The sequence below is a fragment of the Equus caballus genome, chromosome 23 (assembly GCF_041296265.1).
Source record: "Equus caballus isolate H_3958 breed thoroughbred chromosome 23, TB-T2T, whole genome shotgun sequence".
NCBI lineage: Eukaryota > Metazoa > Chordata > Mammalia > Perissodactyla > Equidae > Equus > Equus caballus.
The window spans coordinates 23,566,591-23,688,486 of NC_091706.1; the positions used below are offsets into that span (position 1 = coordinate 23,566,591).

The 121,896-nt window shown below is 40.7% G+C and overlaps 1 long non-coding RNA gene across 1 annotated transcript; it reads right to left on the reverse strand.

Moving 5' to 3' along the window:
• Positions 1-42,949: 42,949 nt before the first annotated feature.
• Positions 42,950-107,289, reverse strand: LOC102148520 (uncharacterized). Its single transcript, XR_011431374.1, has 3 exons — positions 100,704-107,289; positions 51,575-51,692; positions 42,950-47,989 (listed from the first exon to the last, which is right to left on the reverse strand). It is a non-coding gene; the product is annotated as an uncharacterized lncRNA (long non-coding RNA).
• Positions 107,290-121,896: the final 14,607 nt, after the last annotated feature.

Below are 121,896 nucleotides of genomic sequence, written 5' to 3' on the forward strand. Positions count from 1 at the left end.
TGTAGGTAGAGCTCAGTGCTGAGCATATCACCCCTTTGCCCAACACACTTTACTGCCTTCCTGCCAACAAGCACGTGAGCGTGTGTGTGCGTGTCCTTCTATCCAAGCCCCTCTGCAGTCAAGCACCAGCTCATGTGTCCCCATCCACGGAGGTGTCTTGTACACTGTCATCCTCATGGGTTACCTGCTCCTCCCTCTGCTCTCCTGCTTCCTCTGTGTTAATGCTGGGTCCCCTGCTACAACCATCCCTCTCCTCCCTCTCCTTGGAGAAACCTTACTCATTCTTTAAAGCCCACTTAATAGTTAATATTCATCTAAGGAAATCATACCTGTGCCTTTAATCAAATAGTACTGAAGGCTTTATAAAGAGCCACAACAGGCCCTCTCCCACCTCACAACCCCAATCCTTCCTATCCCCCCAGTTCCTTTCCCCACAGAAACCACTTTAGCCATTTCTATTGTAGTTCTTCTTGCGTTTACCTCTATTTATATAACTAATATGCAAATACTTCTATTTAAAAGTAATTTAAAAACATTATCTACTAATTTCTTGCCATGGTAGATAAAATTTGAATAGATAAAATAGTAGGTGGATAAAATTTGGCCAACACCCCATTCCCCTCTTCCCTCTTCTCAATCTCTCCTTAGTTAAATCTTGCTCATTCCAAGTTCATCTTGGCATGGAAGGTGACCCCTTTGCTGGAATGTTTTCAGATACTGCTCCTCCCCTGCTCCCACAGAGCTCTGTATCTCTTAGTGCACTGTCCCCCCAGTCCTTGTATTATAGCCCCGTTTGTAGGTATGTGTCTCCCATCCCCACCAGGTGGTAAGAGCCAGGGAAATCTAACATGTCTTTTACTTTCTCTGAATCCTCCCAGGGCAAAGCACAGGGCCTGGGATATAGTACACACTGAGTAAATGTGGCCAATTTAACCATAATGTAAAATATCTGCCTGACCTTTGAAGCTTGGCACCAGTGTGACAACAGTACTAGGAATGAGTCTTCCCTTCCCCATGTGGTTTTCCAACGTTATTGTGGGGAATAGTAAACTGGAGTCAGGAGACTTGAGCCAGACCATCTTCTTGGTCACTTCTTCCAAGACCTTGGGAAAGGCACTTAATGGCTTTGCTTCCATTCTTCTGTTTATAAAGTGGCAACAATAATAGCCATGGGCAGAGTTGTAGGGAGGACCACAAGCAACAGCACAAGTTATCAAATATAAGATATTGCATTGATTCTTTAGGTTTAAAACAAAAAGACAACCCATTTTCCAGTTCCGCATAAGGTTATAAAGACATAAAAAACAATATTTAAATAGAAAACTTCATTTTTAGATTATCCAGAGGGCCTTTCTTCCAAGATCAGCCTAAGATTTTTCTCAGGGGTAATTGTATTCTCATGATCTGAAATTTGAAGCAAGAAAATTCAAACATTTAGGCCCATTTGTCTACTCTTACTTGTGGATGCGAAATCAGCATTACTGCCAAGCTTTCGGACTTTGGGGAGACTTCAAGCTTTATCTTGACTTGATGGTTGAAAACAATCAACCAAAGGCTCATTTTCTAAGCCCTTGTCTGGCGCTACCCATTAGAAAAGTGTGAGCTACTGTTCTATCAAAAGTAATTAAACCTTAAATGTACAATCAACTCTCAATTACTAAGGTTAATGGGACTACCTGCATACATAATTGTGTCTTACATTATACAGTTCTTTCAACTTCTTCAAAGTACTTTTTACTGTATTGTATATATGAAACTTTTTTGAAATCTGCAAATAAGTTAAAAAAGAAATGTTGGAATCAATAATTTCAACTTTGTACCTTTCCAAAGCTATTAGAACTAGTAAAATTGTCACCCTACTCTCTTCTCGACCCCACTCAACCAAAGGCAAAAAATGACTGAAAGATCTGAGGAATCTCCAGGAGAGAGGAAGCCACAGAGAGAAGGAAGTCAAGGACCTGGGCAATCCAAAAACTAGGTCATTAGGTCCAGGGTAACTGAGAAAAATTGATTGTATGTGTGACTATGGCCAGAAAGTCTAGAAAAAGATGAAAAAGCATAGGAAATAATGCATGAGTAACAGTATTTACAGGGCTCTATCACTGTTATTCTCTCAAAAGCATTGAGCACCTACTATATATGCCAGGTACTTTCAACAAAGAGGATGGATACAGCAATGAACAACCTGGGCAAGACTGCTACTCTCATGGAGATGACCTTCCTGAATGGTGCAGACAGACAACAAACAAGAACACAAACACACAAACACGACAACTTCAGGTGGCACTAAGCTCTGTGAAGTCCATAAACACAGGAATGTAACAGAGCCTTGGGGAGAGGATGCTGCTGTAGATAAGGTCGCCAAGGAAGGCATCTCAGGGTATTTGAGCTGCAACCCGCAAGAGGAGCCCACCCTGTGGAGGTCTGCTAACCAGATAGTGGAATGAGTGAACTCACCAAGTATGCTAGAGGGAGGGGGCTCCAGGCCAGTCACAGTCCTGTGGTTATTCACTTTGTGTTCTTTAGAGGATATGTCTAAAATTCGCTAGGACCCCTGAATTATTGCCTCTACAGTGGGGGTTGCTAATACTCATCACTATGACAGGTACTCTGAGGAATAATGGGTTGTCATGAGGAGCTACATAAATGCTGACTAGTGATCACAATAAGAACCTTTCATTAAAGTCAGCACATGATAGGCAGATCACACTTAGATGCCTCAGCAAGTGTGGAAATCAACACAACTGCTCCTTGTGCACACCAGCACTATCCTTTAAAACAGAAAAACTAAATGAGCCACTGGTCCAGATATTCAAAGTGGTTAGTGATCAACTAACTGTCCGGAGAGAAAGCTGATGTGTGAAGTGTAAAACGGGAGAAGGAAGATAATGGCACGTCACAGCCCAGCGCAGGCAGAGGGTAACTGGTGAATCGACTGGATGTTTGCTGCTGCACACGCCACCCACCACAGAGTAGTAATTCTAACCTCGTCAGGACTAGGTGCTGCCACCAAAAGCCCTGGCAGATGGAAAGTGGGGATGAGAAGGAGCCGGGTCAGCAGCATCTCTGGCAGCAGCCCCCTCTGGCCCTCTTGGCCTTGGTAAGCCTCCCTGGGGGTGGACTGAGCAGCCAGCACCAAGGGGCTGTACCTTGGAAAGGCACCAAGGAAGTGGGGAGAGAGGAAGGGGGATGGGCATTGCATTTTCTCCTTTCTAGAATGAAATATCCCAATGCTGTGAGAGACTTCAGTTGTCTTCAGAGCTGAGCCTCCCCACACAGAGATATGAATCCACCCCCTAGCAGCTCCACTTCCATCCCCCCAAACCTCTGCCCAAAATATAAAATTAACACTACAAAAAGTGAATTCCTTTTTGTGGGTCCTACCATCTCTTTGATATAAATATGCACATGCCTACACATTCTTTCCTGTCTCCCATCGCACATCGGCAATCACATTGTGTGACACACACACACACACACACACACACAAGCACATGCATACCCCCCAACCCCTTTTTAAGCCCTGGCTAAGCTCTTACAGAGTGCCTGTGGAGGGTGGGTGACATAGGAGAAAAGTTCAAATTATTGTTGCTGCTTCTCTGAAAAGCAGAAAGGAAGAAAAGAGAATTAAAAAAATATATTTAAGGCTGATAGTAAACACTTTGCTCCACGTTGACTGAGCAGGTCACTTTCCCACTGTGGAGCGGGGAGAATTGAGATGATCTGAGCTGCTACGAACCCGCGGTGCAGACTTCATGTTTTGAGGCTTGACTAGAAATGATGGGAGTTCAAAAGAATATGGCAAGATAATCCTAGTCTTCAGGAGATTATGGTTTAAACTGGATGGGGAAGGATCAAGATCCTCAAAAACATCTAATTGATTTTAACCAAATGGAGTAACTTTAAACCACTAAATACACTGTGATATCAATCGTATTAAAGCATTCTGGACGAACATGCTGCGTGGGACATGGTAAGTGCTCAGTCAGTTTCCTGCTCGTAAGTGAGGTATTTCTATCTGACAGCATCTCAGGGTGCTCAGACCTGAACTATTTATTTAAGTAGATCATTCGTTCAAGTGTTTTGTTTCCCAAAATAGTCAACAGAGGAATCTAGAGAGAAGCGTCCTCAGAGATGTGGTCATCGTCACGGCCGACTCAGTCTGGACTAAGTTGGTTCATTAGCAGGACTGCCTAAAGGGCTCCCAGATCTTGTTTGGAAGGGTTTTTAATGCCTTGACAATTATGAACTAACTGTCAATCAGGTGGGAGATAAAGTCATGAGGAGGGAAGGTACCTGCTCAGAGCCTGTGCTTTTAAATTAAGCTAAACCATACTCAACAAAATCCAGTATCGAACCCCAAGGAATTTTCCAATCATTGTCTTGGACCCTTCATTTCACTGTGCTTTGTTTTTTTTCAAGTCTCTGTTTCTGTTTTTACCTGGCATTGACTTGCTTGACTCCCCTTTTCCTCCCAGCTTCTGGCTCTGTGCTTCCCCTTTGGTCTTGATGAGTATTTTGGCTTTCCTGCTTTTCACCTTTGGCACTCCTTTGAAAAAGGGTTCAGATTATCTTCTGGCTGCTCAGACGTTTTGACCCTACTCAGACAAGTTTTGATCCCAGGACCCTTCCCTGACTTTGACTTGTCTCAGTGGCATCCATGCTGGGCTTGACTCCTCAAGGCAGGGGCATGGTCAAGAGGAAGGATCAAGCAAAGAGCAAGCAAGGAAACAGGAAGACCATCTGGCTCAAATTAAACTGTGCAGAGCACTGAGGCTTTGCTGGCCGTCCAGTCTCTGCCTCCTTCTTCCTCTGCTGCTTTCATCCCTCCTATCGCTGACTCTTTCCATTTTATTAAGTTTCCACCTTCTGACTGGTCAATCCTCCTCTAGCATCCCTTCCTAAGACTTAAATGAGAGTGAGAGTAAGTGATATCTATTAGCCAAAATAAGTTTGATAACCAGGAGAAACTGCTGAATCTCTAGTGTCTTTACTGCATTTATCAAATGCCGTTTAACCATATTAGTTGGCAAACTGCTCTGGCTTCCCAGGGATTCAGCTGGTAGGTGAGTCAATAAATATCTGTCAAATGAATGGATGCATGCACACTAGTTGTGTAGCACTGCATCAGGTACTTTAAATAATACAAAGTGTAAGACTTCATCCTTGGCTGAAGAAGGATATCTTCTCATGCCTATTCACAAAAAGACTGTTTTGAAATATCACCAAGGGCCAGACCAGGTTCACCGTTTCTTCTAGAAAACAAGAAGTCATCTCTGAATGCACAACTGGGCTTCATGTGGGCAAAAGGAAATTTGAGCAAAGCCCTGGTTATGGCATAACAGATGCCCGTGGGCTAATGATCTGTCAAAGGTGAACAGTGGATTACTATCAGTGGATTTTGTTTGTAACTGCTTCATGAACAGCAAAGTGCGTAAACCAGAAGTGAGGAGAATGAAGCGAGCACCCATAGACCCACCACTCATGTCAAATCATACAATGTTGATCTTTCCCCAGAGCCTCCACTCTCCTGTCTGATAATCTTTTACCAAAGATTAAACCAAAAATTAGAGTTTATAAAGGCGGTTATAATTTTACCGCCTTTATAAACTCCCCTAAAAAGTTTAGTTTTACCCAGTTTTGAAATCAACATAGATTAAAAAAAGAAAAAGAACAACTGTACACACATCCAACATTGGACATGAAAAAGAAAACTGGTTTTTTAATAAGATATTTTGAAGTGTACAATTTCTTTTGGTGATCGAGACATTCACTCTCTAGTCCACTTTTGTGTTGGCTGACTGCCACCCTACTCCTTAATGCTTCAAAGGCATTCGTCCCAAAGCTGCCCCGGGTCTTAGACTAATGCTTTCCTGGACTCAATGGAACTTTGAAGGAGACTGGGCTCATCATGATGAAATGGAGGCTGACATTCCACAGTCATCACTGTAATTATTCCTAATTTGTACTTGGCTTCAAAAAGTCTCTTCTCCTGCCCCCTAAAGTCTGTACTTTCAAAATGGTATCTACATCTTTAATTATACCTGAAAATAAACTCCTCTCACCACAAAATCTGTTTGATCACGGACTGCACCCACCATCATCTTCAAATACCCTATTTTTTGAAAAGCCCATTTATCTCAGGCTCCCAAAGGGTTATAATATCAGCAATGGTGTTTTTAACTGTTTCTGTAATTACTGTTTGTAATTATTGCAAATCAAAGTTGTACAAATGATTGGAGGCTGGTTGAATTATCTACCAAACTGGGGTGAAATGGCCCTTTAAACTACTGTATACTCAACAAATCTACAGAGTAAAAACTGAAATGGAACTTGGGCATCTTGGTCTCCACAGAGATGGCAATCAGATGCTGTAGTGTTAACAAGCTACTTCGGGTCCAGAATAATCTGCTAATCACACTTCTTCCAGATTAATCAGCTCCTGTCAGTTTCCACAAAGAAGACTTCTCGTGGGTTCTGGTGAGATAGGATTTGAGAAGGCAGAGAGCAGCAGAGAAAGCTCCCAGTGATAGGATCTGTTAGAGCAAAGGGCAGAAAACAAAAAGCGGAAGGCTGTAGTCGTGAGAAGTGAGCTGGACCATAAGTACTAAAATTGTAAGCTTACAATGCTGCCACACTGCTTTGTGAGACATAATATTTTTGTTATTATTTTCCTTGATTCAGGTTTCATATGTTTCATGATGTAATAGACAGTGGGATCTAGGCTCATTTTTCTGTGTATCTGGATACAGCGAGTGCTAGCCAATAGTTTCGTGTAGGGGAGACTTGAGAAACAAGATGGGCAAGGAAGGTTAGGTCAGATTATGAAAATCCTTCAAATGCTTATATTGGACTTTATCCCTCAGAAGTCATCTAATGTTTTGTTTTGTTTTCAATTGGGAGCACCATGAGGAAAACATTGTTTTTGTTGGTTTCTAAGAGGATAAAGACCCTAGGCAGGGAAATTAGGTAAGATGACACAGCAATAATTCAGGCATTAAGAAAGAAGGTTAGACTAGGCTGGTGATGGTGGTAATGGAGAGGAAAGGAAGGCAGGATGGATGCAGCATTATAAGGGGAGAATTCGACTTCTTTCCCTTTGTCTTTTCAGCCACTTGGGCTTAATACTCTTCAGTCTTCCTGATTCATTTCCCTTCCCATTTATATTTTCCTTCTTCCCTTGACAATCTACTTTTCCTTTCCCATTTTTCCTTCTCTTTCCTTGCATTAAAAAAAAATTCTCTTATTACCTTCCTATGCAGGATGGTGACTGAATCAGTCAGGCAGATACCAAATGGGAGGTCTGGGTAGAAATTAACCAAAAGATTTACTAACTTATTAGACAATGTTGCTGCTTTAAAGTGTTTTTTTTTTTTTTAACCTTTTACCTTCAGTTATAAGGAGTAGACTGGGAAAGGGAGAGACAGAGACTTTCATTTATTCATTCATTTAAGAAGGGCTGTGTTTCCAGAGAAAGAGACAGCACCAAAGAGATAGAGAAAATACCACACTATAATTTGAGTTATTGTAGTTGTATTATATATTTCCCCTTCTAACTCAGTTGCATAAAGTAGAGATGCCAGGATGGGAGGCTAAAGACTAAGGTGAGATGGGCAGTCTCCTTCCCTCCCTTATTGCCTGCTGCTTCTCATATCAAAAGGCAGAGTCTACGTCCCTCTGCCTAGGCCTCAGTGACTGGCTCAACCAACAGGGTGCTGTGGAAGAGACTTTCTGTGACTTTTGAGGCTAAGCTGTAAGAAGCCTGGGTCTTTTGGAACATTTCCGCTTGGGACGCTTTCTTTTGGAACCCAGCCACCCCTTTGAGAGAAGCCTAAGTCACATGAAGAGGCCACATGTAGGCCCTCCAGTTGGCAGCCCCAAGTGAGATAATAGCCAGCATCCCCTGCCATCCTAGGAACGAACCCTCTTGAAGTCCAGCCCAGTCAGGCATACAGATGATTGCAGTCCCAACTGACATCTCACTGTACTTCCTAAGAGACCCCAGGAAAAAACTGCCCAGCCTATTCCAGCCAATGCACAGAACAATAAGAGACAAGACTAAATTATTATTTTAAGCTACTACACTTTGGTGTAGTTGGTTATGTAACAATAGATAACTTCTTTCATTCTTACATGAGACATAAAGAATACTTTATCAAATGTTTGAAAGATCCATATGCCATCCAAAATGCACATATATTTTTTATGTATTTTTTTCCTTTTAAAGATCACTTTATTACTCTTTAGCCTTGAAATTGGAATCTGAATTGACCTTGGTCAGAAATCTTAGGAAATGCTTAAGCAAATATTTTAAGTATTATCATATTTTGAGTACTAGTTCAAGATAAAGTGATATTTCTGTGAAAAAAAAATAATTGATGTGTAATCAGAAGATGGAATTTAAATCCCAGTTCTGTCATTTATCACTGTGTGACCTAGGGCAAGTTACTTAACTTCTCTGATGACTAGTCCCAATGCTATAATGTCTTTGAAGGTATTTAGTGATGCCTGACAAAACATAGATATTCAATAAATTTCCATTTCTTTCTTTCCTTTGAAAGTCCTGTGCTCATAAGTGCAACCATTTGAAGCTTATCACACTGCTTCCTAAAACTGAGTATTTTATTATTTAACAAATATTTTCCTTGATTTCATAAGCTTCGATAGTGATGGCTTTACTGGTGTGATCCACCATACTTTTGCTGTGGAATAGCTTAATAGATTTTGGGGACTCACTCTGTTTCTAGATTCTCACAAAGGGACTTTTCTCATGACCTTCTTTGGTTTTCAAGGACATGACCCTGTTTCACGTCTTGAATGTGGTTCCCTACTCTAGTGCAAATGTTAACAAATGCATATCAAATAAGAATTTTAATTCAGTTCATCATATGTTTATGTATTTAAATTTAAGAGTCAAATTGATATAATTGATAACATTACTCATTTGCTTTGATTTGAGATGCCAAGTGATTGAAAAAATTTTTAATTTAGGAAGCGAATTACCTTGCTTATTTGAATTTATCATTTTTGCATAATTAGGATGAACTAATTTAATTTGCAGTTATCCTTTTAAATGACTTAACTGATGTCTGCTGAGATACTCAAGGCCACATGATTAGTGGAGTCATGCTGAACATCACTGTGTCTCATGGGGTTGAAAGTACAAGTGCACCTTGCGAAGCCTGGAGATAGATGCTGCAGGCTTGATCTTGTCTCTGCTAATATTTTTTTTCTGTTTGTTCCCCTCACCTCACTCTAGGCTGCTTTATATTTTCCAGAGGGACACACATTGCATTTGGAGGTGGTCCTCCTTTTCCAATTCTGTTCTGATTTTACGTCATTTTTACCCTGTGTTGATCTTACATCACAATTCTGCAAAGGAAAAGCTTGTTATTCATCTGGGAACTTATGGTAGGAATCCCACAGACAGTACTGTAATGGGGACTGAGGTTCCTTTAGCAAATCCTGCTTTCTGATGATGCATTTTAACAAGCCTTTTAAAAATCTGGACAAGAGACTACCAGCTAGAGTATCTGGAACCCATAATTTTGGAATAGTGTTTTTCAAACTGCAGGTCCTGACCTGTGAGTGGATTATGAAATAATTCCGGGGGTGTGACAAGCACTTAAAAAACAATGAAACAAAATGGAATAGATAATATTAGAGTGCATCACATGTAATAAGGGGAAGTGAAGTTTCATAAAACTTTTCTATTAGTTTTGTGCGTGTGCATGTGTATACTGGTTTATGATAAAAATTATTTTTGTATTTTTTTGTGAGTTGCTGTCAAAAGAGTTTGAAAGCCCCTGCCTTGGATTTAAAACTATCTGAAATGGTTTTACAGTATACCAGTTTGAAATGAAGCCCCAACAATATATTTAAAATATAAAAGTGTAGATAGCTTTTAGTTACATATTTTAAGGGGACTGGCAAGTTACTTTTCCTTAGAAGTCTAGCCCTGGGATGTCTGGGCATTTTCCAAAGGGCCAGGAACCAGTTATCCCAAGAAATGGTAGGAGCCCAAACACTCTCTCGTTGGGAGGCTCTGAGGTAACGTTCCTCATCTCATCTGTAATGCTGCTGTTGCCCTGTGGCAGTGGCTGTTGGAAGTACTGTGTCTTCCCTAACCAGATCAGAAGGACCTAGTTTTCTCAAGGTCTCGGGCTGCCAGCAAGATGGTATCGCACTTCTCCCCCATTCGTGGGACCTGCACCCAGCCTGGAGAGCTGGAAAACTCCAGCCCTTAACTCCCCTCTTTGCTAGGGAACCGCCCTTTTCCTTCCCACTGGGTCCTGGGAAGATGGGAGGCAGCAGTAAAGACTACTTGTATTCTATGCACATCAGGTGAGTCTGTGTTTTGGGGTGAAGGCCAACTCACGGAGAAGGGAGCTCCATCCCTGGAATTAGAAAGTTAATCCTAATCAGAGTAATAGAGGGACCCACTTTCAATCTGCTAATGAGCTTTGGAGAGAGATGACGCATCTTTTTGCAGCTGATGGATGGATGTCCCTTTTATGGGATCTACGGTATCCTCCCCAGGTCTTCACTCAGCTGGGCTAACAGCCTTCAGAACCAAAAGGATCCTCAGGGTAGGGAGGGACCCCTTGCTTTTCTGGCTCTTGCCCCTTTGATGTTTTCCAACTTCTCCTCACTTGGCAGTCTAGTCTCTCTGCAATTAAAATGGCTGCCTATTAAACTCATCAGTGGAATCTGCCATACTGTGTCACTTAACTTGTTCCATCTTCTTATGATTTTTAATTTTTTTTCCATGGAAAGCCCTGACCTAAATCCTTCACTCTTCTTTTATAATGCTTTTATTTTGACCTTAATATTGCTGAAAATCAACCAAACTCCTTCATCACTGCCTCCCCTCAATCTCCATTCGCATTTTCCTGTTATCCAGATTTTTATGATGTACACTCAAGAAGTAGTCAACAAAGATGGACTCTTTTTTTCCCCCACCTGGGACATTTTCAAGAATAGTCAACTTCAGATGAATTAACAAAACAAGGTGGATAAATTTGTTACCAACATTAGAATCTTATTTTCAAATATTTTCTATAGCTCAAAACATGGCATAAGGCAGATTCCTATTTAAGAGAAAGGGCCTTATTATAAGCTGCCATGAAGACCCTGAGACTGTCCTTAAGAGCAGTGCTGTGGGAGGATATGAGCCACAGTCTCAGTCATCCCAAGAGTTAATTTAAATGGAGAAAGTAAGATGGTCTCCCAAAGCACTGGAATTGATTTTGCCCTGAGCCTCTCCTTAGTTTTAAATTCTTATAATCACAGAATATAGAGAAGGAAGAATCATGGTTTTCATTCTAACTGCCTCATTTTACAAACCAGGAAATTGAGGCTCAGAGGCATGAGGTCATTAAGATCATCCAGTTATTTAGTTGGCTACTTGGACTAGGGTGGTTTCAGAAAGGATGCAGAAAAGTAGAAGTATTTGAGAGCCATTCACGGACTGCAACAATCAGCACCGATTGACTGGTTGGTTGTGGGATGAGAGATTGGGTACCGAGGGAGAGGGAAGATTCAAAGATGTTACTTGAGTTTTTAGCTTTAGCATCCATGCAGATGGGAGGCACTCATTTTGAAGGAGGACTAGGAGGAAAAGTACCTGCAGAGAAAGGTTACGTGTTCAGTTTGGGAGTGCTGAGTTTTGGTTGCCTTTGTAAAACCCAAGACAATGTATTAAAATTGAGTATACACAGGAGGAAAACCACGAGTCTACTGAGTTATGAAAGTTTAGTAAAGAGTTTCCAAGAGGAAGTTATGATCATCCATAGCTGCTGTGAGGCCAAGTGAGACAAAGATGGAAAAGTGTGCATTTAGGTCTAGCTGTAAGGAAGTCACTGGCGACCTTGACAAGCGATGTTTCAGTGGAGCAGTGGGGCGAGAAGCCAGACTGCAGTGGACTGAGAAGTGAGCGGGAGGTGAGGAAGTAGAAAAAGTGAATATAAATCGGTATGAAGAACAGTCAAGGGGAGGGAGGAGTAGGGCAGCACCTGCAGGGGAAGATGGGGAGGGAGGGATTTGTGTGGTGTGGGAGAGAGCTGGGCAAGTTTCAGTGCTGCCGGTAGGAGGGCTATTTTCCTACTGAAGAAATTTTTCTCTTCTCTGGCTCCTACCTTATGTCTAAAGGTCTGTGTGGTTCCTGCAAATCTCAGAGCAGATCTCTTAGGAGCATCAGAATTCTCTCTCGCTACTCCATTATCAACTACCTCTCAACAGCCAGCTTTTGCTATCAACTCACAAGCCCACATTCCCCTCTGATGACTTTCTGGATACTCACACTCACATTGGATCAAAATGTCTCTCAGATTTGATAATGGGGGTAAAGAGAGCAAAACTAATCTTCCCACATCTCAAAATGGCCTGTATATGAGCTCAAACTGAGAAATTAATGTTTTAGACCAATTTTTAAAGATTTGAAGAAATCAATATTCCTAATATAAATCATACATTTCATTTCTGTCTTTCTTTATATTTACTTCACTATTATTTATTGATTGCCTAATATATAGCAAGTGTTTGGCATGAAATACCTAAAGATGACCTGAAGGTCTTGATTTTTAAGTATTTTACATTTTGAAGAGAAATTTCTGGGGTGTATGATGATATTCTACATTTTTGACACAATGGTCCTTGTTATATCAAAAGTGTTCCTTAAGGCATAGCTGAAACTTTGTTTTGGATACATCCAAATCCCTCCCTACTTCTAAAATAGGCCCTGCTGTGTGAATCTTACTAGGAAAAAGGGCCCCACTTCTTACTCAGGAAGTTGAAGAGGCCAAATACCTTCTCCCGATGACCACTGAAAGCTGAGATGTGGACGACTGAGCTGGAATCAGCCAGTGGGTCCTCTCACCCAGGGTGTTCCATCCTGAGGGCGTGGTAGAAAATCCGAGGATAGTGAGAGTCACTCTTGGTGTTGGCAGTGGTGCTGAGTGTCCAGTGATGTCCACGGTTTTGACCTGACCAGACTGCTCCTGGGAGCTGGCCCTGGCGTGTCCTCAGCTGCCCGGCCTCTCTTGGTTCCCATCTCTGCTCTAAGCCGGCTCCCTGTGGAGTCGCTGAGCTCTCTGAGACCCTTCTATGAACCCTCTCTTCTGCTTAGGTTAGCCAGGCAGTTTCTGTTGTTTGCCATCAAGAACCCTGACTGATCCAGAGGGTCACATGGAGTATAATGCAGCAACAAAACCATTTAGAGTCAGCTAACATTTATGGACTGCAGACATTGTGCTAAATGCTTTAGATAAACGATGTCACCAAGTCCTCCAGACGACAGGGTGAGGCAGGCGTGTGAGTCTGTTCTTTCAAGTATCATCTTAAGGGCCTCCTCTTCTGTGAGGGCTTTTCTGACCTCTGCTGCCTCTTGCAAGTGGACTTAATTCCTCCTTTGTGCCCGTTCTATGTCCTATAAGGAGGAACGAATGTACATATATATATACATTCTCTCGTCTTTATATATATATATATATATACATAAAATATTACACATATAAAGTATATAATATCATGTAATATAATGTATTCTATATAATAGGTAATATATATATTTATTTCCCTACCACTTACTATGTTCTTACTATGTGTTGTCAAATACTGGGCTTCGCAGTTCACTCACATTATCTCAGGCCATTCCCACCAGCACTTTATGAGTTGGATTTATCTTCTATTTTACAGGAGAGAAAATGAGAACAGGGAAGGTTAGGTAACTTTTCAAGGTGTTACCTGTGAGTCGCGCTGTAGAGATGTGCACTTGGTCCATTTGATCTGTTCTGAATCCTGACCTTCTGCTCTTATGGATGGCCCACACAGCCTCAGTGCATCCTAGGGGTGGTGCTCCCTCCTGCTCTGGACTGAGGCACAGTCTGCATGTCACTCATCTTTTTTTCTCACTGGTCTGGGAGGAAAGGCAGATCTCTGTTCCTTATGGCATGTCACCCATTCCTCTGTCGGTGACAGACACCATGAGCCCAGGACTGTACTCCGTCCCAGTGAGCCATCTCAAGAATCTGTCTACCCTTTCTACAAGAAGTCACTCCCAGGTGGTTAGAGATGGATCCTATTTGCCAGTCCTGGCTTAGATCAATGCCAGATGTGCTTAGCAAATTGTTGTTAGCATGTTGTTGTTTTCTTTATTTTACAGATGAAGAAATAATAATTAGAGAATTAATAAGCCATTCACCTGGGGATATTCGTTCCCACCTCATTGGGTTTTTGTGAGGATTAATTGAATTAATGCACACAAAACTCTTCAAACTATGTCTTGACACAAGATGAGTTAGTAATTAGCGCTACTCCTCAAAGGCACCCAGGTTGTATCCAGAATAGGTCAATCTATAGAGAGAGAGAAACTGTTGGTGGTTGCAGGGGCTGGGGGGAGGGAAGAAGGGAGTGTGACTACTTAATGGGTATGAGGTTTCCTTTCTGGGGTGATAGAAATGTTTGGAACTAGATGGAGGTGGTGGTTGCATGGCATTGTGACTATACTAAGTGCCACTGAATTGTACACATCAAAATGGTTAATTTTATGGTTTATGAATGTGCCTTCAATTAAAAAAAAAAAGAAGTCACAGGGGCTGGCCCCGTGGCTGAGTGGTTAAGTTCGCGCGCGCCGCTGCAGGCGGCCCAGTGTTTCGTTAGTTCGAATCCTGGGCGCGGACATGGCACTGCTCATCAGACCACGCTGAGGCAGCGTCCCACATGCCACAACTAGAAGAACCCACAACGAAGAATACACAACTATGTACCAGGGGGCTTTGGGGAGAAAAAGGAAAAAATAAAATCTTTAAAAAAAAAAAAAAAGAAGAAGTCACAGGTTGTAATGGATGGGGCAGGACCAGGGAGACCCTGGGCGTGAGTGCTGCCCTACATTGTGCCCCCTTGGCCCCTAACTCACCTCGCCTAGTCCCAGCCCTGGTGATGTAGCCAGAATTTGGGCCCAAGCCTTTAGTTCTCCAAACAAAGTGCTCTTTCCACTTCAATACATAGCGTTAGACATCAGGGGAAGTCCATCCTCACTGGTGGATTGCTATGATGTCTGTGCTGATAACTGCAGCTGGAGGAGGAGAGTCCCCACCTCAGGCAGGAAAACAAATGAATTTCTAGGCCCTTTATAGTTTATGAAGCAGCTTCAGAGAACAATGGGTTGCAAATAATAGGAAACTCCTGCCTCTGAGTAACCCACCTAATATGCACAGTAAATGGGACTCAAGGATACGGATAGGCCGGAGGAACTCCTGCAAGTTCATAGTCAGTAACTTCTCTTCCTGCACTTGGGTCTGTCTGACTGACTGCAAAGGAAACTCAAGGACTTCAGAACTGTGTCCATTAAAAGCAAAGTGACATCATTCTCCTTCCTGGTCTGTAAGCAGCTCCACTGAGCCTGCTGCGGCTTTAATGGGGCTGGTGACGGCCGCTGAGTCTAGGCTAACTAGACCTTGGGGTACAGTCATGACTTTGCCATTAAGTGTGAAGCGACCGGGAGAGTCCTCGTGAAAACAAATAAAATCTCAAATCTTCCATTGCTAATCTCCTTGCAGTTTGCTTTATTTATAACTGTGTAAATGTGTTGTGGCAACAACTCACTTCGTAAACACAGCCACCTCACTGCTCATTAATAACCAGGAAGATGTTAATAAACAGCCACCTCTCATTTTAAGGCAACTTGACCTATAGAACTTGGCTAAGAATTAAGTGGCAGAAAAACAGAACAAAATCATTCCATTTGCAATAACATGGATGGACCTTGAGAGAATTATGTTAAGCGAAATAAGCCAGCGAGAGAAGGATAATCTATGTATGACTCCACTCATATGAGGAATTTAAAATTATGGACTAAGAACAGTTTAGTGGATACCAGGGGAAAGGTGGGGTGGGGGGTGGGCACAAAGGGTGAAGTGGTGCACCTACAACATGACTGACAAACATTAATGTACAACTGAAATTTCACAAGATTGTAACCTATCAATAACTCAATAAAAAAAAAAAGTTGGACAACCCAACCAAAAAAAAAAAAAAAAGAATTAAGTGGCAGAAGGATGTTTTCATTTATTACATGTTGTTCTTGTATTTGTTTTAAAGGGATTCTGAGGTGACTTTGACCTTATTTCTGGGTCAAGTGAGAAGTCACTGTCCAAGTGGGCAGCCCAGATGTCTGCCATCTATCTCCTTGTGGCCTGGCCCCGATGTACCAGTGGAGCAGAGGGGAGGGCGTGGGGGTTACTTCTATTGCTTTTAAAACCTTTAAGACATCTTGAAAACCTCTTCAGATATTTTTTTTCTTTCTTTCTGCATAATTTATGAATCTTCTCCATCTGCCACTGGAGATACAGAGATAAATGGCACCATTTCCGCCTCCAAGATCTAACAATCTAATGAGAAGATGTTCACTGGAAAAGCTAACTGTAACATAGGGGATGAGGACCATTCTAAAGGTTGGGGACTGAGTACCAGGTGAGTAGAGGAGCGGGGATATTTAATTATACTGGCCAGACTAGGGGTAGCAGATGTAGTATGGGCGAGAATAGTGAGGGGCTGAGAGAAGAGATGACATTTACACTGACCTTGAAGGATTTCCTTGGACAATGAAGGGTGTGGGAGTGTGTGCATGTGTGTGTGGGAGGGGGGTGTGGTGGGGAAAGGGAAGAAAGTTTTCCAGAGCAATGGGGGAAACACAGAACTCTGTGCTGAGTTGAATTTAGAAAGAGACCGAGACTTAGATGATTGGAATGTGGGAACCAACTAGGGGGCAGGTTGGGGACAGAGCTGAACAAATCTCACTTCCCTATCTCATCAGTGAGAAAGAGCAAAGACGTGGGAAGTTTAAGTGGCCCATTTTAAGTTCACAAAATACAAATACAGAGAGTAATGGGAAAATGATGCAAAGAGGAAAAAGGATCCTTTTAGATGCTAAGAAGGACCAAGCTTTCTGTTTTCCCAGGAGTACACATGATTGTGTCATGATTTTAGAAAGTGTGAGAAAATGCACCATTGAGGGCCCATCTTGGCAAAGATGTGAAAAGAGCTGGTACTTTAATGGTCTGTGCACACGTGTCCATGTGGGTGAGGTGGGCTGAGGCTGTGGCCTCCATTCGTGAGCTCACATGGGATCACTGTGTCTTCAGCTTTCATTTTCAGCATTTTTATTTCCAGATTTGTTTTGGTGATTAAGTTTTACCATATGATTCTCTATCTTCATTTTAGGTGAATAATATTTGTGTGTAAATACATTTTTTATCCTCTTAAGGCTGATTTCATTGGCCTGAGGTTAATTTTTTCTCCTTGAGGAATATAATTACATTTTTGCCAGGAGACTCAATGGGGAAATTCTACTTTATCATCAGTCTTATGTAATTTGAGTCATCTATATATCAATTACAATTACATTTGTCAGAATTTAGAAATTGAAATATATTATATGTGCTGAACATCTGCCAGTTGCCAACCCCAGTGAGCTTTTCACCCGTCTCCATCCTGCTCTGTGCCCAGCACCTTCCTTGCCGCTGATGTCCGAGGTGCCAGCAGATCAGAGGGAAGCTCAGCCCCATCCCTCTCTGGCTCGGGCAGCCACTCCCTCCCCTGTCTCCCTGCAGGCCTAGGGGTGCTAAGGGCTCCCAGTTGTTGCTAGCTCAACTGGTTCCCTACCCCTTAGCCCCGCCCACATCTGTGTAAACTCCTCAGTCACTCTCTTTGAACATTCCCTGTTTCCTGCAGAACAGGACCGATGCGTTATTTATGTATGTTCACAGAAAGTATATTGAAGACATACATGATGCTTTGCATTCATATAGTAAGTTTGTTAAATGAACTGAATTCAATGGGGGTACAATTAGGAAACAGCTTTTTTCTTTACATTAAAATTTAATGTAAAACTTTAAAAAATGTTCCCACAACTAACAGTGTTCTTTGGGACTCTGTCTTCCTCACCTCGGCTCAGGCAGAGTCATGTTCGGCTATTGTTGAAAAGTTATATTTTCAGGTATTAGAAAACCTAGTTCAACCTAAAAAAAAAAGTCCAAACTTTCCATTGTGTATATAATTTAAAAGTCTCCCCCAGCTCTCCACCCGCTCCTCAGCTCAGTTCTGACTCAAGGCTTGGGGTTTGGCAGAGGGAAGGATGGGCAATATCTGTTCTCTCACTCTTTCTTTTCCTCCTCTGTGCCCACAAACTCCAATATTGGGGATTTTCATAAATCTCCAGCTTGGGAGTGACAGCAGCCTCCCCTCTGGCAGGCACAGCCCTCTCTGAGTGATCCACCTGAAAGGCTTCCTCAGCTGGCTCCAGGCCAGTGAGAATGTCCCTCTCTCATCTCTACGCATAAATTCACCTTCGAAGAACTTTCTTTCTAACGGACCTCTAGTTTCCTCTTTCATAGGCTGCTGCTTAAAAGTTGGGCCCCTTTGAATAATTCCTGGGAGGCTGTGTCTAGTGCCTCCCTAGGAGGACGCTGTCACCTGTTTCAAAGGCTTTGAGTCTTTAGCTAAAATTGTGAGATGTCAGGAAATGTCTAATCTCATATCCTGTTGTGTTTGCATATATTAAAAGGCATATTAAGAAAGGAAAAAGAGGACTATAGATGGAAGGAAAGAAGTGAGAAAAAGGGAAAGTTAGCAAGAAAATAGAGGGAGAGAAAAATAAGGGAAAGTGGCGAGAAAGAGAAAGAAGAAACAAGACCGATGACCTGAGTGTCCTGAAATTCTTGCTAGTGTCTTGTCCTGTGTTAGATGACTCGCAGCCAATCATTGCCCTTGGATGCTAAAGTATGTTGCATTTGGAAAGAGTTCAATGTAGTGAAATAAGTGATAATTTCAAAAAGAAAAATAGGCATTTAGGAACACTGTACTAAATTTAAATTGCTAAAAAATATTGTTTACTTGTAGCAGATGCTGAAATTGTTCTGTAACTTCCATTTCAGCTTCCTTGAGTGACAACCATGAAGTTTAGGAGGGGTGAAACTTATCTTCAGATCCAGAGGAGGGCCCTGCTTGCCACTCAGAATAATCCCATTTTCTTGTCATAGTGATTGACACGGTATAAGCCAATCAGAGCATAGCATGCCCCTAGCTACAGAGATTGTATCCGGGTGGTCCAATCAGAGTGAAGCTTGGGACTTTTGTATGATGGTCCTAAAAGCTGGCCTTGGCCTTTGCTCTGCCCTTGGATGTGAATGCAGAGCGACCATGAATGCTGCTGGCAGTCATTTTATGAGGCCAGCCCAAGAACAAAGCCAACATCTGAAGGCAGACAGAATTGAGAGAACTGCAGAAAAATTGAGCCAGAGCCTGGACCAAACCATGCCTGGACCAAGCCATGAAAATGCTCAGTTACTGGAGGTACAGGAGTTACAGGAGTAAATTCCCTTAATTGTTTAAGCCAGTCAAATAGCTTTTCTGTTATTTGCCACAGAAATAATCTCAACTGATGACACTTTTGTTGAGTTTGAGTAATTTAAACTGAATTAAAGCAAACAGTCTTCATCAAAAGATAATACTTTTACAGCTTCTGAATATGAATACATTTATAGTTTCTGTTATATACACATTGTAAAGGATCAAAACTAAAATGCCCACAGCTGAACCTCATTGCCTCATTCACAGAATAAGGGCTATGGAAATTCAAGGAAAACAAACATTTACTATTAAAGTTGCTTGAAGATAAAGGAAAAACTTTAGGTGAGCAGAGCTGAAATAGTCTCAAAGAACAGTGGCTATTCTGACATAAACTTCTGCCAAGCTGGCAGAATAGAGATGAAGGAAAACTGACACCAGTTTAAGGTCTATTATGTATTTGCCAGTTACTCTCACACACATTATCACACTGAATTCTTATAATAATCCTTTGAGATTGTTATTATCCCTTCCCCACCACCCCTCATTTTACATTTGTGGAATCAGGCTCAGAAAGGAGAAGTACTTTGTTCAAGATCATACAGTTATCTAGTATCAGAGGCAGGATTTGAGTCCAGATTACACTCTTCTACAGCCTCACTGTTTCTTTATAGGATATAGCTGGAAACAACAGGGTCTGTGATGCCAGCCAAAGTTGGAGCAACTTAGCTGAAACCATCATACGCTGGTGTCAGAATGCAGTTAGCAGTTGCTTCATAGGCTGGTGGTCTGTTATATTGCAGGCCCTAAGCTTTACCTTTTCGTTTTTGGGGGGGTTTTTTGAGGCACATTAGCCCTGAGCTAACATCTGCCACCAATCCTCCTCTTTTTGCTGAGGAAGATTGGCCCTGGGCTAACATCCTGAGCTAACACACCCATCTTCCTCCATTTTATATGTGGGACACCTGCCAAAGTATGGCTTGCTAAGCAGTGCATAGGTCCACACCTGGGATCCCAACCAGAGAACCCCGGGCTGCCAAAGCGGACGTGCAAACTTACGTGCTGCGCCACCGGGCCAACCCTGGTATTACTTAATTTACAAACAAGCCTGGCCCTCTGCCTTGGGAACAGCAAACACAGGGGAAGCATTGGACTCAGTAGTGTTTGCTTCCACAGAACCTAACCAAACATAGGACGCCTTACTCTGACGCACTGCTCCCTTCTCGTTTTCCTAAAAAGATTCACGAACCCTCTGCCAAAATGATAAGTGTTGGAGGAAATGAGTATCTGAATTGTCATTCTAGGAATTGCCTTTTGCAGCTGAAACTTCACCACTTAGTCACGCCCTCCCCTGCCATCTGCTCGGCTCCGAAACTGCTGCCGAGGCTGAGAGGAGCTGCTTTAATTATGGAGAACTGAATTGGTGATGGAAATGCCACGCCGCGAAATCTCCTCTCATTTTCCCAGCTGTCAAGCACTGGCTCCAGAGGACCACGCCTTTGGGCTCTCCAGGTACTATCGCAAGGTACCAGGTCTTCAAAGGCAGCCGTTCCATCACAGATCACTGTTCACAAAAGTTCATCTGAACCAACCTCATAATCCATGCTTGCTACTCATCCCCTCCCCATCGCTGGGCCAATCGAGTCTGAGAGAATTTAGGGAAACCTCTATCAGTTTTGATGGCTTAATATCATCTTAGTTTGTTGGTGTATGTGACAGTGACTTGCTGGCACACAGTAGGCATTGTTCTTCAGGTCTAACTGTTAGACTCTTCCCCAGTTTTTGTGAGCAAACCCACTCTCTGGTGCTGCTGTTCCAGAATGACATCCCTATCCTTTCTCTCTGTGCTTAAACCTCTAGTGTATCAAGGACTGAAGTTCTTTTGTTATCAGTTCAGCCCTTTAAAGGCCTGAGTAAGTCTTTGATACTTGCTTCCACGTCCTCTAACATTTACTCCTTCATTTGTTCATTCATTCATTCAATATGTTTGGATATTAGAGAATTTTTGCCAGGTATTACTGCTAGCCATGGGGATTCACAGTCTTAGGTCATGCTCCCTAGAAGCAGACACTGAGGTGGGAATTCTCATGCAAGTGGTCTACTGAGGAACGCCCTAAAGGCAGGGGAACAGAACAGAGCAGGGGAAGAAGCTGGGCAATGGAGTGATTTCAGGGGCCACCTGGAAAGTGAACTGTATGTGCAGGTTATTCCCGCATCACAGAGGGGCTGGGCTCTCAGACCCCTGGAGCAGTCACTGATGGCTATGGACCCCCCTGGGGGTGGGATGGGTGGAGGCTAATTTAAATCCCCAAGCACCCTAGATGCTCCTGTCAGGCAAGGACAGGTCCTCTGGAGACTTGAGGTATGTGCCAGTAGCAGCCAACCCCCTGATAGCTGGGGGATGAGTGCACTCCCCTGACAATGGATCTGAGTGGGGCATCACGAGCATCTGCTGCACAAAGATCCCTGCTATTTAGTCTCCGAGTGACTCCATAGAAATAGGTGGTAATAGAGCTCTGCACGTGAGGAGCAGATAAACCAAGCTGAGTGTGAGTACCTGGGGGGAGGGAGTGGTGGGGACAGGAGGGCGGTTATCAAGGAATGCTTCCCCAAGGCAGTGACTCGTACATTGAGTCCTGAAAGGTGAGACAGATGACGGGAGGGGAGGAAGTTTCAAGCAGAGAGTGTGAGTGTGAACATCAGTGCACAGGGCTGTGTCATGACTTCTGTGAGCCCTGGGCACTTTGGCCTCTCCTGGGCCCCCTCCTCCAAAAAACATATGTTAAAAATTGTATTTTATGACTGACTTGATATAAGTATGAATATAATCCAGGTTGGATTTTCTTTAGATTTTAATGGTGATGGAAACATTTTCCTGGGTCCCTGAAAGTACCTTGGTCCTGTACCTCTTGTGCCTGATGGATACGTGGGCCCCGTTAGTGGAGGCAGGAATGTGTGGGAAGGCAACCCTGAGTGGTTCCGTGCTGCTGGAGGCTAAGTGTGCCTCTTTCTGTCTCCCTGCCTTTCCTCCCTTCTCCTGCTTGCGCCTCAGCTAACCCTCATCACCTTCTCCTCCTAAGACAAGCTCTACTGAGACTGGACTGGGTTGGATAGTGTCTCCTCCACATTCATATCCACTCGGAACCTCGGAATGTCGTTATTTAGGAACAGGGTCTTTGCAGATGTAATTAGTCAAATTTAGGTGAAAGTCCTGGAGTAGAATGAGCCCTTAATCCCAGGATTGGTGTCCTTATAAGAAATGACACAGAGAGAAGAAGGCCATGTGATGTTGGAGGCAGAGATTGGAGTGATGCAACCTCAAGCCAAGGAGTGACAAGAATTGCTGGCATCCACCAGAAGCTGGAGAGAGGCAAGGAACAGATTCTTCCCGAGAGCCTTTAGGGGGAGCTCGGCCTGCCAACACCTTGCTGTTGAATTTCCAGCCTCCAGAACTGCAAAAGAACCAATGTCTGTTGTTTCAGTCACCCAGTGTGTGGAACTCCGTTATGGCAGCCCTAGGAACCCAGTCCAGACTGTCTCTGCAAAGCGTCTCCTCTGCATCTCAGGTGTTCCTGGTTAGGACTCTCTGGGCACTGCTGGGCCCAGACTCATAAACTCTGCACCTTACTTTCTGAAACGGCTATCCGCTTCCCAGCACTGATAGCTAGCCCCTCAGTGCTGAAGAGCAATCAGAGGAGGGTACAGACCGGGGAGGCGGTGAGGTAGCTTTTATCTCACCAGAGTGGCTTCCTTCCTTCCTGCATTGCATCCCACTTATTATCAGCAGTGCTCGATGCTAGAAGGAACTGGAGCAATGACTTCAAAGATCCAAAGAAAATGTTTGCTTTTGGGGTCAGGAGGAGGAGAGGAAGCTATGTGCATTTATTGCTTAATATCTTTCTTTTATCCCTGATTCGGGAAGAATAGCCCTAAATACCCTGTCCATAAAACCAGGCTTTTCCAGTTTTCTAGCCATCTAACAAAACAAATGGTCAATGTGTAAATAATGTGTGAAACAATTGGCTGCGTGTGTTCTACATGCAAATGTGAAGATGATACAATGCAATGTCTCATAAACTATGTGCTACTGGAGGGGAAGAACCATATCTTTTTCTCCTTAATGTTCAGGATCTGGTACAGTGCTTGGAACATTATAATCTTCCAGGAAATGTTTGCTGAGTGACTTAATCTGCCATTGCATTGATCACCAAGGTGATTTAGTTCATCAGGGTCACTGGGCAGATGTCCCCCAACCCCCAGATCACATGCCCAAGTTATGAAGGCGCATCTTTTGGATGAGACCACGATTTCATTGGTGGGAGTGTACAAATGAATGGCTATGTTCTCCAAGTAGTACCTCCAAACAAATTCTCAAGATCAAATACTCTCCACTTACATGTCAATATGCTTGACAAAGGCACTGTCCTTTATATACAGTAACAGCAGTAAAAAATTATAATTTTACAATTAAAAATTTTTGTGATTGAAAATACATCATTTCTAGTAGGTTTACTGGATATGGAGAGTAGTTTTAACATTTGCTGAGTGATTACTATGAACCAGGACTATACTGAGCACTATATATGCTTTATCCTATTCGATCATCACAACCCACCTGTGAGGTTATTATTATCACCACCTCGCTGATGAGTAAACTGACATTAGACAGATTGATTAACTTGCCCATAAGTGGCAGAGCTGGGATTCACATAGTTGTTTTCCTAAATGCAAAACATTCTGCTGGTTAATCTCCAACTTTAGTGTACTAAAAGCTATCTACAGGAGTTTGATAAAAATACAGATTGTTAGGTCATTCTCCTAGAGAATCAGCAAGTCTAAGGCAGGCTCAGGAACCTGTATCTGTAAGTATCGCCCAGGTGACTTGGATGCAAGTGGTCCAGGGACTGCACTTTGAGAAGCGCTGCTCCAGACTGTGAGACGTCAGATACGCAGTGTGAACACTTCTGATTTAACATCTTTGATTCAACATATTTTCTTCGTTGTGGATATCCAGTTGTTTCAGCACTATTTATTGTAATGACCATTCTTTCCCCACTTCTTGTGGTAACATTTTTGTCATAAATCAAGTGTCCACATATACGTGGGTTCTGAACATGACCCTCCCATTTTATTTTTTCTATATAATACCTATCATCATCCATTGTAAACACTCTTTGAGAAATTCTACTGTGGACCAAAGGGAAAGAAACCTTGGAAAATCCCAGGGATCATTTTGTGATGGGACATAATATCCGCTAAATTTAGAGATGGCCGTCGACAAAGCAATGCCCAGCATTTCCTGGGATCCTCATTTAAATACATCTATTTGACCTACCAAGTGTAATTTCTGATATTTTTTAAAAATCTGTCTACAGCTCAGTAACACACAGGAATTACTCTACTTCCCTCTCCATTTTCATAGCTCTCCTTTCCCAGAACCTCTTTTATCAAATCAGCAGTACAACATTTTGGAAAACAAGTCATACTTTTTTAAGAACATCTTATCTTACACTCAAAATTCGTTAGGAAAGAGAGAGAAGATACAGACATAGTAGTATTTACCTCTTAGGTGTTCTGCTTTTGAACAAACGTTTTCCCTCCAAGCAGTTTGCTATTGCCTCCAATAGGGTGCCTATGGTAAATTTAGCCTCATTCAATCCCATGTAAAAAATGAGAAAAACAATAGATTATACATATTTGCCCACTAGAACAAAAAACTTCCATTTAAATATGGTTTGATGCCAACAAGTAGTTTGGGTATCATGTAGCAAACTCTTAAATCATCTTTTATTTTTATAGTATCATATGATACAGGTTAAAAAGGTAGCATTTATGATGAATTGCCGTGAGGAAACTGAGGCACAGAGATATGAGATTATTTAGCTAAAACCAGGAAGGAAACTGTACATGAACAACCCAAGTTTCCACTGCACTGCTTTCCAATGAGTTCTGAGGGTGGAGGCGGTTACCCAGCTGGATTCCCAAGAAAGGCAAAACTTTCCCTTAGCAATGGTTCAGGCTCCTGACACCAAGATTCCATTTATATCTGCATCGTGAATAGTCGAGCGGTGACCCCTCTGGTTACAGGAAGTATGTGGGCTTTAGGGTTGCTATCCGAATGATTACAGAATGGCCAACTCAAAGTCTGAACACTAATTTCTCAATAGCACAGAAAGTGTTTCTCCAGTACACGGGGTGAGACAAACTCAGACTGGCTGTGTGATGTGTATACATCCTTTCTGCATTCTCTGTCAGTGAAAAGCCCGACCACTAAGTGCTGAAGGAATTTCACTTGTTCTGTAGTCGGCCACACAGCTCTTGGGACCTCAACTGGTGATTTAATTGATAGCTAGTCACCTGGGGAGAAGCAAATAGATTTGGAGGCCAAGGAAATCACCCATAGCCTCTGCATGCATGGAAGAAGTTCACAGGCATTCTTCCCTCTGCAGAGTCCAGTTTCTTTATCTTTCGAGCATAATTGGCTGAAATTTTCCTCCAGTAACATGTGCAATCCTCCCAAAGATATGCTGTCTACCCCTTATTTTCCCTGTGGTAGCACAGTTGTATTTGGTCATTATATTAGGGGAAAAGGTCATTAAGTTAGTTGTTAATGGAAGTTGATGTTTTCTTGGCCAGCCGCATCCCTGACAGGCCAACAGACAGAGCTGGGAAAGGATGCTGAGCTCACCTGAGGGAGGAATGGGAGTTCCCTTCGAAAATGTTTCTCCAGCTTCCCTGATACTAAGAGTTACCTGGGGTGTTGGTTAAACACTGGATTTCCAGGCTGCTTCTTTGGGGATGCTGATTCGGGGGGTTGGGATATGTCCCTGGAATATGCATTTTAACAGCCATGTGACTGTTGTCCTTAGGGAAGTGTGGGAAACACTGTCCTGTGAAGTATGATTTTGAAAAGGTGACCAGAGACGGGAGTCCCTGATTCCCACGCATCCCCCACCATTCCCGTGAAGGCATTTCTCTCTTTCTGATCACCTTCCCCAACCTTTACCTGTATGTCCCACTAACTGCCTTTCAGTCCCACTTGGGTGTGTTGTTCTGACCTCAGATTTGTCGTGTCCTCGTCTCTTCACCTCAGCCCACAGTTTCCACCCCATCTCAAGTCATTCCCTTCCCACACACTCTTGGGCACAGTGGTTCCTCACTGTCTGCTCTTCCAGGGTATACCAAGCTCTTCAAAACTGTTGACTTTTTCACATTCCATCTTCTGCATGGAACAGCTTCTCTCACTAGCTTGCCTATTGCACTTCCATTTCTTCTTCAAGAGCTCAAAGGCTACCTCCTTAGGAGTCTGTCTTCTGCTGCTTCCTGAGGCAGAGTTAATTCTTGCCTCTGTGCTCTCATGGTGCTCTGGATTTCTCTCACCTACAATGTGTGTCGTGTTGTAATTATTTGTTTACTCATCTGTCTCTCTCAGGGGGCAGCAAGGAAAGGGACAGTGTCTTCATCTCTACATTACAGCGCCAGCAGAGTGCTGGGTACATGGTAGGGACTTTATAAAAATTTGCTGAGTGAACTTTAGACTTTTAATAACTATATATTAAATGATTATTATCAAATAAAAAAGATATGGATTAACTTATTTCTATAAGTCCACATATTCATTCATTCACCTGGTTATTCAGACAAATATCTATTGAGGCCCTATTATATGCTAAGCATTAGTGATTTGGTGACAAGCAAACAATAGACATGATCCTTGCCTCATGGAGCTTTGAGTAGAGAGAAATATAGTAATTAAATAGTTATGTAATGAGTAAAGGATTTGCTACAGTGAAAAATACCAGGAAGGATAGACATATGAGGGCAATGAAAGCATATAATGGGGGTGGGAGGTGACAACTGATCTGAGTTTTGATTATGAAAAGGAATTCTCTAGAGAGAAAGGGGAATGAAGAGCCTTCTAGGCTCAGGAAAAGGCCTGTTCAAAGGCCCCGGGGTGGGAGGGCATGTGGAAAAAAAAGGGACTGAATGATGGACAGTGTGTCTGGAGCAGAGAAAGCAAGTGAATTTACAGCATGGAACAGGCTGTCATGTAGGGCATACAGGTCTTTATAGCCCTGTGAAGAAGTTTTGTCTTTATTCTAAACGGAGTGAAAAACTAGAAGAACAGAGTGATTCTGGTGAGTGTGCTACTGAAATTTTGTGGGGATTTATTCTGGCCACATGATGATTTGCTTTACTATTTGATTTTTGTTTTGACCATGCAAACTCCTTCAGGACAGGAACCGTGTCTTATTGTCTTATATTTCTTAGTGTTCCCAGCATCTAGCACCATACAATGAATAAAGTGGACAACCAAGAGATGTGTGTGTCTCCTTTCATTTCATATTCTCGAAAGTGAGGTTTTATGTAAACTCACTTAGAAGAAACTTGTTAACCAAATCCACTAGATAAGCATATAATGACATAACAATTTGTGTTAAAATGGTGAGAAACATGTTCAATTTGGTGAATACACAGCCAGTAAGCCACTACTACCTCAGTCCACAAAGACTGTTTCTTAAGTGCGTGGGAAGCTAATAGTCAGCGTTAGTTTCAGAAGAACCTGCTTCTCTTGTCCAATAAAGTTATTTTATCATTCACGATGCTTGAAGTTTTACTATTACAGAATCATTACAGGGCCTTAAAGACCTTTTGGTTGAAGAGTCCTCTTCGAAATTGTAAATACCTAACTGAGGGTAAGAGATATACTAATATTTATCAACTGATGTCTTTGGGATATTTTTATGGGGATTCAAATATAAAGGCAATGTATGTATCGGGGACAGAGCAGGGGCATTGGTGATGTGGAAGTGAAGTTTGCCAGGTGGTCAGTTCCTCAGTTTTGCTTCTGTTGTCGCCTCTGGAAATTAAAGTCATTTTGAGAATGCTGGCAATGGTTGTGCTACTGACTGTAACTGAATCTGTCTGGACTTTGGTTTCACAACGAAACAGAGAGTACTTTTCTCCCTAACCTCTAGGACACTGAAGTTTAATGTCATCATGAGCGACAGTGCAGTGACCTCTGGGAGATAAGTTGCTCTGTCGTACAAGCTGAGCTGATGGCACTATGAACCCAAAGCCTTTGTGTTTTAATGGACTTCTCAAATCAACTTTTCAGAAACAAGTTCTTTTTGTAAGGCCAGAATTTCATTAGAACATCATTGTAATATTAGCTAATATTAAATAGATTATTACCCAATTTAAATTAAATATTACCTAATATTAAAATAGAGCTTTCTGGTCTTCCATCCAATTTTCCAGACTTCTTCATTTGCCCCACTGCTCAATAAATTTTAAGTTGCTAGAGGGGACATGAACAAGAATGAGAGCCTTTGTTGAGGTTTTGGGGAGAGGGTGGTTTTCCAGAATATTCCATGATGATTTTAAAATTAAGAACTCTGGGCATGACAGGGGCACATTTGCACTCCACACGTTCTATGGGACTTTTCTTATTTCCCTCTAGGGCTTTCTCCACTCTGCCCTGTGGATTTCTACAACATGGTTTTCATATTTGGCAATTGTTCCTCATTGAATGAATTATGACTATGCCAAATCTTGTACTAAAATTATTTTTAAATGAATAAAGCCATTTTGTTATTAAATGTAACTGCTTTATTTCTTCACATACTCACAAGAGATGCTATAGATCTTATTTGAAGTTCTGATAAATTTAAAAAATCTCCACCAAGGAATAAGCTTCTGATTATCCAAGTGACCACACTAACCAAAGACTGATCCACCCATTCTTTTCCCTCTTCCTCTGAGAGATGCTCATCTCAGGTCTTCATTTGTCTAATAGGATCTAAAACAGGGATCAGGAAACTCTAGGCCAAATCTGGCCAGCAGCCTTTCTCTGTAAATAATCCCTATTGGACACAGCCCTGCCATCCGTGTCAGCACCGTCCCTGCTGCGTTTGTGCTACAACAGTGCAGTGGAGCAGTCGCCACAGAGAACAAACGGCCTGCAGAGTGGAAGACTTTTACTCTCTGGCCTTTCATGGAAAAAGTTTGCCAACCCTGCGCTGCGATATGTTTCCAAATATTCTTTGACTATCAGTTAAGCTCTGAGCTCCTTGAAAGCACAGACCAAATAGGATTTCTCCTTGTATCTTCGTTGCCCATCATACTGTCTTATTGGAAAGAAATGCCCAAGTTCAGAAAGAATGAAAGTAACCAAATCTGTCTGTATAAATAATCATACTCCCCTCACCCGCGACCTTAGAGACTATGGGAAAGAACCACTGAAAACCAGGGATAGGGTGATTTCCTATCAGGACAATTTGGGGTTGATTTTCAGGAAAATCTGTATCAAGAGGGCAAACTGACGTTGGTGGCGGCAACTGGTTGCTTCTGTTCTCGTTCCAGCAATCCAGGGTTGGGAAGGCAGGGATGTGAGGGAAGGACCCATGCAGCCTTTCTGCCCCAAGAGCATCTTCATACCTGTGATTTCCCACAAGTCTTTGTAAGGACGTCGCCGTGTCAGGTGCTGGGCAGCTTGGTGGAGGACTGGCTCAGTGGCATGCTGGGGATGTCTGTGTTCCCCACTCACTCATCCCAGCAGGCAGAGTCTGTTTGACATTTGGTAATACATGAAGAGGGGGTTCTGGGGAAGCACATGGAACCTGTTCTCTCTTCTCCTTCTGCCTTGGTTTGGATGCTCTTGGTTGACTTTCTCTACATATGTAAATCTGGGAAATGACTGGAATGTAAATTCATTTTTATAAAGGTTCATGGATCTAATACTTGGTTTGAGTAGGCATTGGAAAGGCCTCAGGCAAATACTCTTGGCTTGTTTCCTTAATAAGCAAGCCAGGTGTGGCAAATCTGTATGAAGTTCATTACTACTCCAACCTCTTATTGCCCTTCTGCTGTCAGACATCACTAATAGATCACTGTGCTCTGTCAGACAAAGCCTCAGAATCCTTCTTAACATGTTCCAAGTAGCCATCACCAGTTGGTCAGAATTGACACATGAGATGAAACCTGACTTTCCAAAGCTGGTTTTACATATTTCTAAATATGAGAATCTTTTTGTGTGTGTGAGGAAGATTGGCTCTGAGCTAACATCTGTTGCCAATCTTCCTCTATTTTATGTGGGATGCCGCCACAGCATGGCTTGACAAGCCACGTGTATGTCTGTGTCCAGGATCCGAACCTGCGAACCCTGGGCCACCAGCGTGGAGCCCATGAACTTAACCATTATGCCACCAGCCTGGCCCCAAAATGTGACAATCTTATTCCATCCTTTATTTTTTCCTTAGCTTTTCATGTGGTAATTGATCCATGCCTGAAGGCAGGAACTGGGGAGGCCTGGCAAACCAAGGCATTCTCATCAGAGTGCAGAGCACAGACAAGGTGTGAGGTGACCAGATGTAGTGAAGCAGAGTGTGCACTGGAAAGTCACATGCAGGCGACCTGGAATAGGAGGGAGGAGCCAGGTTAATGTGGGCATTGGATCCAGGCCAAGACATTTGAATGTGATTTGGAAAGTCAGTGTTCCTAAAGGCTGGTAAGCGTGTCAGGGTTCTCCAGAGAAACAGAACCAATAGGAGAGGATGTGTATACACACACACACACACACGTAGAAAGTGAGACAGAGATAGACAGTGGAGTGGTGGTGATTTATTTTAAGGAATTGGCTCATGTGATTGTGGAAGCTGGCAAGTTCAAAATCTGCCATCAGGCCAGCAGGCTAGAAATTCTGGCAGGAGTCGAGGCTGCAGTCTTCGATCTGAAGGCCGTCTGGAGGCAGAGCTTCTTCCTCTTCAGGGAACCTCAGTCTTTTCTCGCGAGTCCTTCAACTGATTGGATGAGGCCCACACACATTGTGGAGGGCCATCTGCTTTACTCACAGCCTACTGATATAAATGTTGACCCCATCTAGAAAACACCACTAAAGAAGATGTGGTATATATACACAATGGAATACTACTCAGTCATAAAAAAAGACAAAATTGGCCCATTCACAACAACGTGGATGGACCTCGAGGGTATTATGTTAAGCGAAATAAGCCAGTCAGAGAAAACACCAGAACTGCAACATTGACTGGTGTTTGACCAAACAACGCGGCACCGTAGCCCAGCCACGTTGACACATTAAAATTAACCATCACAGTCAGTATAGGTGATTTTCAGCAGCAGATTCATGGTTTTAAATTTGCATTATATATTTTAATTTCATTAACATGAAACTTCTGATTTCACAGAAATTATTGGTTAGAACATAGGCAAATTTATTTAAGTAAAACAGAGTTGATTTAAAAAAAATAATTAAATGAATACTAGGCAAAGATGGTATCTGGAATTTGGTGTGTATATGAAGGTCATAGTGTAAGGAATGAGATTAGAGAATGGTAAGCAACAGAGAATTGCTATACTCCTGTAACAAGGAAATGTCATAAGGAAATGGGGTTTTAGGAAGATTAATTCTGCTGCCCTGAACAAAGGCCACAGACAGAAAAAAATTCATCAACAAATAATAAATGTGAAAATGTTTTCTCATTATGGTGATAAAAATAATGTATTTTCTAAAGATACTAACTTTTTGCCCTATTTTCTGAATGTAATTTTCCCAGTCTGTTGTTGCTTTTTAAAAAATTGCTTATAGTACTTTTTAACAAACAGAAGTTTTAAATTTTATGTAATCTGAGTAGTTAGTCTTTTGCTTTATGATTTCTTAAAAGGATTTTAAGCTTAGGAAGTCATCCTTGGTTTTAAATTCAGATATCTAATACCTTGTTTGAGTGGGCATTTGGAAAAGGAATTTTTTTTTTCCTGAGGAAGATTAGCCCTGAGCTAACATCTTTTGCCAAACTTCCTCATCTTTTTGCTTGAGGAAGATTGCCCCTGAGCTACCATCTGTACCCATCTTCCTCTGTTTTGTATGTGGGACACCACCACAGCATAGCCAATGAGTGGTGTAGGTCTGCACCCAGGACCCGAACCTGCAAACTTGGGCCACTGAAGCAAAGCACAGCAAACTTAACCAATAGGCTACGGCACCAGCCCCTTGGAAAAGTATTTTTAAAAAATATTTAACTTTCAGGTGGTAGTTAACATATAGACAAAGAGAACTGATCAGTGGTTACCAGGGGAAAGTGGGGGTTGGGGAAGGGCACTAGGGGTGAAGTGGCGTACCTACAACATGACTAATAATGATGTACAACTGTAATTTCACAAGGTTGTTAACTATCATAATCTTAATAAAAAAATATTTAACTTTCAAAATTTAAATGGGATTGATTTTGTTATACACTATGAGGGATGAGTCTAAATTAATTTTATTTCCCTTAAATTCCTACCCAGTTATTCCTGCACAAGTTAATGAGTACTTCTTCCTTTCTGGTGATGTCACTTTAGTTTCTAGCAAATTCTTATATGGACCAAAATCAATTTCTGGACTATCTGTTCTGTGTTCTATACCTATGTATTTTTTCTTCTTTCAGTAGTAACTTATTTAAATTATCATAGCCTTACAAAATATTTGAATATCTAGTGTGGCTAGTCCCATCTCACATTCTTAATTCAAAATTTTCTTTGATAAACTTACTCACGTTTTCTTCCTGAGAACGTCAAAATCTAGACTGCATAGTGAAACATTTTGCCTTTTCCTTCCCAATATTATACTCTTTTCTTATTCTTACCTAAAAGCTTCAGCTAGGACCTGCATTATAATTTTGAGTGGGAGTAGGGATAACAGGCCTTCTTGTCTCGCTCCTGCTTTCCACGGTATGCTTCATTTTATCATAACATTTTGTACTTGCTGTAGATTTCTGGTAGATACCCTCTACCAAGCAATGAGGTTTCCTTCCCTGACTAGCCTACAAGTCATTTTGTTTTGCTTGCTTTAATCACAAATAGGTGTTGACTTACATTTTTTTTTAGCACTATTGGGATGAACCAATGGTTTTTCTTCTAACTTATTAATGTAATAAACTACATTAATAGATTTCCTAGTGTTCAACCATTATTGCATTCCTGGGATTAACGCTACTTGGTAACAATGAATTCAATCTGCTACTATTTCACTTGGAGTTCTACATTTATGTTCATAATGCAGATTGGTCTATAGTGGCCAATTTGTGTGTGTGCAGTCAGCGTCAGTTTGGGTACCTCAACTATACAGAATGATAGCTGAGTTGGGATGATTTCCTCCTATTTATCTACAGTAGGGATTAACTAGTTCTTAAGCCTTTGAAGATTTAACGTCCACAAAATAGTCCAGGCCTTGTATATTTTGGGGCGTAGATTTTTTATTACCTTGTCCATTTCTTCTATGATTATAATTCTCTTTCGGTTTTCTACCACCCCTTGAAATGATATTGGTGATTTTTATTTACCTAGAAAAAAATGTCCCTTTTCAAATAGATTTTCAATTTGTCATTTCAAGGTCAAAGACATTATGCTTTTGTAAATTTTTTCAATTTCCTCTGAACATGAAGCTAAGTCCTCTCCCTTATTTCTAAAGTGTATTTGCATCTTTTCTCTTTTTTCTTGACCAGACTTACCAAAGGTTTTGTCTACTTTATACACCACTTCAAAGTAGCAGCCTTGGATTTCAAAGACAAAGCCCATTGCTTTGTTTTTGCTTTTTGTATGTCATTAATTTATTATCTCCATTCTTGTCTATTTTACTGCTTCTTTTCTCCATTACTGAGTTTATTAATCCTTCTTATTTTCTAATAAGTGAATTGAGGCTATAATATTTCTTCTAAATGTGGCTTTAGCCATAATCAACAAATGTTGATTGTTAGAATTTTCATTTTTATTTCTTTTTAAATGGTTAATAGTTTTTGTCCTTATTTCCTCTTTAAACCAAGAGTTATTTAGAAGAGTTTATCTTTTATTTGAAATGGGTATCAGGGCTAGAGGATTCTTTTGTCGTTCCTATTTAATTTTAGTATATTTTGTTCAGAGAATATGGACTATGATTTCTGCTCTTTAGAATTTATGGAGGTTTTCCTAGTGGACTAAACAGGATCAAACTTTGTAAATGTTCCATAGATATTTGAAAATAGTGTAAATTCCCTATTGATGAATATAAAGTTTATAAATATTTTAAATGCTTATATTACAAATATTATATCAGGACTATTAAACGTGTTTTATAATTCTGTCTCCTGGATTTATTCATATTTGAGAAAGTTGCATTAAATTCTCACACTATGACTGTGGACTTATCCATTTCTCTTTGTAGTTCCATCATTTTTTTCTTTATATTTTATACCTTTGTTCCTCCATACAGTTTCACGTCTAATTGAATGTTCTTGTCAAACTTTTTGTATTTGTTTGCTTTGGGGACATCACATGTTTTAACAGCGTAAAGTTGGATTCTTTTTCTTTATCTAGTCAGACAATCTGTTTCTTAAAGGGAGAATTTAAGCCATTTATGTTTAGTGGGACTACCATGTGTTTGAGTTACTTCTGACCACCTGTTTTAACGTTTTTCCATTTATCATTCTTTTGCCTTCAGTCTCTTTGTGTTCTCTGCCTTTTACTGGATTAATCTAGTTGTTCCATTTTTTTCCTCTTTTTTAAATGTTTAAAAATATATGTGTCCTTTTCCTATTCTTCCGAGGGATTGCCTTGACATTTTAATATTCAAATTTAAATGTATATATCTTATCAATGTCTAGAAATAATCAAGGCAAGAATTTTAAGACATCTTTAATTCTGGCCCCACCTTTGTTTTCTATTCTCTAATCTCTATATTCCCACATTTCCTATTACAGGTTGGGATTTTAGTTCCACATTATTAACAATTGTTTCTATATTATGTGGCATAGTTCTTTAGACTCAGCTATAACTTTAATGTTTTCTGGCCTACATCTTTCTCACTGATGTATTCATTTTGTATTTCTTATTGTTTTATAGCAATATGTTTAAGGATTACTTTCAAAGAGGGTCTGTGACTATGTCCAAAAATGTCTTTATTTTGTCCTCTCACTGGAACACAAATTTGGCTGGGTATAGAATGTGAGGGACAAAATTGTTTGCTTTCAGAAATGGATAATCTTTAGTATTTTGGCCTTATGTACTAGTCACTGGTTTTTAAAAAAAATGAAAGGAAAAATGTATGTTCTTCTGCTTGGAAAAAAGTTACTGAAGTTGATGTTTAACACATTTAGGATTTGTCTTTTTTCTTCTTCTAATTTTGCATGGGTTGAAGAAGCGAAGAAACTGAAACTGAAAATGGTATTCATTCTTATAAACTCTTATGTAAAATGAGTTCTAGTACCATTGCTAAAGTGAAGAGATTAACAACAGAAAGGAGACTTCAAGAACTTTGTATGCTAGTCTGATCACTTTCTAAAAGCCTTGGAACTATATTCACTTTAGAATGGGTCTGATTCAAGGTATGGTAAAAATTGTTTTCTAGGGGCTGGCCCGGTGGCACAGCAGTTAAGTGTGCATGTTCTACTTTGGCGGCCCGGGGTTTGCCACTTGGGATCCTTGGTGTGGACATGGCACCACTTGGCAAAAGTCATGCTGTGGTAGGCGTCCCACATATAAAGTAGAGGAAGATGGGCATGGATGTTAGCTCAGGGCCAGTCTTCCTCAGCAAAAAGAGGAGGATTGGCAGCAGATGTTAGCTCAGGGCTAACCTTCCTACACACACAAAAAAAATTGTTTTCTACAATAGTACTGTTGCTCAAATAATTTGCTCTTGATAATAGGTAATGCCAGTAACAAGGAACCTAGAGCATACTGATGCATTTGGATTTCTTTAAATTTTGCTCTAAAATACTCTATTGTTAATACCATAATTTTCCACTAGAGATCATCACATTTTCGGATTTTAAAGAGAGCATTCTTTTAGAGAAACATCTATTTATGTAGAATTTTACTACAATCTATGTTTTTAGTTACTCTAGTCAATGGAAAGCTTAGTCACTGGAGTCACAAAACTTAACCTAAAAAATATCATTCACCACAGAAGCTTCACGGGCTATTGTAAAGAAGGAAATAAAATCTCCGAATGACTAGTTTTACAAACTGAAATCTGTAATATGACAGAGAACATTTTTTTCCTCCTCCCTCTACTCTTCTTGCCACCATCTCCTTCTTCAAATTTCCCTCAGATTTCCTTAAATTTCCTTCTCATTGGAAAGGGAAAGAACAAACTTTACAGAATCTTATTCAAACCATTGAGAACAAGTCATTATTCATATTTCAAATCTTCTGCTGAAAACTTGTGCCTTTTAGAGCACCCACACCATTCCTCACCAGCACAGCCTCCTGAACGACTAACAGTGTCCAAAAGAGAATGTACAAATCACAGCTGCTTTAAGGTCACAAAGAAGCAACTTTGGATGACAAAATTTTATTAGACAAATCAATCAAGGAATGTTAATGTGAGTAGTTATCTTTGGCTATAAAAGGGGGTGAGTGGGAGGGGTAGTGAAGTTAAGGGAACTCTACAGCCATTTTCTCTGTATTTATGTACTATTTAAAACTTTTACAGTGAGAATATAATCATACATAATTTTGTAATATTACAAAAATAAGGCAAATATCACAAACAGAACAGAATATTAAGAATGAAAGGACCATTAGAAATGACCTAGTCCCAAATCCCTCAGTTGGGATGAAACGGAGACAAGAGAACATAACTAGTATACCCCATGTCACAGAGTAACCCAGTTTCTATCTCCTAAACTCCATTTAAAGGAGGGAGGTGGGGAACAGCACAGAGCTGCTCTGACAATAGGCATCCTCCCTTCAGAAAACAAGAGATGCCAGGGCTTGAGTTAATCTAGAAGCCATAAAAGAAAGCTTTTGTTCAAATACTGGAGGAAGTAAGAAACTATGCCAAAACCAGGGGATTGAGGTTGGGGAAAGGTAAGGATTCAAGTCATAGAGTCAATGGAAAGATGTGGAATCTAGGCTATAGGAACCAGTCAAGATGTCAGCATCAAATGGGACCAACTTGTTGCATCCACCAGCTCCAGAGATTTATTTTTTCCTTTGTGAGTTTATTTAGTGGTTCAGTTAGGGTGGCAGCTGATGGCAGAGAGCTGGCTAGAATACAAGAACTACATGTTGAATTCTAGTTTAAAGGTCTTTGTACTACTCCATCATATGTTAAATACCAGTGGTAAGAATTTCTCATGCCTAGCTGCGAGTGATGCAAAAGCAGATATAAAAAATTACAGACCCATGGGTAAAAAGAGCTAAAATCCTTCAACAGGAGCTAAAAGCAATCACTAAAGGCTATATTTTCCTACAGTCCTGTAACCTAGCAATATTATTTTCATGTGCCTGGCTGTCAGGCAATCTTTTGTTCCACTATTTGGCAGAGTCCAAAAAAACGGTGTGTTTCAGGGAGACTCAAAGGAGATGAAAAAATTTAAGGACTTGGGCACAAATGATTCTGGTAACCATTATGACTTCTATTCATGTAACCATACTCCTCTCAGATAGCAAAACAAAACACTGTCTTATAGGAGAATAAAATAATACCATAAAATTATAAATACCAAAGTAAATTGAAATTCAAGTTTCACATTTACTGAAAGTCTAAACAAAGTTCTTGATAATTAATCTCCAAAATGTATAAATCTGCTGCAGACATGTGCACATAAATTATAATAAAGAACGTTGGTATGCAATTTGATTCAAAGTGCTTTTTAGTAAGTACATAATGATGCATGCTGAGGAGATGCAAGTATATTTAATTGGATATAATTAAAATAATGATGTGTGTTTAAAATAATGATATATTAAAAAAAACTTTAATGGAAGTGGCTGAAGAACCTGTAATAAAAAGTCAAAGCAGTAACTACTTTTTGATTACTTGATTATTCACAGAGTTAATACCTTTCATTTAACAAGTAATGCAGTAATGCTGTAATAATGTCACTCCGGAGGGATTCAGGGAGCCCTGCTGACAATGTGGGCCTTTGCTTCCTCCTCTTTAAAGTGTGTCCCACCTTCCAGGTCTCTTTTCATGCCAACTCCCTTCATCAAAAAGAATTTTCTCCAAGATAGGTAAAACGTTGACAGTTGGTGAAGCTGGGCAATGGGTGCGTGAAGTCCAGTGTATTTTTTCTGTCTACTTCTATATAAGTTTGAAACGTTCTTTTACTAACGAAGAAAACAGAAGTCTCTCTCTACAGTTAAATATAGGTTCGACAATGTTTGATAATTTTGCTTCTTCCCAATGCAAAGGACATCACTTATTAATGTTCTACTACACGAGGCCTAGAAATTCCTTTCAAGGAAGTAGACAAATAGCAGATAAGCATACATTTCTAACTCAGCGCTGGTTAGGTAATGTCCCCTGTAAAGATTGCTTTTTATCTCCGCTGTCTCCCACCATCTTGAATTGTTCTTTGGTCTCCTTCCTTGTTGTTCACCATTCTTCCTGCTTCAAGTTGAATCAGTGAGTCATGTCTGTCTCATCCATGCACCAGGATTTCTCAAATGGGCAGCCAATGAGCTACCCTACTGCCCAGACATCTCATTACCTTCCGTCCTCTGCTGCCCTGCTGTGACCTCAAACCGAGCTCAGCGCAGCTCCCTGCAGGGTTGTATGGGCAATCAGTGTCCTTGAACTCCAAACTCTATAATTCACTATCTTGAGAGAGGCAAATGGCTTGGATTATTTCTTTTATACCTGCTTATATGATTCAGCTTCTGTGCTCAAAAGAGGAAACTGGGCTTACTGTACAGTTATAACATTTCTTAAGGATAAAAACCATATTATACATGCTATGTTTCCTCTCTTACTGTTTAACAACTGATAAATTATAACCATGTTTTCACTAGTTTGAAACAGATATTCTGGACTTTTGAAAGATCTCTCTCAAAATATGTCAATTCCTTACAGCTTCATTTAAAAAGTGATCGCGAAGCAGGGGTATCTTCTTTGCAGAGACACACATAGAACACCCAGAAAACAATGGACGTTGGAAATAAAGGTTAATAAATTGGGGGGATTATTTTGTCTCATAACAATTCAATTTCGACTAACACAGACTATGACACCAAGCTTTTGATTATTCAGTGGTGACGATCCAGTTTATTGATTGCACTCATCTTCTATTCCTGTTTTCGTTCTGTCCATCTTTTCATGACTTTATTACTCAATAGCAATGTCAACTGTAGCAAAGAAGAGGCAAAGAAATAGAGGCAGAAAAAATTCAAGCTAATCTATTGTACCCATTTTAGCATCTCACCAATAAGACTGCTGGGAGGGAAACCTGAAACCACTGACCAAAATAAAATCTCTGGAGTTCCAAGACCCCTGCATTTACTCTTCTCCCAGTGCTAAAAGCAATGAAGGAGTTGTTTTGATACCCCAACTTTAGCAAGATAACCACAAAATCCAATTCTCAAATACCGTGACTGAATTTTTATAAGCTTTTCCAGCTAACATGGTTTATAGAGACAAGTACACTGCGACTATCCAGGACTTAGCTGGATGTCTGAAAAACCATAGTCTACATTCTACAAGTGTCTGTATTTGAATTCTTACACGTTACATGTCTCAAAAGAAAGTTGGAAATATAATTAAAGATTTAGAAATAAATTTAAACAATAAAAAGAAGTTTTAAAAAGATAGTTGTCTTGTCTCAGCAAGTTTCAACATTGCCAAGTTAGTTTTCTTCACATTTTCCCCTGTTCCTTCTCGTCTCCTTCTCCCTCAGCCACTATCACTGACCCAGACCTCCACCACCAGACTGCCCACGGCGGAGAACGGGGAAATGCATGGAGAACAAGGAAGGGTCAGGAGGGATGAAAAGAGCCAAGGGAAACTTTGACTGGACCCAGCGTTTGGAGATTATGCCGCAAGCTAAACCCAAAGCAGCCAAATTATTTATTTTGCGGATAGTGGAATTTTCTTCTTCAATGTCAAGAGGCAGGAGCCAAACTTTAGAAAGTCACAGTTTTCCCAAGACTTAAAAGAAAGATAGCCTTGATCATGCACATATTCTTGGAACGCTTGTAGGTTAGAACTGATACTCTTCCACTGGATGGATTTATAGGCCAAAATGCAAGCAAGCTTAGGAGCTCCTGGCTCCAGCTACAACCGCAAATGAGGTAAATACAAATTTCCAAATTATGTCTTCAACCTGCCAATACCTTCTCTGCGGCCCACCTCCCCCACTGCCCCAACAATGAGGATGCAAATGACTACTCCATATTCTTTGAGGTGTTATAATCTAAGACTTCCTAAATCTCTGAAGGACAAGGAAAGGTATGTAGGGGTCAAAATATGTAAGGTGTTACATGTCATGCCCAAAAATAGGACTTTCCCTTTAGGGAAAGCTACAACAGATTTTTAAGAAGAATAAACATAAGACTAGATTTATTTTAGAAAGATAATTCTGAAGATGCCAATTTCTTCCAAATTAATATATAAATTTAATACAATCAACATAAAAATCTTAATTTTTTTTGAAACATGATAGAATGATGCTAAGTTTTTTTGTTTGTTTTTGTCCTAATTACCTATTTAAAAATTATTTTGTTGAGGTCATATTGGCTTATAACTATGTAATTTCAGGTGTACAGTATTATATATTAATTTCCGTATAGACTGCATTGTGCTCACCACCAATAGTCTAGGTTTTATCTGTCACCATACATACTTGCCCCTTTACCCCTTTTGCCCTCCCACCAACATCTGGTGACCATCAGTTCTCTTTATTCATATGTTTGTGTATCTTCCACATAGGAGTGAAATCACACTCATGTTTTTGTGTTTATCTTCCTCTGTCTGGCTTATTTCACTTATCATAATACCTTCACGAGCCATCCATGCTGTCACAAAATGGCAAGATTTTGTCTTTTTTTATGGCTAAGTATTCCATTGTGTGTGTGTGTGCGTGTGTGTGTATACATCTTCTTTATCCATTCATCAGTTATTGGGCACTTGGGTTGCTTCCACATCTTGGCTATTGTGAATTCTTCTGTGATGAACATAGGGATGCATAAATCCTCTTTGAATTGCTGATTTCATGTTCTTTGGATAAATATCCATTACTAGGATAGCTGGATCATATGATATTTCTATTTTTAATTTTTTGAGAAATCTCCATACTGTTTTCCATAGTGGCTGCACCAGTTTGCACTCCCACCAGTGGTATATGAGGGTTCCCTCTTCGTCACAACCTCTGCAACATTTGTTCTTTTTTGTCTTGTTAATTATAGCCATTCTGATGGATGTAAAGTGGTATCTCATTGTAGTTTTGATTTGTACTTCCCTAATAATTAGTGATATTGAACACATTTTCATGTACCTGTTGGCCATCTGTATATCTTCTGTGGGAAAATGTCTGTTTATATCCTCTGCCCATTTTTAACCCCTCGTCAGAAATATGATTTGCAAAGATTTTCTCCCTGTTGGTGAGTTGTCTTTTCATTTTGTTCATGGTTTCCTTTGCCTTACAGAAGCTTTTTAGTCTGCTATAATCTTATTTGTTTATTTTTTCTTTTGTTTCCCTTGCCTGAGTAGACATGGTATTCAAAAAGATTCTGCCAAGACCAATGTCAAAGAGTGTACTGCCTATGTTTTCTTCTAGGAGTTTTATGGTTTCAGGTCTTACATTCAAGTCTTTAATCCATTTTGAGTTAATTTTTGTGCATAGTGTAAGATAATGGTCTACTTTCATCTTTTGCATGTGGCTGTTCAGTTTTCCCAACACCATTTATTGAAGAGACTTTCCTTCCTCCATTGTATGTTCTTGGCTCCTTTTCTGAAGATTAGCTGTCCATAGATGTGTGGTTTTATTTCTGGGCTTTCAGTTCTGTTCCATTGATCTATGTGTCTGCTTTTGTGCCAGTACCATGATGTTTTGATTACTATAGCTTTGTAGTATATTTTGAAGTCAGAGATTATGATACCTCCAGCTTTGTTCTTTTTTCTTAGGATTGCTTTTGTTATTCGGGGTCTTTTCTTGTTCCATATAAATTTTAGGATTCTTTGTTCTATTTCTGTGAAGAATATCATTGGGATTCTGATTGGAATTGCACTGAATCTCTGGATTGCTTTAGGTAATATGGACATTTTAATTATGTTTATTCTTCTAATCCATGAGCATAGAATATCTTTCCATTTCTTCAAGTCTTCTTTAATTTCTTTCAATAATGTCTTATAGTTTTCAACGTATAGGTCTTTAATCTTGTTGGTTAAATTTATTCCTAGATATTTTATTCTTTTTGTTGGGATTGTAAATGGGATTGTATTCTTGACTTCTCTTTCTGCTAGTTTGTTATTAGTGTATAGAAATGCAAGTGATTATTCTATGTTGATTTTGTACCCTGAAACTTTGCTGTAGTTCTTGATTATTTCTAATACTTTTCTGGTGGATTCTTTAGGATTTTCTATATATAGAATCATGTCATCCACAAACAGTGAGTTTCACTTCTTCCTTTCCAATTTGGATAGGTTTTATTTCTTTTACCTTCCTAATTGCTCTGGCCAAAACCTCCAGTACTATGTTGAATAAGAGTGATGAGAGTGGGCACCCTTGTCGTGTTCCTATTCTCAGAGGGATGACTTTCAGTTCTTCACCATTAAGCATGATGTTGGCTGAGGATTTGTCATATATGGCCTTTATTATGTTGGGGTACTTTCCTTCTATACCCATTTTATTGAGGGTTTTTTTTTTTTTTTATCACAAACTGATTTTGGATCTTGTCAAATGCTTTCTCTGCATCTATTGAGATGATCCTGTGACTTTTATTCCTCATTTTGTTAATGTGGTGTATCACATCGATTTGCAGATGTTGAACCATTCCTGCAACCCTGGAATAAATCCTACCTAATCATAATGTACAATTCTCTTAATATATTGCTATATTCGACTTGCTAAGATTTTGTTGAGGATTTTTGCATCTACGTTCATCAGAGATATTGGCCTGTAATTTTTTTTTTTTTTTTTTGTCTTTGATTTTGGTATCAGGGTAATGTTGGCCTCATAGAATAAGTTAGGAAGTATTCTGTCTTCTTCCATTTTTTGCAACAGTTATTAAGTCTTCTTTGAATGTTTGGTAGAATTCTCCAGAGAAACCATCTGGTGCTGGACTTTTGGTTTTGGGGAGGTTTTTGATTACTGTTCGAATCTCTTTACTTGTGATTGGTCTATTCAGACTCACTATTTCTTCTTGATTCAGCTTTGGGAGATTGTATGAGTCTAAGAATTTATCTACTTCCTCTAGGTTATCTAATTTGTTGGTGTATAGCTTTTCATAGTATTCTCTTATAGTCTTTTGTAATTCTGTGGTATCCATTGTAATTTCTCCTCTTTCATTTCTAATTTTATTTATTTGAGTCCTCTCTCTTTTTTTCTTAGTGAGTCTGGCTAAGGATTTGTCAATTTTGTTTATCTCCCCAAAGAACCAGCTCTTAGTTTCATTGATCCTTTATACTTTTTTTTTTTTAAGTCTCTATTTCATTTATTTCTGCTCTAATGTTTATTATTTCCTTCCTTATACTGACTTTGGGCTTTGTTTGTTCTTCTTTTTCTAGTTCTGTTAGATGTTAGATTTAATATTACTTATTTGAGATTTTTCTTGGTTGTTCAGGTGGGCCTGATTGATATAAATTTTCGTCTTAGTACCACTTTTGATGCATTCCATAAGAGTTGGTATATGTCCTCATTTTCATTTTTCTCCAGGTATTTTTTGATTATGCCTTCGTTTCTTCATTGATCCAATGGTTGTTCAGTAGCATGCTGTTTAGTCTCCACATATTTGTGACATTCACACCTTTTTTCTTCCAGTTGATTTCTAGTTTCATAGCATTGTGGTCAGAAAAGATGATTGATATGATATCAGTCTTCTTAAATTTATTGAGGCTTGCCTTTTTCCCAATATACGGTCTATCTTTGAAAATCTTCCATGTGCACTTGAGAAGAACATGTAATCTGTTGCCTTTGGATGGAATGTTCTGTATATATCTATTAAGTCCATCTGGCCTAGTGTTTCATTTAAGTCCACTGTTTCCTTGCTGACTTTCTGCCTGGATGATCTGTCCATTGTTGTAAGTGGGGTGTTTAGGTCCCCAACTGTTGTGTTGCTGTCAATTTCTCCATTTAGGTCTGTTAATAGATGCTTTATATACTTTGGTGCTCCTGTGTTAGGTACCTATATATTAATAAGTGTCATGTCCTCTAGGTGGAATGTCCCTCTTATGATTACATATCACCCCTCTTTGTCTCTCATTGTCTTTTTTATCTTGAAGTATGCTTTGTCATATAAGTATGGCAACACCTGCTTTCTTTTGATTGCTATTTTCTTGGAATATGATCTTCCATCCCTTCACTCTGAGCATATGTTTGTCTTTAGAGCTGAGACGTGTTTTGTGGAGGCAGCATATTTTTGGGTCTTGTTTTTTAATCCATCCAGCCATTTTGTGTCTCTTGATTGGTAAATTAAATCCATCTAATTTAGAGTGATTATTGATATATGAAGGCTTGATATTGCCATTTATCTCTTGTTTTCTTCAGTTGTTCTATATTTCTATTGTTTCTTTTTCCTTGTATTTTGGACAGCCATTTCAGTTTTGTGGTTTTCTGTGATGGTTTTCTCAGTTTTCTCTTTATTTATGATTTGTGACTCTGCTCTGATTTTTTGTTTAGTGGTTACCATGAGGTTTGTATAAGAGATCTCATAGATGAGATAGTTCATTTCCTGATAGCCTCTTATCTCCATTAGCCTAAGCATGTTCCATCTCTCTCCTCTTCCCTTTCTGTGATATTGTTGTCCTAAGTTATCCTTTTTTGTGCTGTGAGTTTGTGAGTAAATTAAAGTGTTTATAGTTGGTTTTGGTGCTGTTTTTCCCGTTTCTCTTGTGTGCTATAATTGTTTGCTAGTCTATTCTGATATGGGGCTGTAATTTTCTCATTTTTTCTGCCTATTTCTCTCCTTACTCAAAGCTTTGTAAATCTTTGCCCTTTTGCTTCAGGTAGGAGGTCTCCCTTTATCATTTCTTGTAAGGCAGGTCTAGTGGTGGTGAACTCCCTCAGCTTTTGTTTATCTGGGAAAGCTTTTATTTCTCCATCATATCTGAAGATAATTTCACTGAATAGAGTATTCTTGGCTTACAGGTTTTGTCTTTCAGTATTTTGATCATTCCATTCTCTCTTAGCCTGTAAGCCAGCTGAGAAATCTGCTGAAAGCCTGATAGGGGTTCCTTTGCAGGTTATTTTCTTCTGCCGTTCTGCCCTTAATAGTTTTTTCTTTGTCATTGACTTTTGACAGTTTTAATATTATATGCCTTGGGGAAAGTCTTTTTACATTGATGTAATTAGGAGTTCTATTGGCTTCATGTACTTGTATGCCTAGTTCTTTCTCCAGGTTTGGGAAGTTCTCAGCTATTATTTCTTTGAAGATCTCTGCTCCTTTCCCCCTTTTCTTCTCCCTCTGGGATATCTATAATCCTTATGTTACTTTTCCCAGTTAAGTCAGATATTTCTCTCAGAATTTCTTCATTTCTAAAAAATCTTAGTTCTCTTTCCTCCTCCACTGGAAGCATTTCTAGATTTGTATCCTCTAGGTCGCTTATTATCTGCTCCATAAGGTCTGCTCTATTTTTTATGGTTTCTACATTATTTTTTATCTAATTGTGTCCTTCATATCCAGAATTTTTGTATAGTCTTTTTTAAGAGCTTCAATCTTTTTGATGAAGTATTCTTTCTGTTCATTAAATTTATTCCTGAGCTCATTGAACTGTCCTTCTGTGTTTGCTTGTAACTTGTTCAGTTTCTTAATGACAACTCTTTTGAATTCTGTCATTTAGATTGTAGTCTTCTGTGACTTCAGGTTTGGTTTCTGGAGACTTGTCATTCTCCTTCTGATCTGCAGTGTTACTGTAGTTCTTCATGGTGTTTGATGAACTGATCCTCTGCCGGTGCATTTGTGGTAGTATCTGGTATCTGGTCACAGATTCCACCCACCACCGCTGAATGGGGGAGGCAGGGACTATGTTTTCTATTTCTGCCACATCCGCTCCTAGTTGTGACATTTGGGCTGCTCTGCATTCATGTGGGCTGGCTGCCACAGCTTGGCAGATCACGTTCACGCAGGTGGGGCTGCTGTGCTCAGCTGGCCGATCACATTCACCAGGTGGGGCATCTTCACGAGGGCTGGCTATTGTGTTTGGTGGGCAGGGGGGTTGTTCTCTTGGGCAGGGCCGCGGTGCTCAGCAGGCGAGCAGGTTGTGCTCGCTCATGTGGGTGGGGCCACAGCCTTGGCAGGTTATGCTTGCAAGGGTGGGAGCCTTCATGTAGGTTAGGTGCTGCACTTGGCAAGCAGGGCACCTTTATGGGGCCTGAGCCACCACCACTCAGTAGGGAGTGTTCACACAGGCAGGGCCGCCATAGCATGAGGGGTGTTCTTGTGGGCCCAGCTACCACTCTGAAAGTGTTCACATGTGGGTCAGGCTGTCCCCACCTCCACTCACAGTCATGCCTGCCACTGTGTGAGGATCAGCGTCCTGGATCATGGCTGCTGAGGAGGGGACAGGAGTCCTCTCCCTTAGTTCTACTGTTTCCTAGGGGTCCAGTATACCCACCTTCAGATATATAGCTGTATGGATCTCTCAGGCATCCTGTTGTGCTGTGCAAGAAATCCCTTTTTGGTTAATGGATATCCATTTAGATGTAACTTAGAGGGGAGAGACAAAGGCAACAACTCATTGTGCCATGATGCTGATGTCACTCCCTCAAAATGATGCTAAATTTTATTTGAAAAATAGAATGTCGGGGAAAAAGTAAATCTCTGCCACATACAAAAAATAATTAAATAAATAAACAAGGAGCAAAGAGGAAGACTTGGCCTATCAAATATTAAAACCTATTAGAAAGGTACTAGATTCAAAACAACAGGGTATTTTTGCTAGAATTTGTAGCCAAAAGCCCAAAAATAGACCCAAAGTTATATAAGAATTTGGCATATGACAGAGGGTTGGCATTTCAAATCATTGGAGAAAGGCTGGATTAAACTATAAATAATATTGAGAAAGCTGGCCAACCATTTTAGGAAAAATGAAGTTTATTTTTCACCATTGTCTTATGCCCCCCAATTTCCAATTAAAAACAATTATAAATAGTGAAACCACAAAAATATTGAAAGAAATTATATGTGATCAAGAGTTCCATTTCAGGGGCTGGCCCCGTGGCTGAGTGGTTAAGTTCACATGCTCCACTTCAGTGGCCCATGGTTTCAGCAGTTCGGAGCCTGGGCACAGACATAGCACCACTCATCAAGCCATGCTGAGGCAGCATCCCACATAGCACAACCAGAGGCACTCAAAACTAGAATATACAACTATGTACTGGGGGGCTTTGGGGAGAAGAAAAAGAAAAGAAAAAAAAAAGACTGGCAACAGATGTCATCTCAGGTGCCATCTTTAAAAAAAAAAACAAAAGAGGGGCCACCCTGGGGGTGCAGTGGTTAAATGCACACATTCTGCTTCAGCAGCCCGGGATTCACCAGTTCAGATCCCAGGTGCAGACATGGCACGGCTTGGCAAGCCATGCTGTGGGAGGCGTTCCACATGTAAAGTGGAGGAAGATAGGCACAGATGTGAGCTCAGGGCCAGTCTTCCTCAGGAAAAAGAGCAGGATTGGCAGCAGATGTTAGCTCAGGGCTAATCTTCCTCAAAAAAAAGAGTTCCATTTCAAGTAAATTTTTCCTAAGAAAGTGAGACAGAAAAAGATATAAGTAGATAAATATAGAAAGATGTTCAATATAATATTCATAAAAGCAAAACAACCTGAATGGCTTTCAAAAGGAAATTATTTAAGGAAATTATAATACATCTATATAACGAAATAATATAAAGCCAAGAAAAATGATGTAGATGTGCGTTTATTCATTTAGAAAAATATTCACAATCTGTTACACGAAAAGGCAGATCACCAAACAGAATTATAGTCTAATTTGTGTATATGTGTGTATAAGAGAATACATATATGTGTGTGTGTGTGTATAAGAGAATATGTGTGTATCAGAGAAGAAAGTCTAGAACGATACACACTGGGTTTTCATTCAGTGGTAGGATTTTTCTATTTAACAATAAGAAAGTATTACTTTTGTAGTGGACATAAAATGTAAAAGAGTTTGCATTTTGAAAAAAAATAAGATTAGGTCTGGTACTAGTTTGAAATGGGGCTGGAGTAAAGAAGACTAATAATAAGTTAGGAGGTTGCTGCAAAAGTCCTGGTGATAGCAGATGAGAACATGATGAGTGATATGGACAATGAAGCTGAATCTGAGAAATATTTGGGTGGTAGAAGCAGCAGGATTCGGTGATGAGCTGGGCTTTTGTTACTGGGTTGTCATTTAGTATGCCTATAACTTCAGTGAATAAACGACCATTAATAAAGAAGGGGATACCACTGCATGGTAGGGCAGATGTGCAAGCCAATAGATCTACCTGTAGACATAAATTGCAGGATATTATGGAAGTGCTGTCCATCAGACAAGTGGAAAAAAAGAGGCTGGAAATTGAGACATGGAATTTATTAGTATGAAGGGATTGGTGGAAATCATAATCATGGTTTATAAAAGCATCTGTAATTCTCCAGGCAAAACAACCACTGGGTTCACACTGTTTCTCTTATCCTCTTAGATTACGTTTTCCAAATTACATGGGATTTTATTTCCTGAAATCCTAATCATTGAAATCTCCTGTATCATTAGGCCTGCTCTATCAAAATCTGGACTAAGTGCCTGTCCCTGCTTTAAATCTTCCATTCCTATTTTATTTAGAACAAAATCCAAACTCTTGGCCAGGACCTACCAGCCCTACTTGATCTAGATGATGCTATCTCTGACAGCACTTACTGTCACTTTCCCCATTGTTCACTGTGATCCTGCCATTCTGGCCTTCTTTCTGATCCTTGAACATTTTCCCATTTCAGGGCTTTGCACATGCTCTTCCCTTTGCCAGAAAGGTTCTTCTTGGGCTTGTCTCATGACCGGCTCCTTATTATCTTTCAGATCTCAGGTCAAATGTCACCCTCTTCAAAGGGCATTCCATAACACCCATTTCTAAAGAATGACTCTCCCCTATATATGCCACTCTGTCACATCACACATCATATTTCCTTCACAGAATTCACCTCTACTCAACATTATTTTGTTAACTGTTTATTGTCAATCTTTCTGTCTAGAATGTAACCTCCATAAGAGAGACCATGTCAGTCCAGCACCTATAATAAAGCCCAACATACAGCAGGCTTTCAAATATTTGTGGAACGATATACTATGGAATGAATTAAGGATTGAGATATTGAGGTATACGATAGCAAGTGGCACTAGATTTGCAATCAGAAGTCCTAAATGCAATAAACCTTGGCTAAGTCAACCTAAATTTCCATATCTCTAATATGTGGCCAAAAACGTTTACCTTGTCTATTTATTAGGGTTTTCATGAGATTTCAGTTCCTTATTCATTCATTCACCAATGAGTATTTCCCAAGTACTTTCTCCGCACTAGGCACTGAGTTAGTTGCTGTGTTCACAGCTATGAATGAGTTTAGTCTAGTGGCTGAGACAGCCAAGTTTAGAGGCAGTTACAAATGGTACAGCTGTTATCAAAAAGATCAAGCACAGGGTGCCATAATAGCACGTAGGACAGGTACCAAATCCATCCTCAGGGAATCAGGGAAAAGTGACTAGCAGTAGAAATCAACCTGGCAAGGAGAAGGCTGGGGAGGTGGGTAGGCAGAGAAAGGGAACATAGTCCAGACAGAGGGCACAACATGTGCAAAGGCCCAAAGGCAAACAAGGACAAGGCATATTAATGGCTGTATGTCATTCAGCATAGCTGAGACTAGAAAGAGGGAATGGTGGCAAAATTCAAAGCTAGAACTCAAAAGAGAATCCTGGTCTCGATGGGCCTATGCACCAGCATGGACAGTTTAGAGAACTTTTGCAAGACCAAAGCAAAGGAGGCAGTGGTGAAGCGGGTGATTAGGGCAGGCCAGAGATGAGTCTAGAAACAGGGAGAAGCCCAGTCAGAGGGGGCTTTTGATGTCATGTTAAGGGGTTAGACTCTATGCTTAGGGTGATAGAGAGCTCTACTAAAAACCTTTAAGCTTGGTCAGTGGCCACTCCAGCATAGAGAAAAACTGAAGGGAGACAAAATAAGGGACTCAGTGTTGCTCATTAAACCAAGAGAGAAGAAATGGGTGGTCCGAATTAAAAGCGATGAGGGTGATGGATGAGAGAGACAAGTTCAAGAGATACTTAGGAGAGAGGCTGGATGTGACTGTCAAACCACATTTCTGGGGGGCGTCAGCATGTTGAGGGATTCCACCGAGAAACCTTTAATAATAGCAGTCTTTTCCTAACTCAGTGAAAAGATAATAATTAATGGATAGGATTTCCTTAAGCTCTTCTATAAATTTTTCTTAAAGTTAAGATTCTGTTTCTGCTTATTTATAACTACCTGGCTCAAGAGAGATTTCTGTGCTTAGAGTGACTGTTTGATATCAGGGTCTCCAGGAGGCAGACTCTCAGGAATTTAGTGTGCAGGATGTTCGGTAAGGACTTTCCTCGGATCAACACTCATGGAAAGGAAGTGGAAGCAGAAGCAGGTGAGACAGAAATCAAGTGCAATAAGGGCCCAATGACAGCCTTGGACAACCCCACAAGCAGCTCCAGAGCTTAAACGCCTGCCAGAGTTGTCCCATGCTGGACTGAAATGGCCAGGCAGGCCTTTCCACCCATGTCAATTAGTGGTTGGATGTGAGCCAGCCTGAGAAGGGTGTAACCTGGGGCAAGGCAGTTTTCTGCAGGAGAGGTAACAACTAAAGGTTGTCTGCAGACTGCATTCCCAGCAGCTGGGTCACTAACTTCTTCACTGAAGGAGGATCTGAGCAGTGCACCTCCATGTCACCAAGTGATTAGAAGTCTGTTACTTCAATATATCAAGACCCTTGGAGGACACCCCGGCAGCCAGGAAACATGCCGCCTGAGCAAGTGTGAGAACTTCTTCCCTTCCCCTTCTAACAAACATTTCCTGAGCACATTTGTTGTGTCAGGCACAGTCTTGGGCATTGGGTCAACAGTGAACAATACAGAAATGGCCTTCAGGGAAATTATAATGTAATGAGAAAAATAGCTTTTAAAAAAAAGGGAAATATTGTACAATTAAACAATGTACTTTCCAGTAGAGATAAGTGCTCTAAAGAAAATGAACAGGGTGAGTAACTGAAAAGAGTCTCATTACACAGAGTGCCCAGGGGAAGCCCTTCTAGAGACCACCTACATTCCTTGGCTTGTGGCTCCTGCATCTTCAAAGTCTGCATCGTGGCATCTTCTCTCTTCTCTGACCGCTGCTTTCATCCTATGTCTTCTCCGTCTGATTCCATCCTCCTGCCTCCTTCCTATAAAGGCCACACAGATAATCCAGGATCATCTCCCCATTGCAAAATCCTTAACCTAATCACATCTGAAAGTTCCTCTTGTTATGTAATGTAACATATTCACAGGTTCTGGGGGTTAGAGTGTGGACAATCTTGGGGGCCATTATTCAACCTTCCACCCCCAATTTCCTCATATGGTTCTGGAGAAAATTAAATTCATATCAAGCACCAAGAGTGCTGCCTGGCACAAAGAAAACCCTCAATAAATGTTAGCACCTATTTTTCCTACTTAGACTTCCTTTCCTACGCCCTCCTCTTCATTCCTAGTGTTTCTGCCTTAGTTCAGTCACTAATCCTTTCAACTCTTTCCATAATCATCTGTTGTCTTCAGTTTTGCCTTCTTATACACATATCCCCACACCTCTACCGTTCCCACCCTCCATTCCAGCACAAGAGTGGAAGCACAATGGTCACATTTCATTAATTCATTTACTCAATAAAGATGTACGGGGTGTGTACTATAAGCCATGCACCTGTGATGATTGTCTCCATGGCCAATTCCTGCGCCAGTTGGACATCTTGAGCCATGTGTTGAGTCTTGTGTATCTCTTTACCCCAGCATTTTACAGTCCCTGGACTACAGAAGATGCTCAATAATGCTTACTAGATGAGTTAAGGAGTGGATGAATCTAGTTATAACATTCTATAGTTCTACGATTCTATAAAGGTAACAGTCCTATTAAATTCTCATCAGAGGAACATATTTGGATTATTTTTACAGCAGTTGAGGTGTTGTAAAAATTTATGATGGTAGCTCAGTGCATCTCCAGAAGCATTTTTGTGCCTCCACACCCACAGACGCCTCCTTAGCAGGAACTGCACAGAGACACTGATGTGGAGAGGGCATCTGGGTAAACTATCAAAGATGGAGACTTTAGAGCAGACACTTCTTTGTAACTTTTAAAACAGAGAATCAAGTGACCCTGTGATGTGGCTGCCATTTTGGTTAAGATATATTTTCTCTCTTTCAATGTAATCTCATTTCCTCTCCACCACCAAAAAAAAGGAAAAAAAAGCAAGATACTGAGAAGGGCCCTTCTCTATGCTCCCCATTCAAGAGTGCCTGCCAAACCAATTAATACCTCCTGAATGTTATCTCTCTGCTATGTTAATGTTATGTTAATAAATGCAATTAAGATAACATTCAGGAGGTGTTAATTGGTTTGGCAGATGTACAGGAATAAGCAGCACAGATATTTTGCTTCCCCTATTTATGGAGGCAGGAAGTGACACAAAGTTGGACAAAAGGAAACTTAATTTGCCTCCAGTCTCTTTTGATACCACTTAGGCCTTTTCTGTTAAGGAATATACGGGATTCTTAAAAATGCTAATTTAGATGGAATTACAAAGATGAAGTGATTGTCAAATGTTGCAAAAACACTGAAATTGTCTTTTGCCACAGGAATTAACTACATGGTGTTTACTCCCTTTAAAATGCTATATATGCCATATATGCTATATACATACATATGTACACACACTCTCTTTCAAATGTGTCTATAATATATATGCAAATAAGCTCTCATGCTAATCTATGAAGCAGATTGTTCCAGAGGACTAATTTCCAGACTATTCTTGATATAATTAGTTATTTAACATATTCCATCGAATTAAGAATTAATGTTCTTTTATTCTAACTTACAACAAGATGGTAGCTTTTACTTTTTGTGTTTAGAAATTATATATATATATAATAATGTACACTGGTATATATATATCTTACTTTGCAAAACAGAGGTTTTCTTTGAAATTTATATTTATACAAATTTAAATTTTTATATAAATATAAATTTGTATAGACTTAAAGCAAAGAGATGTTACATTGTATTGCCATCAAAGTCACTGTGTTCATTTCTGGAACTTGGCATTTGCCAGCTCATCACATAGCCTTTGGCAGGCTTAGCCTTCTCGGGACCTTCCTAGGACACACTTCTGATAAGAGCCCCACTAAGAGCTGAGATCTGAGACGACGTCAGAGCAAGACCCACTGAGGTTCCTTCTAGTCCTGGAGGTCAAATTATCAGTGTCTGTGAACCAAATGTGGAGAATGAAACCGAAACATTAGTCTTCAACCTGGACTTCAAAAAAATTGGAAGTTCATTATCACCATTCTCAGACACCATTTTCTGTAAAATGCATCAGTTCTTTAATAAGGTTTTCCCACGGGGTAAGAAGGAGAAGAGGAAAAATAGGATGAAAAGAAGGAGGAGAAAGACTCCATTAAATTTAATATTTAATTGCAAGATTGAAGTCCAAATCCAGAACGCTAAAATATGCACCTCAAATTAAAGAATATGCATTACTTAGAGAAAAAAAGGTAACAGAGCACACAGAGAGAACATAGCTACCGCTTTGTTTCAAGTGGATTGTTTCAAGCCTATATCTGTTGCATAATTCCAGAGAATTCACCAATCCTTGGAAATATACGCATGTTTCTTTGCCAAAGGCCCTTCACTGTCCATTCATCACTTGTCTCAATGTAATTTCCTTGAATCTTACATATAGAACAATGGGACTGCTGCTAGCTCTCAATCCGTGAGTGTGGGTCATTTCTTAAGCGATAAAGAGTCATTGTTGCTCTCCAGCGACAATAGCTGTTAAGTGGAGATTGTTATGAAATACTCTTCCGATCTGCGTGCGTGTGTGGGCAAATATGTCTGCAACATTTTCCAGTGAGACAGAATGACTGCGGCTCAGATTCTTTCGGTTTTATTCTTGGCCCCCTCTAGGCTAAGGAGGAGGAAGAACACTTGCAAATGCAGTGACACTGAGTCAGTGCTTGTGGGCAGTCCCCACCGTGGCTCTCGGCTTTGGTTGACTCTGGAGTGGCACTGAAGCCTAGACACAGATGCCATGGAGAAACCATTTCCGGACCATCCTGCTGTACCCCTGAGGGGAGTGTTGCTCACAGTGGGCACCTCCCACCACACTGTGCCAGTTGTTCAGGCCACCTGAAGATAGGATCATGCAATAAAATCTCCTTCTCAAAGCAGTGGACTCTGGGCCAGGGGTTGGCAAACATTTTCAGTTAAAAAGAAAAAAATGTAGGTTATACTCACTTTAAATTATTCCTGGGTAAAATTACTGCACTCATACTCCGTGGCAGAGAGAGCAAATAGATTATAACTGAGTGTAATAGGTAGAAGGGTATCCCTCCAAAATTCGTATGTTGAAGCCCTAAACCCCAGTGCCTCAGAATGTGACTGTATTTGGAGACAGGGTCTTCAAAGTCGTGATTAAGCATTTTTAAAATGAGGCCATTAGGGTGGACTGACTACAGTGCTTATAAGAAGACGAAATTTGGGGGACAGCCTGGTGGCACAGTGGTTAAGCTCACATGTTCTACTTCAGTGGCCCCAGGTACACTGGTTCAGATCCCGGGTGTGGACCTATGCACCCCACTTGTCAGGCCATGCTGTGGCAGGCATCCCACATAAAACAGAGGAAGATGGGCATGGATGTTAGCTCAGGGCCAGTCTTCTCCAGCAAAAAGAAGAGGATTGGTGGTGGATGGTAGCTCAGGGCTAATCTTCCTCAAAAAAAAAAAAAACACAGGAAATTTGAACACACAAGAGACACTCAGGAGGTGTATGCACAGATAAAAGACCACCTGAGGACACAGCAACAAGGTGGCCATATGCAAGCTAAAGAGAGAGGTCTCAGAAGAAACCAAACCTGCAGACACCTTGATCTTGGACTTTCACTCTCCAGAACTGTGAGAAATAAATTTCTGTTGCTTAAGCCACGCAGTCAGTGGTATTTTTGTTATGGCAGCACTAGCAAACTAATACACTGTATGACTGCTATTGGCTGCCTAAAGCACTGTTAAAAAGGATTCCAGTGCGGCAAACACAGGCATGGGAAGGGGAGTGGTGGAACACAGGCCAGATGGCAGTCATTTACTCCATGGGGTGGAGTTGAGAAGATCTGACTACCAATATATTCACCCCATACACGAACAAACCCTAAAGTACTTGAGTTGGAAAATCTGGGTCTTACTCAAAGGTATTTGTACGTTCCACCTACAGTTAGAAATAGCTGGAATGCATGTCTTGGCTAGTTTCCTCAGCTTTCACAAAAGAATGTCCTTCTTACCCCAACGTTGCTAATAGAAACCATTACACTGCTCTGGATTGAATCAACAACCCAGAACAGAAGTTTTTCCTGTCAGAGAGAAAAGCCTGAAATTAATTGATCTTCTCAGTTTTCTCAACTTTCACAAAAGAATGTCCATTTTTACCCCCAGCCTTGCTAATTAGTGACCATGACACCTGCCTTGAATTGAATCAACAATGCAGCATAGCAGCTTTTCCTGCCAGAAGGAAAAGCCTGAAACTTCACTGATGTTCAATATTAGGAGGAAATCAGTAAATATTTCCTTATGAATGAGTGAATCTCATTTGATGTTTTCCTTATTTTTTTGAGAACATCCATTTTTAGCTTCATTTCTCCCTCCAAAAGATTTTGGATAACTAGCATGCCTTCCCTGAAGAATTTGTGACCAAAAGCCATAAGTCACGCATTTATGAAATTAAGCCCTCTGCAAGATTTCAGAGAGTTGCTTGATTTTCATTGCATTGATCTTCTAATACTCGTCTTCTTTATGTTGGGCATCTTTTTAAAATTTAACATATACTTTTGGTTCTAACCTTCACCTCAAAATTGGATAATTGTGTTTTGGAGTTTTTTGTTTCTTTGTTTGCTATAGGTTAATGTGTTCATAACAAATACGTGCATTAATTTGGAAATGTTCCAATGGGGTGCATTGCCGTCAGAGTGGTGGAAAGTCTTACGGAGACCTTTGTGTGGAAAGACCAAACACTAACTGCTTGATGGACCCAGCCTGCCTTACTCAGGAACATGGGATGTGGTTATGCAATGTTAAGACTTCAGAAAAACTTTTATTCCACTGAGTATAGACCTGATCAAGGGAACTAGCCACTTATCACCAACACAAGCAAACCCAATTTGGATAATTTGGGACAGTCCATTGCTATGCACTAAATGTTTGTGACCCCTCCCCCTCAAATTCATGTGGTGAAACCCTAATCCCCAATGTGATGGTATTTGGAAATGGGGCTTTTGGGAGATAATTAGGTCATGAGGGTAGAGCCCTTGTATTGGGATTAGTTCCCTTTTAAGAAGAGACACGAGAGAGCTTTCTTCCTTACTCTCTTTCCGCCATGTGAGGATACTGACCGAGAGCTCTCATCAAACACCAAATCTGCCAGCACCCTGATCTTGGACTTTCCAGCTTCCACAACTGTGAGAAATACATTTCTGTTGTTTAAGCCACTCAGTCTCTGATACCTGACTGTAGCAGCCAGAGAGGGACTAAGACGTCCATTAAGCAAGCCACTTTACCCTTTCACACATGCGAATTCTCCCTAACTAACCCACTCTAATTATTCAATGCTTTCTGTAACCTAGACCCCTTAATGATCCGCTGATAGCTAACCCTTCCATCATCACACAGCTGGGTTACCTATCCACATACTCTTCTAAAATAACTGAAGTCCCCATTGGGGGAGGGGCACAGACGTTAGATCTCCTCCCCTTAACTTTCTGCATTTGTGTGATTTCTAACCTGAAGCCATGTTGTTACTTTCTAAATTTTTATTTTTTAATCTACATATAATAAAATTCACTCTTTTGATGCGCAGGTAAAAGAGTTTCGACAAACGCAGAGAGTCATATAACCACCACCATGATCAAGACACAGAACAGTCCATCTTACTCACAAATTCCTTCAGGCTGCCTAGTTTTAGTCAAACATTCCACCACTAACCAGGGAAAACCATTGATTTTTTTTCCTCCACCCCTATAGCTTCACCTTATCCAGAAGGACATATAAATGGAATAACACAGTATGTAACTTTTTGAATTTGGCATCTTTCTCTTAGCAGAATGTCTTTGAGACTCACCCAAGCTGTTGCATGTATCAGATAGTTCATTCTTTTGATTGCTGAGTAGTATTCCATTGCATGGATGCACCACAGTTTGATTATCCATTCACTCATTAAAGGACATTTGGGTTGTTTCAGATTTGGGCAATTTTGTATAAAGCTGTTATAAGCATTTCTGTACAGGTTTTTGTGTGAACACACTCTTCAGTTCTCTAGGGTAAATACCCAGGAGTGGGATAGCTGGATCATATGGTAAGTATATGTTTAACTTTGTAAGAAACTGAGAAACTTTTTCAGAGTGGCTGTACCACCTTGCATTCTCACAGCAATGTATGAGGGTTCCAGTTGTCCTTCAACTTCATCAGGACCTGGTATTCTCAGTTGTTTGTTTGTTTTTAAGTTTACTAATTCTAACAGGTGGGCAGTTTATCTTGCGATTTTGTCTTTCTCTAATGACTAATGACTAATGCCTAATGATGTTGAAAATCGTTTCATGCTCTTACTTTCCATGTCTCCTTTGACAAAAGTGTCTTGAAATTTTTTGCTTTTTCAAAAATTGTGTTGTTTACTTATTGTTGACTTTGCAGAAAGTTCTTTATATATTCTAAGTACATGGCCTTTGTCAAATTTATGATTTGCAAATATTTTCTCCCAACCTGTGACTTGTCTTTTCATTGTCTTAACAGAAACTGTGACAATACAAAAGTCTTTGTGATAAAGTCTAATTTATCAATTTTTCTCATAGAAATCTTGCTTTTAGGGTCATACTTAAGAATTCTCTAAGTCAAGTCCATGAAGACTTTTTCCTAGGCAAACTTCAAAAGTTTTATGTTTTGCATTTAGTTCTATTATCAATTTTGAGTTAATTTTGTATAAAATATTAAGTATAGGTAAAGATTCTTTTTTTTTTTTTGGCACATGAATGTCCACTTGTTCAAGCACCATTTTTTGAAGAGACTATCCTTTCTCCATGGAATTGCCTTTGTATCTTTTTCAAAAATCGACTCACCATAATTTTGTGAGTCCATTTTTTTTTTTTTTTCTGAGGAAGATTAGCCCTGAGCTAACATCCACCACCAATCCTCCTCTTTTTGCTGAGGAAGACTGGCGCTGAGCTAACATCTGTGCCCATCTTCCTCTATTTTATATGTGGGATGCCTGCCACAGCATGGCCTGATAAGCAATACATAGGTCCATGCCTGGGATCCAAACCAGCGAACCCCAGGATGCCAAAGCGGAGTGCACAAACTTAACTGCTGTGCCACCAGGCCAGCCCCTGTGAGTCCATTTTTAAAGTCTCTATTACATTCACTATTCCATTCCATTGATCTGTGTGTCAATATTTTCATCAATACCTCATTGTCTTGATGACTGTAGCTTTATAGTAAGTCTTGATGTCAGGTAGTATGAGTCTTCCAACTTTGTTCATTTTCCAGATGCTACTGGATATTCTACTTTGCCTTTCCATATAAATTTTAAAATGAATTTGCCAATAAATACAAACATACCTGCTGGGATTTTTAATTGGAATTGCATCAAATTGGGGAGAATTGACATCTGAATTATATTGAATCTTCCAATCCATGAACATGGTCTTATTTCTATTTATTTCATCAGTGTTTTGTAGTTTTAAGCAAAGAGATCCTGTTAAATTTATACCTAAGTATGCATTATTTATTTATTTATTGAGCTATTGTAAATGGTAGTCATTTTCAATTTTGTTTCCCAATTGTGTACTGTTATTATATAACAATATGATTGTTTTTTGTATTTTGATCTCATATCTTGAGATCTTACCAAACTCACTTTTAAGTTCTAGGAGTATTTTTGTGGATTCTTTGAGACCTTTTACTTAGGCAATAATGTCATCAAGAAAGTTTTATTTTCCAAGATGAATGTCTTTTCTTTCTTTTTCTTGCCTTATTGCACTGGCTGGGACTTCCATTATGAATGTGGAGTAGGCGTGGTAGAGCAGACATCCTTGCCTTGTTCCTAGTTTTAGGTGAAAACATTCAGTCTTTCCTCATTATGTATGATGTTAGCTACAGGTGTTTACAGATGTCCTTAATCATGTAAAAGAAGTTCCCTTTATTACTAGAGTGTTGAGAATTTTATGGTGAATAAATGTTGAATTTTAGCAAAAAACTTTTCTACAACTATTAAAATGATCAAATGGTTTTTCTTCTTTTGTCTGTTAATGTAGTAAATTACATTGATACACTGAACGTTAAAACAACCTTGCATTCCCAGGATAAACCCTATTTGGTTGTGATGTATTACATTTTTATATATTACTGGATTCAGTTTGCTAATATTTTGTTGAGGGTTTTTGGCATCTTTGTTCATGAGAGTCTACAGTTTTCTTCTACTGTCTTTGTTTTGGTATCAGGTAATGCTGGCTTCATAAAATGAGTTGGGAAGTGTTCTGTCATCTTTTGTTGTCTGGAAGAGATTGTGTAGAAGTGGTATAATTTCTTCCATAAATGTTTGGAAGAATTTACCAGTTAAATGCTTTGGGCCTGGAGTTTTCTTTGTGAAAAGGTTTGTAGCTACAAATTAAATTTCTTCCATAAAAGTAGAACTATTCAGGTAATTTATTTCTTCCTCAGTTTGCAGTTTGCCTTTTTCAAGGAATTGGTACATTTCATCAAAGTCGTCATATTTTTGGACACAGAGGTGTTCATAGCATTCCCTTACTGTACCATCAGAGTCTACAGGGTTTGTAGTGGGATCATCTCCTTCATTCTTGATATTGGTAATTTGTGTCATCTCTCTCTCCTTTTCTTGGTCAGTCTGGCCAGATGTTTATCAATTTTTAAAATTTTTTTTCAAAGACCTAGAATTTTAGTTTATTTTTCTCTAACATTTGTCTATTTTCAGTTTCACTGACTTCTGCTCTTATCTTCACAATTTCCTTTTTCCTGGTAACTTTGGGTTTACTTTGTCCTTTTTTAGTTTCTTAAAGTGAAAATTTAGATTATCTGAGACCGTTCTTCTTTTCAAATGTAAGCATTTTAGTGCTATAAATTTTCCTCTAAGCACTGTTTTAGCTGCATTCCACAGATTTTAATATATTGTATTTTTGTTTTCATTCAGCTCAAAATATTTTATAATTTCCTAGGGAGGTTCCTTTGACCCATGAATTATTTAGAAGTATATTTTTAATTTCCAAGTATTTGGGAACTTTCCAGATAGCTTTCCAGATAGTCTCCTAACTAATCTCTCTTTCCACTCAGTCCCTGTTTATACTATTTCTCATCCAGCAGCCAAAGTGGTGTTTGTTTTTTTTTTAATAAAGATTTTGGTATAAATGGGATCCATGCTTATTTTTAAAACTTTGAAATGTTTTGGATCCCCATGTAGACCCATCTTCTATTTTATTGCTCTCCCTTGACCCCAGAGTTAAGCCTTATCTTAAATCTGATGTTTATTGTCCCCATGCACATCTTCCCACTTTTACTATGTGTATATATTAGTCTGCTCAGTCTGCCATGACAAAATATCACAGACTGGGTGGATTAAACAACGAAAGTTTATTTTCTCCAAGTTCTGGAGGCTGGAAGTCTAAGATCAAGGTGCCAGCAGAGCTGGGATTTGTTGATTTTTCTCTTCCTGGCTTGCAGACAGCCGCCGTCTTGCTGCTGTCCTCACACAGCCTTTCTTCTGTGTTTGCACAGATCGTGAGACAGAGAGAGAAAGAGAGAGAGAGCACTCCAGTGTCTCTTCCTCTTCTTATAAGGACACTAGTCTTTTCAAATTAGGAGTCTACCTCTGAGACCTCATTTAACCTAATCACCTCCTGAAGAGTCCTATCTCCAAATACAGTCACATTTGGGATTAGGGCTTCAACATATGAATTGGGGGGGGGGGTGGGGAATTCAATCCATTACAGTATGTATCTCTAAAAGAAAGACAGGTATTTAGATAGATAGAGAGAGAGATAGTAGATAGATAGATAGATAGACATATACTGTGGTAAAAGATGATTTTAGTGTATATATTTAACTCAACTAATGAAACCTAAGGAAGCTGTTATTGGTAATTTTCCATTTAATAGTTGTGACTACCTCAACAAAAACCCCTAATTTTATCAATCATATTTTCAAAAACTAATGTTTCCAAACTTTAAGAAAAATCTGTATGAGTCTAAATTACAAAGTGGAAAAGTCACCTCTGAGACTTCATAATATGATTTACACAATGTGATGGAAATAATGTTTTTTATAGTCCTCATCTTTATATCCATATACCTTAAATCTCTCCTATCTGAAGCAATATTCTGTAATTGTAAAAACTAAACTGTAAAATGTTATTTTTTGAGATGAAGACCAGAATTTTATCTTGCAACTTTTTAATAAAAAGCACATTTCTCTTTAAAAAACAAAATCCTTTATTTAAAATCATGTAGAGAAGAAAAATGTTATTTCTAAGGCTTTTTGAATAGTCAAGTTTAGTGCAATTAAAAAAGTTCTAATCCATGTTTGGCACTGGAGCCATCATATTTCCATTTTATAGTCAATCGGATAAATTTTCTTTCATTTCGCCTCAGAAGTTTTTCCTCTTGAGACAGGCAAACAACTCAGCTTCAGCAATATTATCTCTCGTTTAACAATCTATTCCAGTCTTATTCTTGGCACTTCACAATGACCTCGTGCCACTGACACATTTTCAGAATGTGTGTGGCGGTGTATGAAATGTTGCTATTTTCCTACACTGCTCTCCCCTTTGATCATCAACCTTGTCTTGTCTCCTATTCTCTGTTGCAGCTCTAATTGTTTTTACTCCTTTGAAACCATCCGAGAAAAGAAGGTCTAAAAGAATAGTCTACCTTTCCAGTCCTTGCTGCCAGCTTAGAAATTTTCCAGTTTCTTTCTCCCTGAATATTTCTGGTTTTAAGACATTTTTTTCTTCCCATCTAGCCTGATTAGTCAAGACCTACGTCCACCCAATCATCTTCCAGCAGGAACATCCCAAGGCCCTCGGGTGCCATGGAGGAAGAGCGTGAGTCTTTAAATCAGAATACTTGACATAAGTCATAATCCAACCACTTCCTGTCTAGAGACTTTGGGCAAATCATTGCACCATCTGGAACTCAGGTTCCTTATCTGTAAAAGTGGGCGTGATCAGTACATCTGCTTTTAGGGTTGTTTTAAAGGCTAAAATAAATAAATATATATGAATGTTCTTGAGAAGTGTTATGCCATGATACTGACTTTTGTGCAGTTCAATAAACATTTGTTAGTAACTATCAGAGGTGGCAAACTCCAAGGACCACAGTTAATGTAAACACATGCAGCAGGCAGGGTTCCACGCATCAGGGAGCAGCGAGGGAGCATGTCCAGAGAACTAGAGATCACAAGCCTGTCTGAGGAGGACAACTGCTGCTCAGCTCCAGCCCACAGTTTGCATCTGCCACACAGTATGGCAGACCTAGGAATGCAAAGAAAAATATCTGGTCTGTGGTGGACACTGCAATGCACTGCCCCATCCCCCTTCAGGAAAGGATGAGCAGTCCCAGCTGCAGGGAGTGCTGTCAGCGGATGGCCTTCAGCTGTCAGCCTTTTCAGGGATTGCTTCAGCTGCAGAGCTGCCGCACCCAACATCATGCCCCTTCCTAGGGCAGTCCACACGACTGACAAGGTAAGGGATGCCTGACCATCCCCGTCCAATTTGGAATAATTCTGAAAGGCCATTCTAGCTCCAGAACTCTTTATGGTGTTGGATGGGGCAGCTGGGTTTGCATCAGGGCTTGATTTCTCCCTCATCTCACTCCTGCTTCTTTCTACTTTCCACAAGTGGTGATCCCAAGGGTGCTCCTGAGTAAACATCTTGTACACTGAACTCCATCTCTGAATCTGCTCCCTGGAGAATCCAACCTGCAACACAGTTCTTGAACTCATGGAACAATCTACATAAGTTAGGTAGACAAGTGATAACTGTGATAAGTGCTAGGATAGATATATAAACAAAAGCTATGGGAAGGAAGGAGGAGGCATCTAGCTCAACCAAGGGGACTCAAGTTAAGTCCTCCCAGAGGCAATGACCTTGAGAAGACTTGTGAAAGCTAATTAGGCCATAACTAGATAAAGAATGGGCAACAGGTATTCCAGGTAGAGCAAGAAAACACTTAAAACAAATAGCAAACACATAACCAAGAAATGAAGACCCAGGTATGCGTGGAGAACCATCAACAGCTTGTACTACTGGAACTTAAAAGAACTACTAGAACTTAAGGGAACTTAAAATGTAAATTGGGGGTTGACATGAGATAAAGTGGGAGAGAAAAGTCACAATTTAAGAGTTTGACCTTGATCCAGTAGATAATAGAGATTGAAGATTTTTTCCTCTTAACTCTTTTAACACTTGTTCTTTTGTCCAATAAACTTTACATGTTGGTCCTTCATGGAGCCTATTTTCATTCAATAGGCATGCCTTAAGATACCTCATCTGCTATCATAATTCAAAGTCTAGATACAAACATCCAACTCAACATCTCCAACTGAATGGCCCACAAGAACCACAAACTCAGTGTGTCCAAAATCGAGTTCACTACCTGACTTTCCTGCAACCTCATCTTTCTGAATTCCTTTACCCTGGTCAATATTAATTAGTACTGTCCACCCAGTTGCCCAAGCCAGAGTTCTAGTCATTGTCTTGATTCCTTTCTCTCCTTCACCTTCCAAGTTCAATCCTTCAATGTATCCTATAAATAATCCCAGCTCAATAAATTTTGGATCATTCCATATCTACTGCTACTTCCTGAGTTCAGTGAAAGCTCTTAACAACTGGCTAATCTGCCTCCAGTCTTACCCCTTTCAGATCCATTTGCCAAACAACTACAAAAGTAATCCTTACAAAACATGAATCTGATCATGCCAAGCCTCAGCTTAAAGTCCTCCAAGAGGCCCCATAATCTGTGAGATAAACTCAAAAGTCCTTAACAAAATACTTCATCATCCGACCACTGATTGCACACTTTCTGCTTCACCCACACTATATTACTTTAAATTCTTTCAGCTCTTTATGTCCTCTCTTGCTTTCAGAACATGCACCAGGTTACATTCATAGCCTGCAATATCTTTCCCTGCCTGTCTCTCCTCTTCCCTTTCCTTTTATCTGGTTAACCCTTATTAGTCCTTCAGGTCTAAATTTAGGTGTTAATTTCTGCAGGGAGTTTCCTCTGCCACCCTTACCCCTATGATAAGTTAAGTGCCTTGTTTATAATTCTATCAAGCTATACTTACTTTTCTCTACCATGAGATTACAAGTGAGGGCAGAGAACATGTTTTATTCATTTCTGAATTTCCAACACTTAGCAGAATATTTGGCACATAATAGTTTTTAATAAGTATTCTCTAAATAAATGAATGAAACAGAATTTGATTTCTAAATACATAGTCTGATGGCAATGTGGGTCATAGTTTCAAGAGGGAACTTACTGGTGGCCAGAACACAGGTTACAAGAGGTAGTAATGACCCAAACCAGAAAAATGCCAGCAGAAACGGAGGAAAAAGAAGCTAGATGGAGAAATACCTTGGAGCTAAAATCAGCAGAATTGGTGATTAGATCTTGGGTGCAAGGAAGGATTGTGGTATAAAATTATTCCTGGATTTCTGAGGTGGGCACCACGTAGTGATACCTTAACTACAACAGAATACAAGAGGAGCAGGTTGGATAAAGGATATAAAGATGATGAGTGTGATGCGTTCATTCAGGGTATGTTGAGGGTGGCGTGCCTATGGGAGATTCAGGTGGAGTTATTTGGACATCAGCATATAGGATGAAGGGACGGGTAGAAACCATAAATGGATGGCCCACAAGAATAGTTAAAGCAAGAAGGAGGTCAAGCACAGTGACCTGGGAATACCAACTTTGCTACATATTGTCTTAGATTTCTTCCTTTTGCCCATCTAGATCCACTCTCCACCCTGCCCCAGGAGAATGACCCATGTGGGCGACACCAATGGACTTCCTTGCCCTCTGGTTTTCTTTGGGTTTAGTTAATGTGGGAGACCATCAGTGGACAGAAGGATAGAGGAGAGTGAAGTCAGGATGTTTATTCTTCAGCTTGCTCCCTGCTTCATCCCTCTACCAAATGTCACAGCAACTTTCAGGCAGCCGCTTCATACAATTACCTCTCCAAGTTGCACTAAGTGCCCGTTTACCCATCAGGCTTAGGTGCGGTAATGAAGCCCCAGTGTTACTAGCCTGGACTGTTCCTAAGCCATACACACACTTTGTAAATAGCCACTTCATTAAACTCTCCTCAATTACCCAGCTTGAATATGCAATCTGTTTCCTAAAGAGACCCTGAGTGATACATAGAGGATCCCAGGAAAGAAAAGATAGGCAAACTAATCTGATAAACCAACTCTATTGAAATGATTTAGTGGATTACCTTTCCTAAATAATCTTCTCTGAAAAACGAAAGGAATAACTCTAATAATGGAAATTTCAGGCACCTAGGACAAACAAGTAAGAGCTTGTAAGCTAGCATGACTGTAATTTGAAAATTAACTTGGGGATCCCCAAAATTAAACGTCCATGAGGCACTTTCCAGAGGGCTAAATAACTGTACAGATAAGTGACTTACAGGTATCTATAGTGACACGGTCTCCTATAATGAACTTTGGAAGACTTAATAATGGCAGGAGTTACAAACAACTGGGTATAAAATACTGGTGGGTTGGGGGAGTGGATTTAAAAGCATTGCACTCTTGCCAACTCAGTGACATCCACTCCATTTGGATCCAATAACTTGCATCCCAAAATAGAACAAAGAAATGCAGGAATATTAGAGGAACTTGAGCTGTCTATTCCACTGAAACTACAAATTAGTAATATTTATATATTTTGTTGTATTAAAGATAGGATTTTGACATAGATGTATGGCTTCAATATTATTTTTGAACACATTAAAGCTGGACAATGGCCTTTCTTTAGGCTCTTCAAATATATAGGTCACTGCCAACTCTGCCTGAGTCTATGACACCTCCTTCCATGTCTGTATCCTCTTGGCCATCTTTACTGCTCCACAATTTATGACTCACTTTCTAAATAAATCCTCTAAACCAATTCCACTTGATTCAAGGTGGCTACCGTCATAGCTACAACCACTCAGGACCCTTATATTACCAGCATGTTTACAGAAAATGGCTAGATTGCAAATACAATTTGTTTTTCTACGATTTATCCAATCAATTCTGCCAAAATGCAGGGAAAAAAAAAATAATGGAGGCCACTCAAGAACAATTAAAATGTCAATTTATTTAGAAAGAGACCTATTAGTAATGCAAAAATGAAATACTTTTGATGTTGATATTCAGATCATTAGAACTTAGTGTTAATCAGGCCTAGAACTTTGCATTGATTTACCAGTTAGGCAAAGAAAGGCAGCAGACCCAGGACTGTGGGTTATTTGCCCTGCTTATCTCAAGTCAACAATCTAAATAGAATCAAAGAAAAATCCCAAAGTTGGAAATAACCCTAGAGTTCATCTCTAGTAACTTGATTCTCAACTCACTAATTTATTCCATGATGTCCCTCACAAAGTCATTTGTTCATGCATTCAACAGACACAAATGGAGCACCTGTCCCAAGCAGGCATTATTTAACCCCAAAGATGAAAGCACTTTGGTTGCTACTTGCAAGGAATTCACACCAAGCCTGTCCTTGAATGCTGACCTCATGACATAGATCATTATCGTCAAGTTCTCTTGAACCAAAATCTGCATCCACACAACTTCCAGAAGAGAAAACTCCGTTCCATCTTTGAATATTTTTAGGGAGTGATTATACTTTTGTGCCATCCATCCCAACCAAAGTCTATTTCAGGCAGAATATATCAAGTTCATTCCATCACTTCTGATATGATTTGGTGTCCAGGCCATTCATGATGATGGTCACACCTTTCTATGCACACTCAAGAGTGCCAAAGCCCCTCAGTGTGAAGAGCCCAAAATGGAAGATGCACCCCAGATATGTTCTATAATGACCTGGACACTATTTTTACTAATACAGCTACAATTCCTTGGCTTTTTAAAAACAATCCTGTCATTCTGTTATCTCAGTATGGGCTTTAGCATCAGACACAAATTTGTACTGATAGATAATTCTGTAATCTTGGGCAAGTTACTTTACATCTCTAAACCCTAAATTCATCTGTGAAAGAGATACAATCATTATTTCCTTATGAATTTTTTGAAGGTGAAAATATATGACATATGTAAAGCCCCTAGCACAGTAGCTAATACATAGTAGATGCTCAAAAATCCTTAATTGATGCTATTAATATCACTTCTTTCACAGACACATCCACTGTTTTCTTTTTTTTTGTTTTTTCATGTAAACTGGCACCAAATCTAGTACCATCCATCCTGTATTTAACTGATTTTCTTCGTGAAATCTAAGACTTCACATTTACTATTGTAATAGTTCGTGTACTTTCATCTTATCTTCCCATTTTATTAAGATTTTCTCTAATTTTTAATCCTATTGTGTCACCTGCAGATTTGATAAACCTGACCTTTAACTCCTCATCCAAGTCACTGATAAGGCTGTGACTAAGAAAGGACCAAGGACAAAAAGCCCTGTGACACACGGGGAGGCCTTCATCCCGGTTTACATCTATTTCCACTTTTCGACAGTTGTTTAACGAGTTGTGAATAGAGCTTACTGCATTGACATCTTACACACATCCCTTCATCTTTCCACATGAACATCCTAAGAGAAAAACCAGCCTGACAAATTTGTCCCTGGCATTCCCCACATCTATTTGCCCAGTAACTCTGTTAAATAAGAAAATGATGTTTGCTATGACTTAGTGAATTTACACTGGCTCTTGATGCTCATTTTCTTTCCTAATTATCTATAAATCATCTCTCCAATAATCCACAGCATTTATTTTCCTCTTCCTTCTTTGTGGTAAGCAAAACAGTGCCCCCTCCCCCTGAAACCCAAATAGGTCCATATCCTAATACTGGGAGCTGTGAATTTGTTACTTTACATGGCAAAGGAATCTACAGATGTGATTAAGGTTAAGGATCTTGAGATGAGGAGACAATCCTCCATTACTCAGGTGGGCCCAATCTAATCACATGAGTCCTTGAGAGCAGACAACCCTTCCTTGCTGTGGCCAGAGGGAGATCCAGTCTCTGGAGACTGGAGAAAAGGGTCAGACAGGTGCAATATTGCTGGCCTCAAAGAGGGAGGAAGGAGGCCAGAAGCCAAGGAATGCCAAAGAATGTGGGAGGCCTCCAGAAGCTGGAAAAGGCAGGAGACAGACACTCCTCTTGAGCCTTCAGAAAGGAACCTAGCTCTGCCAACACTTTGACTTTACCCAGGTGACACCTGTGTTGGACTTCCGACCTTGAGAACTGCACGATAATACACTTGTGTTGTTTTAAGCCACTCAGTGTGTGGTAATTTGTTACAGTTGCCATAGGAAACTAATACCTTCTTGACATCCTCATCCTCCTCTATTGTAAATGTATACTTTCAGTTGACAGAGATTTTTCTCCAAATTCACTTTTGGCCACTTGGGGCTTAATTTGGCCAAGGCATAGGAGACAAGTGTAAGATAAGTCTGGTGAATTGCAAGAAATCATCAATCTCCTAATAACAAATTATCCTTATCTCTTCATTAATGCAGGTTGCAATGAAGGAAACGTCTCCATAGCAAAACTTTGTTAGAATTGTTAAAATCACCATAGCTACATAACTAGACTTATTTTTTTAAAAATCTGAAGTTTTCTTGGTTTTTACTCCCTTGCACCTCTTACGTAATTCAATAAAATTAGTTTTCCTGAACACATTCTATCCTTATAATATGTACAATAATGTTATTGTGGAAGCTACACTTGTGGGCCAGAGCCCAACTCTCACTTATGAGCTTTGCGATTTTCAAGAGTCACTTCCATCTCTCTGCACCTCAGTTTTCATACCTAGAAAAATGACATTAGACAAGATAATCCCTAAGGTCTCTTTCTTCCTCTAAATTGCTGTGTCCCATCAGAGTACAGAACGAAGGGGGAAAAAAAGTCCCCGTTTCCGTGCTGAAGGATAAACTGATTGAAGTGCAGTACTTCAATCCTTTGTTCATGCCAGTCCCCCTACATGAAATGTACTCTTCTTTATTTTCTCCTACCACTTGTATCTCCAGCTAGTCAAATCCTACTCTGCTTTCAAGTTCCAAATCAATGGCACTTCTCGTGAAAAGTTCCTTGATCACAGCGTCAGGAGTTAATCTTGCTCTCTTCTGAAATGCTACAGCACTCACTGCCTATAGGCTTATCACAGACTGAGTTATTATTCTTTTTTGTTGCAATATCTTGCCACTCCAACGGGACTACGGCTTCTCGAGGATGGGGACTGTGTTCCCTGTTGTTTGCCAGTAGCAGTTGATGAGTAAATATCCTGCCTTCCCTCTCATCCTAATGGAAGTGGTGCCCTACTCTATCTAAAGCCCGTCTCTTCTTGTCTTCTGATTCCACCCCTCTTGACTCTCACAGACGTGGTGACATCCATTGTCCCCCATCTCTCCTTTTCCTTCAACTTCAACTTCTCTTCCAGCCTCAGCCTGTCAGTTCAACTATCTCCCATTAAAAAAAAAATTCCTCCCCCGGTCCCATGTCCAACTCTAGCTACATCTTTGGATCTCACACTGCCAAATGTCACGAAGGAGGTGAGTTGTTCACATTTACTGCCTCAACCTCTTCATCTCTTGTGCTTCTGTCCACTCCAGTCTGGTTTCCACCCCATCACTCCAATGAAACATACTCCCTCAAGGTTACCAATGTCCTCCGAGTCACCACAGCCAATGGACACTTACTATTCCTATCTTCTGAGTTGCAGTTTATACCACTGACTCGGACCTGTTCTTTGAAACACTGTCTTCCATGACATTAACTCCTTTTTCTGCCTAGTTTTCCTCAGGCTCCACTGCCAATTCACCCTCTATCATTCACCTCTTGAATACTTCACTTCCTTGGAGTCACATCCTAGACCCTGTTCTGTACTCGGTCTACAAGGTCTCCCTAGATTCTTTCCATCCCCAAGGCTCCAAGTGTCATGCAAAAGAGCAAATTAGACACGTAAGACTCCATTGCTCTCTAGATATTTATATCCTAACGTAAAAAAACAGATAATAGACAAGCAAACAAATAAGTCATAAGTTCACATAGTAAAAAACTAGACATGAAGAATGTTTGCATATAGATATTATACAATAAAATTTAAACATTATAGATCAACAAATGTAGGACTCGAAATTTAAATTAGCAGTTTTGATTTAATGAGACACGTGCAGATGGCCACTCCAGCCCAGGACCTGAATGTGCTGCTCCCAGCCAACGTGCGGGCTCTTCTGAGTCCAGTGTGCCGACCACAGGCTGTGCATGCAGTGAGTCAACGCTTCCACCTCTTGTCTCTCTTTAAATCACACAGAACCTTCCTTCTACATCCTGTGATGAAGTTAGTTAGCCTTCACTTAGTGAGAACACAGCCTTCACATCTTAACCGCCTGTGTGTTCCTTTTTATAATTTCCAAATCATTTGTCTCTGACAATTAAAGTGGCACTCTCCAGAACCAACAAATCCTTAAACACAGATAACAATGCAGGCCCTGAAAGCACGTAGCAGCTCTCTGTTATGCTGATCACCCCCAGGAACCAAAATATGTTGATAGTCAATTATTATTATTACCAAAATGAAAACACAAAATTATATTCTCACAGAGAACTCAAGGCCCCTTGAGAATCTAGCTGCAGACTTTCAAGGATCTTCAGGCCCTAATTTGAGAAATACGAATGAAGCAAGAAAGGTCCTTGACTTAAAATCCACAATTGTGGGTACACATCACAGCCCTGACATCTATAACGAGCAGGCCTAGGACATCTACCTTATAGATTTTTTGGAAAGATTAAATAAAACCAGAGTAATGAAATTATTTGTGAAGTCGTCTCTACAGCATGTTAGACAATGCACTGGCCAGGTTTCCTAGACAGAGAGGATGCGAGTAGGCAATGTGCTAACACTTAATGGAGAGTGCTGTCCCAGGAAGCAGGAGGAAGGAAGAGCAGCAAGGTCTGTTGTTGAGTAACCATTCTGGAGAGAAATACTGCAACCTTCCTTTGCCGCTGTCAGGGTTTCAGGTTATTTAGTACAATTAGAAAAATACTACCCTACAATTTTCCAATGAAATCATATACTCAGTTATACTGTTTTGAAAATAAAGCCAAACCCTTCTCCCTCTCCCTGAATTCTTCCCATACATAGAACACGAAACCTTTCATTTCTAAAGACCATTTTGGAGCTTTGTTTTAATATAGTCTTATGCCCCGATTATAGTCACGTGTACATGGAAGTAGATTCGCTGAAACTAGTTGCCTGATTTGAAATGCAAAACTTTAGAAATGCAAACTTGACGGCAAACACGTAAAGCAAAGCCTCTTATATGAATGGCCCCAATCAAGGCCAAGTCCTGTTAAATTAAATAAATAAAACAGATTTTTGGAATAGGCTAAGAAGTAAAACATCTGAAGTGTCTAATTGCCCTTGGTTCACCAAGAATATTAATCCTATTTAACCTGTAAAATAACAACAGGGAAAATATCAAAGGCCTGCTCTATCCCATCATTTTTTCCAGCTAGCCATTTTGCAATTTTCACTCCTCACTTCCAGGCTCGGTGCCTATTTTTAGACATTCAATAACACCTAGTCTGAGCTGCTGCATGTTAGGCACGAATTAATGAACAATAATATCTAGGTTGCTGGCAACATACCATGGCAGGGAGTCAGGTGAGATGGGTGGTGGAGGGGAGCCTTTCGTGTTCTTACATAAGATAACAGCATGGAGTTGAGTAAAGGAACAATCTCTCTATGTGCTCTTCAGACACCAGTCAGGAGAAGGTTCATCCCACCGAGGGGGGCTTCGAACATTCCACCCACCACCGAGACCTGGAGAGGCAGCCACCCCAGAAGACTGACACTGGACCCCCTTGAGAGAGTGTGGATGGAACTCCTCCTTCTCAGGGGGCCACAGTGAACAGGGCTGTTCCAGTGGATTGACAGGGGCAACACTCAGAAATAAGAGCCCCAAGGTAAAAAGTGGACATCTCAGCTCAGATCAAACCAAAGAAAACAAAAACAATGAAGGGCAGGCAGCAGAGAAGCCAGTCCAAATAAGCATAGCAAACTCCCTTAGCCACATGAATTCGCAGTGGTCACTGCTTCTTTCAGGAGGAGGAACTAGGGATGAATATAAGAACTCACTAAAGGTCCTTACACGATCGTATGTGTAAATATGAGTGTAAAAGCCTATGTATTTGATTTTCTTTAGAGTGGGTCTAGTCATTCTCAATATATTTTGTCTTCTTTAGAGTTCAAAGTTAAAATGAATGAATGAATGAATCCTATAGTATAGCTGTATATACATATCTGAATTAGGCTTTTGATTTCTCACTTTTATCAAGACTCTGATTGCTGAGATGGCCAAAATCAGACAAGAAACATTTCTTAGACCTATGTGCAAAAATTTTATATATTTTTATAGTGGTAGATGCTATTTGGTTTGACTAGAACCCCTCCTTCCTTCCAAGAAGGAAACTCCCTTCTTGGAACTGCTCCTTTCTATACTTGGGGAGGTTCAAGGAGGTTGGGCTCTACGTTCTCAGATGACACCACAGCCCTGAGACAATTGATTGGACTAGGCTGGGGCCCCTGCCTAAAGCCAGAACAGTCAGGGCCTTCCCCAAGATTTTTCCATCTGGAATGAAGAAATAAGTCAGTCCCTCTTTGGTGCTCTAACCCACCACATGTGAAACACAAGATCAAGAGAGAATGCCTTGGACAACTAGGAGGAGCTGAGACGAAGACAGAGGGAGAGAATCCTGGTAGCACTTTGGCTCTCAGGTCCAGTTTTATTTTACTTTGTATGAAACTTCTGGCTGTTTCCTTGTCTTTCTAATAGGTTGACTTTTAACCCCACCTTTGGTTCCTTAAAATATCCCAATATCCTCCCAAGAAATTCTTTTCTTTTTCCTAAACAAATTCAATTTGGATTTCTATTGCCAGCAACCAAGGGGATCCTGAATAATAAAACAGTATATTCTTATCGTCTTACTCCTCAAAGGATAAACCTGGAAACGTGCAATAGCAAAAGGACTAGGTGGTGATTTCCATTACAACTCGTTTTAGCTAACCTTGATAGGTGGTCCACCTTAAGTTTAACCTCAAGGCTTGGGCTGACAGCAAAGTGAAAAAAAAAACCCTCCACAGTGTTGCACCACACTAACGAAAGGGCACTCGCTGAGGGAGACAGCAGGAAACAGTAAGGATTTTCGAAGGGTTTTCTTGCTTTCTTTTTTTATTACTGTATTTTTAAAAATCCTTTACTTTGGAACAGTTTACACTAAAGGAAGTGTGGCTGGGAAGCCATGGGTGGTTTCCCCATCATTCCACAGGACAGCCCTAGATGACTTGTCTCCTGGTCAGTGCCCCTAACTAAGCAGGGTACAAGGCTGGGAGAACTCAAATGAGTTATTTTTACAAGACAGGCTTATTCTGCACGCTGTTCAGGGACATTGTAGGACTGTCTGGCTGGAAGCTGGGATGTCTGGGACACCTGTAGTAGGAAGGGAATGGTGCAGAAGATCCTTCTGCTTTGGTCTTTCCTGCCTCCCACCACCAAACCCCACTCAAATGAGAACAGAAACATCAGTGCCCGGTTGGTTCAGAACAGCCTCTGAATCTTTCCTCGGGGGACCAATTTGGGAAGCAGAAAGGTTTTGTTTGATTGGTTGGTTGGTTTGGTTCGTTCTTTTTTAAAGGAAACCTTAAGACAACACAGCAACACCATCACCAAGTCAAGGATCAAGAGGTAAAGAGGACAGAGCATCACCCAACGTGAGTGAAGACAAATTACCATTTGATCAATCTAGCAAGGCACTGCCAAGGCCCCCACCCTGGCTCTTAACAACACAGAGACAAGCCCACAGTGAATGGGTCTGTGGGACTAGACTCCCAGCAGGACAGGCACTCTCTACCACTGGCTGTTGTCCACGCAGCAAACTACTATTTTAAAAAAGAAAACCTGGGAGGCCAGCCCAGTGGCACAGCAGTTAAGTTCGCACGTTCCGCTTTGGTGGCCAGGGATTCGCCAGTTTGGATCCTGGGTGTGGACCTACACACTGCTTGTCAAGCCATGCTGTGGCAGGCATCCCACATATAAAGCAGAGGAAGATGGACACAGCTGTTAGCTCAGGCCCAGTTTTCCTCAGCAAAAATAAGAGGATTGGCAGCAGATGTTAGCTCAGGGCTAATCTTCCTCAAAAAAAAAAAGAAAGAAAAAATCTGAAATCTTCACCACCTTCCCTGTCCAACTGCCCAGCCCCTCCCACAATCTCCTACACAACAGTCCTTCCCTCACTGTTTCATGGAGAGGAAGTGTAAAAGCACTGCAATTACGGAACTGTTCCCTCTTCTCTCTCCTTTCACATGGGCATTAGCGTCAGTCAGAAGAACTGGCCTGCTGTTAGGCAAATGAAATCTAGAGGGTTAGATTTTCAGCTATTATGTGCATGTGTGGTCCTTAACAAATACACATTAAGAATCACGGAAAGACAAACACAGGCTCAGAGTGAAGGGATGCAAGACGATACTCCAAGCTAATGGCAAACAAAAGAAAGCAGGTGTCACAATACTTACATCAGACAAAGTAGACTTCAAGATACGACAGGTAAAGAGAGACAAAGAGGGACAGTATATAATAATCAAAGGGACACTCCATCAGGAAGACCTAACACTTATAAATATCTATGCATCCAACACAGCAGCACTAAAGCTCATAAAGCAACTATTAACAAACCTAAAAGAAGATATTAATAATAACACAATAATAGTAGGAGATCTCAACACTCCACTCGCATCAATAGATAGATCATCCAGACAAAAAATCAACAAGGAACCAGTGGAATTAAATGAAAAGCTAAACCAGTTGGACTTAATAGACATATATAGAACACTCCATCGAAAAACAGCAGAATACACATTCTGCTCAAGTGCACATGGAACATTCTCAAGGAAAGACCATATGTTGGGAAAAAAGGCAAGCCTCAATAAATTTAAGAAAATTGAAATAGTAACAAGCATCTTTTCCAATTATAAAGCTAGAAATTATAAGAAAAAAGCTGAGAAAGGGACAAAGATGTGGAGACTAAACAACATGCTACTGAAGCAATGGATAGTTGAAGAAATTAAAGGAGAAATAAAAAAATATCTGGAGACAAATGAAAATGAAAACATACCATACCAACTCATATGAGATGTAGCTAAAGCTGTATTATGAGGAAATTCATCATAACACAGGCACATCTTAACAAACAAGAAAAATCCCAAATCAGCAATCTCAAACTACACCTAATTGAATTAGAAAAAGAAGAACAAACAAAGCCAAAGTCAGGAGAAGGAGAGAAGTAATAAAAATCAGAACAGAAATAAATGCTATTAAAACAAAAAAGGCAGTAGAAAGGATCAATGAAACAAAGAGCTGGTTCTTTAGGAAGATAAATAAAACTGACAAACCCCAGCCAGAGTGACAAAGAACAAAAGAGAGAAAGCTCAGATAAACAAAATTAGAAATGAAAGAGGAGAAATAACAACAGACTCTGCAGAAATACAACGGATTATAAGAGAATACCACGAAAAACTATATGTCAACAAAATGGACAATCTAGAGGAAATGGATAAATTCTTAGACTCTTACAATCTCCCAAAGCTGAATCAAGAAGAAACAGATGATCTGAATGGACCAATCACAAGGAAAGAGATTGAAACAGCAATCAAAAGCATCCCAAAGAATAAAACCCCAGGAACAGACGGCTTTCCTGGGGAATTCTACCAAACTTTCAGAGAGGATTTAATACCTATCCTTCTCAAGCTATTCTCAAAAATTAGGGAAGATGCAACACTTCCTAACACATTCTACAAGGCCAACATCACTCTGATACCAAAGCCTGACAAGGACAACACAAAAAAGGAAAACTACTGGCCAATATTGCTGATGAACATAGATGTAAAATCCTCAACAAAATTTTGGCAACCCACATTCACCAATACTTCAAAAGGATCGCACATCATGATCAAGTGGGATTTATACCAGGGACACAGGGATGGTTCAACATCTACAAATTAATCAATGTGATAAACCACATTAACAAAATGAGGAATAAAAACCACATGATCATCTCATTCAACAAGATCCAACAGCCATTTATGATAAAAACTCTTGAAAAAATGGGGATAGAAGAAAATTATCTCAACATAATAAAGGCCATAAATGACAAACCCACAGCCAACATCATACTCAATGGGGAAAAACTGAGCACCATCCCCCTGAGAGCAGGAACAAGACAAGGATGCTCACTATCACCACTCTTATTTAACGTAGTACTGGAGGTTTTGGCCAGAGCAATGAGGCAAAAGAAAGGAATAAGAGGGACCCAAGTAGGGAGAGAAGAAGTGAAACTCTCACTGTTTGCAGACAACATGATCTTATATATAGAAAACCCCAAAGAATCCATTGGAAAACGAACAGAAATAATTAACAACTACAGTAAAGTTGTAGAGTACAAAATCAACTTACAAAAATCAGTTGCATTTCTATACTCTAATTACGAACTTATAGAAAGAGAACTGAAGAATACAATTCCATTTACAATCGCAACTAAAAGAATAAAGTACCTAGGAATAAACTTAACCAAGGAAGTGATGGACTTATACAATAAAAACTATAAGATATTACTGAAAGAAATTGATAATGACATAAAGAGATGGAAAGAGATTCCATGCACATGGATTGGAAGAATAAACATGGTTAAAATGTCCACACTACTCAAAGCAATCTATAGATTCAATGCAATCCCAATCAGAATCCCAATGACATTCTTCACGGAAATAGAGCAAAGAATCCTAAAATTCATATGGGGCAACCAAAGGCTCCGAATTACTAAAGCAATACTGAGAAAAAAGAACAAAGCTGGAGGCATCACAATCCCTGACTTCAAAATGTACTACAACGCCCTAGTGATCAAAATGGCATGGTACAAAAAGAGGCAAACAGATCAATGGAACAGAACTGAAAGCCCTGAAATAAAACCGCACATCTACGGACAGCTCATCTTTGACAAAGGTGCCAAGAACGTACAATGGAGAAAAAATAGTCTCTTCAATAAATGGTGTTGGGAAAGCTACACAGTCACATGCAAAAGAATGAAGTAGACCATTATCTCATGCCATACACAAAAATAAACTCAAAATGGATCAAAGACTTGAAGGTAAGTCCTGAAACCATAAAACTCCTGGAAGACAATATAGGCAGTACATTCTTTGACTCGAACTAAAAAGGGTCTTTTCAAATATCATGTCTTCTCATACAAGGGAAACAAAAGAAAAAATAAACAAGTGAGACTTCATCACACTAAAGAGCTTCTGCCAGGCAAAAGAAACTAGGATCAAAACCAAAAGACAAGCCACCAAATGAGAGAAAATATTCGTAAATCATATATCTGACAAGGGGTTAATCTCCATAATACATAAGGAACTCACACAACTGAACAATAGAAAAACAAACAGCCCAATCAAAAAATGGGCAGAGGATATGAACAGACATTTTTCCAAAGAAGATATACAGGTGGCCAATAAATACATGAAAAGATGTTCAACATCACTAATTATCAGGGAAATGCAAATCAAAACTACACCAAGATACCACCTTACGCCTGCTAAAATGGCTATAATCACTAAGACTAAAAATAACAAATGTTGGAGGGGGTGTGGAGAAAAGGGAACCCTTATACACTGCTGGTGGGAATGCAAACTGGTGCAGCCACTGGAAAACAGTATGGAGATTCCTCAAAAAATATTGGAAGTCCTAGCCAGATCAATCAGGCAAGAAAAAGAAATAAAAGGGATCCAAACCGGAAAAGAAGAAGTGAAACTGTCACTCTTTGCAGATGATATGATTTTATATAGAGAAAACCCTAAAGAATCCACTAAAAAACTTTTAGAAATAATAAATGAAAACAGTCAAGTCACAGGATACAAAATCAACATCCAAAAATCAGTTGCATTTCTATACACTAACAATGAAGTAGCAGAAAGAAAAATTAAGAATATAATTGCATTTACAATTGCAACAAAAAGAATAAAATACCTAGGAATAAACTTAACCAAAGAGGTGCAAGATCTGTACATTGAAAACTATAAAAATTGTTGGAAGAAATTGAAGACACAAAGAAATGGAAAGATATTCTGTGCTCTTGGATTGGAAGAATTAACACAGTTAAAATGTCCATACTTCCCGAAGCAATCTATAGATTCAATGCAATCCCTATCAAAGTTCCAATGAGATTTTTCAAAGAAATAGAACAAAGAATAGAGCCCTTCTAGTGACGAGACTGCCACCACCACTGAACACTGGGCCTCAGGGGGGTAACTACCACCTCGGCTCTGTACATCAGATGCTGCCTCGCTCACAGCTGCAGCCGCTCCAGCTCCCAGATGGCCTCTCCATTGTGCATGCTTCTTTGCATAAATACCCTCAGCCTCGAAGTGTGGAGAGGGCCAATTTGACTGGTCTATCCCAGGTCACATGCTGAAGCCTAGCTTTGAGGGAGCTTAGAAAGTACCTGGCATTTTCAGCTTCTACAACAGGTGGGCAAAAAACAAGTATCCACTGTAGGTGTGTGGTAACTAATTATCCAGAATAACTAACTATCCATGAGAACTAATTGTCCATGCGGCATTGCTTTGAGGAGGATATCCATTCTAATGCAGTAAGTTTTGGCACACTGGAATTTTTAAAATTTGGAACACTTTTCTGGAACGCCTTAAGCGAAGTTACACCTTGGGCCTCAGAAATTTCACTTAGCCTGTATAATGAGGATATAATGTGAAACGGACTAAGATTTCTTCAAAAATAGGATTGCAGCACTATTATTAACTATAGAAACAACCAGAAAAAACCTATATGTTCAACAGAAGATGATTGTTTGCAAAATCAGGGTACATTCACTTAATGGTACATTATGCAGCTATTAAAAATCACAATTACATTAATTTTAAAGAGTAAAAAGACACAAAGCAGGGTATAAAATTGCCTACATTACAGGAAAAATTACATACAGAATGGCCTCAACCATGTAAAAATATTAACAAATTGGTAGATAGATAGATAGGAATAGATAAATATACCAGGAAGGTGGCCATGCTCACAACTAGTGGAAGATATAAGAGCATTTATTTTCTTATTTCTACTTTTTGTGTCTTTCAGATTATTATTACAAACAAGAGGTAGTGACTGTATTTCCCATAACATTGGCTTCATTTCCTTGTGGTCACTCTTGATAAAACAGTGTATCAATTAAGTTAGTTTATTCTAGATGTAAAAAGACTAAGAGCTGTACAGTCAAAGGCAGTGACCCACACAGTTATTAACATCCCCTGACGGACAATGGTGGGTCTTTGAGTATGTGCTTGATGTTAGATGATATTGGAGGATTATTGGGGGGGATAGATGCTAAAGCACTAGTTTAAACAGTCACAATGTCTATAGTTTAATTTTAAAAGGTCAGCAAAAATATATATAAAGGAAATATGGCAAAATATTGAGAGAGACACATGAAATACTAAAAAGATTGACAGTAATCAGATAGAAAAAGGCAAAGGATGATAAAAGGGTGGAAATATTAGCCAGAAGAAACGTGGTGTGGCTATATTAATATCAAAGTAGTCTTTAAAGCAGAAAGCATCACTAGAGATAAACGGGGATACTTCATTGGGAGAAAAAGGTTACATTCACCAGAAGACAGAACAATTCTAAACCTGCATTCACCTCATAACTTTGTCTCAAAATATATATACCAAAAACTGAAGAAAGAAATGAATTCATACTTCTGGTGAGAGATTTTAACACACCTCTCTCAGGAAATAATAGGGTAAGCAAATAGTCAAAAAAAAAAAAAAAAATAGGCAAGGGGCTGGCCCTATGGCCAAGTGGTCAAAGTTCCGCACGCTCTGCTTCCGTGGCCTGGGGTTTGCAGGTTTGGATCCCAGGTGCAGCCCTACTTCACTCATCAGCCATGCTGCGGAGGCATCCGACGTACAAAGTAGAGAAAGACTGGCACAGATGTTAGCTCAGGGCTAATCTTCCTCAAGCAAAGAAAGAGGAGGACTGGCAACAGACGTTAGCTCAGGGTGAATCTTCCTCACCAAGAAAAAAGAAAAAGGGACAAATCAGTAAAAACATAGACAATTTGAACAAGATTAACACATAACATAATTGATATACAAGGAATATTTCCACCAACTACAGAAAGCATTTTTTCCTTCAAGTGCACACAGAGCATTTACACAATTGACATATGCCGAACAGCAAAGTGAGTCTTAGCAACTTTCACATGACTAAAATCACACAGAATCTGTTCCCTGGACATCGCAGAATTATGCTAATAGAAATGCCAATATTATTGGCAAAAAGATAACTAGAAAGTTCACAAATATTTGGAAATTAAGAAATATATTTCCAAATATCTTGTGGTACAAAGAAGAAATCAAAAAAGAAATCAGAAGATATTTTGAGCTGAGCAGTAAAGAATAAGTCATCTCCTTTAAGATGTTCTATGCTACACTAGTTTGTGAAACCAAAGATAGTCAGGTTTTGTTTAAAATAGCAATGCTTTTCTTATCCAAAAAAGAACTATACATTACCAGGTAAAATATCAAGGTCATCATTTAGAAATACCAATTCTAACTCCTTCAAATAACAAAGGCCAATCTTTGGGTGAATCTTGAATTTGCCCAATGCTACAGAATTTAAACAAGGAAATTAGTACAGCTAAGAAGTTCAAATGCCTTTTTAATATGCATGACGGTGTTAATTCAGGTTCATTAACTAGTACTTCTCTCTGTTAGAGCAGAGAGCAAGAAATAACTAAAGCCTTATGGCTGACTGACAACACACGACAGTACAGGAACTAGTGCAGATAAAATATGACAGATGAGGAGCTGCAAGTCTGAAATAGACTCCAAGAGCTTTAACGAAGCATTTCAGTAACCTACACCATAAGGAAAGAGTCCCTTGGTCAGGAATGTAGAAAGCAGACATTTGGTTTCTGTTCCAGGCTGTACATTTTTAGCAAAAGAAATCTGTTCTACAATCAGAATTCCTAATGTGAGCTCCATCACTGATTATTTTGTGTCCTCGGCCTAAGCATTAAGCACATCTGATCTCCAAGAAAGAGGGCGTAATGAACGTGGATGTGCTCTGTAAACCGTAAGGGCTGCAGACAGTTAATAATCACTGTGTCATAGGCCTGGGCCAGCTGAACACTGATTGAGGCCACAGCACCAGCACAAACACTCCTGGAAGGTTTCTGAAGTAACTACTTAGAAATGGAATATTCTTCTCTCTTCTACCATACCACTTCCCTATCCCTTTCCAAGCTCTCTTTTGTTTTGTTTTGCAAATACTGCTGTAATCAGAATAACAGTGGTGGTATGTTGAGCATATACTACGTGGCAGACTCTGCGCTGTTCACTTTACATATATTACTATTAATCTCCAATTCTTACAACAATGTTTCAAGGAAGAAATTTTTCAAATTTGTCGAATAAGGACACTGGGTACAGAGAATTGGTGGCATTTAAGCCTGAGGTGGGGGTGAGAACGATGAAGGGTGCTACAAAAGAGCCCTCCTTTTAAAAAAATACCAGAGTGGAGTGGAGGAATGAACTGCCCTGGGGTGATTCTGTCTTCTCTGGTCTTTTGTGGAGAGCTAAACTACTAGGTTAGTTAATCTGGTCAAGCTGCTAGAGGGTACGGAACCTGCATTCAAGTCCAGGCCTCTGCTGGCAAAACTCTTGCTTTTCCCATTATATTTCAATGACGTATTATGGAATATAAATATATTTCTTATTAAAGATTGGCACCTGAGCTAACAACTGTTGCCAATCTTTCTTTTTTTTTTTTCTGCTTTATCTCCTCAAAGCCCCCCGTACATAGTTGTATATCTTAGTTGCAGGTCCTTCTAGTTGTGGGATGTGGGATGCCACCTCAATGTGGCCTGACGAGTGGTGCCATGTCCACGCCCAGGATCCAAATCCTGGGCCGCCGCAGCGGAGCGCATGAACTTAACCACTCGGCCACGGAGCCAGGCCCTGGAATATAAATATATTTCTATTTCATAGCCATTAAATACTAATGATCTTTGTAGAAAACTTAAACTAGATAGCACAACTTCATCTATAAAATACTTTTGCCAAGAACTTTTAACATAAATCTAATCAAACCTCTACACCTTACTTCTAGATTACAGTAAATACAGGGAATACAGAAGTTCAAGGACACCACAAGGAAACAGCCAGACAAATCCAGAATTTTGTATGTTCTACAAGACAATTAGCCTGGACTCTTCAAAAACTCAGTTGTTAAAAAGAAAAAAGGTTGAGGGGCTGGCCTGGTGGCATAGTGTTAAGTTCACATGCTCCACTTCGGTGGCTTTGGGGTCTGCCAGTTCGGATCCTAGGCACAGACCCAAGCACTGCTCATCAAGCCATGCTGAGGCAGCGTCGCACATAGAAGAACTAAAGGAACCTACAACTAGGATACACAACTATGTACTGGGGTTTGGGGGAGGAAAAAAAAAGAGGAAAGAGGAAGATTGGCAACAGATGTTAGCTCAGGGCCAATCTTCCTCACCAAAAAGTATACCATACTGAAAAAAGAAAAGAAAAAAGGTGGGGTACAGTTCTATATTAAAAGAGACTATAAGAGGCATAAAAACCAAATGTGGTATGACCTTGATTGGTAAACCAGGATTGAGGTGGGGAGGGCAATGAAAGACATTCTTGGGATAATTAAGGAAATCAGAATATGGAATAGACATGGAATTCTATAGGATTGGTGCTCATTTGGGAGGTTACCGAATTTAGGTGTGATAATGGTATTATGGTTACTTATGAGAGTGTATTGATTCTTGGACATGTCTCTTAAATAACTTAGGGGTGAAGCATGGTGTCTGCAACTTTCAAATGATTCAGAAAAACATATGTGTATATATACACACACACATATGTATATATACAGAAAGAGAGAACGAAAAATGTGAAGAGTTGGTGAATCTAGGGAATACACATATTCATGGTACTACTCTTTCAGCTTCTCCAAATGTTTGACATTTTTTAGGGGGAAAAAAGATACAGATAAAAAGACTGTAGGCTCTATGAATGCTAGAGCAAGACATTCTTGTTCACTCTTGTATCCCAGGGCCTGGGTACAGTGCCTGGCTCATGGGAGGTGCCATAAATAATTGCTGAAAGAAGAACTGAGACAAGGAAGGAAGGAGGGAAGGAGGGAGGAAGGGAGGAAGAAAGAAGGAAGGAAACACGGTCATCGCTCATCCCGTCACCTAGGAATACCCAGCATGAGTGAGCACCTTGCTGTACGTGCTCCAGGACATTTTTCAACACACAGATAAATCCATTTTTAAAAGTGTTACATTTTTAGAGTCATCAGGTTTTAGAAGAAAAAGCGCCCCGGAGATCACCCACATCCTGACACAGTTGAAACTGAAGCTCCAAAGCAAGGTGACTAAGGTCACCTTGTGGGTTAGTGACTGAGTCGCAATCCCGTGTCTCAGGACAAACGAGCCTTCCTTCACACCACACTGTCTTGCTTCCTCCTTTGGCAAAACTATTAATCCTACTGTAATTTAAATGTAACCCCTAAAAGAGCCATGCCTAGTTTCTCATAGGCTTTCATTTTATTGAAAGTAGAATTTTGCCCAGCACAGCAGTTTTGATCACCTGTCAGACAGCTTGTCAAAGCAGAATTCCTTAAAGGACAAAAAAAGTAAAAGGAGGGTTAAGTTCGCACGTTCTGCTTTGGTGGCACAAGTGGTTAAGTTTGCATGTTCTGCTTCAGTGGCCCAAGGTTTGCTGGTTCAGATCCCAGGTGTGGACCTGCACACTGATTGTCAAGCCATGCTGTGGCAGGCGTCCCAAACATAAAGTAGAGGAAGATGGGCACGGATGTTAGCTCAGGGCCAATCTTCCTCAACAAAAAGAGGAGGATTGGTGGCAGATATTGGCTCAGGGTTAACCTTCCTCAAAAAAAAAAAAAAAAGTAAAAGTAAATATAGGATGTTGTGAACCATGCTAGGAGCTTCCATATCCATTATTTTATTTAGTTCTAGCAATAGCCGTATTTTACAAAGTCTATTCCCTACAACCTGCCTCTGAGGGTTAAAAGGTAAAGAATTTCAAGATAGAAAAGGGAAGGGAAGAGAAAGGAAAGAAAGAATAACAAGTAAGTGGAATACATCCATGAGCTCAGTGAGCATTTAATAACTGTTTCTAGATGAAATAGCATAATTATGCATATAGTCCTGTGACGATGAAAATTAACAAAAACAGTGGAAAATTCACATGTCCAATAATAAACTGGTTTAGTAAAGCAACAAATCCAGTGATAAATTATGTGATAAGGAAAAAAATCCAAAATTCACTTTTGTTTGAAAGACAAAACAGATGTAGAATTTTAAACTGATTTTGCAAGAGTATTCAGATAATTATTCCAGTTTTAAGCGTTGTATAGAAAAAGGCTAAAAGTTTAAAAACTGAATTACTTAGGCAAGAGTTTGCCAGCTGTTGTTGTACTGTAATAAAACTAGAGGTTGTGGTAGAATACGACATTGACTAAAACAGTTGTCTTTAAAATGATTTATAATGTCTATATAACGATTTATAATAGATCTTACCATTTTTCTTTAAAATAGATAAATTTTAACTGGAGAAATTAAAAGCTTTGTAACAGTAAAAGGATGATTTCACAAGAATGGAAAAGGAACTATTCTTTGACATTCTATCAATTAACAGAAAATCTTGCAGCAGTTTTAAGAGTTATACTTGAAAAATTTACTGATATATTCATTAGAAATAATATCTCCTATGGATGAAAGTATTGTTTTAACATGCCAATCAGTGACTAAATTGTCCGATCACCTGATTTTTATACCTAACTATTCATTCACACATTCAATTTATAGAGCTCTAAAATCAGGATGAATATTTATCTTCAGAGCATGGAAGGCTGTGTACTTCCTGTCAAGCAGGGACATCTTTACTCAGAGATGTTCTATTGTGTATGTGGTCTGACAGTAGGACGGCCTCTCCACTGGCACCTAATTTTCCACCATTAGATCAGTAACTTTGCGTAGGGGGTTTGGACCAGGCGTTGGAAGAGCAGGGTTTTAGGCTTAACTCTGCCAGGAACAATGGTGGTAATACTGGTTATTCCAGGATGGCCTCAGTCAGCTTCGGTGCAAGATGAGGGGGCTAGGCTAAATCAACGGTTTTCAAACTTGTTTTAAAATCCACAGATCCCTTCGTCCAAACAGAATCTCACACAGTGCCTATCACATCAAACAGATAACAAGGAAGTGGCTCTGGCTGCAGAGGAGAGGGAGGTCAAGAGTGGAGTTGTCTACAGCGTCCCAGCCCTCAGGAAAGTTCCATAAAGCATCTTGGTGGCTCCTCCAAGCACAGTGCTAAAACCACTAGTTTAGTTTTACTCTAACACAAAAGTCATTAAGAGGAGGCCCTCTGGTAAATAAGGACTATAAATAAGTTTTGCTTGGTCTGCCCAGTGTTTACTTATTTATTCTAATTTAAACGTTATTAGGTGGGCTTGCACCTTCCAGTTCAGCCAAGTCTGTACCACTCTCTGTTGCTGACACCAATGGCCTTTTCTCACACACATTCATGCTAACTGCCAAGGTCCTGAAGGTGGCCAAGTTTGTGACCCTGGGATCTAAAGTCTCCTTCAGCAGTAACATTCTATGATCAATATTTTTTATAGAGCACTGCTTTCTAACTAGTTTCCTCTTTTGTTTTTTTTTTTAAAGATTGGCCCTGAGCTAACATCTGTTGCCAATCTTCTTTTTTTTTTTCCCTTTTCTTCTCCCCAAAGCTCCCCAGCACATAGTTGTATATTCTAGTTGTAGGTGCTTCTGGTTGTGCTATGTGGGATGCTGCTTCAGCATGGCTTGAAGAGTGGTGCCCTGTCCATGCCCAGGATCCGAACCGGTGAAACGTGGGCTGCCGAAGCAGAGCATGCAAACTTAACCACTGGGCGGCAGGCCAGCCCCCTGGTTTCCTCTTTTAAAATGCAGACAACTCTGAGAAAGGTAATGCAGTCATTCTGAAACAGCTGTAAGGTAAACGAATTTATCCGAATTTCCTCTCTAAATAGAGATACTGAAAAATCATGGTCACAGCAGGGACTAATGGGACAGGTTACTGAAAGCTGAAGAGGATAGGGAAGGGAGACATAAAAGATTAAATTCAATTTTCTCACCAAAGTTTACCCGGGGGCTCAGTGGAGAAACGGTAAATTCCAGGGATAGGCCAGAGAAAATACAAGATGAGGCAGCTGATACAGAAAGTAAGGTGGTGCTTCGAAGCATCATGGAAACACGTCACAGACAGACAAGCCAGTTTGAGGGGCCACCCACTGGCCAAATTTGGGAAAATTTGAGCATCAAAATAAAAACATTGAGAGTAATAGATTATAACCCACCAAAGAATGTAAGAATCCATGAGTCCACACTTATATAAGTAAATAAGCAAATGGGGAGAAGGAAACACTCTTACAGCAAAATGCCAACTAATAAATCTAGAAGGAACGATGGAGTTAGAATGTCATCAATGGATGCTAAAGTAGTCAGAAAAAATTTTAGATACAGGATATTGAGAACATATCCTATGTGTCAGGATACTGACAAATTCACTTGTAATTTACCAAGAGAAAAACTGTAACTTTATGGTGGAGAAAGCACCTTACCCGAGTGATCAAAGCTAACATCACCAATATTGGGACAAATGTACGGCAGGTGCCCCTGATATGGCATTGACAAGGACATGACATTATCTCAGTGGTATCTCTGCCAAAAAGTAGATAACCCAAATCTAAACATGAGGAAACCCTAAAACCAGAATGAAGGGCTTTTGACAAAAAAAAAAAAAAAAAAAAAAAAGAGTATTGATCTGTTGTCTTTCAAAAGTGTCAAGAAGGCAAAGGCTGAGAAAAATTTCCAGATTAAGGGAAACAAAGGAGACATGACAACTCAAAACAATGCATGATCCTGGACTGGATCCTGGTCTGGGGGAAAAAGGAGCTTATAATTAATTATTAGGATATCACTGGGACAATTGAGAAAATCTGAATTTAAATTTGGACTGTGGCATACAATATATCCATGTTAAAAACAACCATGGTTATTAAAGAGAATGTTCTTCTTAGGAAAATACCAAAATACTTGGGGTTAAAGGGACAATGTCTCCAACTTACTCTCAAATGGTTCAGGAAAGAAAGACTGTGCGCAATATGGACTCTTAGAAAGAGAGCGAGTGAATGGTGCAAGATACAAATAAATATGAATCTCAGCAAATGGTGTATGGGAGCTCCTTGCACAATTCTTAAAATTTTTCCATAAATTTCAAATTACATCAAAATTAAAAGTTACCAAAATGCTAAAAGGAAGTTTTCTGGAAATGACTAGGTAATCCAGAATGCCCTAAACCACACTGTAAAGTAGAAAGTATAGAATGTAAAAATGCATTACCTGCCAAGCAAAATGGTGTTTGCCAGAGGAGGTGAAGCAGATGCTGACAAAAGAAATGTGACCCAGGAAAGACTTAAGGTTAAAAGTGCTTTTAAGGTGCAAGTTCCATACTAATTTTTTAGATCCGACTTTCCTTGACATGAAAGGAAGTAACTGTCCCTGAACCATCACACTGGAGTGAGTAGGAACACACCCAGCCGTGTTTCCTTTTGGGCTTCTAATCTAAAGTCAATATTTTAATAATCTCTTTGACTCTCCAGTTGGTTGCTCTCCAGCTACAAATGCACCACTACCATTATATAATTAAAGGAGAATAACAAATAATTAGAATATAGATTACACAGGTGCTGATTTACAAATGCAAACCTCGTAGCAGAAGATTAAGCTCCCAGGAGGCTGGAGGTGTGTGTGTCTGCTTATTGCCATCATAATTCATTAATGGTCAAAGCAACGCTGAGATCAATATTCCTGCAGTCACGGGAGTGAGAAAAAATGATCAGCACCAAAATAAGATACTAAGACAGTCTCAAAATGTTTCTCCCTAAATAACTGAGAAACTAGTCATTGTCATGAATTTGAAAACTTAAGATTTTCTTAGCTGTTCTACGTTCAAGATGTGGCACACCTTAAAGGATCTTGAAAAGAATTCTTGGGGCTGGCCCCGTGGCCGAGTGGTTATGTTCGCACGCTCGGCTCCAGGCGGCCCCGTGTTTCCTCGGTTCAAATCCTAGGCGCGGACATGGCACTGCTCATCAAACCACGCTGAGGCAGCGTACCACATGCCACAACTAGAAGGACCCATAATGAAGAATATACAACTATGTACTGGGAGGCTTTGGGGAGAAAACGGAAAAAAATAAAATCTTAAAAAAAAAAAGAATTCTTACTCCTCTAGATAAGACCAGTTTTTTTTTTTTCATCTTGGTAAACAAATGGAAGGGGGGGGCTGGCCGGGTGGCACAGTGGTTAAGTTTGCATGTTCTGCTTCAGCGGCCCGGGGTTCGCTGGTTCAGATCCCAGGCGCGGACATGGTACCCTTGGAAAGCCATGCTGTGGCAGGCGTCCCACACATAAAGTAGAGGAAGATGGGTACGGATGGTAGCTCAGGGCCAGTCTTCCTCAGCAAAAAGAGGAGGATTGGCAGCCGATGTTAGCTCAGGGCTAATCTTCCTCAAAAAAAAAAAGATGAAAGGAAGGATGCTGGGATATGGTAACCACCACGGAAGGCAAGACAGCACGTGATGGTCTCACAAGCAGCTCAACCCTGAAACATACTCGAAGAGGATGTACAACTGAGCCTGTAATAAGATTTGTGCCTAAACCAATGGTTCCAGTGCAGATTCCTGGGTCCCAGTAGAGAGCATCAAATTTAGTGGGACTATGTTTGGAACCAGGGAGTCTGCATTTTTAAAAAGTATGGTATGGACTGCTCTTTGAGAAATATTAAGAGAGGTAAGTGTTATTGTTTCTATGGATTTAATTACTATTATACAATACTTAGTGTGTTATAATAGTAAATGAACCTCATAGTAAATTAAAGTCTGGGTGAAATGGCACAAAGCAGCTTGTGATGATTCCTCAGCAGCCCCAGGCCCATCTCCTGTGAACACTATCACAAACATTTCTGCTTTTAGTTCTTCTGGTTGTAAACAACGCCGCCCCATATCCCCGAATTTTTAAAAATAAATACTATGCTTTTACAATATGATCATATTTTAGATAAGTTAGAACAATGAATATTTGAAATAGTGTAATTGGCCTCTTAGGTATCAATTTTGTGCAAAACTTGAAATAGTTTAACTCCTGCCAAGAGTAATCAAGAATTGCATAAGTTAAGACTAGGAGGCAGTGTGTATGGCAACTGTGTTTATCTGTGTGGCTACGTGGCAGGCCACTTTAGCCAGTAATCAGAAGTACAATGGAACTTGTAATTACACACTCCTAGATAATGGGAATTTGGACAGGATGAGTTTGGTGACTGGCTCCTGTCCTCTTGCAGTCAGCTCACCTTGGTCATTTCATTAACTTTGCACTAAATTGGCTCCAAATGTCATGTGATTGGAGTTTTTAGACCTCGCCTACGAGGTTACGGCAGTTTTACTTGCACCTGCCATAATTTAACAGTAGCTTGTGAACCATGCTGTTATTTCAGGGCATGGGAACATCTAGAAATGATTCAAGTGGCTTTTATGTTATTTTAATTTTCAGAGTTATAATTTTAAAATAGTTTTTATCCTGTAACAAGGTCATCTAAGCTTTCATTCAGTGGGAGCAAAAACAATTCTGAGCATATATTCTTTTGGACCAGAAGTTAGATGTAATAAACAGTATAAAGAGGCCACATGGCCATGTACTATGCTATGAAGTATTCTGTGAAATATTAGAGATAATTCTGAGAACATTTAAAAGAGCATATTTTTAAATTTAAGTTGGAAGTTAAAGTCCTTCCCCAACTTTAAGTTTGCAAATATAATCTTGTAACTGGGCATCAATAATAGAATGGAAAAAAATGCCATGGCTGCAAGATCAATGGCACCATAATGTGGCCTTAAGCTAGAGTTTGTTGATAGCTGCGCTCTAAGGTTGAACTCCCATGACCTTACACGTATGCCTATGGAAAATCACTCATGAATTATGAATACTTTGAATATATGAAGTGTCTGGAAAATTATTCCTCTTTTCAATTTCTTGGTTATTTCCAGTTACAAAAGATGAGAATTTAGCCAATTTATGTTATCTTCATTTACCTCCCAACTCCTCCCAGTGTTGGGTGGTTAAATCGCTATTTTTAAGTTTTGTTGTGGTTACCCTTGTAACTTTAAATAGTACATAATGCCTCAATTTCTCATTTTAAAACCTTGAGTCAGTATCTTAACTTCCCATTATAGAAGCTGCAGGTATACTATCCTTCCCTTCATATTTTCTTCACTTTCCACTTCCCACCATCTGTTGGCTACACTTTTATATAATGAAGATTAATGTCTGCTTTTCTATTCTGCAAAATAACCAGGACCTCCTTTCTTTGTCCTTAGGTTGACTGTAAGAGTTTAAACCCAATCAGAGTACTTACATTATTAAGACTACAACAATATTGTGCACTGCTGAGCTAAACAGCATGTTAGGATCGCCATTTCCTTTTCTACAACAGCAGTGTCATAACCCCTCACCTACTCAAAGAAGGAGGTTTTGGCACCATGTACTAGTCTTTCTCTCATACTTCATATGTTACCGAAAATCATAAAACGCTTATTCTTCAAAAGTGGACTATAACATTCTCAATTAGCTTTTTGTTTTTTCTGGAATTCTTAATTGCCTATCTTTTTATTGACTAAATACATACTTTATCTTATACCCAAGTATTTCTGTTTTTGTTTTCTTCTCTCAATCACACTCTGAACTCCATGGAGTTCTCTTTTGCCCTAGAGTCCTTCCCTTTGGAGCTCTTCATTTTCCTGCTCCAAAAGGAATGATTTTGTCTCATACTCTACTTTTCCTTCCTGTGTGAGGTCCCTTGCCACCTTTCTTAGATAACTTCCTCATTCTGCTGGAATACATAGTCAAGTAATTTTTTAAGAAAGGGTCTTAAGAAGTAAATTTTCTGAGTGATGGTTTATATGAAATGCCTATATTCTCCTCTTGCAGTTGATTGATAGGTTGGCCAAATATGAAAATTATTTTCAAATTCAATATCCCCCAGAACTGAAAGGATTACTCTATTACCCCCCAGCAGCTAGAGATGTTAATGAGAATTTGGGTGCTTAATTTTCATTCGTCTGTAGGTGGCCTAATTTTTCTCTCTGGAAGCTTTTAGAAAGTTTTATTTATTCTTAGAGTTACAAAATTTTACAAAGTTGTGTCCAACTGGGTTATTTTCCCCATTTATTGTAGTTGGCCCTTAGGGGTTCTCTTTTAATGTAAAGACATATGTCCTTTTCCCAGAAATTTTCTTATGTAATTTCTCTTTTACTATTTTCTCTGTTCTCCCTTTCTGGATCTCACATTACTTAGCTTTTGGACTTCTTAGATTTGTTTTTACAACTCCTCTTTTCTCGTATTTCCCATCAGGGGTGGAGAACGCTATTTGCAGCTCAACACCTTCTTCTCTACTGTCATCTTGTCCACATCAATTGATTAAAATAAAAATAATAATAATAATCTTATTAATAACCTTGTCAGCCTGGAGCAGAATCTTTGTTTTCACCACTTTGAGTGCCTCTTCCAGAGTCATGCCCACTCAACTGTTGTTCCAGGTAGCATCCTCTCTGAGAGTTGATGCTAAAAATGTCAGGGGGTGGAATTGAAAAACAAAAAAAACACCTTAGTGAAGTCCAATTGTAGGTATTGCTTTCCCCTCTTCTGCCAGGCTCACCACTCTCTCATAGATAAAATTAAATTGGTCTGGCCTAATTTGTACTTCACAAAATCATGTTGATTACTACCCAGTACCTTGTGCTGTTCTAGGTGGTTGCAAATTGATTGTTTGATGATTTGTTCTTGTATCTTCCCAGGTATCCAAGATAAGCTGACTAGTCTATAATTACTATGGTCATGCCTTTCCCTGTTTTAAAAAAACAAGTACTCCATCTGCTGATTCCACTTGTCAGGACCTCCTCCTGTCCAACCTTCCTTTTCTAATAAAAGCTGGTGGTCTTGCAATTACATTTGCCAATTCCTTAAGTGCCCTGGGACGTGAGTAATCAGGCCTGCTGATTTGCATGTACCAAGCTTTCTGAAGTGCTCTTCAATCACTTCTTTCCCCTTGTTTGCCTTTGTACCTCCAAAGAGATAGCACTTAATCTGGTTTAGTTTCCTTATCATTACTGATTAAAAAGAAAACAGGATAAAAACACAGTGAAAGCCTCTTTTAGTGACCTGTTAATAGTTTTGTTTTCTTGATGATTTAGTGGTCATATTTTACATCCTGTAAATCCCATCTGCTATTCTTCCTCCCCTCCCTCCCAGCTTGCTTGAATCTATCTTTCACTCCTTCGTTGCTTCCTTTCTTCCTCCCCACTCCACTCTCTCTTTTTCTTAAATTTCTTATAGAGGGGAAAGGGAAGGGAGGACAAACAAAAGAGACAAAGAGCTCCACATGACTTTATGGCAGAGACATTTGGTAATCACCAAATATCCATGTGCTCTCCTAAATGTCCCAGCCCGCTTACAGTTGGGGCAAGGGGCATGTGAGTACTTCTGGCCAATAAGTATGTAAGAGCTATGAGTTCCTCTTGTCCTCTTTCCTCCTGCCCCAGTGAGCTGGAAGGCACACTGCAGCTGGTGTAACAACATAATTCAGGTGGCCTGGACCCCTGAGTCACCACCAGAAGGTGGCAGTCCTGGAGAGCCATCAGACCCCCAGAGGACCATGTGTTAAGCTGCTAAGATTTTGAGGCATGTTTTTACAGCACAGCCTACCTTATCTTCACTAATACAGTACCAATTTCTGGATTAGTCAGATTATGCTAGGTTTTGCCAAGGGAACAAATTAACCCTGACATCTAAGTGGCTTAACAAAACAAACTTTTATTTCTTGTGGTATGGGAGCTAATCTTCAAAGAGGGCTCCAAGGACTCTTACCTCCTGGTAGTCACATCCTTGTATGGTCACCTCCCACTCTGTCTCTGCACTGATCCCATGACTCACTTTAACCAAGAAATGTGGCAAAAGCGACACTGTGACAGTGTCCAGCCTAAACCTTAGGAAATCCTGACAGCCTCTGCATTTGAAGTCACTCGTGATATAGGACATCCTACTGCAAAGAGAGGCCACATAGAGATGTCTAGAGACTGAGACTCCATGTGGAGGAGCACTGAGGTACCAGACCTGAGCAAAGAAGCCATCTTCAGTTCAACTCTAGTCAAGCTTCCCAAGGACTCCAGCCTCAGGCACCTTCGAGTACAACCACATGCAACCCTAAGTGAGCCCAGCCAACCCACAGAACTGTGAGATTAACAACAAATTATCATTTTAAGCCATTCTGTATGCAATGGCTTGTTAGGCAGCAACCACTAACTAAAGCATGGTACACGTCCAGTGCTGGTGAATGGGAGTTGGGCTCCACACAGACATTTATGGAACCATGTTGATACAGATCCCATCATCTTAGATCTACACCACTGGAAACACGTGACGTCCTTTTTGCACTGTCAAGCGCAGAACGGATGGGGGAGTTGCATACCAAATTTACATGTTTCCATCTCTTCTTCTTCCAGTCCATTGGCCAACAAGAAATGTAGGGGAGTGAAAGGAGATTCAATGAGCACTGAATGTCTCTGCCACAGGACTTGCCACCCAAAATTTGTCTTGTTTTCCTCTAGTACTATATCAAGGTTTATCCAGGAATCATACAATGGGCTTTCCAAAAATTGTAAACAGTAAAGTGTAGGACTGGCTCACATAGCTCACAAGAGCCAACTGAGCATATCTCCTCACAATTCTACATTCTGTGATGCCATATTGGAAATGGGAAATCAGTTATAGTGGAAATATTTCACCACAGAAATTGGCAAATACTTAAAGTCAGGGTTTTTCCCCCACTGGAGAGCTAGTTGTTAAACATTTGCCTGACCACTAGTTGTATAGGATCCAAAATATACCTATAATCCAGGTTGTCCCTAAACCCATGCATTTTCCTTCATCATTATAGGCAGGACTTTAAAAACTCACCATCAATGGTCTTATCTTTCTATTCCATATTTCAAATAACAGGCTGAACTTATGAATTGAGGATGTTTATATGAACCTGAGTGACCTTTTATTAATAATAAAAAGATGACAATTTGAAATTTTCTGTATGTAATCAGAATGTGCATATTTTAATAGTTCACTTCAGTACAGTATTGGAAGCATTGCCATAGAGTAAGTATAGAATGTACTATTTTCAGGCAGCACTGACAAGGATTTCATCCTTCCAGCAATTATTACATCTAATAACACTACCTTAGCTACTGATTTATTCTGAAAGCTCCAGTATCTTTTGGGCTTTAGAGTTTATAAGACTAAAATCCTCTCTTCTAAGCCTTGCTGAAAGAGTTAATTCAGCTTCCTGTTCCAGTTCACCAACTCTTCCTCTCCTGGCCTTCACAGTCCCCCAGCCCCTGCCATCAAGAGAAAGGCCATCAATAAGGTTCAAGCTTCTATTATGGGATATGAAGCAATAACATTTTAAATAGCACCTTGGAGGCCTGAAGGAGTTAATACATCTTTCGGCAGTGCCTACTTTACAGCTCAGGAGTATTTTAGACCCTGGAAACCTGCATCATTATTTATTAAAAGCATGAGAAGGGTCCAGTTGGAAGGAAAATCTCATTCACCAAGCAAGAAAGGATATGCTTACGAATGACATTTAAAATTAAGATGACCAGAGAGGCCAGCCCCATGGCCAAGTGGTTAAGTTTGGCGTGCTCTGCTTTGGCAGCCTGGGTTCCATTTCTGAGTGCGGACCGACACCACTCACTGGCAGCCATGCTGTGGCAGTGACCCACATACGAAATAGAGGAAGACTGACAACAGACATTAGCTCAGGGTGAATCTTCGTCAGGAAAGAAAAATAAAAAAAATAAAATAAAATGACCAGAAACTTTTTGCTATACACAACAAGGGAACTGAACTTGATCTGTGCCTAATTATATGATAAAATAAAATATAAGATAGCAATCAAGGAGACAAGTCGTGTTTAAAATGCTGCTTACTGAGCAGAACCCAGTGAGAACACCTATGAATAAATTTAATGTTCATTAATTCAGAGTAGGGAAAAAAAGAAAGAATTCTCATTGTACCCACCAACCAACCCATTTTCCATCACAATGTTGATAATTTTCTGGGAACTCTAATACCTTTTTGAGTTTTAGGGGTTATTCCATGTGTTAACAAAGGCCCTTTTGCTTACAAGTGTGACTGATTCTATTTTCTAAAGATGTCCACACTAGTAAACATTCTGGCCACATGTTCTTCAGACAATGTGATGGTGACATTCCTTCATTGATATGTAGGGTCCCGTTGAACCTGGCCCCCACAAATAGGATGAGGTGGAAATAACACTGCATGATTTCTGAGGCTAGGTCATAAAAGATGATATGGCTTCCACCTGGCCCTTTCTCCTTGGGACCTGTGCCTATGGAGCCTTGAGCCTCCCAGTGAAAACCCTTCTGCCTTGAAGCCACCATGATGAAGACACCACAGAGAAACAGAGAGACTTCCATGCCGCCCAACTCTTCCAGGCCCCTCTCCTTGAGTCTTCCAGCCCAAGTACTCGGCATACATAAGAATTCAGTTTTAGCCCCTGCTCTTCAAATTGCCACCCATGAAACCAAGTTGGAGCAGAAACAAGCTGACAGCAAGTCCTGCTCAGACTGCAGATTTGTAAACAAAATAAGTGTTGTTTTTAAACCACTAAATTTTGGGGTGATTTGTTACATAGCCATTGTAGCTGCAGCAGGACATAACAGAAGCCCTTCAGGTTAGCATTATCAAAATAGTGGAGAAGGTTACAGTATAAAGATTGGAGAGTATCTAACGGAGCGCCAGAAGAAGAGGCACAGCTAGGTCTCACGATGGGTTGAACAGGAACTAAATCAGAAAACCCGCAGCAGCCAATCGCTACTTTGCTCCAGTGTCATCCCTCTCATCTTCTGTCTTCTTCTTCAGTCTCTGTCTTCATGGCCCTCATTTCTGTCTTTCAGCACCTCTTCCTTCTCTCTGCAGTCACAGAGTTCGTGTGCTCCTGGTTTAAGAGATCAGACCACACTAACTAGCACCCTTTCATTCCAGTGATGAGTTCCTGGGAGAGAGGATCTAATCGGCTGGCCCTGAGTCAGATGTCTGCTTCTGGTCCAATCAGTTAACACGGGGAAGGGCCACACTGCACCAACATGGCTGCTACCCCCACACCCCAACTTCCTCAAGAATTCTTACAAGCCAGACTCAGCAGCTTCCAAACACGACAATACAGCTAGTATAATTCTTCAATGTTAGAAAGTATACTGGATGTTTTTATCTGTACATAAAACCCTACCGTAGATTCCCCTTTACAACAGTCCCCCCTTATCCATGGGGATTTGTTCCAAGACCCCTAGTGGGTGCCTAAAACCACGTATAGTACTGACCCTACATAAAATATGCTTTCTGCTATATATCCATACCTGTGATAAAGCTCAATTTATAAATTCGGTACAGTAAGAGATTAACAATAACTAATAATAAAATAGGACAATTATCATAACAGACTGTAACAAAAGTTACTGGAGATTTTGGCAACCTCATCATACAATTTTTTTTTCCCATTTAATATTTGCAGATCATGGTTGATCATGCATATCTGAAACCCTGGAAGGCAAAATCTTGGATAAGGGAGGACTGCAGTAATTTGCTGGTCATTTGGTTTACAAATCTGCTTAGATAGGTGCATACCAACCTCCTCCCCTTTCCCATTTCACTCTCACGATTATCTGAAGGGGTGCTTCTGGATCTCCACAACAACAAAGGAAGTGGATCTGGAGTGATGTGAGCTCAAGGAGACTGAACTCAATGATTAATCTTTTTTATTTCTTTTTTTTGAGGAAGAGTAGCCCTAAGCTAACATCAGCTGTCAGTCCTCCTCTTTTTGCTGCGGAAGACTGGCCCTGAGCTAACATCCGTGCCCATCTTCCTCTACTTTTATATGTGGGATGCCTACCACAGCATGGCTTGCCAAGCGATGCCATGTCTGCACCTGGAATCTGAACCGGTGAACCCCAGTCTGCCAAAGCGGAATGTGCGCACTTAACCACTGTGCCACGGGGCCGGCCCTAAAGTCTATCTTCTAATGTGGAATTGACCTCTTATTTTACTACTTCTTAACTGCTTTTAGGGCCTCTGAGCAACTGGGCCAACTAGAGATCACAGAGGCCCTCAAGGAAACTGAGGATTCTTGATGAACTTTCATAATTTTTCCCCTATTAAAAATTTCCCTTTGCTAACTAATCTGTGGTGTTAGAAGTCAGGATAAGGGGTTAATATCCTAAATATATAAAGAATGCATACATCTCAACAACAACAAAAACAAACAACCCAATTACAAAATGAGCAGAGGATCTGAACAGACTCTTTTCCAAAGAAGATGTACAGATGGCCAACAGGCATATGAAAAGACGCTCAACATCATTAGCTATCAGGAAAATGCAAATCAAAACTACAATGAGATATCACCTCACTCCCATCAGAATGACTATAATTAACAAGACAGGAAACAACAAGTGTTGGAGAGGATGTGGAGAGAAGGGAACCTTCATACACTGCTGGTGGGAGTGCAAACTGGGGCAGCCACTATCGAAAACAGTATGGAGATTCCTCAAAAAATTAAGAACAGACCTGCCCTACAATCTACCTATTCCACTGCTGGGTATTTATCCAAAGACCATGAGAACACAAACGCATAAAGATACATGCACCCCTATGTTCATTGCGGCATTATTCACAACAGCCAAGACTTGGAAGTCAGGACAGAGGTCACCCCTGGGGAAGGGAGAGACTGGACAGGGTCTCTTGGGCGCTGGTAATGTTTTGTTTCTTGTTCTGAGAGGGTGGATACATTAGTTTCCAGTTTATGAAAGTTCATGAAGCTGTACACATAGGAAATGTACATTTTTCTGCATGCACGTTACCTTCAAAATGTTTAAAAATACTTCACTAATTATAAGACATTGGTCAAACTAGCCTTACTATATCGCTGATCAATCTGTAGAAATGCATATAATTACATATATGATTTAATGATGCAAATAATATTCTTTGTAATAAAATATATAAAATATAATATATAAATATATAAAACATATTATATATATGTTTGTTAGGGTACAAACTCCATTGTAATTTTTCCTCAGGATGCTACATAGATAAACCTCTCACAGAAAATTAGGGTCCTCGATCTGAGAGGCAGGGAGTGTCAATGGCTTGAGAGACTGTGTAGGTTCCAATCTGCCCCATGCTAGCTTTATGACCTTGGGGAAGTCATTCAGCCTCAGTGTCCTTATCTATAAAACGGAAATATTAAAAATAACCTATCTTCGGGTACAAATAGGTGGTGAACAGAGGATTCTTAGGGTTGTGAAAATACTCTGTATGTTACCATAATGACAGACATATGTCTTGAGACATTTGTCCAAATCCATAGATTGAACACCACCAAGAGTGAACCCTAAGGTGAACTATGGACTTTGGGTGGTAATGAGGTATCCATGAGGTGCATCAATTGTAGCAAATGTACCACTCTATTGGGGGATGTTGCTAATGGGGGAGGCTATGAGTGTGTAGGGGTTTGAGGGCATATGGGAAATCTGTGTACCTTCCTCTCAATTTTGCTGTCAACCTAAAACTGCTCTAAAAAGAATCAAGTCCTTGGGGCTGGCCCTGTGGCTGAGTGGTTAAGTTCACGTGCTTTGCTTCGATGGCTGAGGGTTTTGCCGGTTCAAATCCTGGGTGTGGACATGATACCACTCATCAAGCCATGCTGAGGCAGCGTCCCACATGCCACAACTAGAAGAACCTACAACCGAAAATACACAACTATGTACCGGGGGACTTTGAGAGAAAAAGGAAAAATTAAAAAAATCTTAAAAAAAAAAAAAAAGAATCAAGTCCTTTTAACAAAAAAAACCTAGCTCATAGGAATGTTTTGAGAATTAAAAGAAATAATGCATAGAAAGTGCTTAGGACAGTGCCTGGCCCATAGTAAACACTTAATTAGCGTTAGACTATCTCAAAATAAAAGGAAAAAGCATCTCTATTTGTACCTTTTCCTATTCCCCCCGCTCTAACTCAACAGAGCCCACTGCAATTCAGCAAACATTGGTTGCACACTCTCTATGCCAGGTCCAGGCAGAGCAGACACTTAAAGCATATTTCTGGCTGTTCAGAGGCCCCCACTGCAGAGACCTAATGTCCTGGGAGGACGTCTATGCTGGCAGCACTCCCTGAAAGGTTCTGTGGTTCTTTTCTTCCCTGGTTCACGGCGGGTGCTGTTCGAAGTTGTGCACATTTCCACCCGAGCCAGTGCGAACACAGGCAAGCGCTCTGGCGGGGTTCCCTAAGGGACCCGCGAAGGAGGAAGGTGAAGCGGATGGCTTTGCTGCCGTGTTTATTTTTTGCTGCGGTGGTTGTGTTTTGTTTCACCACAGCACCAGTTGACTTTACCGAAATAGAATCACCTCCTGTAGTCTTTTCTAACACCAGTATTATTTTAAGGAAACCTAAGGAGGTGGGACAAAAGAAAATGGCTATTAATCAGGACTTCAGTCCCGAGCAGCGTTCTCCATGAGGCGCCTTTAGAACCGTCCAAGTTGAACAGAGGTTTGGAGGTCATGTGTAGCCAAGGTGATGTGCAGTGGACAGGATCAGAATGATCAGTTACCTCCTTCAGAATCCACGGTCTCCGTGTCTCCAGGAACTCCTGCGCCATCAGATGAGCTGAGAATCCATGGAAATGGAATTGGGGGAAAATGGAAGGGAAATATTACTGCTAATGAGGCAAGCCTAACACTCTAACAAAAAGCAAAAATAAAAACATAACAAAACACTTAAATCCCTAAAGCTGTTTTGTTTCAATTTTTCCCCCCTTCTCTTTCCCAATAAGCAGCTTCCTGAGGCCACCCTGATATATATTCCTCTTTCCTTTCAGATACAGAATTGGGTACTTTGCAGGAGTTTGGTTTCTCTCCTGCCCTCAGCCAGGCAGCACAGAGCCAGTGAAGGGAGGAAGAAGGCCAGGGGGAAAGGAGAGCCGTAACTCAGCAGCGAGCTGAGGAGTCACCGGCGGCCTTCCAGCGCAGGCAGACCCGCCAGGCAGTCTCAGTGTGCAGGGGTGAGGAATCTTACCCACTTGGTTATTTCCAGGCAGGCTCGTTCAGTGGTTAGGGCATGGGCTCCTGGTCAAAATGCTTGGGTTTAAATCCTGGTTCACTCACTTACCTTGTAGTTTCACCCCTCTGGGCCCTCAATTCTCCCATCTGTAAAATGGGGAAAATAATACAGCCACCTCCTGGAGTTGCAGTGAGATTAAATCAGTTCATAGCTGTAAAACACTTAAAACAGGGCCTCGCACATATTAACCACCCAATAATGTTAGCTTTTATTATTATTATTATCACCTTGGCATATCACCAAATCATAATTACAATGCAACATCATTATATTATATTGTCCTCCAGCTCCATACCACGAAACCACCGTACAGGCAAAAATTAGCCAGTCATTTTGCTATTTTAGTTACTAAACACTTATCAGATCCAAGATGAAACACACTCGGCTTACTAAAGTCAGTAAAGACTAAAGTGAGCTTCCAGGAATCTATTTTGCCAGTAATCCTACTTCTAGGAATACTTTCTATGGGAATTTTCAGATATGCAAGAACAAGGTGCAAAGAAGCTCATGGCAGCATCATTTAGATGGTGAAAAACTGCACACAGCTGCGGAACAACCTAAGAATGATTGAGCTGGTTAGGGCACTGCAATACTACAAGTATTATGCAGCCACTAAGACGGGTGCTTATGAAGCCTTTTTATTGACTAGGAAACACTCATGAAAGAAACCTAAGTAGAAAAGCAGGCTTCAAACTGTGTGTTCCACAGGATCACGTTTGTAACTACATACACACATTTGTAGAGAAAACAAAACTCCAGGAAAATGCACCAAGACATTAACAGTGGAGTTCTTGAGGATAGAAGGATGTTATGCATGGTTTTTGTTTACATTTCTTCATATTTTTCGGTGTTGCAAATTATTTTTATATTTGGGGAAAACATTAAGTCATAAAACCAAAACATTTAATGAAGAATCTTTCAGAAGACACATAGAGGACTAACATAACAGGAACTAAATCTATGTTTCCTAAACTAGATTTTTTAGCCCGAATCAATGCCACATAACAGAAACAGGTGCTGCCACTCTTCAATTTATCTTCACTTTGGAAAGAAAAACTATGAGAAATCCCTCCGTTAGAAAAAAAGAGGGAGCAATACGGTGGGGGCAGTTGGGGAGGACAGCAAGGGCCTCTGAGGTATTAGCCTGCAATTTGGCATTGACTAATCACAGGCATTTGTTTTCACAACATTGGGGAGAAACATCCTTGGCCCACAGCAAAATGGAAGAGAGCCATCTATCAGCCCTTTTGGAAAAAGTTAAAAAAAAAGAATTCTGTGGTTAAAAAAAAAAGACGAAAAAGAGTACAAATGCAAACAGGACATCAGACAAGCGCAAGTAGTCAAGCAATGGAATTCCCGAATTCCCATGCCTCCGCACGCAGAACCATGCTAATAAACCTCCCGCTCTGAGTCCTACGCCCAAGGAAAGATTACTAAAAAGAGTCTAAATCTGAAAGGCTTTGGGAAACCTCAGGGAATGCCAGTTTAAACTGCAGGCCACCTAATACCATCAGGCCCCAGCTGAGGGACTGCCCTCCACCTGGGGACCTTCCCCTCTCGGCGAGGCGCTCCGGAGAGGGAGCCTTGCGGGAGCTCCGCCTTGGCCTGAAAGGTAAGATTAATAAAATTAGGATTATTTATGACGCTGGAGTGATTTAATAATATTTTTCAAGAACCTGAATGATTTATGCAGAGGAACTGCTGTTTCAGTAACTAAACCCTTTTGGATGGACTCCAAGATAAACCAGACTTGTCTGGCTTCCGCCCTGGGCCCCTCCACCTCTTCCAGTTTCTCTTGGCACAGAATCTCTTCTACTTTCCTGGAGGGCAATGGTCAAGGAGATGACCTTCCTGGCTGCTTTATCTACCCTTGTCCCCACCTCAGAATCTCTCTCAGCTTCACTCTTTGCTCCTTCAAATCTCAAAGGAAGAATCGAGACGGGACGGAAGTAACATTTATTGACCGTCTTCCACACGCCAGGAGCTGGCAGATGCATTACCTCACTTAATTTCCACAAACACCTTGTGAGGTGGCACAGTTATCCCTATTTTGCTTGTCAGGGGATAGAGGAAATTTATTCTTTTAGCAGCTGGTAGGCGAATTCCTCTTGGGGACAGAACCACTGGTGGGAAAACGTGTGGCTCAGCCTCTCTGGGCTGTAAAGAGGGATATGGGGAAGTGTGTGGAGAAAGCGAGGGAGTCCTGGGCCCCTCACGCGGGAAGAAGAGAGGCAGAGGCAACAGGAGAGAGGAGGTTTGGAGGGCACAGTATGCCCCCACTCTCAAAACTGTAACTCTTCAATTCTCCAATAAACTGAGTAAACTCGTGAAATGCTTGCTGAAAGAGAATTTTCTGAATGGGTTTGTCGGCGTAGAGTAAAACAGAAGCCCCATATGTTTCACGTGAGATGGCGACAGGTGGTACCATAAGGAAACGTTTCCTAAATCAAAGAGTAGGAAGTCCCCAGTTGACATATAAGTTACATAAGGGAAGGGAGGGTGACACTGAGGCTCAGAGAAGTTAATCAACTTTACTAAGATCACACAGCAGTGATGCATACAGGGATCACTAGCAGAGACAGAACTGAACCCCAGTCTGTCTGTCTCCAGGGTCTATTGTTTGTTTATTCGATTCCACATGCTACACTTAGTGAAATGGCTTTCTCCTCTCTACAGCCAACTCTTCTGCTGGTGTATTCCATCCAATCGTAGTCATAGTGGTGAATATTTATTGAGTGCCTACTCTCAGCCAGGCATTGTTGCATGCATTAGCTGATTCAGTCCTTACAACACCACGATTTATCTCAGAGTATAGGTATTCAGATTTTAAAATACGGGAACGGTGGCTGAGAGAAGTGAAGAGGCTAGCTCGAGGTCCCACTGCTCTAAGCGGTGAGACCACCATTTGAACCAGACTGTGAGGTTCTCTTACCTCATCCCTTTCCACCTCCTTGAGAAATGATTCCTTTAATTAACCCTGTCTCTCTCGGCGCACCTTGGGCTGTGCCCTGAGATGCGACCTGGTGGGGTTTGTAGAGGTCCTGCGACACTGATCACAGAAGATGCTCTGATGGGCTCAGGGCAAAGGCACGGCCACAGCTCAGGCTCGTAGTGTAACTCGGGGGTTGGCAAACTTCCTCTAACGGGCTAGACAGCAAGTATTTTCACCTTTATGGGCCGCACTGTCTCTGATGCTAACTACTTAACTGCTGCTGTCTATTTCTGAACACAAATTCCAATTTCATATAATGTTTACATGTCACAAATTATTCCTCTTATGATTTTCTTTTTTTGAGGAAGATTGGCCCTGAGCTAACACCCGTGCCCATCTTCCTCGACTTTGTATGTGGGACACCTGCCACAGCATGGCTTGACAAGCAGTGCGTAGGTCCGCGCCAGGATCCAAACCGGCCAGCCAGGGGTGGCCGAAACGGAGTGTGCGAACTCAACCGCTATGCCATGGGGCCGGCGCCCCTCTTTTGATTTTTCCCCCCCCAACCATTTAAAAAGGTGAAAGCCATTCTTAATGTGAGAGGCACAGAAAAATGGGAGGCAGGCTGGATTTGGCCCAGCGGTCACAGTTGGCTGACCCCTGGTTTTACTCAAGTCTCCCTCCTCCAGGCTGCCCAGCCTCGGGCTGGGCTTTGATCCCTCCTTCCTCTCCCTTTTAAAGCCACACAGGTTGAGTTCCCTGAGCCTCTGCTCACCGCTCTCTCATGAGGAGCTCTCCTCCAATCCTACAGCTTCTCCTGTGGAACCACAAGAAAGAAGTTACCTGCTGTCCCCAGAGGAGGTGGCCACAAAATAAGATGGAACTGCCATCATTTCGATGACCCTGGTGAAGCTAAGCCCCAGGGACAGGTTAAAGGAGTGTCACCCTAAGGCTACAACAAGGGGCGAGAATAATACGCTTCAAATGGACTGAACATCCTAGAAGGAAATCTCTACGAGGGGTCAAGAAGTCATTGCAAGAATCTGAGTCCAAGGAAGGAATCTTGGAGCCCAAAATGCAAATAAATGCCTTTCTCAGGAGGTCAAGGCCAGAGGACAAGGGATGGCAGGACAGGAACGCGACTCAGCCCAGGGCCAGGGAACGGCTTAGGTCTAGACCCAGAGAGAAGACCAAAATGCATTAAGGAACAACTGAAATAATAAAAACTGCTAATACTTATTAATCATCTGCTATGTTCCTGGCTTTATATTGCTGAGTTCTTCATGTATATTATCTTATTTAACCCTTTTAACAGTCTGGTAAAATACATATTTAAATAATCTCCTTGTATTTATTGAGAAAAAACAAAAACAAATATTCATTGTGTATCTTCTCCGTAGCAGACGCTGTGCCAGATGCTGAAGAGAGGCGAGCAAGCTTGACCAGACCCTGTCCCCACTCTCATGGAGACCGTAGTCTGGGACAGGAGTTGGCAAGGCTTTTCCGTAAAGGGACAGACAGGGAATATTTTAGGTTTTGTGAGCCATAAAGTCTCTGCTGCAACTACTCAACTCTGCCACTGTAGTACCAAAGTGGACACTGATAGTGTGGAAATAAGTGGGCATGGCTGTGTTCCCATAAAACTTTATTTACAAAAACAGACTGCAGGCCAAAGTTGGCTATAGTTTGCTGACCCCTGATCCAGTAGAAGAGACAAACATTAAGCAAATAATTACACAAATAACAACTATGAAGTGCTTTCAACTAAAAGTTCCTGATACTAAAAAAGCCTATAAAAGGAGGGATTTTACCCATTCAGAGATCAGAGATTTCCTAGAGGGAGTGGGCCTTAGATCTAAATGTAGTAATTACTGAAGAAGAGGACTTCCAGATGGAGGAATCAGCACATACAAAGGCCCTGTAGTAGAAAGGAGCATGATAGACACAAGATTGAAAGGTTTACATAATTGGAGCAGGAAGAGTGAGGATCAGTGGATATAAGATGAGGTTGAAAGGCAGGTAGGGATGACAACATGTAAGATCTTGTGGATCTTGTCAGGAATTAGGTCTCTATTTAAATATAGAAACTATGGTACAAGAAGTTAAATAACATACTCAAGTCTGTATAGATAGCAAAAGATGGAGCTAGAAGCCTAGTCTGTTTACTTCTAGACCCAACTTATTCTCTTTGTTCCCTTTGGTTTTGTATTTGCCCAGTGTCTTTACAAATTTCCCTTTATGAAATTCCAAAATCTCTCAACTAAATTAAAAGGAAAGAGAATTTTGTCTACACCTAGGCTAGAAGGTCTGGAAGGCCCTGACATCAGCTGGAAACCAGAGGAAATCGGGTAGAGAAGTCCCAGTTACAGAGAAGGAAGTACAAGGATTGGAGATAGCTGTGTTCTCTGTTCTCTTTTCATCTCTGATGTGCCATTATATGGAGCCTTAGTAAATCATTCTTTCTACTCTATGTCAATAATAGTCTTCAGAATATCCTCAAACTCCTTAAACCTGCTCTGGCGTTCCTTCTTGATCAAGCCCCTGCCTACCCCTGCAGCTCTGTCATCGCCACCTCACTTGCCACTCTTCCCTTTGGGAAAGTTGGATGACTTGCTCTTCCAGGACATCTCCACAGCCCCTCTTTAATTCCACACAGGTCCCTCTGCTGGAAGAGGCCAAGCCTGGCCCTGCCCCTTTGTCTGGATACCTTCCCTTCTTTAGGAGTCAACTCTGCCGGAAGCCTTCCTGGCCTCTTCGCCACCAAGCCTGAACACTGTGTTCCTCTTCTGTGCTCACAGTTCCCTGTGTTAACGGCTAACATCCTAAACTACTGTTTGCAGTCTGCCTCCCACAGGACTTTGAGCTTGTCAGCTCGGTGACAGCAAAGACCTTATCTGATAGGCTCTGCGCATTTTCGATGGAGAGGCTAACTCCTCTAACTCCCCTTTTAATAGGGAGGTTAACTTGTTTAACTTGTGAATCCACTTGTTTCTGCCTCTTAATTCTCCTATTTCTCCTTTAGAGCTCCTAGCCCTGGGCCTCATATCAGCAGTTCTCAAAGTGTGGTCCCCGATCCAGCAGGATCAGCATCACCTGAGAACTTGCTGGAAATGCAAATTCCCAAGCCTTCCTCCACCTCTGTAATCAGAAACTCAGCGGGGGGGGGGGGGGGGGGGGGGGGGGGGGGGGGGGGGGTGGTCCAGCAATCTGAGTTTTCAATAAGCCCGCAGGTGATGCTGATACGCACTGAAGTCAGAGAACCACTGCCTCGGAGGAAGTTATTGCTCGTTAAATTGTTGACTCCATGAAGAGGGTACCCAGTTAGTTTCAATGGAAAAGAAAAAGAGTAATTGAAGAAATGACAACACTTTTATAGGCTGGATTTTTAGAAAAGGCACTTTCTCACGTGGTATTTCAAATATGCGACTGGTTGAGAGAAGGTTCTCCTTCGTATGCCTTTAAAACAAGACTGATTCTCCTCTGGCTGGCTCAGTCTGGCTTGGGTGTGGTCTTGCTGACGGTCCGGGGTCGAGGGGGTTTGGAGGCGATAACCTCAACAGGTGCTTTCAGTGCTCAGGTCTCTGCTTCTCGGATATTCTATATACTATGAAAGAAATGTAAGCTAGGGAGTGGGGCATTATTGCCAGGGGACTTTGGGCTCTCAACCCACAAGGAAGTATAGGCTTTTTTTCCCCAGTAAGGTGAGTCTTTGCCAGTCTATACTCATAAAAAGAGACCAGGACCTCTCTAGAAAGGTTACTGTTTGTTTTTAGGTCATAAAATGAATCCTTGCTTTGTTTTCAAAAGAACATGCTCTTCATGCAATCTATACAAACTGAATGACAAGCAGGTGAGGTCCAAGATTGGAAAGATAAAACTTCATTTGTTGATTTTTGGCCTAGAGCTGAAACAATGGGACAAAGGAGTGGCTTGTTGGGATAAGCTCTATAAAACACAATAATATTAGTCATGTAAACAGAAGAAAATAGGAGAGGCTTAATGAGATAAATTACACCCAGTCACCATAGTAGGGATTAAAATATTCTGATAAAGCAAACACTAAAAGCTCCTAAAGAAAGGATAAAGGGAAGAGTGATAACTTCAGATTTCGAGAACAATGGGTCCTTCTCTCCAGGGCGCTGTCTGACAAGAGGAGCTTTCAGAGGCTGCCTGAGCCGGCTGTGAGCGCCCATTAAGATCCCACTTTTCATCCAAAAAAGAAAAAAAAAATCACCCTCCACGCAAACCACAGGCAGACAAAGCCAACACATTCTTTTCTTCTTTTCTTCCCTATTCTTGTATCCCCTTCAGAATTGCAAAGCAATCCATTCGGCGATAGAGGTCTGCAGGGGAAGAAAGGCTTTCACAGATCTCCAACGCGCTATTTGCATTCTCTAGATTTGTTGGCCTGACTTCCAAAGCGTGAATGGCCGCTGTTCTCAAGCTCAGGGGAAAACAGCCAACTTATCCACGTTTAAGATACCTGCGTGAACAGCAACTTCTTCATAACCGTAAAAATAAGGACGTTTGAACAAGTAAAGTACGGCACGCGGATTTGGGCTATTTAAACTAACAGCACTGCCAGCTCTTGAGTCGACATTATATATTTAAATAATTGTCTTGATTAAGTATGCATCTATAACTATGAAGAAATGGAACTTTTTAAAAACTCAGATGGGTAAACTGTCACTGGCTCACACTTCCATAAACTCCGTGCCAATGGTGATGAGCACAAGGTTGCCAAAAGCCAGTGAGCATTTAAAAAACAATACAGTAATAATTTAAAAATAATAAAAATAACCAGGCTACCAGACTCAGTCAGCTCCAGGTTAAAAGCTGGCAATGCTACTGGCTAGAGAGGACGCCATCTGTGCTTTTCAGGAACATTCTTTCTAGGTGTCAAAACTGAGCCTAGGTGTTTTCAAAATAACTTTTGTGGTTTGTTTAGTTGTTTTTAAAAGTACTATGTATGTATTTTCCATTTGTTATGGAAAATATTAAAAATGCAGAGACTATTACCAAAAAAAATTAAAAGAGCCTGTGATCATAAGACCTACATAAAGCCACATTTTGGTTTATTTCCTTCCAGACTTTTTTCTGTGCATATATTAAGATGTGCAGACACACAAGAATACACAAGTATGATGCAACTCAACATCATAATATGATATACTAATATAATATACAATTGCATAAGCTACTTTTTTTCACTTGACAACTATAAACATTTTCTTGCTAATAAAAACTTTAAAGCAAAGGTGGTAAATTGGTAACCAAGAAATAGTTAGATTGGTTCACACAGTGTTCAACCACTTGGAGCTGAGGAACAGCTGTTCCTGTGAAATGGGGTCTGTGCTCTCCACTTCACTGCAGTCCCCACCACTCCCTACTGTCCTCCATCTGAGATTGTCAGTTGCTATTTATAATTTTACTTGCACTCTTTTCTGTTATTTTTTTAATACTAGAATTAACAGGAAAGTGAAATAATTCTTCTCTTCTCCACGTCTCCACTTTATATCCAGACTACTTCACTTGTTTTTATTACTGCTTGGTATCCAGGTTTAGGATCCTTTTACTAAAGCATGCTTTGTCAAGACTTCAGAAAATATAGCATTCTCTGACTTCCATATTGAATCAAATCACTACTGTTGGATATTTAAGTTGTTTCTAGTTTGCTGATATTACCAATAATACTGGAAGGAACATCTTTTTACACAAATGTGAAAGATAACGTTCCTAGAAGCAGAATTGCTTTCGAAGGGTAGGAATAGTTTTAAATTTTTGATGCATTCTTCCAAATGCCTTTCAGAAAAGTTGCACCAAATACATTTCCACTGACAGCGGATGACTTTGCTTAATTCACTGACTCTCTATGCCAGACAAAGCATTACTATACTTTTTCGTAAAAGTATTTGCCAATTTGAGGAGTTAAAAACGGCATAAATACTGTATGATCTCACTTATATGTGGAATCTAAACAAAAGGCCTTTCTTTTTTGTTTTGCTATGTATTTCATGTTCATTTTTCACATATAGTGACGTTTGCATTTCCTTTGGGAAGTGCCTATTCAGGTGTTTGCTCATTTTTCTACTAGAATAGTCATAGTTTTCTGAATGGATTATAAAAGTTTCATATACTAATGATATTACTGTACTTGATCACATACACTACAGGATTTCCCCACTTCTCACTTTACTTTTTTGGTGATGGTTTTGACACACTAAAGTATTAACGTTCGTGCAGTCAAACCCGGCAATACTCTGTTCTCTCTCTTTGCTTTTATGCTTACTAAGGTCTCTATCTTGTGATCAGATAAAGTTTTACCTGTTTTCTTCTGTTCTCTTATGGCCTCCCCTTTTACACACACGCTGCTGGCTCTCTCCCAACCCCTCCGCGGCCCTGCCCAGGGCACCTTAAACCCTGTCTCTCGCCTGTGTGGCACAGCATTCTCCGGAGTCGCCACTTACTCCTCTAGCTCTTCTCAGTTTCCCATAGTGGCCTCTTGCCTTTTCACTGTCCTTTACATAAACACTGCTTGGACTGATATGTGCTTAAAAAATGATTTTGGGAATATCTTAAAAATGCAGCTGTTTTGTTCCCTCGGGTGGGACCCAGAAATCAGCATTTTCACCAAGCATCTGAGAGAATTTTTCTGCAAAGTGATTCAAGGAAGGATTTGGCCCTGTAACCCATCTGTACCACGTCTCTATATGTATACAGATCTACACTCACGTCTGGGTAGTACCCGCTGAACATCTCCGGCTGAGGATCTCCCAGGTACCTCAAACTCAATCCAAAGCCGAATTCACTAGCTCTCCATTCAAAACTCTTCATCCTCTAAGCACCATTTTACTTCCTGACAACAAGCGGTCTCCCTGCCCGAGACGTGAATCAGCCATTTCTCCAAGACTCTCTGGCACCTTTTTGTGGATAATGGTATTTAGACACTAAGATCTGGACCCAGGTATACTTACAATTATCTTGTCTTACTGTGAACTGTTTCCTTGGGACACAGTTCCAGCAGTGGGATTACTGGATTAAAGGAGATGAAATATTTTATGGCTCTTGATTCAATATTGACAAAGGTACAACCAGTCCATTCGGGGGATCTGTTGGGGATACATACCTTTGCCTCTCCTCCCTGTCTAGTGTCAGACGCTAATATTAAAGTAGTAGCATTACCTAACATTGCCCTCCTCATATTAGTTCAGGGAGGGGCCAGCCCCGTGGCCAAGTGGTTAAGTACGTGGCTCCACTTCGGCGGCCCAGGATTTTGCTCGTTTGGATCCTGAGCGTGAACATAGCACTGCTCATCAGGTCATGCTGAGGAGGCATCCCACATGCCACAACTAGAAGGACCCACAACTAAAATATACAACTATGTACTGGGGGGATTTGGGGAGAAAAAGCAGGAAAAAAAAAAGAAGATTGGCAACAGTTGTTAGCTCAGGAGCCAATCTTTAAAAAAAAAAAAAAGAAGTTTAGAGAAGAGTTCTGACGTACAGCTCCCGTCACTGCTCTCTCTAGTCCTCCAGGGATTTTTGCTGTTGGAGAAAACAGACACACTCTGAACAAGAGCCAAATGGGGAAGGAAGAACTACCTGGGAAAGTCCACAACCAGCTCCCACTCCCATCCCCTCCCCAAATCAGTGCATCGCTGGGTCATTTGTAGAGGAAGATGGGGTCAAGGCCAGAACTCCTAAGCAAGGCTTCCCACTTCCATTTACCTCCTTAGTCTAAGCATCCTCAGAATGCACCAGGAAGCCTAGCCTAGCCCTTCAGGACGGCAGGAAGTGAAAAAGAGCAAGGTGGGATATGGTTTCTGAACTTTAACGAACAGGGACGACACCCATCAAAAACGTGGCCCAGATTGGCATATCGGGGGGACTGGAGGATGGAGAAGGAGGTAGCCAAGAAGAGGGCAGGAAGGGGGCAGAAGTGTGAAGGCAAAAAGGACTCTCCTAGAGCTAATCTGTCACGAGAGGGAGTTGAAATTCCCTCTCCCAGAAGTGCTACCAGGCACTTTCTCCCACCATGTCTATGCTCACTTCCCTGGGGAAAAGCCCACCACTGCCCGCCTGAACTAATCCACAAGAGCCTGAGAGGCCCTAGGAAAGAACGAGTCTTGCTACAAGCTGTTTCAATTTCCTTAGGGACTAGAAGGGAAGAAAAAGATGCCAGGGAAGAACCAGAACAGAGAGTATTCGTCCTGACAAACCTGTACCCGTCCAAAAACACGCCACCCCTGTGTTGCTGCTGTTGTCTGTAAGCTCGAGAGAGCTCTTCTTGAGGGCTCTTCTGATGCTTCTGGGTGACACGATCCAGCCATCTCCAAACTGGACTTCTCTTAGTCCAGCTCCTTCGTTTAACCCAGAGGTTAGGTAGGCCTTAGCTCAGAGGGGTAAGCAGTAATCCACCTGCGAGGCAGCAGGCCTCCTGGAAAAGAACGCTGACTGGCAGAGCCACTCACTAGCTGTGAGATTTGGGACAAGTCATTAACTCTTTGTGCCTCAGTTTTGCCATGTGTGAAATGGAGGTGTATTAGTTGGGGCTCCCCAGAGAAACAGAGCCAATAAGATATATATATATATGAGCAGACTTATTATAGCAATGATACACAGCTCACACGATTATGGAGGCCGAGACGTCCCATGATCTGCCGGCTGTATGCTGGAGAGCCAGGAAAGCCAGGAATTCAGTCTGAGTCCAAAGGCCTCAGAACCAGGGAAGCTGATGGTGTAACTTCTGAGGCCAAAGACTCGAGAACCAAGAGGGGGGAGGCCATGGTGAGAATCTCAGTCCCAGTGCAAAGGCCCCAGATCCAGGAGTGCTGTCAGAGAGCAGGAGAAGATGGATGTCCCAGCTCAAGCCAAAAGAGCCACCTGACCCTTCCTCTACCTTTCTGTTCTATTCAAGCCCTCGGCGGATTAGATGGTGTAGATGGTGCCCACCTGCCTTGGGGAGGGCAGTCTTCTCTAGTCAGTCTACTGATTCAACGCTAATTCCTTCCTGACCAATCCCCTCCCAACACACACACACACACACACACAAGACACACCTAGAAATAACATTTGACCAGCTATCTGGGCATCTCTTAGCCAGGTCAAGTTGACACATAACATGAACCATCAATGACAGTGATACTAGTACTGACTTCAAAGTCATTATGAGGAATAAATGAATCCATACACAAAGTACTTAGAACAGTGAACTCAAGAACAATGGTTAGAAAATAGTGATGATGATGATGATGACGACAACAACTACAAAGGTGTCAAAAGGCATCTTCCTTCAACCCGCCACGGTACCTGAAATTCCCCCTCTGACTGCTCCATAGTCTGAAAATGGTCCCAAAACTGCTTCAGGGGATATGTTTCAGGAGCTGGGCCAAAGTAATTTATTGCTAAAATTGAATAATGACAGCTTTCCCTGCCCCCATTCTCCAACAAGTGCAGATCAAATTCAGTTAATGGATACATTTCCTAAACTTAAATTTTCATCCCATAAGTTTTTATACCTTCAGTGCTAGTGAGTATTTGGAAGGAATTAATGGGTAGAAAACAAAGATAACTGGAAAAGCCCAGAAACAGTCGCCCAGGCCTAACTCAATATTCATGAAGCTGTATTCATGATACTTTGGACTGCATAGATATAAGAGCCATTTTCTGCTATTAGTCTTTACTTATATGAGAGAATGAAATATGTCAGTATTTGGTTCTGCCCTACCAAGAGCATAGCATTGAGGCTCACTGCTACCTGAATGAATCTGAGTCCCTCAGTGAAGTGCGGAGGCCTTCATGATGCCATCTCCAGGCACACGGCTCCACTAATTCTTACAGGGTTCGTTGAACATAACATGCGTTTGACAACAGCATGTACTATATTAGAGTTTTTTACTATTACTCATCATTTAAAGTATAAATTTTGATTTCCCAGTTATACCGTATGCTCTCTGAAAGTGGGAATAACTTTTATACAGTTCCTGATGTCCTCAATGCCTAGAAGAGAACTAGATTTTTGGTATGTCCAAATAATCAGATTAGTTAATAACTTGTTACCTGGAATAGATTATACTTCAAAACTTTTAACTTCTGCTAACCACCCCCAGAATGAGACATGGGGGCAGCTAAGTATTAATGAGTAAGGGATGAGAAAATGTCCACCTACTAAGGACCAACAACTCAGGCGAATGAACGCATTCTAGACAGAGAGTGACAGGTCTACAGCTGAAGCTTCATGAGGCAGGCATTAGCCCTAAGAGAGTTGTTGTTGAAAAAACCCGCTTCACCAAAGACAATCCACTCACTTTAAAAGGCTTGCTGGAGGGGCCGGCCCTGTGGCCCAGTGGTTAAATTCACACGCTCTGCTTAGGGAGCCCAGGGTTTCGCCGATTTGTGATCCTGGGCAGGGATCTAGCACTGCTCATCAGGCCATGCTGTGGCGGTGTCCCACATAGCAGAACTAGAAGGACCCACAACTAGAATATACAACTATGCACTGGGGGGCTTTCGGGAGAAGGAAAAAAACAACAAAAAATAAAGTAAAAGGCTTGCTGGAGGCCATCACTAGCAAATTGTGAACAATTTGTCCTTTTCTGGGTCCTATAGTCAATATTTGAAGAGGCTGTTTCCTGACTGATTCCCTTTTACATGTGGAAGAACTGTTGCTTTTGCTTTCTGTATAGACCAATGAGCTAAACTCAGTGAAACGAAATCCAGTTTGAGAGTCCTACTGGGTATCTTGTTGAGACTGTGGAATTATGCAGTATTCTATCAGAACATTTTTCAAGAAATGTCAATGATAGGGGTTCACAGAAGGAACATTGGCCCTGGAAATAAAAATTCCCAACATTAACGTCTTCCAAACACAACCAACACCTCCCACCCAACCTTTCCCCGAAATCATTCTGGCTTCTAGATGCAGCCCGCAAGGATGATGGAAATGAGAATACTTCATTCCTAGAAAAGAATCTCCTAATTCTAGCCCGGTGCATTGGGGATCTTCCAGTCCATGCTGGTTCTAATGGCTACTGTTGTATTATTATGCAAACATGCTTATTGGAGAGGAGTGGTATGTTTCCAAGGATTTGTTTGGATGATAGTTGACAGACTGCAAATTCTAGATATGCTTCCCTATTTGACCCTGAAGGAATTCTTATTGAGTGACATTTAAGAAGTAAGTACCACCTTCTCCTCCTTGTTCATTATTCCCTCCTCTTCTCCCCTACTCCAACCCTGGGAGCTCGGCACTGGTCACAGCATAAAGACAGGCTTTGTTCTATCTTCCCAAATAGAACTTTACTTAAATGGCTGCAGTCAGGGAGGGGAGTAACCTCAATGTAAAAGCTGGCAGAATTGGTTGACGTATACAGCAACACCAAGCATGTTTTACAAATCATGACTGGTTTTCTTTTCAAAGCCTGATCTGAGTAGCCAAGAGTGCTTACCTGGTGGTCTAATTTTTTCTTACTGGAAAAAGCCAGATCTAGAGAGAAAAATACCTTCTCTTTTGCTCTCCCTCAAAAATGAAGGTTTTGTATTTCAATTTTTTCTGTCCTTTTAAAGTAGGCCTGATTTCAAACACAAGATTTCAAATGAAGAAAGACACATAGAAGAGGTCCTAAAGAGTCTCTTGGTAGACAGAGAATTGTTGAATTTAAAGATAATTGAGTTTGACTTTTAGCACATAACAGCAACCCACAGTCATTAGGATTCTTAGTTAGCCAGGGTTCATCAATTCTCACTAAATCTTATTCACAGATTTGAGAGACCTCGGCCATCGCTAATAAAATAGATGACGTGAAAGGAAAGTCATCCGGAGGAAAGTGGAAGTTTCCCGTTCAAAACTAATCCTAGACCAGATCACATTCCTAAAAAGACTTCAGTTAATATCTAATTGACTTCCTAATTTCTATATGTGTTTCTCAAGGTCTTTCCAATGTGCAACTTCCTATTCATTGGGTGAGATGGCACGACATTCAAGAAGAGCATATTTGAGACCTAATTCCATTAACCTCTCACTGGTTAGCTACCTTTTTTCTTATTATATTATCTAAATGGGCAACTCAGGGCATTTAGCCACCAAAAATAACTGTTGTATGTTGTTATTTGTTTTCACAGCCCTCCCACCCCGAATTGCATTTTTACTTCCAAAAAGATGTGTGTGCCAATGTTGGCTTTTTCTTGAGTATGAAATAGAGTGGGGGGGGGGAGCATTCAAGGTCAGTGGCTCCTGCCTTTCCCTGAGATCCATTTATCCTGCTCCCGAGAAACCCAATGATGGACTTCTTGAGCCTCAGAGGACTGGGCGGTCACTGGACTAGAGGTCCACAGAAAACACTTTTGGAACCCGTGCTCCCATCTGATTTTCCATATGCACAGAAGCAGAGGTGGTCCTTCCCCAGCTCCTGGCAACCTAGGGTAGGGCCTTCATCAAGCCTCAGGCAACAAAGAGAAAGGGAATAAGGTTGTCAGAGTGAGCCACTGTGTTAAGTACTACACCATGTTATCTCGGCTCACCTCTTTCAGTCCAGCAACTACCTTGAGAGATCTGTGCTATTATCCTGATTTTATAGGTGAGGAAACTGAGGCCCCAGAAAGGGGGAGTTGGTTGCCCAAGGTGACAGGGTAAGAGGCAGATAGAAATTCTATCTCAGGACCCTTTGTCTCTGAGCCTGGTACTGTTTTTGCTATTCTACTCTAGGTTTGGGGGGGGTGGGGTGGGAGGGAGGCTGATGAGGGATGCCATGCCATGTGGGGGATGGGATGGGAATCCTGGGAGAGGAGGTGGAAACTTGAGGCAGAAAAGGGTCAGCAGAGAAGGGAGTGACAAAAGAATTATGCAGAAAATTCTCTGAAGAGCTTTGAATCCTACTGATTTGGAATTTAGACTGTAACTTCCTTTAAGGTGGGGGTCATGATTTACCATTGTAAAAAATGTAAAGGAAAGGACAATCTGTCTTAACGTTATCAAGTAGCGCTGTGTTACCATTTTTCATGAATATGGTTTTGGGGTTAATAATTTTCAATAAGCCAGAGGTATTAATAATCGAATTGAAAAATCCTATAACTATGTGGTTCCTTTTACTGTCAACTTGACTGGGCTAAGGAATGCTCAGATAGCTGGTAAAATATTATTTCTGGGTGTGTCTGCGGTTGTGTTTCCAGAGATTAGCATTTGAATCAGTAGACCGTAAAGATCTCCCTCACCAATGGGGGCAGGCACGGTCCAATCCACTGAGGCCCCCAAACAGAGCAAAAAGGAGGAGGAAGGGTTTATTCTCCTCTCTTCTTGAGCTAGGACGTCAAGCTCCTTGGTTCTCAGGCCTTTGGACTCAGCCTGAATTATACAACGGGCTTTCCTGCTTCTCCAGCTCACACGGGGACTCCGTGGCCTCCAGGACCTGGGGAGCCACTTCCTATAGGAAGTCTCTCTCTCTGTATCTCCTATGGGTTCAGTTTCTCTGGAGAACCCCGACCAATAAGAGCATAACTGAAAGCAGTGTTTTTCAGTCGTGCTACAACCTGTATATGTGACCTGTGTGTGAAAGAGAAAGAGAGAGAACTGGACTGAGATTTAAAAAATGTATTTCTTAGTATGGTTCACAGTCAAAGATATTTGAAAGCCATTGATTTTAAGAGGGCTTTGGAGGAAAAACAAATCCATTTACATTCAACAGGTCACGTGTTTCCAAACACGTTATCAGGACCCAGACTGCACGTCTACTGTCACCAGGACATCCAAACCATCAGAAATCACAACTGATTTTTTTAAATTTTTATCCTTTTAAACTTCCTCATTTGTGAAGTTGTAAAGAAGGACAGTTGCTTTGCTGTCCTAGTTGAAATTAAGACTCGCAGTCTCCCTCAGTCCTCTGCTTCAGCTGGCTGCTGCGCCCATCTTTATTTGCTGAACTGCACTTCTGGGTATGGACTGGGGGCCGCCAGAAAGCACATCATCGAAGGTGGCTGCATTTCTCTGTTGGCAGACACAATTCCAGAGCCCTGGGGCAGCTGTTAGCTGTTTGCAGGAATATAATTTCTTAAAGTATCAACATCACCTCAAAAGTACCAAGAGAAATCCTGCCAAGCTCGTGGGCAAAATACACATCAACGTTTTCCTATCAGTAGATCAATGAGGGCTGTGATGTCCTGAGAGCAGAGGGAGAAATGGCACTCTGAAGGGTAACTGAGTACTCAGCAGGGGCTAGTAGCGATGGGTGAGCTCTCTGGAGTGCCAGGGTTTACAACCCAGCTCTCCCACATGTGCCTTTGGGAAAGTACTGGGCCTCAGGTTTCTTGCCAGTAGAAGAGGGAAGATAGTAGTACTTGCCTAACAGAAATGATGCAAGAGTCAAATGAGGTAATACAAACAAGTAAAGCACTTAGAACAGTGTCTGATGCAGAGTAAGTGCTCAATAAACAATGATGCCCATAAATTCAGCAAGTGAAGAGAATCCACTGTAAAACCCACCGAGGGAAGTCCCTAAGACATTTTCCATGTCTAATGCTTTGTTTTTAAGGTGTACTTGCTTATAGGAACCAAGGCAGAACACTGCCAGATGGCCAAACCACAGAATCAGTCCAAACCAGAAAGGTCCAAGATGGCAATGGGGTGCCCTGCACAAAAAGGAAACATGTACAAAAGGTACGTGTGGAACAGGAAATGCATGCAAACGGTGTCGTGTGTAAGAAGGGAAGATGTGATGGGGGCCGGCCCCGTGGCTGAGTGGTTAAGTTTTCGTGCTCCACTTCGGCGGCCCAGGGTTTCGCTGGTTCAGATCCTGGGCGCAGACATGGCACTGCTCATCAGGCCACGCTGGGGTGGCATCCCACATGCCACAGCTAGAAGGACCCACAACGAAGAATATACAACTGTGTACTGGGGGGATTCGGGGAGAAAAAGCACGAAAACAAAAGAAGAAGATTGGCAACAGTTGTTAGCTCAGGTGCCAATCTTTAAAAAAAAAAAAGAATCAAAGGGTATAGTTATTAAAAAAAAAAAAAAGAAGGGAAGATGTGGGGCTGGCCCAGTGGCGCAGAGGTTAAGTTCGCATGTTCTGCTTCAGCAGCCCAGGGTTCGCCAGTTCGGATCCCAGGTGCAGACATGGCAACCCTTGGCAAGCCATGCTGTGGCAGGCATCCCACATATAAAGTAGAGGAAGATGGGCACGGATGTTAACTCAGGGCCAGTCTGCCTCAGCAAAAAGAGGAGGATTGGCAGCAGATGTTAGGTCAGGGCTAATCTTCCTCAAAAAAAAAAAAAAAAAACAAAAAGGGAAGATCTGAGCATGCCCCAAATGCCCCAGAATGATGACTCGAGACCCCTCCCCCTTCAGACCTTATAACCACTCTCTCACTTTCCCTTCTGGAGAAGGTGTTTTAGAACAAGCTCTGGCTCCTCCATTTGTTAATCAACAGCAAAATTTCTGCTCTGCTATTCTATTGGCTGGAGCAGCTCCGGGCAAAATGACACACCTGTGGGTCACCTGTCCCTTAGGGCTCAGGAAAAAAACCTGGTGCAAGACAAAAAAACGGAATCCTATTGACTAAAAACAAAACCCTCCCCTGGTAACATATACATAACATAAAATCTATTATCTTAACCATTTTTAAGTGCGCACGCAGTTCAGTGTCATTAAGTACAATCACATTGTTGTGGTGCCTTCACCACCATCCATCCACAGAACTCTTTCCATCAGGCAAAATGCAGCCTCTGTACCTATTAAGCAATAACCCCCCACCCCACCTCTCCCCAACCCCTGGTAACCTCAAGTCTTCTTTCAGTATGAATCTGCTTACTTCAGCGTCTTCACAGAGGGGAATCATACAGTACTTGTCTTTTTGTGTCTCGATTATTTCACTTAGCATCATGTCCTCCAGCTTAGTCCATGTTGTAGTATATGTCAGGATTTCCTCCCTTTTTAAGGCCATTGACTGTTTAACTTATCAATCTTTTTAAAAAATTTTCAGAAATTAAAGATGTAGATAGGGCCGGCCTGGTGGCGCAGCGGTTAAGTGCGCACGTTCTGCTTCAGTGGCCTGGGGTTCACTGGTTTGGATCCCGGGTGCGGACACGGCACCACTTGGCAAGCCATGTTGTGGGAGGCGTCCCACATATAAAGTAGAGGAAGATGGACACGGATGTTAGCTCAGGGCCAGTCTTCCTCAGCAAAAAGAGGAGGATTGACAGCAGATGTTAGGTCAGGGCTAATCTTCCTCAAAAAAAAAAAAAAAAAAAAGATGTAGATAGATAACACCCCTCCTCTCCAGCAAAGGCAAATAACTTCTTGAAACACTCCGTGGAGTTACCTGAAGATACCCATCTCCACAGAAATGCTAATTGGAAAACGAATTTTCTTAAGAAAGGTATTATTCCTTGAGGCAGGCTGTTTACATTAATCAACATTTCTCTAATACTCGTTAGTGTTTTGTAACACTTTTTCAAGTGCCAAGTGTAGCTCGCCAATTCTTCTGAAGTGTGGAGGCTGCGAATGGGGGAAACCAGACCGGTGACTGTCCCCTTGGGGCTTTTTCTGTCCTGGTGAAGCAGTTATTTTTTAAATCATTTTCATTTTGCACAATCACTGCTTATGTGGATGGTGGCTACAAATACTGGAGGGACTGATAGTCACTGTGTGTGAAAAGTCCTAGTTTCCTGCTATTTTCATATTTGCCTCCCTTTAAGGCACTCTAGATTTTCACTGGAAGTTGTGGATTTAATCTGTTCACACACAAACTAGAATCTGCTTACCAGTGTCATGGAAATTTCTCCTTTCAATAAACATAATAGTGATAGGAAAAACAAAATCATGCTAAACGTCTACGATTTAAGAAAAAACCGATGGATGGGGCATTCCAATTGTCAACCTTCAGCTTATGCCTTGTCACTTTTCACGACTTTTCTGGAAAACTATTTACTTATTCGCACATCATAAATATGTGCCTGTGATTCTAGATGAACGGCAAAGATTTAGTGCTACTTTCAAGATTAATATTTAAAGCTTAGTACACAGACCAATAATCCGTTTCAGCTTTATATTTCAAAATATCAAGGAAATTTCAAAATCAAACTAACAATTTATAAATTTCACTGCTAGGCACAAGTGATGAAAAGGCCAGCAGAACAACTATTTATAATGGGAATTAAGAAATTAAAATTGATTTGCTACTACCTTAATCTATAAAGTTTTCTTCATTATTACTAGATATGTATAGCAGATTTTCTGGTGATTCTGAGTTTGATGGCCCACAAAAACGACACATTAAAGGATTGTGAATGTAATGTCCTAAATTATTTAAAGATTTCCATTTTATACTAATTGATAATTAAGGGACATTTGAGACTGAGAATAAACAAACAAAAATAAAATAGCATAAATAATAAAAGAACTAAAAGACCCAGAGCAAAACCTCTGGGTAATATTTGGGTTATTAGTACAACAGCTTTTCCACGGTCAGGAAAAAAAATAAGATCACCGCTTTTTCGCGGTTTTAAAACTACAAACATCATAAGCCAATCTGTGAACTATGAAGGGAATTTCCATTTAACATCTGAAGAAAAAGATGTAGAAATGAACCTAAAATTGTTGTCCCAGATTTATCATGGAAAATTTCAAACATCCAGAAAAGTTGTAAGTAAACTTTATAATAAAATGCATAGCTGCAAACTCTACCCCTAAATTCTATAACTGTAGACTTTTTTGCCAAATTTGCTTTCTCTTTCTCCACACACGCTCTTTATTCTCAGCTGC